This window comes from Glycine soja, chromosome 2 (genome assembly GCF_004193775.1).
Source record: "Glycine soja cultivar W05 chromosome 2, ASM419377v2, whole genome shotgun sequence".
NCBI classification, from domain to species: Eukaryota; Viridiplantae; Streptophyta; class Magnoliopsida; order Fabales; family Fabaceae; genus Glycine; species Glycine soja.
In genome coordinates this window covers 44,798,476-44,942,654 of record NC_041003.1, presented here as the reverse complement: position 1 = coordinate 44,942,654, position 144,179 = coordinate 44,798,476, and the positions used below count along the sequence as shown (strand labels likewise).

The 144,179-nt window shown below is 32.7% G+C and overlaps 12 protein-coding genes across 24 annotated transcripts; 9 read left to right on the top strand and 3 right to left on the bottom strand.

The window, feature by feature from the left end:
• The first annotated feature begins 4,354 nt into the window (after positions 1–4,354).
• LOC114376735 (nijmegen breakage syndrome 1 protein-like) lies at positions 4,355–10,863 on the top strand. Its single transcript, XM_028334985.1, has 13 exons — positions 4,355–4,367; positions 4,500–4,764; positions 4,947–5,029; positions 5,249–5,379; positions 6,115–6,161; positions 6,286–6,394; positions 6,616–6,702; positions 7,643–7,814; positions 8,912–9,372; positions 9,606–9,667; positions 9,782–9,881; positions 10,002–10,054; positions 10,560–10,863. Exons 1-12 carry the CDS (start codon positions 4,355–4,357, stop codon positions 10,050–10,052), a joined length of 1,581 nt encoding a protein of 526 aa, XP_028190786.1. The 3' UTR covers positions 10,053–10,054; positions 10,560–10,863.
• Positions 10,864–12,195: 1,332 nt separating this feature from the next.
• On the bottom strand, positions 12,196–13,307 carry LOC114397567 (NDR1/HIN1-like protein 6). The gene has a single exon (XM_028359666.1). The coding sequence runs from the start codon at positions 13,209–13,211 to the stop codon at positions 12,444–12,446; it is 768 nt and encodes a 255-aa protein (XP_028215467.1). The 5' UTR covers positions 13,212–13,307; the 3' UTR covers positions 12,196–12,443.
• Positions 13,308–18,163: 4,856 nt separating this feature from the next.
• On the bottom strand, positions 18,164–20,968 carry LOC114397559 (uncharacterized protein At1g65710-like). Its single transcript, XM_028359653.1, has 2 exons — positions 19,686–20,968; positions 18,164–19,335 (listed from the first exon to the last, which is right to left on the bottom strand). Exons 1-2 carry the CDS (start codon positions 20,832–20,834, stop codon positions 18,448–18,450), a joined length of 2,037 nt encoding a protein of 678 aa, XP_028215454.1. The 5' UTR covers positions 20,835–20,968; the 3' UTR covers positions 18,164–18,447.
• An 8,847-nt stretch (positions 20,969–29,815) lies between these two features.
• On the bottom strand, positions 29,816–32,760 carry LOC114397553 (2-hydroxyacyl-CoA lyase-like). Its single transcript, XM_028359641.1, has 2 exons — positions 31,145–32,760; positions 29,816–30,352 (listed from the first exon to the last, which is right to left on the bottom strand). The coding sequence occupies exons 1-2, from the start codon at positions 32,528–32,530 to the stop codon at positions 30,038–30,040; spliced, it is 1,701 nt and encodes a 566-aa protein (XP_028215442.1). The 5' UTR covers positions 32,531–32,760; the 3' UTR covers positions 29,816–30,037.
• An 8,378-nt stretch (positions 32,761–41,138) lies between these two features.
• LOC114397539 (CBS domain-containing protein CBSX3, mitochondrial-like) lies at positions 41,139–44,606 on the top strand. 2 transcript variants are annotated; one of them, XM_028359628.1, is made up of 7 exons: positions 41,157–41,286; positions 41,515–41,673; positions 42,184–42,450; positions 42,551–42,632; positions 43,602–43,675; positions 43,906–43,966; positions 44,243–44,606. In XM_028359628.1, exons 3-7 carry the CDS (start codon positions 42,193–42,195, stop codon positions 44,383–44,385), a joined length of 618 nt encoding a protein of 205 aa, XP_028215429.1. In that variant the 5' UTR covers positions 41,157–41,286; positions 41,515–41,673; positions 42,184–42,192; the 3' UTR covers positions 44,386–44,606. The 2 variants fall into 2 exon arrangements, with proteins under 2 accessions (XP_028215423.1, XP_028215429.1); XM_028359622.1 differs by lacking the exon at positions 41,515–41,673 and having other exon boundaries at positions 41,139–41,286.
• Positions 44,607–49,529: 4,923 nt separating this feature from the next.
• On the top strand, positions 49,530–53,137 carry LOC114397530 (transmembrane protein 56-B-like). 2 transcript variants are annotated; one of them, XM_028359614.1, is made up of 8 exons: positions 49,530–49,962; positions 50,792–50,880; positions 50,972–51,110; positions 51,263–51,337; positions 51,517–51,638; positions 51,717–51,788; positions 52,659–52,718; positions 52,814–52,955. In XM_028359614.1, exons 1-7 carry the CDS (start codon positions 49,852–49,854, stop codon positions 52,699–52,701), a joined length of 651 nt encoding a protein of 216 aa, XP_028215415.1. In that variant the 5' UTR covers positions 49,530–49,851; the 3' UTR covers positions 52,702–52,718; positions 52,814–52,955. The 2 variants fall into 2 exon arrangements, with proteins under 2 accessions (XP_028215415.1, XP_028215405.1); XM_028359604.1 differs by having other exon boundaries at positions 49,537–49,962; positions 51,717–51,792; positions 52,814–53,137.
• A 2,054-nt stretch (positions 53,138–55,191) lies between these two features.
• LOC114397520 (calcium uniporter protein 5, mitochondrial-like) lies at positions 55,192–58,276 on the top strand. Its single transcript, XM_028359593.1, has 2 exons — positions 55,192–56,129; positions 57,738–58,276. Exons 1-2 carry the CDS (start codon positions 55,596–55,598, stop codon positions 58,221–58,223), a joined length of 1,020 nt encoding a protein of 339 aa, XP_028215394.1. The 5' UTR covers positions 55,192–55,595; the 3' UTR covers positions 58,224–58,276.
• Positions 58,277–64,338: 6,062 nt separating this feature from the next.
• Positions 64,339–74,526, top strand: LOC114397502 (sister chromatid cohesion protein SCC4-like). Of its 6 annotated transcripts, XR_003663350.1 has the most exons (18): positions 64,340–64,781; positions 64,871–65,022; positions 66,292–66,433; positions 66,689–66,805; positions 66,960–67,461; positions 68,190–68,228; positions 68,326–68,447; positions 68,678–68,824; positions 69,040–69,129; positions 69,244–69,368; positions 69,994–70,199; positions 70,743–70,867; positions 70,955–71,254; positions 72,036–72,465; positions 73,473–73,555; positions 73,649–73,740; positions 73,827–74,031; positions 74,226–74,526. XR_003663350.1 is itself a non-coding variant. In XM_028359579.1 (13 exons), exons 1-13 carry the CDS (start codon positions 64,569–64,571, stop codon positions 71,141–71,143), a joined length of 2,169 nt encoding a protein of 722 aa, XP_028215380.1. In that variant the 5' UTR covers positions 64,340–64,568; the 3' UTR covers positions 71,144–71,557. The 6 variants fall into 6 exon arrangements, 1 of the variants encoding a protein (XP_028215380.1); XR_003663352.1 differs by lacking the exon at positions 73,473–73,555; XR_003663349.1 differs by having other exon boundaries at positions 73,473–73,740.
• A 2,962-nt stretch (positions 74,527–77,488) lies between these two features.
• Positions 77,489–95,927, top strand: LOC114397488 (ABC transporter B family member 25, mitochondrial-like). Of its 2 annotated transcripts, XM_028359551.1 has the most exons (21): positions 77,489–78,023; positions 78,431–78,670; positions 78,765–78,939; positions 81,402–81,463; positions 81,811–81,854; positions 82,099–82,201; positions 82,416–82,523; positions 83,180–83,263; positions 83,353–83,413; positions 84,547–84,692; positions 84,942–85,058; positions 85,479–85,564; positions 87,282–87,370; positions 89,483–89,538; positions 90,249–90,329; positions 90,421–90,486; positions 90,573–90,665; positions 91,205–91,269; positions 94,607–94,742; positions 95,056–95,232; positions 95,425–95,927. In XM_028359551.1, the coding sequence occupies exons 1-20, from the start codon at positions 77,733–77,735 to the stop codon at positions 95,197–95,199; spliced, it is 2,247 nt and encodes a 748-aa protein (XP_028215352.1). In that variant the 5' UTR covers positions 77,489–77,732; the 3' UTR covers positions 95,200–95,232; positions 95,425–95,927. The 2 variants fall into 2 exon arrangements, with proteins under 2 accessions (XP_028215352.1, XP_028215344.1); XM_028359543.1 differs by having other exon boundaries at positions 95,056–95,674.
• A 12,448-nt stretch (positions 95,928–108,375) lies between these two features.
• Positions 108,376–112,897, top strand: LOC114397474. Of its 2 annotated transcripts, XM_028359529.1 has the most exons (5): positions 108,376–109,639; positions 109,764–110,229; positions 110,640–110,742; positions 111,477–111,529; positions 111,908–112,897. In XM_028359529.1, the coding sequence occupies exons 3-5, from the start codon at positions 110,640–110,642 to the stop codon at positions 112,412–112,414; spliced, it is 663 nt and encodes a 220-aa protein (XP_028215330.1). In that variant the 5' UTR covers positions 108,376–109,639; positions 109,764–110,229; the 3' UTR covers positions 112,415–112,897. The 2 variants fall into 2 exon arrangements, with proteins under 2 accessions (XP_028215330.1, XP_028215321.1); XM_028359520.1 differs by having other exon boundaries at positions 108,376–110,229.
• A 13,954-nt stretch (positions 112,898–126,851) lies between these two features.
• Positions 126,852–130,847, top strand: LOC114397442 (putative UDP-glucuronate:xylan alpha-glucuronosyltransferase 3). Its single transcript, XM_028359481.1, has 4 exons — positions 126,852–127,118; positions 127,999–128,205; positions 128,560–129,197; positions 129,625–130,847. Exons 1-4 carry the CDS (start codon positions 127,060–127,062, stop codon positions 130,653–130,655), a joined length of 1,935 nt encoding a protein of 644 aa, XP_028215282.1. The 5' UTR covers positions 126,852–127,059; the 3' UTR covers positions 130,656–130,847.
• Positions 130,848–131,608: 761 nt separating this feature from the next.
• On the top strand, positions 131,609–140,711 carry LOC114397453 (nicotinate-nucleotide pyrophosphorylase [carboxylating], chloroplastic-like). Of its 4 annotated transcripts, XM_028359490.1 has the most exons (12): positions 131,612–131,689; positions 133,337–133,617; positions 133,757–133,798; positions 134,603–134,745; positions 134,974–135,107; positions 135,194–135,257; positions 135,346–135,428; positions 136,966–137,049; positions 137,148–137,300; positions 138,272–138,448; positions 139,150–139,217; positions 140,365–140,688. In XM_028359490.1, exons 2-12 carry the CDS (start codon positions 133,529–133,531, stop codon positions 140,459–140,461), a joined length of 1,134 nt encoding a protein of 377 aa, XP_028215291.1. In that variant the 5' UTR covers positions 131,612–131,689; positions 133,337–133,528; the 3' UTR covers positions 140,462–140,688. The 4 variants fall into 4 exon arrangements, with proteins under 4 accessions (XP_028215296.1, XP_028215304.1, XP_028215291.1 ...); XM_028359495.1 differs by lacking the exon at positions 133,757–133,798 and having other exon boundaries at positions 131,609–131,689; positions 140,365–140,511; XM_028359503.1 differs by lacking the exon at positions 139,150–139,217 and having other exon boundaries at positions 131,610–131,689; positions 140,365–140,711.
• Positions 140,712–144,179: the final 3,468 nt, after the last annotated feature.

The window sequence follows — 144,179 nt, the reverse complement described above, 5'->3', positions numbered from 1 at the left end:
AATTAAGCCTTTCAATAAAATAATAATCACATGAATTTTGTTTTGGATATATAGAAAGTAAGTAAAAACTTAGGTGAGGATTGCAAGTGATGCTTTTGGAAAAACTAACTATTAATTCATGTCCCTGTTCTAAAATAACTAGTGATAGATAAAATAAATAAATTATCCTATTGTCTCAATTACATGGAGCATACCATGTGCGCTGTGGTGTGTTTGCAGAATGCAGAGTAAAGAAATAATTACGGTGCAGTGGGCATGGGTACTGACTGGCCCAATAATAGCCCACATAGACTCAAAAGTAAGAGAATGGCAGACCCACTCAACCATACTCAATGTCTGTGTAAATCCTCAAGGTTGTTTGAACCCCTTCATTTTTGTACTAATTTATATGCTACTTTGATGAAAGCAACAACCAAATAAACATCTAATATTTGCAACATCATGTGTATATTAGGTGGTACACGGAAGCAAGACTAGAGGGTTTGGGTTTAGCAACGAAAGTCTCCTATTTTCTTACTTTATAGCAGCAGCTAGCCAACATATTTGAGCCTAAGAAGTCTCTAGAGCGATTTGCATGGGCTAAAACTGCTGCATTGCTTCAAACACTCAGGTCCCACATAAAGGATGAAGAAACTAACAGTGTTTTTCTAGAACAACAGCATTAACGGACGAGACCACTCAAACAAGTAACTAATTAAACATGCCATTCATAGCTTTGTCCTATCACACATGTTTTGTACTTGCATGCCTAATTAATTACAAGTTCCTTATGGTTGCTAAAAAATTCATGCTAGCTTTGTTAGAAGATAATAGTCTGAAATAGAATTTTTATAATATAAAAGTTTTAGATTTAATATTATTCAAGATAATATATATGTGAAAATGGGTGGGGGGGGGGGGATTGTTGGCTTTGGTACTGAGCAAGTAATTTTGGTACGAGATGATTCTGCTCGTAAGGAAGTTTTAGACTATGTGGAGAAGCAGGCTCTTGTTTTAACCATTTTAGAGTGCAAAGGCCTTGACTTTCAGGTTGTGAAAGAATCTTATCTAATTCATTTCTACTTTGTATATTATGTATATTTTTTAATGGTCTTATGTGTCTTTTTCCAGGATGTATTGTTGTACAACTTTTTTGGCTCTTCACCTTTGAAAAATCGATGGGGAGTGATATATGAGTATATGAAGGAACAAGAAATGTTGGAACCTACAGAACTTAAGTCGTATCCAGATTTTGAGGATCTTTTATTATTATTTTCCAATCAGAAATAGAATTGTCCTTCCCTATCCTATGCTGACCTTTAATTCAAACTTTTATCAAGTGAATCAATAAAGTAAAACACCAACTTTGATTAGAGAACAACATTAAAAGTACTTTAAAAAACCGCATCTTAAGTTTTGTCTTCAGACTACTATCATAGTATTAGTTCATGAGTAATGAAAAAAGAATAGTTGGGTGTATCCAATTCTTGCTAATGTTTGCTTTGAAAAGCAAGATTCTCTTCACATTATTATTTTGGGTGGTAGTTCCACCATACACACATTTTAGCATAACAAAAGTAATTAATTCATCATCTACCTTCTGAATGGAGCTTGGAGATAGCAGCAAGAAGAGCAGGTTTTCCTCTTATGAGAGAGTAGCAGCCATAAGCTTGGTGGTTCTAGCTGTGGCTTCTCCTCTCTATATAGACCATAGACCAGAGAGTGAGTTGGAAGATGAATAGGTGGGGTGGGGTTTGAGAGGTGGGGTGGGGTTTGAGAATCAAATGTCAGATGGTAAATAGGGAGTTTATTAGCCTTTTGTCTTTGTCTAAGCTAAGTCACTTCCTTTCTTTGTGAGGCATCCACTAACCAAACCATTCAGCTTCATTGATTTAGGTAAGCTTCAATTTTATTCTGATCTATGAATTTTAGACACTACAGCCCCTAATCTTGTCAGTCATAGTAAGTCTCATTTCACCAGACTACATAGTATTAATCCCATCAGGACGAATCTAAGAATAAAACAACTAAACTAAACCTCAAACTTTAGGTCCATTGACAAAAGAAATTAGTTTTTCTTAGTTATTATAAGGCAAAAAGGCATCATATGTTGGGAAGAATGGAATCCACCATCTAGCAACTTTTAATTTTATTAGCTAACTATTCAGACATATATAGGGATAACAGATGGTCACTACAAGTAGAGACTACATTACAAAAGGAAACAAGGCAGTCACATCTTCTCAAACAAGAAAAAGGACAATCACATCATCGAATAACACAAGCTTAACCTACCTAAGTAAGTAATTAACTCGCTAACCTGTTTTCTTTGAAGTCAGACCAATGTCTTTGTTGCCGACGTTGAATCGAAAGCCCTGCCGGCAATCCTTGATTCAGAAGCGAAATTTGTAATAGAATCAATATATAATAAAAAAAATAGCAGAATATAAAAAGCATTCTTTGATACTGCATCCTTTGATAAAATGTATTTAATCTTTTGGCCTCATAATGCTCAGAACAAGTCATGAATCGATTGATAAACACCAATGAATGTACACGAACACGAAGATACTTGAAATCATGAGCAGGTTGACAAAGAAGCAGTAAGGTACATAAACTATATCAGAAAAAAAGTAGATATTTTCTTTAAAAAAATAGTAGAGACTGTGAATATGGGGAATTTTTGCAAACAATAATATAGAAAGATTTATTTTGGAAATATAAAATCAGGCTGAAAAAGCAATGACTTTACCCCACTTGCAGGTAAGGTTGGAGGTCGCAGCTGCTTGTCGTTGTCCACGGTTGGACTCCCCCAACTTACGAATGATGAAATCAACCTGACCGATGGAACCCTCCCGACGCTGGGAAGGTTGAAGTCGTCAGAGGGAACGAAGAGGCTGTGGAACAGAATCAAGCAGGGGTGAGGTTTGAAGAAAGGGCAAGAGGTGCTGAGCTTTCAACGCGAAAATGATGACCGTGGGTTAGAAGAAAAACCTAGAGGCGCTGATGTTACACTACACACTTTGTCGTGGCCGCGACTAGGTTTGAAAAAAAAACCTAGAGGCACTGAGGTTTTAGGGCGAAAAGGCAAGAGGTGCTTCAACCAACAGGACGTGCTGACACTAGGGTTAGAAGCTACAACCAAGGTTTAAGCGCGAAAGGGGAAAGAGGTGAGGTTCAGCGCGAGAGATTTGTTTTAATCCAAACCAATTAAGACGGTTTTTTTAAAAACCCGTCGTAAAATTAATTGTACATAACATTCTAAGGCGATTTTATATAACCGTCTTAGATTTAATGTTGTAAAAACCACTTATTGTTCGAATAATTACAAAAAAACCACCGCATAACTTTCTAAGACGTTTCCCCAGCAACCGTCGTAGTGCTCGTGTCGTAAAATACCATTTTTCTAGTAGTGAGCATAAGTTGTAAATTAATTTCTCTTTCATTATTTGTATTGCCTTGCATTCTTATGCAATAAAATTTGCATTTTATTGTTGCAAAAGATATACAAAGGCTATGCTCCAAATTAATGTCATCCTATTCCAAGGTGTTTTCTATAAAAAAAAAAAAAAAAGAAGATAAATTAGATAATGCAAGGGAAAAGGGTGAATGAGAAAGAAGGAAAAAAAAAGTCCTTACAATCACAATAAAACAGCAGATAAAGGTGTAAACTTATTATTCACAACTTTTGCAGTGTAATAGCAAAAACTTTGTGGGGCATGCTTTTGGGAAGGTTATTTGTTGGTACTGGAATGGGACTTGGTCCACCTGTTGCAGCTCTTTATGTGGCTGAGGTATATTAGATAATACCACAATTTGTTTTCTGTTTTCTCTACCATTTCCGTCCACTTGTAGCCCATGCCAGATTTTCATCTACAACTACCAAGCAGAAGAGAGTTGTTTCCATCAAAAACTCAAGATTAATTGTTATGTGGAGGCCTAGGAATCATTTCTACCTCCAGAACTTTGAAGTTTGTACCATAAATTACAGCCATGCCTGTCATTGTCCTGATTCAGGAACAATAACAGAATCATTATAAAGTATTGGTGCAGTTGAAGCCAATTAACTGAAATGAAAGCAGATACAATACGACAACAAAAAAAAACCTTATCCCACTGGATGAAGTCAGTTACATGGATCAAATGATGACATTCGACAGTTTTGGCTCAATTTAAGACCAAAGTTTCAGAGGTGTTATTACCATGAGATCCCTCTTGACAACTTCCTCCATCGTCCTTCTTGGTCTCCTCTCCTCCTTTTCACAGGACTATAAAACCATGCAACTGAAATAAAAGCAAATAAAATAACATAATTTTAAAGCTAAAACTGTTTTATCCCTATAGAGAAAAGTGAAATGCTGGTGGGCTTTTAGGAATGGATGTTTATGGTAATTTGCTGCTTTTTTTCTATGTTTTTTTTTTCACATTTTAAAAGTTTTTTCCTGTAATAATTACTCTTTATTGGTTTTTTGGGATATCGTGATGATGCTTTGTATAAACTTGCTACTAACTTCTTACAGGTTGTGATGTAATAATCACTAAAGATAAAGGGGTTTCTAGGGTTCACGCAGAAATAGTTGTTAATACAATGAACCCGGTAAATCCTTTACCAAATGAACGTTCTCATTTGTCACACAGTATACATATTAGAGATTGCTCCAAGTATGGGACATTTATTAGCAAGAATGATGGGGCCAAGAAAAAAGTTCATGAGCTACCAAACAAAGATACAGCATTAGAGGATGGTGACCTTGTTTCTTTTGGCACTGGTACTGCTACCTACAAGTATGTTAACTATCTCTTCAGTGTGCTTCTATTCCTTATTTTGTGTCATTGACTTTTAATTTTTAGAAAATACTGTTGCAGTACTTTTCTAGATTTGGGTTTGTGTAGGGACATGCAATCTCATTACATTTGTCTGTTTCCTACTTATGTCTGCTTAAATGCTTGCAAATTTAATCTGACAGGTTTTGCCATGTACCCCTCGTTTTTTTCATCTGTTCCTCAAATAAAGTGGATCGATCCCTTGAAGAGAAAATTTCATCAATTGGTCAGTGGGGAAAAAACTTGTGAGGGTTCTTCAGTTCTTATAATTCATGAATACATGTGTTGTAACATGAGTTATTCAAAAATCTTATGCCATGTTGTAACATGAGTTATAAATTTACTGTGCTTTTCTCTTTAAACAGGAAAAATAATTTTGCTTGAAGCATTAGACTCTTGTCTTCATGTGAATCTGAATATTGACCAACTTTTACTTTCAATATAGGTGCTGGTATTACTCATACCTTAGGTGAAGGGTGCACACATGTGCTGGTGGATCAACTCATGCCATTGAAGAAGGATCTTGTTGATGCTGTTGTGACCAAAAAATCTTGTGTTCTCAAAAATTGGCTTGAGGTATAGAAGCATTTAGTTTTACGTATTGGTTCTTAAATTTAAATTGTACTATTAATTTGTTACAGTCAAGTGATCACTCGTATTCATAATTTAATGACATGAAAGTTAGTTGCTTACATATTTGTCATTTGTATTTTATGCTTGATTGTTTTGTTATTTTTTAACATCTTAAATAAAATCTTTTAAGATTGACATAGCATTTTTCTACAATAGAATAGGTTGTGTAAAAGGGGAGTTGATGTAAATGGATATAATGCTGCAAGATTCTTTTACAGTTTACCCACAGCAATAATATATTTGGACCTCTGCTACCTTCCCAAATTGTAGGAACAATTTGCTAAGAATCAATTCAGAATTAAGTTACAACCACAATCATAATTTTTCATTTAGCTTGTGGGCTATGTTCTTTACATAAGAGTCTCATGATCTTATCTACTTTAAAGATTAGAGTAATGCACTATGAGTCTACAACATTTTACATGTTTGCTAGTTATTTTGTGTTTGCTAGCAGCATAGACCCTGAATTGTACATCATCATTTGTGTTCTGAATCCTTACCAATGATAATAGTGATAAAACTCATTTATCATAACAACTAATCAAGCATAAACCGTTATCTAATTTATAGTCTAGAAGTGTGAAGTTTGATTGAAGGGCTTAGTCTGCAACCAGTAGAGAACCTTTTCTCTCATGTTTAAAGTCTAACTTGTGTCTGTTTGTTCCCTTCCCTGCATAGTTTTTTGCAAAAAAGAACATTAGCACTGAAATTCCTAGCTGTCATTCGTGAGTATTGCTTTGACTTTGGAGTTTGGTTCTGCTAGCTTTATATTCCATGACCTTGACACCAGTTAAATAAAGCTTTCTTTGTCTTCTTTTTCTTCTCTACCCCCTCTTCCTTGTCAAGCAGATATATTCCAACAGTGTCAGTGGAAGGAGAATCTATTAAAATTGCTGACCCCAGAATGCGTGAAGATTGCTTGAAAGGATACACTTTTTTGTTGGAATCTGAGCATTTGGTATTTGTTACCCAAAGTATTTTATACTCACTCTAAAACCCAACTTGAGTATTATAGTACACATTTTCTGTACTTTATTCTTGGATTTTTTTTTAATGTTCACATGTAAGTATGCAGAAACAGATTGCAGGGGTTATAGAAACTATAAAATGGAATCATCTTGATACTCTTGGAGCATAGTTCATCTTGACAATATTCTTAATTCTTTTTCTTGCTTGCAGTATAAGTTTGGGGATCAGCTAAAACCTTTATTGGAAGTGGCTGGTGCAAAAGTTGTTTCCTCTGAAGATTTTTGTTCAGATAGCCAAGTTTGTATTTCATTTCTTTCTTTTCCAGTTATGAATTCTTTCTGTACTTAGTGAATGATATAGTTTTGATTAAGGAACTAAGGGAGGATATTAACATTAAAATTGAGCTTTAGAGACATGTTGAACTCAAAGGGTTTTTAGCTCGAGTACAAACAAGACAGAGTATATGCATAATGCATTGCAATTTTAGTGAGGAACAAGAGGAAATTGGCTTAGAGGTAAAAATTGAAGATGTCATATTACACTATTCCAAGTTTAAGTATATTGGTTCAATATCATAAAATAATGGGGATATTTAGATGTCATACATAGGATATAAGCTAGGTGGTTAAAATAGAGAAATGCATCAAGGGTTATTTGTGACTGCAAATTACCTATCAGTTCAAAGGGAAGTTTTATGGCATTACTATATGACAAGCTATATTCTATGGTCGTGAATGTTGGGCTTTAGAGGGACAATGAAAGAAAAAAAGTGGGAGTAATAGAAATGAGAATGTTAAGATGAATGTATGACCACAAAAGAAAAGACGGGATACAGAATTGTTGTATATGAAGAAATATTTGTGTGGCACCTATGGAAGTAAAGATGATAGAAAATTGGTTAAGGTGGTTTAGACATGCAAAAAAGGCCATTGTTGGCACTAGTGGGGACTTGAGGAGAGCAGTTTGTATGATTTTAACCCTGTGGATAGAGGTAGAAGGAAACCAAAAAGCACATTGTAGAAAACTATTAAAATAGATTTCATGATGATCTATATATCCCTGAGAATTTGATTTTGAACCAAGTCCAATGACGACGTATGATCCCATTCCCATCTAGTCGACTTCATCTTGACCACACTGATTTCAATATTTTAGACATTAGAGATATTCTCAGGCAGATTATCTTTACTTAAAAGTTATGTACTTCGGTACGGTAATTCTCATTTATTTCTTGTAGGGTACAGATTATGGAGAGGATAATCGTGTGGTGTGTGTCATCCCAGGAGGACCAGCATGCAAGTCTAATCTCTTCAATAAACTAAGTTCATTGCTTAGAGTGACTGAGATGGATGTAATATGTGCTGCTTTCAGTGGACAGTTAGATCTGTCTATTTTGAAATCACCATGCTGTAAGTATTCTTAATATCAATTCTCAAGTAATGTATTTGCACTGTCCAAAACTTTTGTTCTATTCCCTATAAATGAAGTACCTAAATCAGTATTTCAAAATTAGACTGTTTTTCTTCACTTTCTTATTCCTTTGTTTGCTGCTGCTGAATGTAAAATGGTGTTTGAGACTCGAATTCCACAACATGAATTATTTCTGGTTTATTGGTACTAATAATAGGTTCTGTTTTCTGTTTGCTGTTTTATGCAAACAGAAGATTCAATTTTTCAAAGAAGTTAACTTCCATTTATATATAATGATCATTTAATATGAATGTGTTTAGCTCTGAGCTCACTTCTTCATGATTTCATTGTAAGTGTGATTTGGGTCTCAGAAAGAGGGGGATGGGGAGAAAATAACATTATGGCATTGCCAACTTTTCAAGAAATTGCCTATTACACTGACCTAGGCATATAGTTGCTCTGGTTTAGAAGTTTTAATTTGCATCTTCTCTGATGTAGCTTCTCTGCTAGGTTTTTCTTAATCAAGATATCCTTTCATTAAACCTAGTAACAAAAATGCATACATTTGTAGGAATGAGATGAACACTTTGAAACTTAAGATCAGTCTAGATATCTGAATTTCTTGATCACTTCAGCACTGAATACACATGTGTGCACACACTTGCATATAATTACATTTTATTAAAGAAAGAAGAAGCATTGGCACAAATCAGAAAATAAATATCTAATTACAGGTAATAAATCAACTAACAAATGCAGAGATTCTATAATACAATCCCTCATTGTAGGGGTTAAATCAACGTATTATGTCAAATAAATCAGCATGTTATCTTGACAGTGGCACATATTCCTTTTGTTGTGGAGTGGACAGAATATTGATAGAAAGGGATAATTTAAAGATTGGCATGGTTAATGCAATACTTTTTTCAAATAATGAAACAGTTAGTTATTAATCCAATGTTGAAAGGGGAAACATGTAGTTTTTTAAAATGTTTCCTCAAACATATTTTTCATTTGAAAAGCTTAAATTTAAACTCCATGCTTAGTGACAAAATCTGCACACCAGTGAGTTAACAAGCTCTGCGTGCTGTTGCAGTACTAGTTTCATCATCATGCTCTACAGATGAGACGATTGTAGCAGATTCAGATACTGAAGTTGAAACAGCCACACCAGCCCCCTCAAATGATGCATTCAGCAATGGCAATAATGTAAAATATGGAAAAACAGAAGAATTATATGATGATTCTGACCCTTTGGATAAGAGAAAACATGAAAGAATAGAGGCATCCTCAGATGATGTTTCAACCAGATTGCATGACATTAAACATGCAAAAACTGAAACATCCTTGGATGGTGCTTCTGCCAGATCACATTCTACCAGCTTCAGGAATGCTAATGATGGTATCAAAATAAAGAAAGGCATGGTTGATGATTATGAAAGTGGAAATTCAGATATGGTTTACAGCCAATATTTAGTTGTTCGAGATACAAACATTTGTACTATCATAAGTACTGCACCAAACAGCAGTGTTCCAAATTTTAAACACTTCAGAAAGGTATGTGGTTTTGGTGCCATATGTCTTGCTTACAAGGAGCTTATCAATTATCATAGAAAAATGAAACCTGACATGTTTTGGTTTTCTGATTGAATTTTGTCTGGCATCTATATTCCAACAAACCTTATTGCTTCGTGCAATGTTTTTTATTGAATTTTAACATATATGATTAGTGTCACAGTTCAAGAAACATGTGCCTAATCGGTCCAGTTTTCTTTTAAATGGAATGGCAGGCACAAACTCAATCCGGTAATAGCTTTGACAATCTTGTTCCATTTGGAAAATATCCATACAAGTAAGAGTAATATTAAATCTGATGTTATTTCAAACAAAAATCTAGCTAGTCTGCACTTCATTTCTGTTCTCCTAGTGATAGGTTATGTTATATTTCATTTGTTTTCTTCCCCAGGGACTCTGACTGTGGGAACGAGGATGTGACTGAGCTTGTGAAGAAGGAGAAAAGGCAAAAGAAAATGGAAGCTATGGCAGATGACATGTTTCATAATGAGGTGAGTCTAATACTCTTCCCATACCCTCCCCAAAAGAGAGAGAGAGAGAGAAAGATAAGGGCTATATTTAATCTTGACTCGTTGAGTATCTATCTTAACGTTTTACATATTGCGCTGCAGGCAAGAAAACGAGGCACTGTTGGTTCTCTTCGTGGCATTCTTACTTCATGAAGGTAATGTCATAACTTTAAATTAGTGAAAATCTTTTTGTGCTTTCAAGTTATCAAAATAATGTTTTAATCAGTAATATGACAATGGTCTGATGTGATAAATGCCTGAAAGTATAACCACTTGTCATTACGCAGAGGAATGAAAAGAGATCTATGCTTTTTTTCATTACCGAGTTAGAACATAAAAGAAAGATTGGTGGCACTATTTAGCAAGGCCATTTATCCATTTTGGTTAAGCATACTGTTCGTCATGTATAAATACGGCATACAAATTAAAACTTGTGGTTATACTTTCCGGCATTTATCATGTGGTTATACTTTCCGGTATTTATCAGTAATGTGATAAATGTCCGGCATGTGTTCAACAAATATGATTTACACATTTTTTCAGGTTACCGTACAAATTAAATCCGAAAAGTATAACCACAAGATGCAACAAGACTGGTTAAATGTTAAATAATAATAATAATAATATTTTGTGCTATACTGTGCATGTTTTCCTATGAAGTGGGCATGGTTCTATGCTATAGCAGAGTGCTTTCTCCAAAGATATGGCTTTGAAGATACTGCACATTTTTTATGTGTTCCAATTGAAGGTTAAATCGTTCACTTGTCTCTGTTTTGATCGAGAACGAACACTCTTCCAGTTATCTTTGAAGGATCTATCTAGTTTCCCTTGTTAGCATATGAAGTAAACAAAGTCTTTCTTTTGGACAGTGAAATACCATATAATGTGATGTATTGATATAAATCACATTTTTACCAATTTAATTTGTATGGCAACCTTTGCTTATAAAAATAAAATTGTATGCTAACCCTGAAAAAAATGTGTAAATCAAATTTATTCTCCTCTTGCAATGTCAGACAGCATGTTTCTGCACCTTTCCTATTCTTTTGGTGCGTGTGTACAACAATACAAGAGAAGAGAAATGAGAACTGCACCCTAGTTAAACGTAAAAAAGTGAGACTAGTAATTCTATCGAAAAATGATTAAAACACATTTCAAGCTACCTTTTTACGTCGTTCAATAGTTTTTTTTAAGATAATTATATTTAGTGTAAAAGTTTTTTACATTATTATTCAATCCTAAGCTATCATTTAAATTAAAAATTATTCATTTTTATAATTATTAGTTATGTATAAGATAACTTTTAATTGGTTGATAATGTAAAAAATTTAATAAAATATCAAAATTTAACTTATTAATTAACAATGTATAAGTTGTGTCCTAGTACAAAAGAAGTTTAACTTAATTGATTGAACAATATGTTTAAGTGTTGTAAACTTTCAATACTATGTTCAATTTTTATGGATAATTTTTTGTCATAGTTTACCAGTTGATGATCCATTAATCAAGCTAATAAATTGAAAATGAACTAGTTTTTGTAATAGGGTAGTTTTTTTTTTCCTGAAGAAATTGATCTATTGTGAGCATCCTAATTCTTACATTGGTATCGAATCTTTAAGATAGTGTTTCTACTTGCTGACCTAAGATTTTAAGCCGGGTAATGAAGATAGGTAATACATCTTAATCACTATATCAACGATAACCTTGATAAAAATTATTAATCGAATATTAACGCAATCTGATACTAATAAGATGAAATAATTGAATAGATATAGAAGTGTCTTTTTCATTAATAAATTTAATTCCCTTTTGACTAAGATTAGCAGCCTTAAGCTATTCATATTTATAATGCTATTGAGTTCGTAAGGCTTTTGAAGTTTGGTCCGAATCAGTGTACGAAACGAGGTGATATCTAGTACAGTATCTTGTTGATATCTCGAGTATACTTTAAGCCACCTAACATCAAAATCAGTTGTTAGAATTACTTATCTCTGATTAGATAAATCAATTTAAACGTGTAAAACAAAATAAAAGATTGAAAACGAGTACGCGGCTTCTCTTATTTCTTGGACATTGAGTTAGAACAGTCAAAACAAAGAGTGCAAAATCGTGTTAATATTTAACCTTTGTTCAAAAAATCTCTTCATGCCAAGGAGGCGAAAACCATTTAAAGTCGTAAAATCAACACTACAAATTTACATTTTATATTTTACATGAACATACGAAAAAATATCCAAAAAATTGTTAGCTATTGTCTCATGTGAGTTCAGATCTAGTCTCTAAAAGTTTAACAATATTCAGCATTAAACATGTAGGATATCAATATATGCTATATGTAATAATATGTAGGAAAACTGGCTGAAAAACCAGAATCAAAAGTACAAGAACAGTATCTCAAAGTGGTGATGGAAATCAAGAGAAAAATCCATCTAAAAAGAAATCTCTATGAGAAACCATAAAAGAAACGAAACAAATTAAATAGTAACAAAGCAATTAGCATATCCTCCTATAATGAATATGCTATATAATGATAAGAAAAAAAAATCACAGCCTAAACCTGAATTTACAACTACTACTCTGAATTCTGATAGAACTATTAGCACTAAGGCTATCCACCACAATCTTGCACCTAACCCTGAACTTGATTTTGAACAGCTTCAACTTCCCAAGCTTGATCCTCACAGGCTGCTTCACCTTCAAATTGAGAGGCACATTCCCACTTTCTTGCAGCTGATTCTGAAGGGTACTTTGCAAGCCGGTAGCATCCTGCGTTTTCCCAGTAAGAGGGATGCTAAGCACCGTGGTGTTGCGGTGACCTTGGTAGAATTTTGGCAAAGACCCTTCACACAATTTTGTGTCCATGTACCAAGCACTTATGTGGCTGCCACCCCTATAGTCTATTCCAATTTTTTTGTTGGGGTTTCTGGCGGTTATTGTCAAGTTGAATGTCACTGATAAGCTGTTGTTGTCTGCAAGATCAAAGTGTGTGACTCTAAGTTCGTCCACCGAGTACTTTGGAAGCTTTGGCCTGAAGACAAGGTAGAGTATTCCAACAGTGATGCCAATTGCCACTATCAGAATCAGCAATATGCTTATTAGCCAACAGAAGAACCTGCAGCAGCAGCTTCTTCTTTTCTTCGGTGGTGGCTTGGTTTGCTTCAGAGGAATGTTTTGTTGTTGTTGTTGTACTACTACTCGTTGTGGATCACCTGCATCAGATTTGGACATGCTCCTTGGCACCAATGGTGCTGAAGGGTGGTTTTGTGCCTCAACATCATGGTGCACAGGGTGAATTTTCTGAGGGTCTGCCATAATATCAATTTGGTTCACAAAGAAGTTATGTTTGAAGTTTGTTTTGGTTGATTTTTTTTTCCCTTTTGTGTGGTGTTAAATGTTAATATATATATATATATATATATAGAGAGAGAGAGAGAGAGAGAGAGAGAAGGTTGACATGAACATGTTTTGGATGAGCAAGTCATGAAGAAATAATGGTTGAAGCCTTGGCTTGAAGCATCCTATTGTTGACTTGAATGGCCAAAAGTATAACTATCTTTAGGGTGAGTATTGATATTCTGTTCTCATTCATATGCCACATGTAGGGTGAATATTCAATGTTTGTGTCTTTATAGAAATGAGATATAATGCCGCCGAAGGTTCTTAGTTTAATTTCTTGCTTTTCCATTAGGGGTATGCGTGCATGACGTAATCATATGTTTATTTATGCTTTCTAGACCTTTTTTTGTAGTCAAAACTCGGCTACATACAAATCTAGGGAAAAAGATCACAGTGTATACGGAAAATGGGAGATACGTAGAATGAAAAAGAGGGATAAGAAGAAAAAACAAAAAAAAAAAAGAGAAAAAGCAAAAAAAAAAGTTATTACTGATGTGAAATTAAAAAAAAATTAAAAAAATTTGAGTATCTGCGTGTCAAGTGGTGAGAAATTGAGGTGGATTCATGTAGACTTAGGTTAATCTACATTGTCACCATTGTAAGAAAAAAAATTGACTTTAAGTAATCCTTCAATTTAATAGATCAAAAGATTAATTTTATAATTTTATTTGTGATGTGTGATTATTGTTAATTTAAATTTTTTTTGCATATAATGAAAATTTAACATAAATTTTTTCGTTAAATAGATTATTCTTATTCATATAAACATATCAGAATTTTATACTACTATATCAATTTTTTTTAATTAAGAAAATGTAACTATGATAATAATAATACAAAATCTAGGACAATGTTGTTTTCTCTCAATGTCGTGTATCTCTTACGTGATGTAATGATATATACTTTATTATTTTAAAAATAATAAAAAATGGGGTTAATTTATATTAAGTGAAGTTAGGTTGTTAAAAAAGTAGTAATTAATAATTCACACGTTTTTTTATTTAAATACCCTTTCCCAACACTTTTTCTTTTATAAAACAGGGAAACATAATTTTTCTTTTTTTTTTAAAAAGGAAAAAGGTGCGAGGAGAGGAATATAAAAATGTATAAGATAATGTTATTTAAAAATTTATTATAATGGAAGTGTCAGTTATTCTTTTATAGTTCTTATGTTATACAAATAACCTCGTTCAAAAAAAAAAATGTTAAACAAATAACCATTTAAAAGAACAAAAAGGCGTGTTAAATCAGGCACATGATAAAAAAAATTGAACTCAAATAGGGTGGTTATTTATTACATTCTTATTATTCAGAATAGTACTAAAAAAATGAATAAATTCAGCTAGATTTGAGAATATTTGTTAAATATGAAATGAGAAATCACTCGATTACCTGAGTATTAATAAACATGAGAAATTATTATATTAAATTTTTCATTACTAAGTTATTATATTTTTAAAATGTATTTTTCTATTTTGTTATTACATTGACATCTATATATTTCGTATGTTACAGTATTATGCTTTAACGTTTTGTTACATATCCTTAAATTATCTTTCTAATATTGAATAAAAATTAAATATATTAACTATCTTTCAAATATAAATAATAATATTTTTATTTATTTAGTAATTCAAAAATTATCAAGATGGTTGGTTAATAGGGTTTATAATTGTTTTTATTCCACGTAAAAGAAGGAATTTAATCTTTAAATTGAAGGCAGTAGTAGTCAATGACTCGTTTGAAAAATAGGTTATTATTATGAAGAAGAAGAAATTCCTTAGTTTATAAGCCATTGTCTTTTTTTCTTTCTTTCTTTCTTTCTTTCTTTCTTTCTTTCTTTATTATGGAGAGTTTATATGTCTTTGTTGAATGAAAAGGAGTAGCCGTATGCATATTGTTTTACAGTTTGAAACGGAACATCATAAAATGTTTGATAAATTAATCTCTAATTCCATTCACCGATATTTTGCATTCTCCTTATGTTAAAATATTTTCTAAAAAGTTAGTCACCATCGTGTAATACTCGCCAATAATTTGGAGGCTAGCCCAATATCATTTTTTTTATTTTTTTAAAAAAGGACAGAAGAGATCAACATCAAAAACTACGAATATCAGCTAAACAGCTTCAATTATAAAAATTTATCGCGCTATAATCTTAATTATTGATTTGTACGACAATAAATTCTTGAGCATATAAAACTTTTTATCACAATAAATAATTGTTACAACATCATATAAATCATTTGCAAAATAATGTCATTCAATTAGTTGATAGTCTAAACATTTGACAATATTCTTCTTTTCTTTTTCCTTGACTTGAACGAAAAGCTGAATTGTCCCTCTAAAGTCTGAAGTCTCAACAACATATTTGCATCACCTTTTGCTTACAAGTTAAACGTTTCCTTTCACATAAAAGGTTAAGTTTAGACGGTTCCCTGCGTAATTTACACATATAGTTGTTTCGCCCTAGATATGCGTATGTTCAAATCACCAAGTCAAAGCCATCCCTTTTAAGTTTTAATGATTATTATTACAAGTTCTGACGAAATCCATATACAATTGAAGGATGCACCTATCAATTCAATAATTTTAATTTAATAGTGTTTTGACTTGTGAATTCCTTAAGCTAAAACTATAGGTTCTGTGACCTCATGGATGCTATCATCTCTCTGCACAATGCACTTGGTAGTTTTTGTCTTTGTCACTCTGTGGGAGAAGGGTATACTTGAAAGTAGAATGTTAGGGAGAGAAAATAAAATATAATAAAATAAACTGGAATTCTCATTATTTTTAACATGGTAATGTCCTGTTGAGAAAAATATATAAAAATAAAATGGTTCATTATGATTGTTAATTCTAGCAAATATGATGTACTTTGGTTTTTTAATTCTTACAAAAAAATTGTTGATTTTGATCTGTATATATTTCAATTTTTTAAAATAATCTCTAGTATTATCATTTAGTAGTGATAAAGTGGCATCTAGATATGAAACCCAGCGATCCCCCCTAAGATGTTTTTTATTTTGTGGCTTGCTAAAAGGAATCTGCTGCTTACTCTTGACAAAGTTGCTTTTTTGAACAAGGGTTCCCTCTGCCCTTTATGTTCAAATGAGCTTGAATCAAATGCTCATTTGTTCTTTTCTTGCAGAAAATCTCTCAAAGTTTGGGTTCACATTCGTGATTTGGCTCATTTCCGCAGGTGTTTCACTTCTTTACAACGCATTAGTGACTCTTTAATTAGGGGCAGATCCACATCAGGTGTTCAAGGAAAATTACGTTGTCTGGCTATAGCAATTACAGTCTACTGCATTTGGCTGTCTAGGAACAAGCTGATTTTTGAAGATTATCAATTTTCTGTAATAGAGGTTATTAGCAAGATTAAGTTTCTTATATATAGACAAACGCACCTGTTGCATTTGTTTTAGCATCTTGATATAGGTCTTCTTGTATTAGGGAGACTTTTGATTTTCTTTAACTGCGGGGTATGCCCCGTTTATTATTGCATCATTTTGGGTTTAATATAATTTACATTTTTTTTCCCAAAAAAAAAAAGTGGCATCTAGATATATTACTTCACATATCGTGCCAAAATAATTGTTTAGATGACAAATCTAGATGAGAACTAAAGGCATCCAAAAAGAAATTGAAGGACTAAAATCAAAATTCATCTTTTTTATATAAACTAAAAATGTATTTAAACTAAATAAAATTGATGAAATATATATCTAATGGTAATTTTGTACCATTTATTTTAAACTGTTCTTTTTTTTTTTATGGGGTCCAAAATGTTGTGTAATGTTCGCGTGACATTATATCTGACTATTACATATCTCATTGCTGGATACAATAGCCCGTTCACATATGCAAGAATTTTTAAACAAGCGGCATTCCTACGTACATCCACCAAAATTGAGTCTATGAGGTTATCAATATAACACTCTGACTAACTAATCTAATAAGTCAATTATATCATAAAATAAATAATATTATTATATATAATAATAAAATTTCTAATGTATATTTAATACATATATAAATTTAAATGATAAATTTTGTGACAATTAATTTTGATATAATTCATATGAATTATTTAATCCGTATATCTTTTATAAATAAAAAAATATTTACTATTAAAAAATTAATTTAATAATAAATTAAAAAACATATTTTTAAAAAAAAATAAAAAAAATACTTATAGATCACGTAATCCGTATGAGGTATACGAATTATGTAATCTGTAAAAATAAAAAACACTTAAGGACATTTTTGAAATTTTGTTTTAATGCTGGGTGCACAAGCATTATGCCTGGTGCACCTAGCAAAGCCCTTAAATAAGAAACAAGCCCTCTGGACCAGCCCAAAAGGATCAGGTCAAAGTTTAGATCCAAAACTTTGTTTTGCCCAAGCAGTTAATTGAAAAATATCATTATGATAGTATTATATTCATTATGATAATAATACATTTATTATTTATATCAAGCTTTCCCTTCTTATCACTAGAAAGAATTGGTAAAAAAAAATCACTAGAAAGAAAATCTTAGCATTTTTTTGTTAATAAAAAAATTACTTCCATTAAAATAAATACTTAATTAATTGTTTGAAAAGATAAGGAAAATCAGTACGAAGGAAGAGGCCTTGGAGTTGTAGTCATGAGGTTTGAGCAATCTCTTGTTTTTCCTTGTGGAGTGACCTTCTGTGTGCTAAAATATTGATTTAAGTTTATATACGTAGAGTATGTGAAATCACTTGTTTTTCCTTGTGGAGAAACCTTTACGTGTTAAATATTATGTGTTTAATCATCATTGGTTCAACGAAGTTCAAAAATCTTCTAATAAACATTGGTTTAAGTTGATACACAAATGGAGTTGAGTTTGCAATCTTCCTGTCTAATTGCCTATTCGAAAAGACGAAGAGAGTAAACATAATGCTACCACCACACACCACAACTTTAGGAAGAATGACAAATTGTTCATAAACAGCACAAGTAACATGACAAAGATGAGAGAGATCAACTTGAATTGGCCTTGCTGAAACAAGAAACAGTTGCAAGTACGCAACTCCAAACAGAAGAAATGTCAACACCTCATTGAACATCTAACATACATCACAAAAGGTGAAAATTCATGGTATCATGATATCATCATCATCATCACACACACACCCCTTTATTGGAACCAAGCCTGCCACGTCCAATGCCACCGCTATGTTCATGATCACACTCTCTCCTTTTGCTGTTCAAACCCTTCTTCTTCTTCTTGGCTTCAGATGACAAACTACATCCCAATCCTAAGGGTGTTTTCTGAGCCTCCTCCTCTCTGGAGCTCAATCTTGAAGAAGTCCAGCAATCGGTGGAGTCAGCAGAATTTGGTTCCCATGATGAAGAACAAGAAATGTTGTTCCCCCAGTGATGTTGGCCACTGCTACTACTCACAGTGAAGCTGTTGCTTCCTGAAGACTCTTGGTCCTCCATGTCTTCTACTACTACACCACCACCTCTTTTCACTGTCACATACTTGTGCAAGCTTGGTTCCATCACATCATCACTAACAGCTACCTCAGATTCCACAAAAGGGTCCTTGTTGGAACCTGCCACTTTCTTTCCATAGTACTCATCATTCCTAATATTGGATTGCTGAGTGGATGGACTTCTCTTGTCCTCAGTGAAATTTGAGCTGGTGGTGGAGTTGAGATCAGCAACAGCTTCAAGGATAGAGCATACCTTGTTGAGACAAGCTGGGAGAGAAACAGAAGAAGGTTGTTGTTGTTGTTGTTGTGTGTTCTTTTGATGGAAATTTTGGATGTCCTCAAGTAGTAGGGAGGCATAGGAGTTTGTAGCATTGGTGTCTAAGTCTCTAGATCTTCTAGAAGATCTGCTTCTTGTTAAGCCTTGGGGTTTAAGGTTGTCAACCCCTGATGACACTGCTGTTGTCTTCACAACAGCACTAATAGGCACTGAAGACTCTTCTTCCTCATGTTGCTCCTTTGTCTTGCAATTCACACTCACACCCTTCTCCAATGCAACTCTGCCATTTGGTTTCTGCAGTGGGAAAGGGAAAAAGATCATCTTTAATAACGTCATTAACTAATGAGATTTTTTTTCCATCTAATCTTAGTTAATGCAATTAGGACAATGATTTTGGCTTTCTTAATTACCCTTTGGCCAATGATATATGCTTTCCTAATTACATTAAATAAATAGGCTAATTTCATCCAATCATTATGCCAATAACGATTTAAACTTTCTTAATTACCCCTATGCCAATAATTTGCGCTTTCCTAGTTATATTACATAACTAGGAAAGCTAATGATTACAACAAATAATGATAACAAATCAATATTCCTCAATAATAACACAATGAACACAATTGTTACTACTAAGTGCATACCTGAATGGCTTCTGCTTCAATCTTGGGCTTGTTTTGTTGCACCTTGCTGTTAGAATAAGGAGATTGTTCAGCTTTTCTTGAAGAGTTATGATCCACCTCACTCTGAGGGTTTCTTCTGTAAGGAGATTGTTCTACTTTCCTTGAAGAGTTATTACGGCTAAGAGAGGGTTGTTGTTGGTGCTGCTGCTGCAGATTCTCATTCAACATTTTATCCCTTCCCACATTTCCATTAACTCTAGCAGGAGATTGAGCACGTGGTGATGCAGCACCCTTTGAACCAGCATCACCAACATTCCTCTTAACAGTAGTGATCTTCTTGGTGCCAGAATCTCCACCACAGCTGTTGCTCTTATCCATAACCAAAGATGAAACAGTGGCTGGAACAGACACCATTTTCCCAGGCCTAGAACTTGTGTTGTTGTTGTTGTTGCTTGCATTTGTAGTATTGGTGGTGTCAGATGATCTTCTACCAGGAGATCTACTCACTCTCCTTTCTCTGCCATTGGATTGGTCTCTTTCCCTACTTGGAGTCCTTCTCCTTCCCTGAGACGACCGCCTCGGGGACTGGCGGTGGCGGCAGCTCTCCGCCGCCACATCATTCTCCTCCCTGCCATTGCCATTGCCCTTGGACTTTCTTTGGTCATCCTCAGCAGAAGTAGTGTCATTATCACAGTGGTCAAAATCAAAACTTCTCTTGGAGCCAGAGTACTTTCTCCCAGAAGAGCTTCTGCTGAGCCTCCCACACTGGATCAGAATTGCATCCACCTCTTCTTTAGTGCAGCTTGAAGTCCTCACTCCCACAATACCAATGCTTGGTGTGGATGGTGCAATGGTCTTGTTAACAACCATTGTTTCTTCATTGGTCATGAAAACCCCATCACCTTGTTTTGGTGCTGGTGACTGAGCAATGAAAGGTTGGGTTTTTGATGTTGTTGTTGTTTTTTCTCTATCATCATGGCTATTCCTTGGTTTGATGATGAATATCTCTTTCTTCACTTCATCTTGTGGTGTCTTGTTCTTGAGGCTCAGTTCTGGCTCAGTGGGTTTGGACAAGGTGACAATGACACTGTTCTCAGAATTCCTATGCTGAGAAACTGACTTGTTGGGTGAGGTTGAGGACCCATTCTTCTTGCTCAAACATGTACCCATAGGACCTAGAGAATGGGTGGTAAATGACAAAGAGAGAAATAGTTGAGGAAATGGAAGCAATAGGAGTTTAAGGAGAGATTTGAATTTCAATTAGATTAGATAAAGAGAGTAGAAAAAAAAAAGGTTGTGGCTTGTGCAAAGGGAACGTTATCCAAGAAGCATTTAAAAAAAGATATTAACTTTAATGGAAGGGGAAGAATTAGAAAGAGAGAGAGACAGAAATTCAAATTTTGACAAAAAAATAGAAGCATATGCAAGGTTGGAGAGTTATGCTATGTGCGTGGTGTTTGTTCTGACCCACCCAGATGACCCCACTGAGTGGGGTATCTTCAATTTCATAACTTTTTAAAAATTATGTGCAAAACAATTTGGATCTTGACTGCAGATGCCAGATGGGTATCTCCAACGTAACATTTTCCCGTTTGTCCTTCTCTCATCTCAGGATTCAAATTTTGTATAATAACGGCTAAATTCGTTTTGATAAACAAACAGTAAACCTTGAAAGTTGTCAGTGTTTTGGATAAACGGCAAAATTTATTAAATAAAAAAAAGTTAAATACAGTTAATAAAAAAATTTAAGAAATAATTTAAAGATAAAATTGTTCTATGTATACCAAATGGAATAATTCCAATTATTAATAGTTATAGATTATACAGTTAAAAAAAAAAAAAAGACAGCAACGGCTGTATGATTTTGGATTCTTGTTGGTATTTGGGCCATGAACCAGAATGTTTACACTCACTCACATGGACAGAATTTTACCAGCATGTTCTTGTTTTACATTTTATTGTACAAGTTCAAAATTAACCCATCCAATATGTAACATTTAATAACAATTTAGTTTGAAGGGCTTATAGTGGGTATTTGAATTGGCTTCACGATGAAAAATAATTAATTTATTTTCATGGTAACAGATAAAGCAATAAATAATTACTTTTATTTTTTTATAGTAGCATCATAATTTTATGAAATAAAATTAATTTTTGTGGATTATCTAAACACATTATTAGTTAATTCTTTGAACACCCTACTTTACTCAACCTTGATTAATCCCAACTGCCACTCCAGCACATGTTCTAACTACAAGTGTTCCTGTAAAAAAATAACTCCAATAAAAAGGCCAGGTCTCTAAATCAAACAATACTGCTATTCAAGGCTGGAGCGTGGTAATATAATAAGGTAGTCAAAATAAAATAAAAAAATCATATATTTTATCTTATGCCTTTTTTTAATAATCATCAGAATTTATCTTTTAATAATCACCAAAAATAAGCAATACATGAGAAATCTTTGATAAAAATTCTTGAACTTAAAAACTCTTGTTGATCAAATTTATTATTATTCTTTTTCAACAGTTTTTCACACTAAAGGTTAAATTTAAGAAGAAAAAAACACTCTTAAACTTCACTTTGTCAAAAATATACTATTTTTTAATGTCATTCGAAAGAAAAGAGAAGTTTTATTTTGTTAGGTGCAAGTGAACCATTATGGTTGAGGTTGGGCCATTGAAGAAACTGTGTGGTGAATGGATAAATTTGAGGTGGGAAATGGCAATTGAAGGTGATGGTGAGGGTAGGGTTTATATAGAGATTGAGGATGAGGATGAGGAAGAGGAAGAGAAAAGGTGAGCAATGTTCTCATGTCAATGAATTTTTCCGCCATTTTGTTTTCGTAGGGTTTGAATTGTCAATCGAGAATGATAATGTTCAACATAAGACAGTGTCAGAGGCACTGAGGGGGTCATGGGAGATTTGATTTCTCTGTTGTTCTTTTTCAAGTTGTCTATGTATTGTCCATTCAAAACGACGTCGCATAACAGTTGTGTTAATATTTAGGGTTGTGATTCAATTTTAAAAATCATGAAAATGGTATCGTTTCGAATGAACAATACAGAGACAGTGGAAAGGGACAATAGAGAAGTCAAACTCGACCAAGGGAGACGTTGAATCTTCATTCCTCCAATTAATTAAATCGCCTTTACCTTTTAGATTAAATTTTACTTTATGTGGTTATGTTATGTGTGTGTGTGTGTTTTTTATGGTTATGTTATGTAGATGACTCGTGTGGATAAATTAAGCCTATATACCTAAGGGTACGTTTGGAGTTAAGAAAGAAAGTGAAGAGAAAAAAAAAAAAAAAAGAGACAAAATGAGATTATTTTAGAGATGGAATTTGAATAAGGAGAAAATGGCAAGTCATATTTTGGGTCAAAGTGGAAAAATATATAGATAAGGATTAAAATGCTTGGGGAACCAATTATTATGAAAGTGATGTAACAAAAAAGATAAGAATAAATCTCACCGTTTAAGATATATTAATAATAATATGTTCTGACTGCCTAAGATGAGGAGTAATATTTATTTGCTTGGTATATGTCCAAAGTCAAAGATAGACCTTCAAAATTCAATTTCATAAAAGATCAACCTTGATATGAAAAAAATTAACAATGGATTCTGTTATAGAGTTTCCTTATGTGGATACATTTTTAATTATTTGAGACATTATTTATAGGCTAACTAAATCTACTTATTTTTTGCCTATCATTAATTGATAGTGACTAGAAAAGTTTATCCCATTCTACACATAAATGAATTTGTTAGATAACATAATTAAATATCATAGACTTACTTTTGATTTAGATTTTTCAAGCTAAGAGTTTACATCAAATACTAGGAACTAAAATTTAGATAGTCTATGAGAACAATTTATTAATGGAGAATTTGTTAAGAATGTGTATTTTGGAATATTCTAATAACAGCTAGGATCAATCTCTATCCCAAATTAAGTTTACTAAAAATATATATTAGATATTAGCTAGCTAATGAAGGAATAATTTGCAAAAATATTAGAAATATACTTGAAGTAGAAAGAAAAGGTTGTGACCTTTAGAATTCTAAGATGATCATTTATTCTCCAAATTAAGCTACGTTAACCATTATGGTTGGCAAAGTAATATAATCAAAGAGAGTCATCTTTCGTTTCATAGATTCTTTTCAAACTAATGAGTCTTGTTTTATATAAAATTGCCATACCTCTTTTTTTTTCTTTCTTTAACCTTCATAGTTTCTTCTACGATTTTTTTGGTATATAGTTTCTTCCATGATTTAAAATTGATCAATATTGAGTTTGATTCTTCTCATATGATTAAGCTTGGTATAGTACTGTTAAAGCATAACTTGACTTATGAAACATCTTATATAGAAACCTTAAGTTGTGGCCAGCATTAACCTTCGAAGTATTGTCTGTAGCATCATTCTTTATCTCAATTGTACAAAATGAAAACACATTAATGACAACAAGGTTCCATCCCACTTAGAACGAAGCTTAAGGCAAGAGTTGAACAAAAACATTTTTTGGCCAACTTTTAACTCCTTCTGCAAAATCAAGCTATTGGTGGAAGCATGATGCGTTGTATTTTAAGTCATTATTAAGTGTTATTTTAGTTTGGGTTATCTGCATTATTTGACGTTTAGGACTTAGATTTTGCATGTTTATACTGATTTTCATCTTTTATCGAACCTGATACGTGTTTAGTGTTTTTGTCTTACAAGAGAGATTTTTTTTTCATGATTTGAGGTGCTCAAGTAGTTATTTGAATGCATTACGAAACCTTGGGGATGAAAGTTAGGAGTATTGGAGGCCTTGTAGAAGAAAGTGCTTCACTTTCTCCTTTTAAATATTGGAGTTCTCGTAGACCCTCTAATTGAAGCTCCTCAACTTTAATTTCTCTTTTAACCCTACTTGGTCAAAGACTAAGTTAAAACTTTTCACCGTCCAATATCATGATGTTTTATCCCATAACTATTAGAAGGTAGCATGCTTGTAACCCTAAAGGATAACACAAAAAGTGAGGTTATATTATGTTTCAAACTTCCTCACAAATCTTTTCACGAGAACAGGACTTGTCTAATCTGTTAGACGAAGCTCAAATTAATAGGTTTTAAAAAGCTCTTCCAGTAAAAAAAAAACTTCTAACCTTTAACAAATTGTTTAAAACCCAAGGTTAATTAGTCAAATAAGCAAATAAAGAAAGCTAAAAACAAGGTAAGTTATATAAGCGAATAAAGAAAGCTACAAACAGGGTAAGTTATATAAGCAAATAAAGAAAGCTACCAACAGAAGACAAAGAAAGATTTTTCTACCGGTCCCAACGACTTTTTGAATAGATGCTAATGGAAGGCTCATCTTAACTTAGAGAAACTCATAACTCATCTTATTTTATTTTTCTTATGTCAAGTGAACAATGACGAGTTTTGTTAATTTTTCTTATAAGTAGGACTTTGATAGAATATTCTCCCCATAGCGTCACCATCATGGATGACACAGGTAGCACTCGACCACGTATATGTGATGGCGTAATTGATGACAAGCCTCCTATACTCTCACTTCCCTCTGATTTGTTGGAAGAAATTATTGCAAAAGCTGCATCTAAATCCTCTATTGACCTAGTTAACATCAAACTTTCTTGCAAAGATTTTCTGCATGCATCCGAAGCAAACAACGTTTGGAAAAACGTGTCATTGGAGGACTTTCCATCAGGTTGGTACCCTCATCAAACGGCTATTGATTTTTTGCAACATTGCAGGGAAAAGGGCAACATTGACATTCTATATAGAGATGGAGTGAAAGAATTTTGCAATTATTTAGTTGCGAATGTTAGTGGCCATGAGAAGCTGAAGTATGCTGCTGAATGTGATCTCAAGCAAGCAAAATACCTATACGGGATTATATTGTTGTGCTCAGATGATAATGAAACGAGACAAGAAGGAATGCAGCATTTGCGTGATTTAGTAACGAACAAGTGTTTTTTGGAGACTAAGCGTAGTGTGTTTAATTTTCTCGGAAATTTTTAGAATCCCACTGGATGGCTTGTGTGAAACATCATTCGCATGTGTTTGAATTCTACGTGCGTAAGATATGCGTCATGTGGCTCGTGTCATGTATCGTATATTTGTTGGGATATGAAAGAAGAAATATATGATATGAGTGGGTGCGAGAATTGCAAATGGGATCTTGAGTTAGATCATTTTTTCTTTTCTCATGGTCGTAGGTCGTAGATTCAATATATGCTTGCGATTATTATTGTAGTAATTTATTTCACTTTGTTTATTTCTTTTTGTTGCCGTCAAGAGAAAGAAATGTTTTTTTTTTAACAATTGTATGATGATTTTTAGATTTTAATACGAGGCTTTCGAATGTTTGGGTTGAATGATAAATTAAATTAATCTATTCTTCTTGGAATCAAAATTTATTTATTTTTATTTTGTGAATAAAATAATATATGAATAAAATATTAACATTTTATTCCAATTTATAAACAAAAAAAGTGGTTAAGAAAACTTTATACTCAAGAGTGTTGCATGTGAGTGTGACCGATCATCATGCACAGCATAATCAGTGCCAATAATTAAGATTCATTTGAATTGGCTGTAGACCATAGTAGAGGAGAAATCAGTACTTTCACTCACTCATATAGGACACAGTCGACTTCGATAACAAATAATTAACTAGCACAAATTTAAGATTCATTTGGTTTTAAATAAAAAAATAGCTTTAATTTATTTTTTATTTTCACTTTAAACACAATAAATGCGAGCTTATTTTTCATTTCACCAATTTTTATAAGAAATAATAATAATAATAATAAATAAAAATATCAATATTTTAAAACAAGAAAAAATTGAAAACGATAGATATGACATTTTGTAATTAACAGTGAATAAAAATGTAAACCTTTTCTCAAACTAAATAATCTCTTAATTCGCCATGTCCTCTTGGGCATCTTCGTGAAGCTATCAAAGTGGTGATCTAGTATAAGTTATCTGAACATGAAAAAAGACTATAAGATGAAGATTGTGAATTCTGTTTAAAAAAAGTGTGAATTCTGAAAGAAAAAAAAAACAATGGCAAGTTGTATTTTGTTTGTAAAAGGTGGAGCAACCATGGAATCTGTTTCTATGTTTGTATGGGTGATAAAAATTGGAAGATGAAGAGAAGAGCTTCTTAGTTTGTTGTTGGTTAATGGCGTATGTATTTGCACTATTACTATATTGATGTTTCATAAGTAAATTTGGTGAATAAAAAGTATATTGTTGTCTGGTTACAGACTACAATATAATAAAAAAAATGATAAATAGAGTCAATTAAGTACTCCAATTGATCCTTTTACTTATAATAACTAGAGTCAATGCAATTGATCCTTTTACTTATGATAACTAGAGTCAATGCAATTGATCCTTTTATCAATGTGCTTGCCTGTTGGATGTTATGATAACTAGAGTCATCAATATATAATTAAGTGCTCCAATTGATCCTTTTGAAAATCTTGCTGATGGAATGACTTGGGACACCCCCTATTTTTATCAGCCTCAACAAAATTAGGAGCCAGTCTGATTAGAGGCCTATCATTACATCCAAAAGATGCTTGCACATATCTTTAGTTATTCTAACATTCTTGTAGCACCCAGGTCTCTATTTTTATTAACTTTCTATTCTGAATTCCTTAATTTTACTTTGAAACAGTAAGAATATAAACTAAATTGCACCATTAATTAACGTATAAATTATATATTCATATCAAGTAGAATGTCATTGACTGAGAGACGAGATACCTATATCAAACGGCATTGATGGGTTCTAGTTATATACATAATTGCTGCCTATATAGGCTATATTCACAAATTAACCTTATCATCTACTTATTATTCTTTTTCTTAATTTTTTTCTCTTTCTTTCTTTTCAGTTTTTTTTTATATTTTTTCTTTCTTTTTTATGTTTTTCCTTTCTTTCTTTTAACGTTTCTTTCTTTTCTTTCCTTTTTTTTGCATTTCTTTCTTTCCTTTTTTTCTTTTAACGTTTCTTTCTTTCTTAAATTTAAATAACTTTATAATTTTGATCCGTGAAATGATAAAATAATTTAATTATTTTACTACATTGTAAATAAAAAATATTTTTATTAATTTTATAAAATTTAAAATTGATCAAACATGTTTTGAATAATTAAATTAAATTAAATACAAATTATAAAAATCAAATTAATATGACTTAAAATAAAGTATTAGTTTAATCTCTAATAGACAACTTATATTTCATGTAACAAAAAATAGTAATATATACGTTATTTTGAACATTTAAGTTTTAGCTATAATAATTAGATTCGTTTGTGTAATATTTTTAATATTTTCTATTGTTAAAATTGGTAAAGTAAAGTAAATATTTTTAAAAAATTGGTATTCTCCTATTTTTCATGGCAGAGAACCCACGATAGAACGTGCCTCTTTGCAAGTTCACATAACCTAAAATTTAATCATGATCCCTTGGCAAGTTCAGAAAGAACTGGATGGTGGATATACGTAGATTATACACATTCTCAGCACGTCAAACATAATCGTTCCATTGAGACCCATACCCATACGGCCATACCCAAACATAATCGTTGTAAGTGAAAAAGGAATGGCGGCATTTCATCAAACATGGGCGCTGCAAAATAAAATGCTAGGAAAATTAGCATCATGAATAACAAACAAAGCACTCAAAGCGTTAGATCGACATATAAAACAAACATTGAATCCACTTCGCAATCAGCACATGAACTCCAAAGGTCCAATTATTTTTAATTTTACATTTTCAGTGAATCAACTAGAAGAATTTTTTAATGAAACAATTCCAATGGCTTGCATTAGTAGCTTCTTATGTGCCAAAACTTGGGTTACAAGATTCAAGTATCTCAGTTAGCTTCACTGCATAGAGTAAATTCAATAACTGAGGATATCCAAGCATTCCAGTCATTGATGCAGAGTAAATCCAATAACTATGAGAGAGAATATCCAAGCATTCAAGTCACTGAAACAGGTTTAAAGAAATATCAAAATGGAGAAAACAATTGCCACAGCTTCTATTGCATATCCTAGCACCTGGAGAAGTCAATTATGGCTTCCAAGTTAATGATGTACAATAGCATAATAATAATTAATAATAAAAAAAATGCATGGTAAAATGTTACTCACAGTCTCCAAATAATATTATTACTCAAATAGATGATGACAAGCTGCCAAAGAACTTTGACTCTTGAGAGTGAATTGTAGATTGATATGAGGTAATTCATTCAATTTCTGCTTCTATGACAAGCTGCCAGAGGACTTTGATTCAAGCAGGGAGTTGATATGATATCTTATGTACTTCACTCATTTTCAGTTTTATAACTCGTTAAAACTCAAGATAGAAAAGTGATTGACATCATTTGAATCTATGAACAAGATTTTTATAGCAGACAATCCAATAATGGTACGTATTGTATATAGATATCACACTTTAAAAGAGAAAAATAGGGAACAGTTAGTGTTGTTTTAAGAGGGGCGAGAATGGAAAACTCATGAGATAGGACTAGAGTGCAAAAAAATGTCCCTCATCCTCATGTGCCCTATTTAGTAAGAAACTGGTTCTACATATTGTTGGTATAACACAGCCACCCAGGGCAGTTTATGAAAGATACCACAAACATAAAACCCTTCACCTGCTGGCAGATACTGTGGATTCCATTGGCCATCACAAACATTTGAGAGAATATCTGCTTGCTATTCGTTGCCTGCCTAGTTTGGACAGACAAAATTCAAGTCATCAGGATCACTTCAACTTGGCATTATTTGCTCTATAACAATATTTGCACCTTAATCTATGTCTCTATTTGTCTGGGAAGGTACCTCAGTAATGGTTCATCTTAAGGCCACTGGCTTACAAAAATTGGAATGTGGTTTAGGGTTCAGGTTTCAATCAAAGATTTAGGATTCTAAGTGTGATTTCAATCAAAGGTTTAGGTTCAATCAGTAGTTTCAATTGGAATCCAACTTTCTTCCAAGATTTTACAGAATCAATCTGTTGAATATTATGAAATTAACCCATTGGTTGTTTAATAATTTCTTCACCTTTAAAAAAACAACTTAAACAAAACCACAAAAAGCCATGTCAGATAATGAGGTGGCTATGGTACAAATGTTAAATTACTATTTATCCACATAAGAAGGATACTGAAACCCTTATGGTAAAGAGAATTTACTATGTTGAAGTTAAAAATATATTTCGTGATGGCTATGCTGCACCAGATAATTCAAGCATAAAAAGCCATAGGAGTACAATTTGCATTATTTGAAACCAAAAAGAAAATGATGTGAAAGGATGTTATAGAGCATTAGGCAACTAATGGGAATCAATTCTTATGTTGCATCCTCCCACTCTCTGAACCAGCATAGGGATCAATCACAACATTTACTACGGCTGGTTTCCGAGCAGAGAAGGATTCTGAAAGAGCAGACTTTAGTTCATCAGGCGTCCCAACAAGATAGCCCTTTCCACCAAAAGCTTCTATCAAAGCATGGTATCCTGCATTTGGGACAAAATCTGTGGGGGCAGGATCATCTTTGTGAGGTCCATCTATCTCCTCTGGGTGTCTACGGTCACCACCATATACGCCACCATTGTTGAAAACAATCACGACCACAGGCAGCTGGTACCGTACCAACGTCTAGATAAAAGATAGATAACAGATATATAATGTGTCACACGGAATGCTTGAAATCAGAAAATTAATTGCAGCAGTAACAACAAATGAAAGCAAAAACATATGGAACCATATGGTCATATTAATGGAGAGAATTTACATACACATATAGTAACAAAAGTATTTTATAAACTCAAAAATAAATCGTTTAACAAAATTGAATTTCTCAAAGTGTTAAACAAGAAATCCAGTTAGATAAACTAAAATCCACAAGCACTACACTGTCAAACTCGAAGAAACTTATTTTCCCAGTTCAGGCTAGAACAAGAGATATAAAAAAATTTCAAGTCTTTGGGAAAAGATAAGACCGGAAACAGCAATACTTCATAATCACAACAAACAAGTACAATAAAAACTTGTTTAGAAGTTCTCATAAGCCAAAAAAATGTACGTATCTCATATTCTACTGTTAAGCAAGCCCAATGCATCATGAGAATTGAGATACTCTCTCATCCACTTGGGTTTTTAGTCTCTCATCCACATACATAGATAATGGGCACTGGGATACTATTGTTTTGTCTAATGCATGCTGAACCACTTTTTAAAATGTCAAGGACAAGAAGGCAAATCTATTTACACCTTCATGAACATCATCCTAAAATATATTCCAACAGAAGGAAAATATGTCATGTCAATTCCAGGACTAGATTCAGTTTGCATAGGACAGCAACAGGAATATAAACGAAAATGTCACACACACATTGCACAAATACAGCTAAGAAGTTATTATGCACAAGGCATAAGTCAAGAATGTACCTCAACTTCCATAGCACTAAACCCAAATCCAGAATCTCCTTCAACTGCAACCACGAGCCGCCCGGGCTCAGCAACCGCAGCAGCAATGCAGTAACCAAGACCAACCCCCATGGTCCCCCACGTGCCAGCATCCAACCTCGTCCGGGGCTCAGTCTGAACCAACACAGACCTTCCCACATCCATGGTATTCGCCCCTTCCGAAACCACAATGGGAGCAGGGCTCCCCAAACCCGCAATGGCATCCCTTATAATCCTCATGGGCGTCAAGAAATTAAACGGCACAACGTCCTTCTTCAGCTGAACCTCCATCTTCGCCACATTGTCCTTCGCCTTGTTCGAAATCGCCTCCACCCAGGGATGCGTGCTCCCCAAGCAAAACGGATCGTCCTTAATCTCCTTGTTCAAAACCTCAATCACGTGCTTAGCATCACCAATTAACCCTAAATGAGGCTTCCTCAGCTCAATTTCCTCTTCACTCACATCCACCAAGATGAATTTCACGTCCTTCGACCATTTTGGTGGCTCACCGAAGTGTAGAAGCCAGTTGAGTCTCGCTCCAACAACAAGCGCCACGTCACACTTCCCAATCGCGAGTGACCTTGCTGCAGTAGCCGCAAGCTCGTGATTATCTGGTAAAATTCCTTTACCCATCGGAGTTGGGAGAAACGGAATCCCAGTCGAATTCACCAGCTTCGTAAGCACGTGCTCCGCACGTGCATACGCCGCTCCTTTTCCGAACACTATCAACGGCCTCTCCGCGTGTCTGAGAAGAGAAACCGCTTGTTCAATCTTTGAATTGAAAAGAGGAGGTTCGGGTTTAGGATTGGAAATCGAACGGTTATTTTCTGCTTCGGATAAGAGTTTCTCTGCTTCGGACTCGGAGATTTTTTGATGTAAGACGTCGGTGGGGAGATCTAAGTAGCAGCCACCGGGCCGGGCCGATTGGGCCCAATCGAGAACCTGGGCCACGCGGGCCGGGATTTCGGAGATATGCGAGGCTTTGACGGAGAGTTTGGTGAAGGGTTTGGTGGCTTCGATCTGGTTGAGTTCTTGAAAATCGCCGCGGCCGACGTCGTTTTGGTCGCAGGAGCCGGAGATCATGACGGTGGGCCAGGTGTTGACGGAGGCGTTGGAGAGGCCGGCGAGGCCGTGGACGCAGCCGGGGCCGGAGACGGTGAGGAACACGCCGGGGCGGCCGGTGAGGTAGCCGTAGGCGGAGGCGGCGTAGCCCGCGGACTGCTCGTTGTGAAAAGCAATGAATCTGACACCGAGCGAGACGGCGCGGTTGGCCAGCGACGTCACCGGAATCCCCACCACGCCGAACATGTGCTGCACACCGAAGCGGACCAGCGACTTGGCCGCGAGAACGTTGCCATCTATCTCCATTGAAAAGCTTCGAGTGTTTCTGATTTTGGAGACTTACGTGGAAACTGATAGGACTTACTATTGTTCTGTGGAATTGTGATTTGGCTTTTGAGTTGGGATCTGTATTTATATATATGAGTTTCGAATTGGAACAGCACGATGCTGAATTAGGACTTAGGATAGGAGCAAGAGGAAGCACGCTTTGGTTCCACCGAACCCACTCAGATAAGTGATTCTCAGATAAGTGATAACCAAAACCAAACTGTGTTAGAAAATTATAATAGTATGAAAATCTTGCAAAATATTTACACACGTGTATGATGAGATGTCACTGTCCGTGATAAGAAAAAAAATTAAGTATGGATTTTTTTATTACAATATAATTTAATTACTACTATTTTAGTCTTTTAAATCATTTAATTTTATTCTCTTAAATGTTCAACTTAATTCTCTAATTATTATTGTTATTGTATTTTTATGGTGATTTTCAATTTATCTTAACATGATTTTAATAAATAAATGAAGTACTATTTATTAATTGTTTTAATGATGTCTTTGAAAATATTATTGAGAAACTAGATAATAATTACTAAAAACCATTATTGAGGGACAACTGCAGTAATTTTTAATGCGTCCTTGACGTGGTTTTTAATATATAAAAAAATCTATATTATGTTTTTAATTGATATCCTAACAAGATCGTAGTTTCTCCCTTTTTTTTTTGCTGTAATCGTAGTTTCTCCCTAATTGTTTGTACAATTGTATTGTATAGATTGAAGGAGGCTAAAATAATAATAAAAATATTAAGCACAATTTATTCCTTGTATCTAGAGTGAATGACAAACTAGCCCTTAAAAGAAGCAAAATTGTTCTTTGCAATTCAACACGTGCAATCATTTGGCATGCATGACTGCGATAATTGATACAACGTGTAGTAACTTGATTTGCTTGTGAGTCTAAATTTATAATAGAATTTAAAATATTTAGAAATTATCATCTTTGATTAATTTGGTTTTCAAAATTTGTAAATATTTTTTTATTTTATCATAATTATGAAAAAAATAAAAATCAAAATAATTATTTTTTAGAAATATTAAAGACTAAAATATTTTTTTATAACTTTAAGAATAAAATCGATTAGTATATTTTTTTGTGTGAAAAAAGTTTACCATTTTGGAAATTAACTTGATATTTTAATATTATTTACTGTATTTATTGAATGACACGTTAACACTTAAAAAAGAAGCAAAATTGTTCTTTAGCCATTCCGCTGAGTCCAGCTCTCCACCAGTTACACCCTGGTCATCCTCAGCCACCAATGGGTCATGACAGAAGTACAACTACTTACTTTTTGTCTCATAAATTATGTACGGAATTAAATGGTGTTTCTTTTTTCTGTGTTTTTTTTTTCTCTCACAAAAATTTGATTAGGGGGACTAAACTAATAGACAAACTCTTCTTTGCCAATCATTGTCACTCGCTTCTCCCCTTTGTGAAATCAAATGCTAACAGCCAGGCAACACTTCCTTTTAATTTTTTTATTACACATAAGCAATGATTTTTTTTTAATTGTATGTTTAACTTTATGGTTACCAATTTTTTTAAATTACAACGTATTTTAACTTTTAGTCAACTAAATTATAAGTGTTTTGGATTAATTTTTAAGTTGATTAAACTTTAACACACTCTCTACATTATCTCTACTCTCTATACATGTTTTCAAACAAAATATATTGAATATGTCTTTTGATTGACCAGTAGATAATCAATCACTCAGATATACTTGTTTCACTCATTTAACCACTATTTAATACTAAGGAATCTTCAACCTTATGCTTAATCCTTTAAACTATTTTACTACTTTATTAAGCTCAAAGTTTACTTCAAAGTCGAGTACTTTCATATGATCACTCTCGTAATGCAGTTGAGCATGAGCATCACTATTGCTATTGAGTTATTGAAGAACTAGATCTCAAGTTAACATCTTATATTTTCTTAAATTTAAATGTTGTCAAGCTTTGAATAAACCATACCTAGTGTTTTATATTCACAATGAGCATATAGGAACTTGCACATTTCCTTGTAAGCTAAGCGTTGGAGAATATACAAGCTCCACATACATAGGAAAAAATAGAGAAAAATGTATATAAGTTGGGATAGTATATTAAGTCTAGAGTTTTTAGATAATATGATACCTCTCATACTAAAATATTGGCCTCAACCACATTCTCTTATTGAGTCAATAAGTCTATCTTAAATTTATTATTAGATTACTTACCATACATAATATTTACGTATCAAGTCAAATAATATTGGATATAAATAAGTGTATTAGAAAAAAAATAAAAGTTTCATGTAAAAGTAAAAAATAATCCACATCATATAAGCCTAATAACTTTTAAATTTGAATTTGACTCTAACTTATATTTTATAAAAATGAATCATTCAATAGTACTTTGTTATTTGTTGATAAAAAAAAGTTCATAAAATCTTGAAAATAATTTTACAGAAAAAAGTAGGAAAAACACTTATTTTTTTAAGAGAAATATATGTTAATTATGACCTTAAAAAATTATTAGATTAAATATTTTTTTATTTTGATCAAATTAATTTAAAGATACCTGAATTATTTAGTAATTTTTATTAGGTTCTTAAATTATTTTTTTAATTGAGTCTCTTGAATTCCTGTTTATTTTTTAATCAGGTCTGTACTGAGACCTAATTAAAAAAATTCAAGGACTTAATTAAAAAAAACTAATTTAGTGATGTATTTAACATTGACTAATAGTTTAAATTTAATTCAAAATTTACAAGTCTCTACAACCTATAATTCTTTCTTTTGCATGTCAGTATTCACACTTTTGTAGATTGAAAATAATGAAAATACTAAGTTTAGGACCTGCAGAACTGCAAAGGTGAGAGTACTTGATTGTAGAGTTAAAAATATTAGTCCGTAGAGAATTGAGAATTAGTAGTTTTAATTGAATATCTAAATTATGTCAAATTTCAAATAAGTTTCAGAAACTTTTTTTTAAATGGTCCCTTCAACTTATATTTATTTTTTTAATTAGGTCTCAAGCATAGAGCTAATTAAAAAAATACAAGTGCATGACCCAGTTAAAAAAAATAGTCCAGACACCTAATTAAATTTTGCCAAATAATTTATGAACTTGCAAATTAATTTAAGTTTTTTATTTTTATTTATCAATTTCAAAAGAAAAAATTTATTTATCCGTTACTTTTAAGTTTCAAATTATTATTAATTACTATATTCTCAATCATCTCTTATAAAAGAATATAGTTTGTGAAATATATAACTGATAATAAATTAGTAACTATGAATAATTTCAATATAAAGGAAGTAAATAATTATTTTTAATTTATGTATAACTTCTTCTTTTTTTTACCATTATGTATAATAATTTTAAAAAATAAATACAAAAATATTTTTGTGACGGAATAATTACATAATATAAAATACTTAAAACATATATTTCGTGAATCAAATTAATTGGGTTACCTAATTATTAGGAGAGAAAAAAACGTAACCAGTGTCATTTTGCTGACCCATATGGGGACTACCCTTCCCCACTAAAAGACAAAGGTTCACAGGTTTAGGTGTCCAGATGAACCGAATCACGACCAGCAGCAGCCATCGCAAATATTTATTTGCATCGATAAGTGTTTTTTTTTCCTTTTATAGGATTATGTTTTAGTTAATCTAATTCGAATTGGGTACAATTATTACAGATTGAAATTTTGATAAGTGTTTTTTAAAGATTATATTACTAACCTTTCGGAAAAGTTTATTTGAAAAAAAAATACTCCTTTTTATTTTATTTATACACTGAAATTGGACATTTTTTCCGGCATAGGTTTTGTACATTATATTTTTAGATTATTATGGTTTGAAAACCTTAAGCGGCATTGGTTAAGAAATTTTGTATGATATACATACTTTATTGTGCACATTGATAAATGCATATTAATAGTATAAATTTATAGCTTTTCTGTCTCTAAATTATAAATTTTAGCTTTTTTAACTTTATTTTAATGTATTATTGCATATTTTTATTATTTTACATTTATAAGTTAGTATTTATTTTATTATTAATTTGTGTAAAATTTTCATAGTTTGACTTTGAGGGTCAACATTGGGCACTATTAAGATAGAAAGTTATTGTTTTAAGAATCTTAAGCATTGAATTGTTACATCAAGCACCAAGTAGCTGAATTAGACATTATTTAGATGTCATTTTTTTACGATAAAAATGTTGATGTTATTAATCGGTAGAAACAATAGTGTTTACATCACAAGATATGATTTGGTCCAATTGGCGAGGGACCTCTTCCAACCAGCATTAATCTAAATAAACAAAAGCCAAATTAGCTAGGCAATGGGCTGCAATGTTTCCCACTTCTCTTGGTGAAGAGAAGCTTATCCCTAAAAGGATCACGAAAAAGTCTTCTACAATCATCGACTAGTCCATGGAATAACTGCCTACCACGATCCTCTTTGTTTCTCCAACAATGATAGAGATTCAAATAGTATGTTTTGTATTGAATCCCAGTTGGGCACAATTTGTTTGCTTTTAAGATCATCCACCTGAATGTTGCAACTTCTAGTTCTCTAATCTCTATACCAGCCTCAAGCCAAAATGTAGCATCTCTAATGGCTTGCCCAAGGGAGTCCCAAGCAATCATCCCTTACCTTGTACCTCCATTCCTCCTAACAAATGTATCAAAATTAAAGTTGTAGTTACCTTGTTGGGGAGTTAACCACACCTTTGTGTTTTGGGCCACTGGGGTGGGGTCTACACAATCCTAGTAGCTTTTGATTTCCTCAAGTTAGAGAACATTTTACCTAAAATCTGTTCACATTCCATGGTTCTGCCATTGAACACCACCTGGTTTCTTGATGCCCATATTGCCTAGGCTAGAGTCACTAACATGTCTTTTGTCTCTTCCTCTACATTCTTCGTCCAAAACGAAAAATCACTCATTGAAATCAACCAAATTTCCCTTGATTGATGTGCATCCCCAGTGGGGACGCAAACCATATCCATTGCATAACATCTTTGATTTTTAACTTCTTTTCGGCTTTCACATTACGACACTTCATGCGGTGTCACTTTACTCAACATCCTTGTTGATCAAAACCCTCCACCTATTAGAATCCTCCGTAGGTTGCCTTTTCCGAGACCTCGAAAACCAGATCTGTCTACTTTCAGGATCAATGAATAACCCAACAAATCAACACAAGACTTTTCAGTGTATTTTGTCCTTACTCACACGCTTTACAAGAAACTTCCCATAAGTTATCTTCAACTGTACAATCTCATACCTACACGGCTAGATTCCTTTCTTTCCGATGTGATTCGTTGGGGTGTTACATGTCCACTAGCTTCCACCTAATTCGTCCTTGAACCACATCATACTGAGAGAGAGGTTTACTCTGATACCATTTCTAACATCCTTGATTTTTACTTCTTGGCAGCTTTCACACTATGACACTTCACGCGGTAGCACTTCACTCAACATCCTTGTTAGTTAGAACCATCCACTTGTTAGAACCCTTCGTAGGTAGCCTTTTCGAGACCTTGAAAATCATCTCTGCCTGCTTCTAGGATCAATGACTGACCCCACAAACCAAAACAATAATTTTTAGCATGTTTTGTTCTCACTCGCACATTTTTCGAGAAATTTTCCAAAAGGTTATCCATCCCATAACTACTACAAGCCAAGCACACATAACTATGAAGTTCTTAAGTGATGGACTATAAAAAAGTATATGCATCTTCCCATAACTACTACAAGCCAAGCACACATAACTATGAAGTTCTTAAGTGATGGACTATAAAAAAGTATATGCATCTTGATGGTATAGGTAGTACTAATTAATTATTTGAAGTCATCCTTAACTAGATAGTCTCATACATGTACAGCCTTTGAATCTCTCTCATTCTAGTGTGTTTTGATCGGGGTGTTGCATGCCCACCAACTTCCTCCTGGTTCAATTAAGGATGTTATAAATGGTATTAGAGCAAACCTCTCTCCCAGTATGATGTGGTTTGAGCATGAACCGGGAGAAAGCTAGTGGGCATGTAACACCTCGATTGAATCACACCAGAATGAGAGAGATTTAGAGGTTGTACAGCTATGAGACTGTACAGTTGAGGATAACTTAAAAGAATTAATTAGTACTACCTATACCATCAAGATGCATCTACTTTTATGTAGTCCATCACTTGAAAACTTCATAGTTAAGCATGCTTGACTTGGAGTAGTTATGTGATGAATGACATTCTAGGAAGATTCTTGTAAAGCGTGTGAGTGAAGACAAAACATGTTGAAAAGTCTTGTGTTGGTTTGTAGGATCAATCATTGATCCTGGAAGCAGGTAGAGTTGTATATCAATGAACTTCTATGAAATGGTTTCACGAGTTTAGCTAATTGTCTAAATCATGGGATATCATTGAGAAATAGGAATCTCTGTTATCAAAAGATTTCCTGTGATTCTTTCTATGAAGGGTTTTGACCGATGGAAGGTTTTAACCAAAAAGGAGTTGAGTGCAGTGCCACCGTGTGAAATATCGTAATGTGAGAGTCGCTAAGAAGTCAACAACCAAAGATGTTACACGTTGCACCAAAGGACACATAACCAAAGCATGCATTAAGTCTTCCTCCTCACTACCACATCTTGAGCACATGTGATCGTCAAGGATTTTCCTCTTTAGAAGGTTGTTATGTGTTGGTAGAATCTAAGAACATGCTCTTCAAATAAAGTTTTTGCACTTTGGAAGAGCATTTCCTTTCCAAACCAAGCTTCATATTTTCGTGGGGCCATTAGAGCCTGACTTAACTGGGCTAAATCTAGTTTGTGCAATATGGTAGCCTGAACGAATCGTGTATATACCATCATTGGAGTGTTTCCATGCCAACCAATCATCGCAGTAGCTAATTTTGAGGGGAAGTGCTTTAATATGGCCAACTACTTCCATAGGGAATATATTGTCGACAAGATCCACATTCCACTTCCCAACTTCATCTCACATCTAGGACTGTGATATGTCCTAGATTTATGTGTATCCAAGAATATAATATTTGATATATAAGTTCTTTAAGTTTTTTTTTTCTATTTAAAGAAGAAGAATTTCTGTATTCACAAAAATAAAAAGAATTTCTTTTTATTTTTGAAGAAGAAAACTTAAAATAATAATTATTTTGGAATAATTTTTTTGCTTACATGACAATTATAATGAAACAAATGGAATAATACTTCATTCATCTTATAATAATAGTTGTGTAAGAAGTAGAAAAATTATCTCAAAATAATTGTCATTTTAATTTTTTAGTGTAACATTAATTATTATTTTTTAATTTATATGTCTTATAATATTAATGATATGGACTAAAAAAATGAATTAATAATAATAAGATTAATTTTGTAAAAATATTATTCTTTTCCACTTTTTTTATTGATATTTCTTAATTTGTGTAAAACAATTTAGAACAACAATATAATATAATGAAAGAAGTAATAAAAATGGGAGAAGGCTACAAGATAACACATATTTCTAACCAAAATTACGAGTTTTGTCTTATTTCCTTGCAAATCTGTGCATATTAGAGTGAAAGTTTTTGGCCATGGGATTCACCTACTCTCTTTCGTCTCTAATTATGAAATTCTTTTAAAAAAATTATTTATTATTTTTTAAAAAATATTTTCTAATTTTTAGGTATATTAATAATTTTTCTCCTATATACCCTTAATCAAGTGTTCTTTCTCCAAATATTAATAAAAATTAATTAAATATGATAATACAAATAATTGATATATTTAATATAATTAATTAAATTAATTATTTTTTTAAAGAGATAGAAATTAGTTAAAATAATTTTTTAATTAAAGATAGAAGAAATATTTTTTATAACTATATTAGCCGACCTGAATTAGTTAAAAAAAATCTTATATTCAAGAATCCGATAAAATATAAACCAATTTATAAGTTTTATTCTTTGCATTTAATAAAACGTATTTAGGATTCACTTAAACATAAAATACATGAAAGTACGTGAATTGTATTAACTTAAAAAAAAATGAAGATTCCCGGTAAGTTTTAATAACAAATTAGCACACAACATTAATGTTAGGTAACAGATAAGATCGTGTAATAAATCATAAACACATCTTTTTCATTCTCTCTTCAATGATTTTGCTGTAAGAAATAATTTCTTCTTTTTCGTTTTTAGTAAAGTTAATAATCTAAGATTTGAATCTTTATAGAGATTAAAACATTTTAAGCTAATTATACATGTTGTATTTCTAATTTAATTAGACATATATAATCCACTTACTAATAAGTAAAAAGTTCATTACTAACATAATTTTTTTTAAATCTGAAGATTCTCAAATATTTAAAAGTTAAACATAATCAGATATACAACACTAACAATTGGGTAACACATGAGATAGGGTGTCAGCATCACTCACTCACTCACACCTAATTGCAAATTGCAATAATTATAATAACTAGACATAATAATAATAATAAAAATAATAATAATATGGATAATGTCATGATCCAAAAGTATAGTGGGGCCCCACTCTCACGGTTATTGTGAGAGATTTTTAGGAACAAGTCAAGTGTTATCAGTGTCCTACGAGTGTAGGGCTCAGCTCAGCCATATTCTATCTCCACGCCGCTAACTCTCTCTCACACTCAGTCTCTGTGTCTCTCTCTCTTTCACACCCTTCACTTTACTCTCTCTCTCTGGTATTCTCCTTTTTCCTCTGATCTATGTACTTTCTTTTGTTTGAGCTCTGTAAATGAAGGATCTGAATAGTTGATATGTGTTGTTTTGAGTAATCATGAATAAAGTCTAAGTGTCCACGTCTCACCTGTCTAAATTTAATTAATAAGGGATACCTTGAAATGAAAATGAAGGTTCTTTCATGGATTTAGTTTTAGTTAACGTTGTGTTATTGATGCTGATGTGTGTAGGGTCGTGTTGTGGTTAACTGTGTTGATTGATTTGGTTTCTGGGGGACCAGTTTGGTTTTTGGTTTTGGTAAGCTTTTATATATATATATATACATCCAATCCATGATGAGCCTTTGGTGATCTAAAGAAGCAAATCTGAATAGAGAGGAGAGAGCAGAGGTGAGAGTGTGATTCAGTTTTCACTGTTCATTTTTTTGGATTCGATCTGTAGATTCTGCTTTTGTTTCATTGCTTTTTTTATAAAAAAAAATAATTATTTTGACATACTTTCAGCTTCGGATACTTGTGACTTGAAAGGTGATTGGATGCTCTTCTCTGGCATGTCTCAGTTTTCATGTTTGAGATTCTTTTTGTTCTTCTTTGAATTAGTGAAGTTGAGTAAATCAAATGGTTTCTATGATTTGATCCAATTGTTTTTTTAATTGGACAAGAGAATGATTTGGTTCTCCTTTTGAACTTTGAAGATGCAGTCCTGAATCTAATTGAAGCAATTGATTCTGTCTGTGACTCCAAAACTAATTCTAAAGTACCTTTCAGTATGCATGTACTTAGATCCTGTCCAATTCTTTGCAGAGTGCTTGCTCATCACTTTTTTCCCATAAATCTTTGCATTCATAGACTTGAGACTAATTAAATTGCAAATTCTGATATGTGCTATCTGGTTATTAGACAGCTAAAATGCAAGGAGGAATGAGATCATTTTTGTCACATGGGAATGTCATTAGAAATGCTGTTCTACAACGCGTGCGCATGGTGAACCCCCTGCTACAGACAATTGCCTCTTCGCGGTTTGAATCTGTTACGCCTGCTCGCATCGAGGAGCATGGTTTTGAGAGCACCACAATTTCAGACATCTTGAATGATAAAGGCAAGGGTGCTGATGGCTCCTGGCTTTGGTGCACCACAGATGATACTGTTTACGATGCTGTTAAATCAGTAATGGATATTTGATTTTGTTTTCAATTTTTGTATTGCAGTAAATCTGTAGGTGTTTATACAGGATTGATGAAAATTGCTGCATTGACCTCCATTGCAGATGACCCAAAACAATGTTGGAGCTTTGGTTGTTGTGAAATCTGACGCGAATAAGGCAATTGCAGGAATTATTACTGAAAGAGGTACCTGAAAAAATAAGGATGTAAATATTTTGTTTTGGGTACTGTGATATATTGTCTAATGGATAATTTGGTTTTATTTACAAAAATATTGGCTTATGCCATTAAAAATTGTGCTTATCTATTAGGTGTACTAAATGTCTAAATCATATTGAAATTGATTTTTGGATCTTTACTTGGATCAAGAACATTGAATTATGAAGTAATGACTTAACTTAATCAATAGTTGATGACCCTAAGGAATAATTTTATGAGTCCTTCTGAAGGGTGTTTAAAGTGACTTTTCCTCTTAGAATTAAGCGGCGTTTATTAAATGAATTTCTGTAAGGAATCAAAAGATGCATGTGCAATATCTTTTATGCTAGTATGTCCCTATAGAATTCTAAGGAAATGCAAAGTAGTGAATTTAAATGTTCGATGTTATAGAAACAAAGAAAGAGTGAGAAAAACTGCATTCTTATGCTCTTTCATCTCTTGCTCCCTATCCTTGCCATCTATGATCCCAAAATTCTATACAATCTTCGGGAACGAATTTCAGTAAGATAGTTCAACTCTACTACATGTTTTGCACAATCGAGCAACATATGCAAAATTGCATAACTGAACAAGCAAAATGAGATTGTCATGCTTGACACTGTTGGCATTTGGCACCCTGTAAATACAAGAAAGATGACAACAAGATGGGTGATATTAATCCAATGGTGCTATTGGCATTTGAGAATCTTTATCATGTGCTGTAAATACCTGCATGTGCTTTGACCAGAATAATATGATTTGTGTTGGGAAAGCAAAATTGGCTAACTAGCCAATGATCCTGAAAAAGACATACAATGTAGTGGAGGAAAATTGTGTGGGTTTTTATCAATATATTATTGGATGCAGTTAAATGGTCTAAATATCTACAGCACTGTAGGTTGATTATGTTTGTCCCTGGGTCATTTATGTTAACTATTTGGTCTTCTTTTCATCCAGATTACTTAAGAAAGATCATCGTGCAGGGAAGATCATCCAAGTCTACTAAGGTTGGAGATATTATGACTGAAGAGGTATATATCATTGGACTTTTTGTGTTTAGTTCAACTTATTTGGAGAAATAGTGGCTTATTTTTGCCAGCTTGCTGAAAGAGCTTTTGAGAAATGAAAAAATATTTTTTCATAATTAAGCTTTACCAAACTTGCTATTATTGTATAGGGAACCTGCAATTAAACTGTTCCCCTAGTTATTGGTTCCTCAATTCATGATATCTAAACTAAAATTCGAATGTCCTTGCTGCAGAACAAACTTATCACAGTCACCCCTGATACCAAAGTTCTGCAGGCTATGCAACTGATGACTGGTATGTGTGAGCTTTTACACTGTCAATTAATAAAAAATTATTATTGGTATGACTTCTGAGATAGTTACTATTATAAAAGTTAAACAAACTTATCATACATTCCGGTTTGTAATTGGATGACAATATAGAAAAACTTCACATTGTCAGCGCATGTATTATTCATTCTAAAAGATATCATATAACTCGACAATGATCATTATTATGATTTGAAACAAAGAGAGATGATATAAGCATGCTTGTAACTCATGTTTCTTCTCTTATTTTGGTATTTTTTAGACAATAGAATCAGGCACATCCCCGTGATTGATGAAAAAGGGATGATTGGCATGGTGTCCATTGGAGATGTGGTTCGTGCTGTGGTGCGTGAGCACCGACAAGAGGTCGAGCGCTTGAATGCTTTCATACAAGGTGGTTATTAGATAATGATGATGAAAAATTCTCAAGGGCACTCAAGCTAATTTGAATTATGTAATAAGCTTGAGTGCTTGTAAATATGTTATGGCCACAGAGCCTTCTTGTTTGCTTTCCTGTAATTTCAGTTTTATGGACATTAACCCGATGGAGTAGCAGCATGTTAATAATAACAACTGGATGCAGTTTGAATTTGTTTTGAATCATGTTTCACTAGTGAGTGCATGGACACAGTTTGCAAATGTTCACTTTTTTTTTTGTTTTTGCCGTATCAGGAAATTATGCTACAGTTGAAAATGCTACTTTTAGAAATATTATTACAAAAGTATTTAAAAAATATTCAGTTTGGTTAATTATGAAAAAGAACTTAGTTCAATTTTTTAGAGTAATTGTTTGATTGATTAGTTTGTTTTCTTGTACTATTTAGCATTTACTTTTATACTAGAAGATGAGTGATGCTGATGCATGTGTTATAGCCGCGAAGTTTTACCGTGGCAGTTGAAGGTTTAACGTAGCTCCTCTTTTATTTGGGCCTGAAGACTGAAATATGAGGGTTTGGGCAGAGTTAAATGAATTTAACTTTTCATATTAATTAATAAAAAAAATCATAACCTTCCTCCATTATACAAGAAAATTCAAAACTTTAATGATCTGAGAAAAGTCCATATTTTTCAATGAACATAAAACAATAATATAAACTAAAGAAATCATAATACTTTTAAACTACTACCGCATATTAATCTCTTTAATTTTTTTAATACAAAAAATAGAGAAATTAAACTAAATATTATAACTTTCAATAAAAAAACTGAAAAATTATATATATATATATATATATATATATATATATATATATATATATATATATATATATATATATATATATATATATATATATAATTCTGAGGAGATTTGGGTGGGGAGTGTACTGTATATGCGTCTATTAAAAAAATTGTTAACAATATATTTAATAACACAAATTGTCAACTATAATTTCTTGGAAATCATGTAATTAGGAATGGGAAGAGTGAGATCCATATTATTTTGCCAGTCTCAATACATTTTAACTAGTAATAAAGATTGTATTAGAAAGTATTATGTTTATTATTTATTTTAAAAATAATATCATACAGATTAAGAAATATAAGTAATTTTGTTTTATATTTTTAAAGAATAAATAAATATGAATAAAAGTTATAATAAGTGAAAAATAGAAAGGAATGGAAGTGATATATTCTTAATATTTTGAAAATTATTAATGGGCCGAGCTACGTGTAATGTGTCCATTTTATTATTATGGGGTCTTGTTATTCACACATTCTTTTATATTCTCACCCGTATAGGTTTTGTTTTAAATTAAATTCCTAAAATACCCCACTTTATTCAACCCTTCGCACCTCCCTTTTTAAACTCCTTCCCTTCCTACCTCCAACCTTTTTGCACTCCCTTTCTCCCATTCCTCTCTTGTCACACACCTTCGTCTTCCTCTTTACACTTTGCCCCTCTTTGCACCCTTCCGTCTTCCTCTTCCTCTTCCTCTCGCACTTCACATAGGTGAGTTTGCTCCCTCTTCTTTTGTCTTTGTGTGGTGTAATGAAAACTTATTTTCATTGTGTATTTGAACTTCATACACAATCAACATAAGTTTCTATTGTATTGACAATGACAAAAAGAAAAGGGAAGGGGGGGGAAGGGGTGAATTCACCTCTGCAAAGTGTGAAGAGGAAGAGTAAGACAAGATGGTGTGATGTAGTGGGAAGAAGAGTTGAGAACTGCCAAGAGGGAAAAAAGGTGCAATAAGGGGGAGAGAGAAAAAGGGGGTGCAAAATGTCAGGGGTGGGAAGAGAAAGAGTTTAAAAGGGGAGGAAAGAGGGATAAATAAAGAGGGATGCTAAGGGAAATAAGAGAGGGTAAGTTATTAAATCCTATCTTAATCCATTGTTTTGTAAGCCAATAAGATATGATAAAATAATTCTATCATCCTTTTTTTATTTTTTACAAATAATTCTATCATCCTATCCTATTTTAAACAATAGTTAAAATATTCTATTGTGAAGTTTGGGATAAAAAGAAATTAAATTGGATTAAGAAATATTCTTATCACTCATCCTTCTTTATTCTTCCATCCCTTCCTTTTCCTCCACATTTTGTTTGTACTTTTATGGTCATTGACAACCTTTTGCTTCCCTAGGGCAAACGACCAAAAGGGATATTTTAAAAAAAAAATTACTAAATAAGGATAAAATTTAAATTAATATTTCGAAAGAGGTAAATTATAAGATAACTTATGACTTTTGAATTGAAAGTTGTAAACTATTTTATGATTATTTATTGAAGTTGTAAAAAAAAATTATTTTATTTTATTTTTTTAAGCACGACTTTAAAGTCGTAAGAGTTTTTTTTCATATGACTTTAAAGTTGTAATGGTTTTTTTCTTTTGTTTCTTTCATTGAAGTCATAAATTATTTTACAACTTCAAATTTTTTTTTTGCACGTAAGGTATTTTTAAAATCGTAAATAGTTTTTTATTTTAATTATTTAAGGAATTAGTATATGTTTTCTTTTTTTTAGTTTTATTTAATATCTTTTATATTGTTTTATTTAATATTTTCTATATTTTTTACATTGTTTTATTTAATATACTTTCTATATTTAATATTTTCTATATTTTTTTTATTAATGTTAAAGATTATTATTTGTTTTGTAAATTAAAAAAAATAAGGCAAAAGACTTAAATTTAAATAAAAATATTAAAATATACTTTGTTTAACAAAAATATTAAAATATTTTGTTACTAATATTAACAAATGATATTAATTTTTTATAATTTTTTTTCTAATATTTGAGGTTGAGAAAATTGTAAATACACGACTTAGACGACGAGCAATAACATTCACTATCAAACTGAACGAATGATGGTGAGTTTATGGAGAATTTCAAACATTATGAATTCCTTGCTCGCATACAATTACAACATGTGCTTCTTGCAATTTAAACTGTGATGACTTTGTTAACCCTGAATATAAATTGAAAAATATTTACAAAGTTTATTAGCATCATTTTCGTTTCAATGGAAGCGAAAGCCTCAATATTTGGATTCATATTTTATGTTTGATCCTTTGAAGTGACGAGACAGAACAAGAAGGTCAACTACTAGTCATATACATAATGACATAGATGAACCAATTTCAAATAGGCCTAAAAAATATTTATTATATAGAATTGAATGACATAATGGTAGTAATTGTCCATGTAAGCAAGTTGATGGTTAATATTGTTTTTACTTTTTAATTTTATGTTTTTTTTAATTTGTATTGTTCAATTTATATTAATGCATTATGTTATTTATAATTTAACAACTAATTTTGTTGCTAAATTATTTTGTTGTTAATATTAAAATAATTTATAAAATAAAATTAATTAATACTACTATATGAAATTATTAATTTAGTTAATGATAATTGTAAAAATTAATTAATTTTAAAAAATTAATATTATTTGAAAAATTATAAGTTAATATTATTTTTTAATATTAGTAAAAAAACATTTTAATATTTTTTGTTAAAAAATTATATTTTAATATTTTTATTTAAATTATTTTTTTTTCATTATTTTCCTAATTTAAAAACCAAATAATAATCCTTAAAATTAGTAAAAATATATTAAATAAAAAATATATAAAAAATATTGAATAAAAAAATATAAAAAATATTAAATAAAACTAAAAAAGAAAGCATAGATTAAATAATTAAAATAAAAAATATTTACCATTTAAAAAAATACCTTATGTCCAAAAAAAATCGAAGTCATAATTCACTGAAAAAAAAGAGAAAAAAAAATCCAGTACGATTTTAAAATCGTGTGAAAAAGAAAATTAAAGTCGTAAAATTTGTTATGATTTCGATGATAAAAAAGTTATAAAGCAATTTATAACTTTTAATTTAGAAGTCATAGGTTACCTATGATTTACCTTTTCGGGATATTACTTTAGATTTTAACCCATTTGTTAATTGGTTTTTTAAAAAAATACCCCCTCTTGATCGTTCGTCCCCCCCCTGCAACTCGCAGTTTAAGTTATCATCATCTCGATTCTTTGGCTACAGATCACGAGTTTCGTTATTTTGAAAGGTAAATTTTTCCTTCTCCTGCTTATTTTAACTTTGATAATATTTTTTTGTTCTTTTTTTTTTCTTCCTTTTTTCACTAATATGTGTTGAAGAAAAGAAGAAAAAACATTTTTTTTGTTAATGGCATTGTTCTTTTAAAATGAGACAGAATTTTTTAAGTATATAAAATACTTACATTAAGTGTTTCTATTTTTTTTGTTGTTAAAATTAGTTTGATACTTATATAATTTTTATAATTTAATTAATTAAATGTACGGTTCACCAAACATTCCCTAGAACCGTAAATCTCCTTGATAATTAATAAATTAATAGCAGTGGCTAAGAAAAGGAATGAGACTTTAGAGTTAGATGCAGTTTTTTTATATGTTCCATATTCTATTTTCTAATCCGAATTGAAGTTACATAATTCACGTAATAAAGAATTATATTAAAGATCAACATAAACTATTAAGATCAAAGTCTAATTCTAATTAAACAATACCACTATCTATATTTGGAAACACGTTCACCAGCAACAAATCACGTCAAAAAGCTTAAATGACACCAATGTTACAGCCAATAGCGTGCGTGGCTCGTAGAATGGATTAGAGGACAATTGAAGCTTCTGCGTTAAGAACACACCATTGCGTGCTCATCTTCACGTCTTGTTATTTATATATATGGTACATAATCGCTTATAATTGGGTAGGTTTTATATATTTTAATGATGCCATGTTTTTTTGGAAAGTTTTGTTGGAAGCTATTTTTTTTTATTCTTGAGAAGATATTATCGTTGAATTTCGTTTGGAAAAGTTTCTAATTATTATAAAAAAATTAAAAACTGTAAATGAATTTTAATTTATATTTTTTTACTAATATAATTGGTTGAGTAAGTGGTTGAGTAAAGTGCTTGAATTATTGTAAGGATACTGTTTTCAATTTTTACGAATAATTTTTTTTTTCTTGGAACACAGATAAAAAGTTTCATTATATCTTTAAACGTTAAAGAAAATGTTCTTTTACCTTAGTCCCACCCAATTCCTAGTCCATGTGGTGGGATTTGTTTGCTTTCCAAAGAACTTTGTCAACTGGGATATGCTAAATGGATGGCCATAATGTATTTACAATGGCAAAAGTCACATGGGCTAAGAATCGACACAAAAAATAATTCAACTTCTTATGAATTATTATGGAGATGTTTTTATATATATATATAATTGGTGAGAGGAGAGTCCACCAACACTAGTATTATCGTATCCCTTCATAATAGAATATACTTTGAACTCAGGCACACTGGTGCATAATACTGTCATGTCATGTCTTCGATGTTGTTTGGTTTGATTCAGCAAATTTGAACAAAAGGGCTTGATGGAATTAACTTCTTCTTTTGGTTTAACCTTCTTCTATGACTATGCTACTCCAAGCAAAGTAGTCCTATGGCTGGCATCTATCTTCTCCGGCATCATCTTATGCGTTCTTGTAAGTAAACTCATCTATTCATTAGTTGTGTGTGAATTTTATATCTGTTTCCTATTAAGATTTGATAATATGTCTTTACAAACCACAACAAGGAGCTTGGAGCCTTGTGTTTTTCTTATAAGGACTGTGTGGTTGTGCATTTTTAAGATGAAGTTATTGGATGAAGGCTTTGTATTGGATGTGGGAGAAATCCTAAGAATGGTAAAATGTGGGATTGCAGGGTGTGATTGCATAAGAATGGTAAAATGAAAAAAATTATTTTGGGGTGTGGGGAAAGAAAATTTTCCTGAGGGAAGAGTTGAAAAAATGGGAGGTATAGTTTAAGGTATATATAGATAGGTTGGTGACATTGAGTGTAGGTGGTTAAGCCAATGGGTTAGTTGATATGGTCAAATTTAGTTATTTTCCTTCAAGAGTAATGTTTCATTATGGTGCACCATTCCTTTAACATGCAAAGAAAAGTTAAATGCTTTACTAGTTGAGGAAAAGATTAAATGTCATGATTCAGAAATAAGTTAATATAACAATTGAAGATGGTATTTAGCATTTGTGTTTACTGATTTATAATTTGATATTCCTTCATAGCTCGCATGGACTCCAACAAACTGTTTTTGTAACTTCAAATCCTGAAAACTGATTTAAGATTGAATTGACTTTTAGATTTATGCTGATGAATGCAGTTTCTGTTTTTTTCCCTTTTCAATTTGTTCTTTTTGTCAAACATATGCTCAGTTTTATCTGAATGGGGATAATTCTCAAAAAGACTAGTTGTACTGAAGAACCTTTTGTTGGCAATTATAAAGCTTGACCTTTTTGTTCCTTCTTGAAGGTTTATACATCAACTGCTATTTTAAGTTCTTTGTTGTTCAAGGGATATGGAAAATTGAGCAGTGCAGAGAAAATTGAATGGAATAACAGGTGAAATGCCTTTGCATAACCTTTCCTGTTTGCATTGATTATATCAACTACTTTTTTTTATGTTGAAGTATTAACATATTTTGTAATGCAGGGGATTCTCTACATTTCACGCTCTTTTTGTATCATCTGCATCTTTCTACCTCCTCATCTTATCAGATGTCTTCAATGTGAATTCACATGGCGACGTAGTTATTAATAGATCATCAACATTATCAGATGCAGTATTGGGGGTAAGTTGAAGATATAAGCAAAATTGGTTGTTGGTTTCATGCAATCTTAATAGCAACAGTGTTGTTAAGCATTATTAAGGTTCTGTTTCACACCCTATCTGTAATTTATTTTAAGGCTGTTGTCTTACTTGTTCTGTTTTGTTTCATTACAGATTTCTATTGGTTATTTTCTAACAGATTTGGCAATGATTCTTTGGAATTTTCCAGCTTTAGGGGGTCTTGAATATGTAAGTAGATATAAGTTTTTTTGCTATTAGTAACACATTAACAATATTATCAATACTGACAATACATTATATGCCACTATATTTTTATTTTATCTTATGCTCATCTTTTTCCTATCATATGTTGAATTCAATATTTAAGTTATATAAGTGGTAAACCTACTTCATCAATTTACATTTAGGTTCTACACCACGGCCTGTCCATAGGTTCTATTACACTATGTCTGCTAAGTGGTCAAGTTCACATCTACATACTAATGGTTCTTTTCTCTGAGAGCACTACTCCTTTTGTAAATCTTAGATGGTAAATTTGTTGTCCAGAACTCCATTTACCTTCATGTACTTTTCTTAACATTACTTATTACATTAATTACATATATAGGTACTTGGATATTGCTGGCCTTAAGAGCTCCAAACTTTACATTTGGAATGGCATCGCATTGTTCTTTGGGTGGTTGGTACTGTCTAATATACTCTCTTTAATCTTGACCTCAACTCTAATTCCTCTGTAATGAAATTTGGAATATGTTGTATGATAAGTTATGTAACACTAATGAGTAATTACCTTATGACCTGAAGGAATTACTTATGACCATGCATGGTTTCTATTTTGGTGCTTTCATTTTGTAATCTTTTTTATCTGCTTCTGAATGAGCCATATTTGGGCTAATGGCACTAGTTAGAAAGCAATGGTCAAAGATAATTAGAAGGGTTTTGACAAAATGAAAAATGAATATTGCATGATGTATCATATATGTGGGTGAAGCCTGCTTTATTTGATATAAAAATCACAAGTGGGTAGCTTACTTAAGCTTTAGAAGGCTATTACGAATAGAAAACACCACTAAATTAGTAGGTTAATTATACTATCTAGAAAATGATAATGATAATATAGGTAAGTCTGTGTCATCCAACGAAAACATGGAGCTTTAAATGTTGAAGCTATTTGTTTTTTCAACAGCAGATGCAAAAATTTAGTGCATGTTTGGTTTACAGTTGAAAATGATGCAACACGTGTTCCAATACAAATCCAACAAATAAAAGCAAAATAAATGCAGCACTGAGGGTCCTGATCTGTTGGCAAAACTACTTATGCCTCACGTAATTTTGTAACTGTAAACCAAACATGCTTAGTCCTTTGATGTACAATAAATGTATGCAACGGTGTCAAACTTGTTGTGACTCTCGATGTTTCTTGGTTCCAGGGATTGTTATGGAACTACTTTTCTTGGTAGTTCCAGGTACAAACCTTAACATTCTTTTTTGTGCAGAGTGATTTTAAACCCTTGTAGCTTATGCTTAATTATTATCAACTGTGTGGCAGGTTGCAAGGATTTTCCTGTTCATGTTCCTATTTTACCACATAGGGACCCGTTATGTAGAGGTTAGCATGTGCTCTCTGATTCCTTGTCACATAAGTCTTGACATTTTTCCCTCTATATTGCCACTGAATCAAAAACTCTATGCTGTTAATTTCAGGTGAAGGAGATCTTTCTATTTGGTTTTTACACCTTGATTATGGTGCCTTCTGTGTTGGCAGTGCTGAACATATTTTGGTTCTGGAAGATTGCAAAGGGCATGGTTAAAACTCTCACAAAAGCAAAACACAGCAAGTGAGACTGACAAATACACTTAACATAGTATCAATCAACATTACCAATGAGAAGGCCAGTAATGGTTTTATAGTAGAGTTACGACCAACATTTTTATTTTAACCTGTAAGCTTTACTACACTACTACAGTTGGATATTTTGAATTTTGAATGTTAATTGAATTTATTTTAGTGGCAAAATATTATCTCAATCATTCTTTTTTAATTAACGAATAAGAAGAAAAATTATCAAAAACAAAAATTAGGCTCTTCCGGTATTTACGGGTCAGATGGTAAGCAAGAAAGATCTATGGAAAAGGATAATTATCAACTGTGCATAAGAATCTGTTCTTGGTAATATTTATGGAAAAAGGGTTATAAATTATTTTTTTACTCAGTTACTACCTCCGACTGATATTATGTGCTTTTCTTAAGATAATATATACTTTTTAAGAAAATATTTAATTAAAGTTATTTTTATTAGAAAAGTTAGAATCTAATTATAATCGGATATTTTTAAAAAATAATCAAATTATAATTTTTCAATATTAGTATTTGAGTGAAATATTGATATATGATATATTATTAAGAAAAAAGCAGAACCAATGTTTTTTCCTTCTAAAAAAAGGCAAATTATATATACTCGATATTTTTATTTTTTTTAACTTCACAATAACTTCCCTTGTAATAACAGGAAGTGTCGGTGTATAATGATTTTAAACAATTAAGTGAGATCATTTATTTTAGATAATGATGACATTAATGCGGACTTCAGAGTATTTATCATGATAGAAATGGAATTATTTTAGGGGGAAAATTAAGGATATCATGAGTTTTGAAGAAATAAAAAAATATTAATGTAATTTGGTAAAAAAATAATTAATATTTGTTTAAATTTTAAAGTAACAAACATTTTGAGACAGACTAAAATACTAAAAAATATCTGTACCAAAAAAGTATAGAATACGAGACAAATCATTGTTGTAATTACTGCTACTGTTCGGGATATTTTATTTTATACGTATTATTACAATTAATTCACTTCTCAAAGCTAGCCAAAACTGGACAACGTTTTTTTCTTAGAAAAAAGTTTATAATGAAGTCTCAATTAATTGACATTATATTTTATATACAAATCTTAAATATATTTTTATATAATTGAATATCATTCTCTAATTATAATTAGATTTTCTCTTAAAAACTAACATCTATTATATAAATTATTGAAATAAAATTCTAATTTTAATTAAAGAATTAACACTAAACAATTTACAACAAATAGGAATAAATCATGTCATTTTTTTTTATCGGACTGTTAAACATATCTTTCATTTTTTTTTCTTATGAGGGTATTAATACGAAATAATTTCGATTAAAAGTATATATTAGATTAATATTTTTTTTAACATGATTTATTTTATATTTATATTTAAGAGTTAATTAAAATTCAAATCTTGAATCATTTCATTAAAACACAAGCTCTTATTATCTATGTCGATGACTTATTGATTACCATTTAATATATCTCTCAACCACAAAATCACACTTTGAGGTCTAAATTACATGAGAGAGCATCACGTAACACGTTAACGATAAGTAATTTATAAACTTATACACGGAAATTGAAAGAATGAACACTGCAGCTAGGAATCCAACTTTGGTTTTGGCACACGACACGTATGGGGGAATTCGAGCATTAACTTTTTTGGGGTTCCAATAAAATACGGAAATTATATGAGCATCAACTTTGCTTAAGAGGTGATCTCAGAGTGTCTGTCTAAAAATTAATAGGGTAAATTACTTTTGTATCCTTCTTTTTATTTAATTTGTTTAATTTGATTTATTTATTCAATTTAGTTCTTTAATTTTCAAATATTGAGTTAATGTTGCCATTTCTGTCTAATTCACAATGCCATCAACAAAGTTGAACATGAATTTATTTCACAAATTTCTGCAATTAAGGATGTTATGTCAATCGGACATAAAGGACTATATTAACTCAATTTTGAAAATTGAGAGAATAATAATAGAAGGATTTAAATTGAACAAATTAAATAAAAATAGAAAAAAAACAATTTAGTAAAAAATGTATTAAAAATGAGGGGAAAAGAGAGAGAAATTGAGCATGTTTATTTCGTTTATTTTGCAAGGACAAGTGGACAAGAGACACCAAGTACACATCGTGTTAGTTCCATAACTTCCTAGGACATATCCATGTTAAAAAACCGTCAACTACCAATCACAAACAATAACGGTGTTAGATTAGAATGTTAGCTATTCACACGGGAATGTGATGGAACGTATCATCACTGCTCTTTCATTTGTGGTTGTTATAGCATTGTAGCCTCTTCAACGTGTGCACCTTCCCTCCTCTTTGCTACTACACACGCTTTGGTTTTGGTTTCCACTTTCCCGAATTTATCTATCTTTCCTTCTCCGATGTCTATGCCTCTCTTTCCTCCTTTCCTCTTTTATTTTGTGTATTTTTTTAGTTTTTAGTAGCAATAAATGCACATGTTTCCTCTTGCTTCAAAAGTTGCTAGCCTTGTGCATTAGTCTCCATGTGAAAGGAAAAGATATAGGTTGTGGTGTGGCTATATTGGATTAATTTTGTGGTTTTGCACATAAAAGTTTGGATTTTTTTTTTGTTTTGTTTTGGGGTGTTTCAAGATGTGGAGTAGATGGTGGTGTGGTGGTGGTGGTGGTGCTGCATCATTGAGGCAAAGGGTGTCTTTTGTTTTCAATGGAAGCCATGGTTGTGTGGGAAAGGTTCATCCTTTTGATCCTTTGAGGGGTTTTGGAGGGGAACATTGTGGAGGGGTGGCGTTTGTGTTGAAGCAGATGAAGAGGGGTGTGTGTTCTTCAACTTTACTTTCATGCCCTGCTGGTGGTGGTGGTGGCAACAAGTCCAATTCAAGTGGGAGTGGGAGTGATAATAATAATAATAATAATAATAGTGGAACTGAAGGGTCTATATCATTCAGTGAGGCTAAGAAGCTTATGAGATTGGTGAATGTGGAATCGCTCAAGATGAAGCTTGGTATGGATGGGAAAGAGGTTATTCCATATGTTGAGCTTCTTCAAGAGTGTAAGAGCATGGGTGTTGCAAGGAGTTCTGAGGAGGCTTCGGCATTCGCCAAGGTTCTTGATGAGGCTGGGGTTATTCTCCTCTTCCGAGACAAGGTCTATCTGCATCCTGACAAGGTGTGTTCCATATCTATGTATGAATCTATCTATTTGTGTTTGACTTGTTTGTGTAAAAGAATAATTTTGAATTTTTTTATTGTGGGGCTCACTTAAAACATGTTTAGAAGATTTCAAGTTCTATAACCATGTATTTAATTTAATGTCAGGAGATGTCATTCATTATCCCTTTTCATGGTCCCCTAGCCTTTAAGGCTATGTTTGGAAGATTTCCAATATTTTGTGTTGCTAGCTACATCTCTTTTTTAGTAATAGTCCCACTGGTGATTCATGGCTTATGAGTATTGGCGCCTTTGGATTGCAAATTAATAAATTGTCTCAATTATAGAGTATGGATTGTGAGTATTGCTCATCCCAGTTATACTGCATATACATATTCTAGACGTAACTCTTACTAGCCATTTGCACATTAATAATATGGCGCTCGATTTGTTTGATATGGAGGTACAACTTATGCAGCCATTAGCCACATAAAAGACAATTTACAGCGTATCTAAATGGTCCTAGTAGATCCACCAACTAATTTATTTTTGTAATCTATGGCTTTGTATATAAATGTTCAACAGTGAGTTTACAATTCAGTTGTGCATCTATGCTTCCTGAATTACTCCTTTGGCTAAACTCCATAGCAGGTGGAAAGGTGCCCCTGCGTTTAAAAATAGTCATTGAAATTTGGAAGTCGTGTTCAGGAATACTTTCAATGTTGTTAACTGTTAAGCACTTAAGCATAGCTATGTTTTAGGATCATGGTCATCTCTAGATGAACTGGCCACAACGTATTAAACTACAGCCACAGAATGGTTCGACAGCAGAAAATATTTGTCAGCTATGTTTCAATTTCCAAAAACTAGGTTCAATTCAATAGAAGAATGCCATCAAAATTGAACTGAATTCTTAATATCTAACTAACTTTCTAAACTAAACAACCAATCCTGCTAGTTGTTCATCCTTTGGTTATGAGTTCTAATACCCGGTAAGCTTGCCTGACTAGGACTAGGATAGAACCTTATAAGCTGAATTGATCATATTGTTTGCTGTCATAAACCACTTCAGGAAATTTATTTTCAAAACAAGTAGGCAATTGAATAAGTAACATGGAATTCTGTTGTCTGCACTTATGTGAACTGATTCTTACTCACTGACTAGGAGGCGTGGATACTTCAAAATCATAGCTGTATTAAACACAATTATATCAATACTTTAAACTTTTATATCAATACTTGGAGAAATAGTACAAAAATTAGATGCAATTTCTTGAGCACCTTTAGTATTGTTTTCCAATCAATACTTGAAATATGACAAAATTTAGATGTAGTTCCTTGGACACCTCACTAACCTATCTTGATTTTTAATGCAAGTTACTAAAGTGAAACTCCAATTCTGATTGAAAAACAATACCAAACACGTTTAAGGAACAGCTTCTAAGTTTTGTCCCAAAGATATAAATAGTAATAAGATAAATCATAACATTTGCTCATTACTAAAAATACCAATTATTTCTTTTCATATAAAGCTTGTGCCTTAATTTTATATGTTGTCTTATAATCATTTTGTGTCCTAAGATTTTTAGATTGTTGATTTGTTTTTGTAATGCATGGTCAATATTAGGTGGTGGATCTGGTCAGAAGTGCAGTTCCACTAGCACTAACAGCTGAGGATGATCCTATGAGGGAGGAGTTAAAGAAGCTTGTGGAGAAGAAGGAAGAAATCGACTCGTTGGCGCACAAGCAGGTGCGTCACATCCTGTGGTCTGGACTAGGATTCGGTGTGATCACTGTTGGACTATTCTTCAGGCTAACATTCTGGGAATTCTCATGGGATGTAATGGAACCTATCACATATTTTACCACTTCCACTGGCCTAGTGGTAGGCTATGCCTACTTCTTGTTCACTTCAAGAGACCCCACTTACCAAGACTTCATGAAGAGGCTCTTTTTCTCCAGGCAGAGGAAGCTGCACATGAGGTACAATTTTGATGTTGACAGATTCAAGGAGCTTCAATGTAAGTGCAAAACACCCTTAAATGCCAAAACCATTTTGAAGAATCGCAAAGGGTTGGAACTGGATTTGGAGGATGCTTTGAACAAAGATTAACATTTTTTCCCCAGGTTGCTTTATAATTTTATTCATTAAAAGTTTTAAACAAACAAATCTTACAGTTAACCTCTGTTCCCCCCCTATTTTCACTTTTGTTAGGGTGGAGCTTACTCTAACTATATATTGTTCTGGCTTGTATGAGCCAGCATTATTCTCTTTATATATCATTTACATACCAAAAAGATTACATGAAACATCCTCTTCCCTTTGTTGATGGCACCAATGTATAAAATTTTATCATTCACATACCATAAGATTTGAATTAACAAATTGTAGCTCTCGTTGAGTTTTACTTGTACGTGAAGTTTAACAAATAACCAATACAAATACTTTATACGTAGCATTATTGTGTTAAAATTGAAGCAATATTTTGAAATATAATTTAAAAATTATTCAAAACTATAAGGAAGATATTGGAATTATTTAAAAGAATTTAAGTTTTTAAAAGTCTTAAAAACGAAAAATCAAGAATTTAATATATCATTTAATGAAATTAAGATATTTTTAGCAGAAAATATGCCAATTTAATATATAAGAAAGAATTGCTTTAAATATGTAACATTTTATACATCTAATCTAATGTCAATAAAAGGCTGATATGATATTGTTAAGGCTTAAATATATTTTTAGTTCTCCAAATTTAAATAATTATCTTTTTTAGTCCTTAAAATTTTTATTTTTATAGTTCTTTGAATTTTTTAAAGTTAGTTTTAATCTATTTTTTTTATAATTATGTTAATAATATTATAATTTGTGGCGATTTCGCATTGGAATTTTTCTTATAATTTTATTTCTTTAAAAATGATTTATGACATTTTAAAAATGCTAGAATAGTTTTAAAAAAACAAGAAAAGAAAAACCGCCACAATTTTACATTTATATTTTTATTTTTTCTTTATATATTTTGAGAGTTTTAAACCTCCAAAAATCATTTTCTAAAATTTAAATTAAAAAAATTTGCGTTAAAAATATTTATAAATTGTGAAGCCATCAACACAGGAAAATTAAAAGTGATTTTTTTCAAAAAAATTGAGGGAAAAATAAAAATAATTTTTTAAGGATTAAAAATAATTATCTAAATTTAAATTACTAAGCATATTGTTAACGCAAAAGAATAGAGTATGAGAAGGAAAAAAAAAAAATAGAGTATGAGAAGAAGAAAAAAAGTGGTTGATGAGATATGGATTTAAAACCGCGTTATCAATTAATGTATTATGATGAGAATGATGTGTTCAAATCCTAAAAAAACGAGAATGATTTGTTCAAAGATTTTAGACGGCAAACAATATATGATATTAATCATAGACCACTATTGAGATAGTGTTTAGATTATTTTTTTTCAACCATGGGCTAAAACACCTCATGAGAACAAATTTTATTCAAAATAATAAATATCAATTGCGGTGAGCATGGATCGCGACCCAACTAAGCTATTTCCGTTTATTGATTTAATTATATTTATTATTTTTAATAACTTCGAAGAAAAAAAGCATCATTCTTCTTTACATGCATGTTTTTAATATGAATTTAAGACTGGATGAATTCAAAGACACGTTAAATATGGCCGGAGTATTATATTCAACATAAAATAGTATGTTTTCTAGATGCTAGGAAAAGGATAGGAACATGTTTACTAATTTATTGATTGAATATATTTAAAGATGAATATATTATTCAATTACTTTACTATAGTAATTTTTTATAAGTAATTTGTTTTAACGATGTTTTTTTTTCAAAAAGGAAAATTTAATGTTAATCTATCCTCATTCTTGAATTCTTTTAAAACTATAAAATAAAAATCATATTAGAGAAAGAATAATAACAAAATCTTAAGATTGAATAATTTAATATGGAATAATTATAAAATATATAATTTTAAGATTCAACACAAGTTTTATGCTGATTCATCTCACTTTTGGGCTATGACCAATCCTCCTTCTAAACTTGAAGGACGGACTTCACTAGTCAATTCTTTGATTTAAAAAAATATTTTTTATGTCATGTACAATCTAGAATGGATTTGGTTTTATCCTAGTATTGGATTGGATTTTATGTTGTCATAATCTAGAAATATGTTATGGTTGCTATTTAAAATTATATTTTCCATTCTATAAAAAAAATTATAATTTTATAAGCATGTCAGGGACTTGGCGGGAAATACTTGGTCAGGGGGGTGGGGATGGGTAAATCTACACTCCCATCGGGTTTTGGGGCAGGGCAGGGAAATGGGGGGAGTCGGGGCGGGATGGGGTAAGCAAAATCCGGTTCTGACCCGCCCGTTGTCATGTCTACATTCAAATTATTATCTTTTTGACTCAAATTATTATCTTTTTTTTATTGACAACATTAACATGAACATCTTCAAATTTTATATAAACTTCAAAGCTTTGATCCATTAATAAATCTCAGTTAGCCATTGTATAATAGCTTGAGCGCTTTACACGAGGTGCCGTGTAGGGAGTGAGTATGGGGATCACAAATACTTAAACACTTCAACACTCTCTACGTCATATCTTGTAGAAGTACAATTTGCTAGATGCTAAGAACATACTAAAAATATATTTAAGTCCATTATTTATATGTACAAAAATACATCTTTTATTCTTTTGCTTGTACACGTGTGCAATACATACAAGAGTATTATATATATAATGAAAAAATTGTGAGAATATATTTGATGTGTTTAATGTCAACTTGTATGTTCTGATTTTTAAGTACTTGAGAAAGGTAGCTATAAATTTACTAATTTATTTATTAGATTTATGTAGGATAAATAATTATACTAATTTATTACAAGGATGAAAAACTAAAGGAAGGAAGAAAAGAAATCACAAACTGAGTCTAGAATAAAATTTATATTAAGGACAAATAATAATAAAACTTTTAAATTGAACAAATTAATATAACATGTAAAGAAAACATTGAATGCTCTTTTAACTTTAATTTAGACCATTGTATACAACGATATGTATTCAACTTATTTTTTTATAAGATAGGTAGGACTTTGTAATTCGTATGTTGGGGATAGGGAGGAGAGCGTCACATCGAATATATTTGGAGGGACTTATTTCACGTTGTTGTGTTATGTGTTTCATTTATTCATATTGACCCTTTTTTTACTTCTTGGAATTTCTTTATTGTAATTTGCAAACACTCTTGAATGACAAGGTCCAGTGGGGATTATCATTGAAATGTATGTTTGGTGTGCGAGTGTGCGATGTGTTAGAGGATCGTAGGTTCCCAAAATCACAAAGTTGGATTTCTCGCGTTGTTTGTTGTTTTTCATGCTAAGCACGCACATGTTGTATTGGGTCATTTGTTCACTAAGGGATTATATTATACCCTACTGGCAAGTGAAGGGTTTTCATCTCCTTTGGTAGCCAAAGGATGGTAAAATAAACATCCTTTGGTAAAGGATAATTGTGTGACAAAGAAAAAAAAGATTATGTACTCAAATCAATCATGTAGGATGGAGAAAAAAAAGTTGAATTTAATGCATGCTAAGCTTTAGACCATGTATAAATGTTCTTTGATTCAATGTTATATATAGAAAATAAGTTATGATTCATATACTCTATGTGTTAAAGAAGTGATGCCCCATGCACCTTATGTGTTAAGAAGTTATGACTCATTTGTTATGTGTAAGAAGTTATGACTCATGTACTCTATGTTTATGAAGTACTCGCAATAATGTATTGTTTGCAAGACACTCACTAAAACTTTGTTTCGCCAGTTTAAATTTCATGTTTCAAAATGAGTAAGTAATGGAGACCTTTAGCAACTAATAAGAGGATGTTTTGTTTTGATGTTCCAATTTCCTAGATTTATACCTTAGGCATCTGGTAACTATTTTTTTTTAATTAAGGATTTCTATATTGAGCTTAGTTCCTTTATGGTTTATGTTACTTTTTTAATAAAAGATTTGTATAGTACCTTGGGTGTAACACCCTAAAGGTATTACCAAAACTATGCCTAGATTTCTTGTACATGGAAACATTTAATATAAAGACATCATGCATCATTAAGCAGAAATCATACATTTTATAAGATTCTTACAAAAGATAAAACATAGAGAATACGCTAATCTGACTAATATATATAACTTAGAATTTAGGTGTCATCAAAACTTCCAAGCAAAGGCTCATTAAACTAAAAACAAACTCCCATACAATGGGAGATACCCAAACTAAAACATCCTTTATTGTGGGCAATACTAAGCTCCATCCTTTAGGATTTTCTCTTGTTCAACCTAAAAAACATGAAACTTTAAACAATGAAACGTAAGTCTCAGTGAATGCTCTAGTGACTTTGCAAACATGAGAGCGTTTCTATCCTAACATGTCATTTCTTAACTCTCATGATCTTACGTCTTAACCTTTAAGGGGCTTTTAGGAACCTTCCTCATCTACGGTTGGACCTACACTATCCTATTTATTACTTATTTTTCACAACTATTATACTAACTTGTGTTTACTATTAACACACAAATTCTTATTTAGTCCTTACAACTCACTAGATAGAATATATTATCACTTTGAGTTTCTCTTTTTTATTTATCCTTGACACTTAGAGTTGATCTTTGTGGTCAGTTCTAAGACCACTAAGGCTCTAAGGTACTTGGACCTCAACTTATAACATTTACATTATCATAAACCATTATATTTCTCTTAACTCATACTTTCGTATTACAAGTGGGAATTTGCTTTTTTCTTTCTTAACCTCAACTTTACTCGTCTATGTAGGGCTTACATAGACATCTTATGGGATATTACCCCTTGCATACCCTTAGGGTGGCATAAAAGTCATGTCTTCACCTAATGCATAAGTATATTTTATACCTTTCATCCAACAACTAGGTATTTAACTATACTATAGGGGATGTACAATCATACCATAAACATTTAACATCACTCATTAGATACAACATTTCATATAAAAATAATATAAATCCTATTTTTACACCCATCTTTCTTATTCCTTAAACTCTATTTTTCATCCCTATCTTCATTATTCTTTAAACTCTATTCTAACCCTCCATCTCTGTCCTTCTTTAAACTTTGTTTTTACACCCATATTCATCCTTATATCTATTTTCATCCCATCGCAACCTCCATTAGACATAAAATTTTCACTGCATGAGATTATCATCTTCCACACACAAAATTTATAGTGTTTGGTAGGATGAAATGAAAGTGAATTGAGATGAAATTTTGAATTCAAGTAGAGTGTGAAAGTGTAGATGAAGACTACCATCAATGTTAAAAGTGGGCATAGTCCTATATAATTCACCAATTCATTTTAGACATTTAACTTTGAATTTGTAGCTAAGACAAATAATAATTGCCTATATGCAAAACCCTTTACTAGACAAATTCCAAAACAGACTTACATAACAACAACACGCTAAATTTCAAATCAATTACTCGAGAAAGGGATGCCTTTTATACAAAAAAAAGTTCCTGAAAATGCAAATCAACAATATAATAAGTTCAAAAATAAAATAAAAAACCATCATACTTAAGTGATAATACACTTGTTTAAGGACAAAAATAACATTAAGTAGTTAAGTTTAAGGATTTACTTGACAGTTGAGTGTACTGAAAATAATAATAATAAGACTATGTCTAGCATGGATCAGAAAGACAAGTGACTTTTTTTAACTGCAATTTTTTCAGAACAATAGCAATTTTTTATTCCTCTATCTAACAATTTTGATTTGGGTTGAATATTGATTTTGTGGGTTTGAATGACCTTTGTTATTAACTCTGGATTTGTGAGTATGGCTTCATATGAGTTCTAAGATAGCTTTTTTGGGACCTGATTTGTTATTATGTGTTATCTGAAACAATTTTGGATCTGATTTTGGGGGAGGAGCACTTCCTGCAGCCTTTGGGGCGGAGGTGTGTGAGTCTGGACGGAGCCTCCGGAGGCAGTGGAAGGGTGGAAAAAAACAGTAAAGGGTTTGCCGAAGAAGGATGAATAGTAGGAACGGTAAAGTTTTTTAGAATGGAGGGTGTATAATGTGATAAGTCTAATAATAATGGAATTGGGAGGTATAAATATCAATTCCCATCGTAAAAGGCGAAGAACGATCCAGTAGCCCAAGAAGGGCCCGTTAAGGCAAAATAGCGGAGGAAGCTCCTGTTTGTTTTGTTTTCTTCAATTTTCGCTTCTTTTTCTTTTCCGTGGCTGACTTTTGACTCCACAACTAAGCTAAGCAAAGTAGCGAGCAAAAACGCAAAAGCGGTAGTTGAATTTTTGGTTGTGGAATTGTCGCGTTGGAATTGGAGGGAGAAGAGAAGAGGATTATTAGCACAAAAGCAGAAGCAGAATCGCGTTTGGATGGAAGCGGTGGCGGAGGGGCTATGGGGACTGGCGGAGTACCACGAGAAGAGAGGGGAAATAGGGAAAGCAGTGAAGTGCCTCGAAGCCATATGCCAAAGCGACGCGTCGTTTTTCCCTATCGTCGAGGTCAAGACTCGTCTTCGCATCGCCACGCTTCTCCTCCAGCATTCTCACAACGTCAACCACGCCAAGTCGCACCTCGAACGTTCCGTTAGTTCCTCTCAATTCTTCGGTTCTACTTTCTCAAATTCAAATTCAAAATTCTCGCTTATCGTTTTCTCTTTCTCTCTTTTTTGCAGCAATTGCTTCTGAAGTCTATTCCGTCTTGCTTCGAATTGAAGTGCAGAGCGTACAGCTTGCTCAGCCAGTGTTACCATCTCGTCGGAGCTATTCCGCCGCAGAAACAGGTCTTGCACAAGGGACTCGAGCTCACTGCGTCCGTTGGATACGAGTATGCGTTGTATTTTTTAGATCTTACTTTGGAATTTTCAGTTTTAGGTTTTAGTTTAGCTCCGATAAAATGTAGTCATAGCTTCAGATTTTGTTATTCGCGTGCTTGCATATTAAAATCAATGGTTGTTGTTACTGCACTTCACTTTATTCTCGTGAATGTTATGCTTCACAATTTTGACGAGGCATATGTGTTGCAGTGGTAAGTAATCAATGGCGGAACACGGCGGAAGGCCAAAATTCCGCCATATAAACACGCCATTGCTGCCTATAGTGCCACCATATAGTGGGTCTCCCTTCACAAATTGCCTATGGCGGTTGGCAAAAAAAAAAGCCATGATAGCGCTGCCATTTAACAGCACTTGTGTTGTTACTAATGTCTGGTCTAGCTTTGGTCTTTTTAGGATTTTTGTTTTTGTATGCTTATCTTTTTTTTATGGGATTCTTAGATTGGGTGGAAAATAGAAATGGCTTTTTAGTCTTTAGTTTTTTGAATGAATGATTCTCTTGCATATGGATTCCCTTTTTTGTATTATTGTGGCATGGTTCTACCATTGCCAATAATTTTTGTCTTAGATGGAAAGTGTAGAAGTAGTATAATCAGAATTGAGGTGAAGAATGTAGTGTTTATTGATGGAACAGACAATTTCTGAATTTGTTTCAAAATGATACTGTAGAAGAGACCGAGAAGCTGTATAAGAACAATAGGGATGCAGAATATCTACTCCAAGTCTAAAAAACTGATCACTATTATTTCTGTTTCACTCCTATTATTTGTACACTATCATACCATGTCATCTCTCCCACTCTAACTTATAAATAACTGAGACTCTTCCACCTTTTAATTGGGGGTTTGCTAATCTGGTAGCTGTAAATAATGCAGTTGTATGCACCATTTGTAAGTTGTAACAAGCTTGGTGCATATGATTTATATGTTTCAGCTAGAGGTGGAGTATAACAATAGTAGCTGTAGCCTACAATCCCGTAGATAGTAAATAGTAATTAGTAACCATGGTATGTAGTATACATACATATTCTGCATATTTTCAACATCAAAATTACCTTTCCCTTTTCACATGAGTATGCATGTCTAATAATTGTCAAAGATGTTTGATATTTGATATTAATGAACCAATGGATAAGTGGAACAGTCAGTTATTTATCATTTATGTTTATAGTGTGTTGTCAAGTTGTTCATATTGCATGCTACTTATTCTGACTAACACTGCTACTACTACATATTCATAGTTTCTAGTTTATTTTCTTGAAGGATTTCCATGAAGTTGTGGTTTTGCAACTTCAATTCACAGCTTGCAAATGCTTTATCAATTGAAGGAGACTACCAGGGTTCAATCTCTGCCTTAGAGTGTGGATATGCCTGTGCTACTGAAGTATGCTTCCCGGAGTTGCAGGTATGTTGTCAAAGGTTACAAATTACACGAAAAGACATGTTCTTTGCTTCTTTGTCTGCTCTTTGCCACTGATTCGATAGTGAATTTCTACCATCAATAAATAGAATTTTCAAAAAGCTTGTTGTTTGTCACGTCTATTGTGTGTGTCAACTGTCAACTCTCTACTATGCTTAAAGGACACTCCATTTGTGCTGAGTTTAATATGATATTTTGCTTCAGCTGTCTGTAATTTCTTGTTTTACAATAATGGATCAGTTGTTTTTTGCCACTTCAATATTGCATGTCCGCCTCATGCAATGGGATGATGATAATTTGGTTGAGCAAGCTGTTAATAGATGCAACCAGATTTGGGAGTCAATTGATCCAGATAAAGTGAGTGAAATGTTCTTTAGCTTATTGCTTTCCCATTTTCTTTTGCAGACAATGCACAGTTATAGACACTGTATGTTTTTAACTGAGATGCACCATGATTCTTTTTTTTACCTTTGATCTAATTTATTTTCTCCTGCTTCCACACACTACTCAGAGACGACAATGCCCTGGCTTACTATTTTATAATGAATTACTGCACATATTCTATCGACTGCGGCTATGTGATTACAAGAATGCTGCACCCCATGTAGACAATCTGGATGCTGCCATGAAGATTGATATGCAGCAAACACAACGTATACAAGAGCTAGTGAATGAGCTCAATGCTTTAGACCAAAGTCTCTCCCGATCTGACCTTCACTACAGGGATAGGACAGCATTATCTAAAAAGCAAACAATGATTCAGGAGCAACTGAAAAGCATGACTGGATTGTGTTCAATTGGGCAGGAATCACTGCAACCAGTATATTTTGGGAATGTCAGAAGGATAATAGGAGATAAGCTTCAGTTAGCACCTCCTCCTATTGATGGCGAATGGCTTCCTAAAAGTGCTGTCTATGCATTAGTTGATCTAATAGTAGTTGTATTTGGGCGCCCAAAAGGACTTTTTAAGGAGTGTGCAAAACGCATACAGTCTGGGATGAATATAATTCAAGGTTGTTCACCAACCTTTTTTGTGAGTTTGTGTAATTTTTTCTTCTTTTGGGTTTGATCCCAATTTTTTGCTTGGCATATAAAGCCAAAATCACTTGACAGCACTACTTCTTATTTTAAGTACAGAATAATAATTACTTATTATGGTATGTGAAATCAATTTGTATGAATTGGCTGTCCAAATAGCCCTGTGATAATTTTTAATGTTGTCTGAATTATACCTTTTCACCTGCACTTCAACTGTCTATCAGTCAGCAGCTATTCTATATGTCCAATCACATTCATAAAATGTCTTTTCTGTTGGTTTCTAGGCTTTAATGTGAAATGTATTAGGAAGAATCAACTGATTAGAATTTAGAAGCATTACTCCTCTGAATTATTTTTCTGAAAGCATGATTGGTGAGTTGAGTTGTTTCTGTATTCAAATGGATTTCCATGTTAGTCATTGCTGTTATACACTGCTTTGGAGACTGAAAAATTGTAGCTACTTTGAACGTATCTTACCTATGAATAATATTTGTTTTGTGGTAATTGTGTCCCACATTGTAAATATTGTTAATAATGTATTTTTACAAATTTCTCAATTATAATGATTATCAGTTTCCATACAAATGAGATTTTATTTTGGGCCGGTATTAAAGTATTTAGGTTTATATGTTATAAAAGGGCTATATATGTAAATTCAACCAATAATATTCAGTTTTTCATATTTTCAAGTTCTTCCCTGCAGATGAGTTAGTGAAGCTTGGAATTACTGATGGTGTTAGAGGTGAGATTGGTTATTCTTATCTTGTCTATAAGATGCTTATGCTGCCATGCAAACAAGGATTCCTTACGCAACCTTGTTGAACCTTCTTTTTTACCAGAAGTGGATTTACAACACTCTTCTATTTGGATGGCTGGTGTGTACTTAATGCTACTAATTCAGTTTCTTGAAAACAAAGTGGCTATAGAGCTCACGCGAGCAGAATTTGTTGAAGCACAAGAGGTTGGATATCATTCTATTGTATATTTTGTCAGCTCTAAGGATGAGAAGACATGATAAGTTGCATTTTATTCCATAAAATTTCAAATCCCTCTTCATAATCCACCTTATTAGCTGGGTTGCTTCTGGTGATATTTTTCTTATACCTGTAGACTTTAAAAGTTGGTAGTTAATGTGAATCCCTTTATGTTCCAGAATTGAAATCATTAATGATAATCACTGCAATTTTTCAGGCTTTGGTACAGATGAAAAATTGGTTCATGCGGTTTCCAACCATATTACAGGCATGTGAATGCATCATTGAGATGCTTAGAGGCCAATATGCTCATTCAGTTGGCTGTTATCACGAAGCTGCTTTTCATTTTATTGAAGCAGTGAAGGTATATATATATATATGATATGTCTATGACTTAAATGGAATATTTTAGTAGTGAACAAGATGTAGTCTCTATAGTTTTGGTAATTTTGACACATCTATAAACTGATTAGGGATACTGGAGACTATATTTATGTTTTTCTGTATAGAGCTTGGTTATAAATTGTTGATGGGGATAACTTCCAGATATTGAAGTAATGACTACATATTTATGTGTAGCTTACAGACAGCAAATCAATGCAAGCTATGTGCCAAGTTTATGCAGCTGTCTCTTACATCTGCATTGGTGATGCTGAATCTTCTTCACAGGTGGAGAAATATCTCTAATTGCAAATTAAATTGGTTCCACTTCCACATACTTTCTTTTTAAGTAATTTAATTCCATGGAGAATATTTTTTAATTGAATGATAGTTTTCCCACAGGCACTTGATTTGATTGGGCCGGTTTATGGAGTAATGGATTCTTTCGTAGGAGTTAGAGAGAAAACAGGTGTTCTTTTTGCTTATGGTCTTTTATTGATGAAGCAACAGGATCTACAAGAAGCAAGGTAAGTTTTTCGATAACCTGTGTTAAGTTTACAGTCTACAATTTTTTAATGTATATGACAGTTTTATTTTTTTTTTAATTTTACAAAAAATATATGTTGGTAGATATTTGTATACTAAGTATTTACAAAAACATGTAGACTACAATAAAAAAATAAGTATGAATAAATATTTAATTAATCCTATTTTAATTATGCATCCACATGAAAAAAATGTACTTTACCTGTAGTTATTCATTATTATACTTTTGTTGTATATTATTTAAGATCCCCTGTTGAAAGATTGATCCTTGACTCTTGACCCTTTTTCTTCATTGTGTCAATTTCTAAAACATGGATACAAACAATAGGAACAGTTGCTGTGCCTTCTGTTGGTTCTAAACATAAATCTAGAGACAAAAATTTGGACGGTTTCATTCTTATAAAAAAACCAGAGCTATGCCTTAGTTGGTGAATGTTTCTTTAAATGTTTGTCATATAATAGATTTGATCGTTATACTTATATGGATTATGGACCTTAAAATTAAGTAACCTCCACAATAGAACCTCACTTGCTACTGAACACTTACCTCCATCGGCTCCATCCACATATTCTTCTACCTTCCTTTAAGTTGCAAATTTGTTGCAGGAATCGCCTGGCAAGGGGATTGCAGCTGACACATACGTATTTGGGGAACCTTCAACTTGTTTCACAATATTTGACGATCCTTGGTAGTTTGGCCCTGGCATTACGTGACACTGTACAAGCCAGAGAGATATTGAGATCTTCTTTGACCTTAGCAAAGAAACTTTATGATATTCCTACTCAGATTTGGGTGCTATCTGTTTTGACAGGTACTTACCTAAGACTACCTAGTTTGTGAATGCAACAAATCTATTATGACTTTAAGTGCTCCCTAGTTACACACTTTGTTGATGCGTACTTGGATAGCCACCAGAGTGTCTTGCCTTGCTTGCTAATTGATGAGCTAATTTCTGGTTTGAACTCGGAAGATAAACCTTGTGTAAGAGTGGTTCCTATGTAAGTGGGGTAATGATTAAATAGTATAATTTCCGAAATGGTGTCCTGGCATCTACTTGGTGTATTTAATTGGAGGTTACGAGTTCAAATCATAGAAACACCCTCTCCTTTTCTGGGAGTAAGGTTGTGCACATCTAACTTTCCCCCAAACCCCATCAAGTGGGAGCCTTGTGCACTGGGCTGCCTCTCTCTCTCTCTCTCTGTCTCTCTCTCTCTCTCTATATATATATATATTACTTGTATCTTCTGCTCAGATGTTCCGTTTTTAGTTATCACCCTTATCTGTATTCTTGATGTATCTTGTAAGATTTGTTTTTATTGAAAACATTTTCAACTATACTTCCTGGCTCTTGCAGCCTTATATAAAGAATTAGGTGAAAGGGGGAATGAAATGGAGAATGCTGAGTATCAAAACAAAAAATTAGAAGATTTGCAGAGGAGACTTACTAATGCACATGCATCCATTTATCATATTGAAATAGTAAGTTCATCTCGACAAAGAATCAATATGTAGTATGCCTTTGGGTTTACAGTTATTTATTGTTTATTTCACCATTTTGATTAACAGATCGACAAAGTAAGACTTGAAGTTCACCAATTAAATGATTTGGACATCAAGCGTGCAGTGGCAGGCCCAACTATGGGAGTCAATCTTGATATTCCAGAATCAATTGGTCTGTCAGCACCCTTACCTGCTCCATCATCATCTAGGCTAGTTGATATAGACACCAGAAGACGGGGAAAACGGAGAATTTAGTGTTTTCCTTGTACAGGCAAATCCATTATTGTGAATTACTTGCTATCTATTGCTCCAAGGTCCAAGTGGGATGAAGAGTTTAGCAGATAGGGTTTCCAGCTTCCTAGCAAGGTTCTTTTATCACACGCATCACTTTTACAATATTCTGTACAGTTAATTAGGATGTTATCCATAAGTTTTAAATGGAATAGATATTAGAAGTCACCAGTTAACATTTGAATTGGGTTCTTTTTTGTATCAAAAAGAGGGAAAAAAGTAGATTAGGTTTTTAGGGAAGTTTCTTAGGATTTCTTTTACTGTGTTCCAGCTGTTTATAGCATTTTTCATTCACGGAAGTCAGTATGCTTATAAAGATGTCATACTGTAAATTAATTGCAAAAGTTTTAGTGATATAGAATATTAGAATTTTGTGTACACCAAATCTGGATATGTTTTGTTCTCTGTCAAAATTAAACCTTGAGATGAATCATTCATGGCTGTGGCAGATCTACTTTACGAAGGAACTTCATTTTCCCTATGCCCAATTGCGGTCCCTTTTCATGGCCATGCAGTGTGGAATGTCAAAACCTTATGTATGCATGATTGTTCCAAGGTTGGAAAAACCGGGTTTGGTATTTGGTTAGTAGTATTGTCAAAGCTACCACACATTGGCTTCAGTAGAGATTCAAAGAGATACTTTAAAATTATATCTGTCCGTTTGTGTAATAGTTTTTTGGGTTAACTTTGTTTTTGGTTCTCGAACCTCTTTAATTTTTACTTAGTCCCTAATAAAAAAGTTGATTAGTCTTGGTCTCATGTTTGTGTCCGTTAACATTTTTAGGCTTTGCTGTTAAATCTCTGGTAATTGATGATGTAGCAATTTTATGAGTGACACATGTCAATTTTTGACCAGATCCGTAGTGCACTCGCATCTCTTCCTCAGATTTTGACGATGTGCGTATGTCGAACACCTAAGTGAGCATCAAGACCAGATCCGTGGCGCACTCTCAACACTTTGCGGCAAAGTCGAAACCTTTTGGAGACCAAATTCTTTCGTTGCTTGCTTGCTTCCATTGGAGGGTGTCGCTTGGGGCACCGAGCATTTTTTTGGGGCATCCAGCAACGTGGGTGAAAGGGTAAAAATGCCCTTCACCTTTAATATAAAAGCAGCACAGTGACTCGTCCGTACAAATCACTGTACATTTCCAAAAAAATTTCTCCTTCGTCCCTCCTCGAGAAGCCTTCTTCTTCTTCTTCTTCCAAAATCTGCCTCCTCTTCTCCTCTCCGGCGACCTCTTCTTCGTTGCCTCCTCTTCACTTCCTCGAGTTGTTCTCCCGTCAAGGTAAGTGAATTTTCTTCTTTCTTTGATTTGTATTATTGTTGCTTCTTCTATGTGTATCTTCTTGTCTGCTTTCTCTCTATCTGCTTGGTTTTTTATTTTATTGAAATACCCAATCCGTATGGGTTTTTTTTTAAAAACTGTTTTAAGCTCGTATGGCTTTTTTTTTTTACTGAAATACTCATATGGATTGACAATATGTATGAGTTTTTTTAAAAAATGTTTTAAGCCATACGGAATGCAAATCTGTATGACTTTTTTTAATTTTTTTTTACTGAAATAATCATACGGATTGAATCCGTATGGTTTTTTTTAAAAACTGTTATAAGTCATATGGATTGTCAATCGTATGACTTTTTTTAAAAAAAGTTTATTTTAAGGAAAACAGTTATAAAGATTGACAATTTGTATGTTTTTAAAAAAAAAAAACTGTTTTAAGCCATATGGATTGCCATGGTTTTTTTTTAAAAAAAAAAAATATTTTAAGGAAAACAATCATAAGGATTGGTAATCCGTATGACTTTTTTTTAAAAAAAATGTTTTTATGCCATACGGATTGGCAATCATGGCCTTTTTTAAAAAAAAATGTTTTTATGCCATATGGATTGGTGGCTTTTTTTAAATAAAAGTTTTTATGTCATTCGGATTGTCAATCCGTATGATTTTTTTTAAAAAAAGGTTTTTTAATTTTTAAAATGCTCTTTTATTAGAAAAAAAATAAGAAAAAATGAAGGATATTTATATTGATTTTAGTTTGTTTATTATTGATTTTATGAATGATTTATTTATTATTCAGTTTATCTAAGAAATGTGTGTAGGATTAAATTACAATTTATATTAGATTAGATTAGTTTTTTAACACAAACATTAGATTAGAAATAGGAAAATATTAGTAGGATTAGATTACAATTTACATTAGATTATATTAGTTTTTTAACACAAACATTAGATTAGAAACATGAAAAGTAGAACAAAAATATTAAAATATTATTTTATCAAATATATTTCAGAATGTCACCACACTCTCGTGCGTCGTCATCACGTTGGACCAGCCTCAATGAGAAACTGGAAGAGCTTGTTGCGAATGTGCCTAGTAAGAATTAACATTTAGTTACTTAAATGTTAATTCTGTTTTGTGCTTGAATGCCTGTTAATTGGTTGATTATGTCAAAATTAACCATTGAAGAACACGGAGAGGGGAGGAAAATGACAAACAGGATGCTGAATGTCGCGGCTCCAACAGAGGCTTTTTTCCAGACCGTTCACGCCAGGGACCAGGTCATGTTCATTTTGATTTAATTAACATTTGATTTTTGTGTTATTTCGTGTAACTAACCAACCTTATTTTGTAATATGACATGTAGATTTTCGGTGAAGTTGGTAAGGTATATGCTGCCAAGTGGAAGGACATACTGGATATTATATGACATTTGGTTGACAAAGACGAAAATTATCATAACGTTGTGTACAACAAAGATTTGGATCAACCAGCCATTGTAGTAGGGTGAACAATACTACGAGATTTTTACCCGTTGACCGGAGATCATCTAGTATCCTTGCATCATTATGGTAAGAATGTATTTTTTCTTACTATATTCAAGATTAGTTGCCTGTCCAGATTATGTTACCTTCAAGGGTTATTTGACTGAGCATAAAGTTTCCTATAGCAGTCTCGTAAGCAACTTCCTAATTTCATTTCTTTATTTTTTAAGTTTTAAATTTGATAACATAAATTGTTGACATAACATTTTTTTATTTGTCAGGACGTTCCAAGTCGCATGTATTATTTTGTTAAAGACAAAGGTTGGACGCATTTGCATTTGGAGGACGTTGCAGAATGTCGGCTCGTGTTCAATCATTATAGGAAGACACTTAAAATTGGAGCTAGATGGAAATATTTCTGTGAGACCTTGTCGTTGATCGCTGACATGAAAATTATTTTTGAATTCATTGCTCCCAATGTTAACCGTGTGCTCTATTGGTCGTGTTTATGAACAATTTAGAATTTTGAACATTTTAATTACTTTTAACATTTTAATATTATTATGTACATTTTAATTCTTATCAACATTTTAATTATATATTAGTTGTTTTATAATAATTGTTCTATCATGTGTTGATTTTAAATTTGTTGCAACAATGTTCTTATATATAATAGTTGTTTTGTCATGTATAATATTATCCATTGTTTTTGAAAATTTTTTGACATGTTTTTGAAATAAATTATTTTTAATTAATGACTAAATGAAATTTTTTTATTATTGTTAAATTTAACCAATTAGTAAATTAATCATTAAAATATTTTTTAAATTATTTTCTTTTATCATTGCAAAATTTTGTAATCTGTATGGCCATAACTGAATTAATTTTTTCTAATTGATTTAATTTATTATTGTGAAATTTAAAATAAAAAACATAAAACAATTTCACCATATGGAGTGGAAATCTGTATGACCATACATATTCTCAATTTGTACATACGTTAATTTTTTTTTTGCACTCATGTCCTTTTTCGATGACGGAAATTGAGAGTATATTCTTCACAAACACATGTACATCATGCTTCAAAATCACCCTTAATCAAAACAACTTAGAGTCATGAAAATTTTATGAAAAAAAAAATAACGCTGCAGAAATGAAAAAATAAACCTGCTATCTAAGACTGAAAATACCATAAAAGAATTTTTGGAATTTTCAGAAATTGCTGGTGTCCCAAGCAATTCCCTCCATTGGAATGGATTTTTTGGTTTTTGAGATATTGATTTTGTTTAATTTTTGTCTTTTTTTTTTTGGTTGTCGAGCAAAGGGTGTCGTGCAATTCCATTGTTTCCCGAGTGAGTTTGGTTGCGTGTTGTCTTGGTGGCTGCCGAGGATTCATCGTTCCACTGACAACGACTTGCGTCAAAGACACCCCACTCTGGTCTTTACTTGCGTAGAAACCATGCCTAAGGACCACCGACCCAAAACATCGTTCTTGGGCCCTTTGATCAAAAGTCGGACCATTGAATATTGATGGCTTCTGATAAAAAAATTTATTCAATTGATGTAAGGCTTTTGCAATTTGCATAAAGTCCAATGATTTTTCAATGTATTCTGGGTAGTAGGAAACTCTGTAGCGTTCTTGATTTTTTTAGATTCATTCCTCTTTTGCGAATAACCCGTCAATGATTTATTTATTAAATGTCTGTGAATCAATTTTTGGCTGTTTTCAACTGGCACAAAAGTTTAGGAATTAAGATCAGTCAAAACTAAAAGTGAAAATCTGAAAAAGTTGAAAGACAAAAATATAATTAATTTAAATTTTTTAAGCAGTCAATTTTATTTATTTATGCATTACTATATAATCTAGTATTAAATTTAAATTTGACTCTTATTTTATTTAATATATGTTTAATTATTTTTAAAATGAGTATTAAAAAAATTGACACTGATAATGTACAAAGAGACATACTTAACAAATAACAATTTTTTAATCTTTAAAATAAAATTATTTAAATGTTTTAATTTCTTAATATTACTCCCTTTGGCATCGTCATCAGCCAAAATTGTCACTGCAAAAAGTTTTGCAACGACAATTGATATGTTGGCATAGAAAAGCAACAAGGACTGTTGGGATAAATATAATTTCCCCCAAAGATTGACATTGACCTTGTTGACAAAAGAAAAATCTTATCCCAAACAAAATCAAATGTCAGTATCATATGTCTCTTTGCAAACAACACAGAAAAATATTGCTGGCGAATTTGATTTTTTCTTGTAGTATATTATGCTTGACAGTTTTATTCTTAATAGTATACACTTTAATAATTTGTAATCTAATTTAATTTATTTGACCAAAAATTTGGTTAATATAAAATAATGTCTTGTATAGTAGTATCTAATGCTATTCTTTCTGTCAAAAAAATGTGATATTTTAGTTTTGTTAAAAAATCTCACCAAATTTGACTTGATTTGGAATCAATATTTATTGCGGTCTATTATGCTTGACATCTTTATTCTTAATAGTATACACTTCATTAAGTTGCAATTTAATTTAATTTATTTGACCAACATTTTTTTAACAATATTTGATCAACAATTTGAAAAAATCCCACTATATTTGATTGGTCCATCATTTAATTTTTATTTGGATTTTTGTGTTTACTGTCAAATATCTTTATTAAATAAGGACATGACACTTTTTTATTATTTTAAAATGTTTCATGACGTCTTTATTTTATTTTTTTACCTTCAGTGCAACATTGATTAATTTATGTTAACAAAGTGTTGACTTAATTTGTCCTCTGATTCAACTTTCATTGTTTCACAATTTATTTATTAATTTATAATTTAACTGTCGTCAAATCTCAATTGAACAGAAATGATTACATTAAAGTATTTTTAAAAAAATAAAAAACTACATTGGGATATTTAAAAATAAAAGACTACATTGGGACACTTATAATAAAATACCTTATTATAACTTTCAAAAATAAAAAACTTAATTGTAAATTTTAAATAAATAAAAAAACCAAATTCATAATTATGTAAAAAAATTATTATTCCATAACATACTTCTATCCATAGCACATCAACAATAACAAACATTCTAACATAACAAATAATAACATATATTTAAACAAAAGTCATTCCATTAAATATTAGTTAACAACTAACAAGGTTTAATTTAATATCTTTTTCTTCGATACTTAATTTAATATCTTCTAAAAATATAAATGTAAGAAGATCAAAATTGATATATATATATATATATATATATATATATATATATATATATATATATATTTAAAACATTTTGAATATATTTTTCAAAATCTCCAAAAACAAACTTGAAACATATCTTAAATTATCTATATAAAAAAATCTATCTTAAATATGAGAGAGTAAAAACATTTTTTTAATCTAAATCAAATTTAGGTAAACTAAAACCATATTTTAAAAATTCTCTCCATCGTTCTCAGAATTTAAACATAATCGAATTGTCTGTTTCATTTTTCCTTATATTCCACGAATGATGTGTGCATTAACTTCGTACCAAAAATCATCAACTTTGTATTGCTTTATTTTTTTTTTTTTTCTCTAAATCTTATTGCAATGTTTCCCCTCTCTCACTACCATCTAACATTCTTCAATTCCAATCCCACTAGGGTTTGTTTCTTCTAAGCTTCCCCAATCCGTCAAGCTTGTTAAAGTTCTCTGCTCTGCCTCAGACCCATTTGCAGAAGCGAAATCAAAACACAAAAAAGCTTCAAACTTGTGCAGAAAAAAAAATGCTCGCTGCTGCTGCTTCAGCTTCTCGGCACCTTCTTCAGCGTGATGCCACTAGCATCGGTGCTTGCAGTGGCAGTGGCAATAGAGTTCGTTCTCTTTTGACTGCTTCTGCCATCACCACAACCTACCCAATTCGCTTTAGAAAATGTTATGGAATCAGTTTCAATAATCCAAAGCACAGAACGTGCCCAAGTTTGTTTTTAGCTGTAAAGGGGTTCCTCTCTGATTCATCAAATTCTAATTCCCCACATGGCAGGGTTACCAGACCTTACTTACCAAACCCTGTTACTGTTAGTTCAATTGCCTAACTTTATATATATATATATATATATATATATATATATATATATATATATATATATATATATATATATATATATATATTTCAGACAACTGAAATGCTGTTTCTTAGGTGCTTTTGGTGATGTTCTCTAATTAGAATTGAAGTTTTGTCTCAATAATCTGTATAATGAAGGTTCATATTAAAGATTAATATAGGTTATTGAGGTGAAATAACATAGGTTACCAAGGTGAAACTCATTCTGATTGAAGAACAATACCGAAACAAACTCGAGAAATAGTATATAAGTTTTGTCCTTTTTATTTTTGGTTCTTTTGAATGAATGAATGCGTATGATTGGTTCAAATTCAATGGCTTTTTTGATGCTGAATGTGGTTGTGGAATTGTGTGGAACAGAGTTCTACTGTGGATGGGCGAGCATTGTTCTCCACTTCAACTAAAACTGATGATGGAAGTCAGAGCCAGAAGGCTGCTGCTTCTTCCACCATTGGTAAATCATCACCACCACCGCCCCCTGGTGGGCAAGCTGCTGATGTGAAGATCCTTCGCACGCTTGCCAGTTACTTGTGGATGAAAGATAATCTCGAGTTTCGGGTTCGGATTGTTGCTGCATTGGGTTTGCTTGTTGGGGCTAAGGTTAGTGGCCTGGTTGGTTATTGTTCATGGTTTGTGGTTAACTTGCTGATGCTGATCAGTGACCCTTGTTTGTGGTTGGACATGGTTTTTTCAGATTTTGAATGTTCAGGTGCCTTTCCTGTTCAAGCTTGCAGTTGATTCGTTGACAGCTGCCACAGGGAGTGTGGGTGCTCTTGCTTCGAATTCAAGTGGGTTGGCTTTTTTTGCAACCCCTGTGGCAGTTTTGATTGGATATGGGATTGCTCGGTCAGGAGCTTCTGCTTTCAATGGTATTTTTATACTTTTTTGTGTCTACTTGCTAAAGCTGGTTTACCTATGAGAGTGACATTGGCAGGCTTTGCAATTCTAAATTCTAATTCTTAGGCTTCTCAAACGAAACCACTCTTTAAGTTGTGACTCATGCTCGTTGGATTGGACCTATATTTATAGTGTTAATTGTAGAGAAGTAATTAGGCTAGGAGCAAGGATAAGATATATCCTTAAGAGCTGAAATGAACTGATCTAAAGCACAAAAACAAAAGAAACAGTGGTAACTAGGAGTAGAGCAGGGCTGCCCTATCCCTCTGCATATTGGACAAGGCAACACCATTATTAGAGAGAGCTTGGGAGCATATCCCTATCCCAAAGCAAATTGAAGGGAAATGGAACATCTATTTATGCCTCTTAAAGATGCTGATTTGTCAGCAAACTTATTATTAAGTATGATCTCACAAGAACTAAAAGTTCTCATTTGATAAGAATTGGGGCTTCCTAACTAATTAAGAATGACTTAAATGTCAAGATATGGGTTTAAAATACTTCAGAACATACTTCAAGCTCAATAATAGCGAAAGCACGGCTTACCCAAAAGACAAAAAAATGCTACAGAAATTACTGAAATATCTACTAATTAATAAAAGATTGTCCATAAGGGTTCCTATTTTTAAGTATGTCCAACCAGAGTTATGAAATTGAAATCGGACTGACTGGTTTGACCAATGGACCAGCTAGGTAATTTGGTCTGGTTGACATATTAGATTGGAAATGCATACAACCTGGTATAAACTGTTGGGACTCAGCAAGTTTCTAAAAAACTGTTGAACCAGTCAGGTGGTACAGACCGGATGAGTCAAATCTTTTTCTGTGAAAACCTAGTGCCACTGTTACTTGCTTTCAGATTAGATCAATTCATGGCTTTTTGCTTGTTCATTGCTGGTGCAGAGCCATCCATGCTCTTTCTGTTGTTATCATAGTTTACCTTGGCTGCCTTTCATATTTTGTCTGCCAAAGTTCATCCTTCATGATTCTTAAAATTTGGTTTTAGGGTCTAACTCAACCCCACAAAACTAGCTTGTAAGGTGAGGATTTCCCAAGTTTATAAACTCTATTTAAGCCATATCTCTACTTCTCTAATCGATGAGACTAAACACCATCGTTGAGGTTGCAATTAAGGCAGTCTCATAGAGGGCACAATTAAGGCGGGCTAGGAGTGATTGACCACAATTAAGGTGACTTTCCAACAATGATGTAGTGATTTAAGATGAGACAACGGGAGGAATTTAGAGGTGTAGAAGAATTGAACACTAAGTGAAGGGAGGTGTAGGTGTTGTATGAAGTGCTTATCACTAGGCCAAATGCTATAGCTAATAGAAAGGGTTCAACTTTATTTCCTTAAGGATGACTCTTAGAGCCATATCTAGTGAAAGGGGATGCACCCATTATAAGCATCATGGGATAAGATGTTAAGCTCATAAAATCTTAGGTGTGATTTTGACCAAATAAAATCAACAAAAGGGGGCCTAGAAAATGGAAGAAAGTGGTTCAAATTTCAAAAATTAATATTTAATATATTATACTTTTAATTTCCTTTAGTAGTGTGTGAATCATCGCATTCAAGCAGGATGGATGAAATGGAGAAAAGCATCGGGGGTGTTATGTGATGCAAAGGTACCGATCAAGCTAAAGGGAAAGTTTTATCGGACTGCGGTAAGACCGGCGATTTTGTACAGAACAGAATGTTGGGCGGTCAAGAGCCAACATGAGACTAAAGTAGGTGTAGCGGAGATGAGGATGTTGAGGTGGATGTGTGGTAAGACTCGACAGGATAAAATTAGAAACGGAGCTATTAGAGAGAGGGTTGGAGTAGCGCCTATTGTAGAGAAGATGGTGGAAAATAGACTTAGGTGGTTTGGGCATGTAGAGAGAAGACCGGTAGACTCTGTAGTGAGGAGAGTAGACCAGATGGAGAGAAGGCAAACAATTCGAGGCAGAGGAAGACCCAAAAAGACTATAAGAGAGGTTATCAAGAAGGATCTCGAACTTAATGATTTGGATAGAAGTATGGTACTTGATAGAACATTATGGCGGAAGTTGATCCATGTAGCCGACCCCACCTAGTGGGATAAGGCGTTGTTGTTGTTGTTGTTGTTGTAGTAGTGTGTCATTGCTCATTAGAGATGTGTGCTAGATGCTAGCTCCTTTCACGTGTTTAAGAGGGTTGGATTGACCAACTTTAGCAAAAAGCCAAAATTCATTTTTTTGCTATATTATTAGTAATTTTGTAGGAAATGCAAAATATTTATTGGTGAGTTTTCAAAATTTTCATTTTTGTTTTATAATCACAATAATTATTATATAAATAATATTTATATACCTGGTTTAACAGTTTGAGCATGTTTCTTTGAAAAAAGGCTTGTTTTTTCATGATTCATTCCAATAATTTTTATTTATTGGATGCAACTACTTGTGGCAGAACTGCGGACTGCTGTATTTGCTAAGGTTGCACTGCGAACAATTCGATTAGTATCAAGGAAGGTATGCATGCTGCTTTCATGGTTTCGGTACATCTAATAATGATAAGTAATTTTAGTTCATCTATTTGTATTTTGCAATAATAGATTGAATTTATTATGGATTTAGTTTATCTAAAATGATAGTGAGAAAGTAATAGCGCATCCCTGCTTGTTTTAAAGTGTGTTAATTTTATGAGGTACTTTAATTTAAATCAAGGGTAGATACTCTCTTACTTCACATTTTTTCACTCTAGGGGAGTCAAATCCCTCTTTTAAACAGCTTCATCCCCAGTCTTTTTTCAAAATCACACTTTAGTTGGCTTTATGATGTTAAAATACTCAATTTACAATACTATCTGACTGTTGTAGGTCTTCTCACATTTGCATGACCTTGACCTTCGGTATCATCTAAGGTATGTGTTGTAATATAATTAGTAGGATTTATTCCTACTATTAGGCTTGTGTGAATTGTGTTTTTCCTGCACTTAAGAACGCCAACATTCACTATTGAAAAGTGATTTAAATGTGAATGTTATTAACTAAACCATCAAAGTCACAAGATAATCATCTCTATTTATGCTTCTCTTTTTCTTCATTTTGAGTGTTTGTCTATTGTTTAATTGTTTACCCCTATCACCTAGTTATTGTTTTTTCCAGCCGAGAAACTGGTGCATTAAGTAGAATAATTGATCGTGGTAGTCGTGGAATAAATTTCATTCTCTCCTCTATGGTGTTCAATGTAGTACCCACCATATTAGAGGTACGTCTCAGTTACTCCCTTGTTGCTTATGTATTCCCCAAATGTTGCTCACTATTAAACATGGAATATATTTAGCAGGAATTGCATTTTTGGTTGTGGATTCTTGTTGTCTTTGATTTTTTTTTTAATGATCTTTGAAATTTATTTTGTCATCCCAACTCTTGCTTCCTTTTTTTTTGAACTACTTCAGCAGATTTAACATGTATCCATCCAGATATCTATGGTAGCAGGTATATTGGCCTACAAATTTGGAGCTCCCTTTGCGCTGATTACTTCCTTATCTGTTGCTGCCTATGTTACTTTTACACTGACTATCACACAGGTATCATGCCTTGAACCGATCTAATATTGTTAAGCTTGGAATAGTTTGGTACTCCCTTCTATTAATTCTTGGTCTTGCTATATATGTTAATGACATTGTAGCAGCTTTGTACATCATTTCACATCTTATACTTTCATATATTTGAATTGTGGAGGTTAAATGGTCAGGATCCTTGTGTGCAAAATTATCACTTTTCTTTTTTCTTTTGTTCCTCCTTTTTTTGGATAAGAGGAATGGGATTGGTTTCTACAAATTAAAATTAGGGAAACCTAGAAGGAACATTATACACCAAAAAAATGTGAATTGCCAAATCTTTCCCTCAACCAGCTATTGAGCCAAAGAAGCCTTCTTAAAATTATGAACCGTATGATCCAAAAAATAGTACTTGATACTAGCCTGGGTTGCAGATTACCATAAAAATTTAACCCCCTTACTACCAAAATCACTTGTTGACTTAATAAACCACATTTAGTAATTTTTTATTATTTTTTATTGTATGAAATAAAGTTTCAGTTTTCACTTCTCAGTAACAAATATTTTGTTATTGGCCAACTAATGAGTTGGTAGGATAAATAGATTTTTGTGTGATATAGTGGATTTGTTGAAAAATCAGTCAATTATAGTATTCATTTACTCATGTTTTCTGGTTTTTTCAGTGGAGGACTAAATTCAGGAAAGCCATGAATAAGGCAGATAATGATGCTAGTACAAGGGTTATTGATTCACTTATTAATTATGAGGTGAGCATTTTAGTCATTAATGCCAGTTTTTTAATGCTATCTTCCTTTTCGTGTTTTTGTTACCACTGTTTTTTTTTCTTGATTTGCAGACTGTGAAATATTTTAATAATGAAGTTTATGAAGCTGATAACTATGACAAGTACCTAAAGAGTAAGTTATTGATTATTCTTCTCAAATTGGGTGTGCAAACTGCAAAATGACACTAGTTATTTTGTATGTTCTAATTGCACATTTATTGTTCTAGGAATGAAAATATCTTGCTATCAAGCAATAATTAGATCTCTCCCGCTAACAAAAAAACTAACAAACTAACAATTCATGTTTTCCGAAAAAAAGAGAGGCAATAATTAGATACTAGTATCTGTAGATTCTGTACAATTTGGTTTATCTTCTAAAATAAATTTTAGTAATGCTGTGTTGGCTATTTTTGTCTTATGAGAAATAGGTATTAGTTTTTTTTATTGTGTCTTCAATTTTCTTGTGTTAGTAAGTTGAATTTCACTGTTAGGAAAAATGCAAGTCCTACATTGGCTGGGGTAACCCTCACCTTATAAGTCGGTTTTGTAGGGTTGAGTTAGGCCCTAACCCAAATTATAAGATTTGCTATATATGCATTGCCTTCAAATAATTTTCCTTCTGGTGAAGATAAATTAGTTAGTCAGTTAAAAAAATACATTCTGAAACCAAGCTTTACTTATTGTCTGGTCTCATTTTTGGCATGCATAGGTGAATTCACTGTGTTCATGACTTCATGTGTGTTACATTTTCTTTTAATGAAATTTGGGACTTAATTTTGGATAAGAAGCATATAATGTATTTAAGACTTAAATTTGTTGATTGAATTGGAGGAAAGGAAGGGCAACACTTTTTATGGTACTCATCCAATGGATTTTGGAGGGTTTTTGCTGTTGGGCATGTGGAGAGATTAGCTAGCTTTGCTTATTTCTATCACAGAAGTAGGCTTGTTCATGCAAAACACCAAGATGCATTGATGGGTTATGAAATTAAAGATAAATATTAAATATATGCTAGTTGCAACCACATATTATGCGGTGGTGTTCTGAATTGCAGCAGCTTCTGTGTTATTCCTTTGCTTCTCTGTTAATGAGGATTTCTTTTATTCCTTTTATTCATTTTACGATTTCTTCTTAATTCTTATCTTTAATGCCTTATCAGAAAAATGGAAAATATTGGCAGCTTCTCTAATTTATTATGCTTTCTCTTAATTCTTTTTCAAAATTGATGTTGCTTGTTCTGCTGTGGCTTGTAATATCATTGTTTAGGGTATGAGGATGCTGCTCTGAAAACCCAACGCAGTCTTGCTTTGTTGAACTTTGGTCAAAATGTTATATTTAGTACCGCTCTTTCATCAGCAATGGTGCTTTGCTCTCATGGAATCATGGATGGCACGATGACTGTTGGTGATTTGGTAAAGTTTTGTCAAATTTAATTCCATTTTTAGGGTCAGGTAGCTTTGCTTCATTGAAATTTAAAGTTTTTATTTGGTCCTCAATGTTTGGGTTTTGCTTTTACATAAATAGCATTCCTTATCCTTCCATTTCTTTGTAATTATCTTCTCTTTGTCATAATGATTTTTTTTCTTAAAATAATTAAATAAAATTATTCAATCTATATTTAATAATTATTACCTGGATTATAATCTAAATTCAATATGCAGGTAATGGTGAATGGACTACTCTTCCAACTATCTCTTCCACTCAATTTCCTTGGTAGTGTTTATCGTGAGACTATTCAGAGTCTAGTTGACATGAAGTCCATGTTTCAGCTACTTGAGGTATCTTCCCTGTGGAATTTTAATGAATTACCTTGCAGTTAATTTTATATGTGCATTGTTGATTATGAAATATGAATTTTCTTTCTTTTACTTCAGTATGTACCATACAAAATATGGATTGCTAGAATTTTTGGGCAGCATGGATAATTCTGTAGTTTCTTCTTATTTCAGTTAATATAATTTATTCCTAATTGCTAGGTGGTTGTTTATTTCTTTCTATTGATGAATTTTCTACATTCTTGCGAGCTTCATGGAGTAATTGCAAACATGTTCTGTGTTACTTTGTTCATAACATCTGTATTGTTGTCTTCATTTATTCATAGATATGCTGTCTAGGTATGTCATGTTTACCAGTAACTTTCTCTACCTTCCTGATTCTGTGATACTGTTTCTTTGCTTTTTCTATAATCATTATTACAGGAAAGAGCAGACATTAGGGATAAAGAAAATGCAAAGCCTCTGAGATTTAACGGGGGAAGAATCCAATTTGAGAATGTACATTTTAGGTGCGTGATGCCTCTTTACTACATAATGTGTTATTACCATTCCTATAGATGGACTTTTGGCTAATATATGGTGATATTATTAGAGATAGATTAATGCAGCAGAAAATTAAGGGCACAAATTTATGTCTGATGGCCTGCAACCATCATGTGTTTTGATTTATCTCCATATTTGTTCTTAATGAGCCAGTTAAAGAACAGTTTTAAGTGATATCTATAAATATTATACCATTCCTTTTCTTAGTATTTGTGTGTTGTCTTGCTCGTGTTGTTTGACATTTTCCATCTTCCTGGTTTGTTTTTTCATGGTCCAAGTCTAATTAACCTAAAAGCTAAGCTCAGGAGCTGTTATATCTCTAACATACACCCTCATGCAAACCCATATGGGCTTGAAGTGTTGGCAGTGAACAAGCCACCACTATATTATGACAAATGCAGGTAGCAAAGGTCAAACACTTGCCTACTTGATCCCAGAGACTATAATATCAAGGACCAACTTTCTTTTAGGTAGAGAGAGTGAGAGACATGAATGATATTCTCATAAACATCTAAGGATGATAAGAAATCCTCTAAAACAGAAAAGGTCATACGAGAAAAGAATCTTTAAAAGTCATAGCAGTGGATGTGATAGAATCATGTATACAGATATAGCCACGAGAAGATCACCTAAGTCATAAAAAAATGATTCAATTATTTAAGGAGTGTAGGGGCAGAGACACCTTTAAAGATGGCATTCCACTCCAACAGATTTTTTTTTATTAGCTCACTCCAACCAGATATACCAAAGGGCTACATAAACTGCATAGTGTAAAAAAAACAATTATAGCTAATTATAAACTGCTCTAGTGTAAAAGGACACCCTTTACCCAACCCTAAACAAATGTTCTATAACTTCCTGCCTTACAGGTGATCATAGGTTAAGTTGGTTTGTGTTGATTGGGTTAGACAGAGGGAGTTTGTTTTTATCAACCTAGACTAACTTAACCCAGTTATAGTTGGGTTTTATCAATTCAAGTGATTTGACTGACATTTTTTTATTCTTTTCAAAGAAATTCCAACAAAGCAATGTTGTTTTATGTTAAAAAATTAAATAATAAAATAATATTATTCTATATTTAAATTTTATACAACAATAACTTTATCTCACTAGGTGAGGTTGACTACATAGATTAGACGACGCCATTGGGCCCAATAAAAAACTATATTATTAGGGATTTTATTCACCATGAGATATCTTTTTAATTATGTCTTCCAATGTCCCCTTTGGTCTCACCCTACCTCTTTTTATAGGGTTAAAAACTATATAATATACTCTTCTCATCAATGCCTCCAATGGCCTTCCTTGCATATGTCCAAACTTCTTTAACTGATTTTTTTGTCATGTTCTCCTTGATAGGTGCCACATCAATTTCTCATACAATCATTTTTTCTTACTTGTAACTATGGATTTTATGCTTCATACCTACATATCCATTTTTTTTAGAATACAAAATAATTGAAAAACTACTGGCACCTGCTGGTTCATATAATAATCAATAACTTTAGTAATTAGTTAAATCTTGCTTGCTAACAAGTTACAGAGTAGGTGGCATGGAAATTTGTATTTAATAAAATATAACATTTGCACCTCTATTAGAAAGTTAGCATGCTGATCAAATATATCTTTTGAACTTTGGCTAATATTCAAGTGATTGTATGTTTATGCTTGCTATCTCTTCAGTTACCTCACAGAGAGAAAGATACTAGATGGAATATCATTTGTTGTGCCAGCTGGTAAAAGTGTTGCAATTGTTGGGACTAGTGGAAGTGGTAAGGTTCTGCTTGATAATTCTTTATTTTCTTAAATTGTTTTACATGCGAAGTTGTCCTTAGAAAATTTTTCCTGCTGCCTATTGCTGGAGAGGAATAATGGAATTTCCTATGATAGATTTTTTCTCTTCATCACTATTTTGCAATTGGTTTTCACCAAGGCAATTGAGAATGGATGAGAGTGGCAGCTATCATGCTGCCATGCTCCACTCCTTAATACACAATGCAAAGTGTTTCATGTTTTGCAATGTGAAATGCACCACAGTGCCAGGGTGCAGCTCAAGTAGCAGTTGCTATTACAACATTCAGACAAAAGCAATTGATCATCTGGCTGCTGCAGAGATCCTTCTGGTGTCTGTATTGATTGTGGAACTAATTGTTTATTGAATCAGATCCTGAAGTTCCCATTGCTGGCCCTACTCTAAACACCATAGTGCCCATTTGGAATTAAAGCACTGCATGTCTTCCATACCATAACTAGATAGAGATTTAGGATGTGTTTGTTTAATTAAGCATTGCAAGAGCATAAGTTTCTTGATAACTGTATCATATATGCTCTCATTTTTCTCTCTAAGCTTTTAGCTTTCTGTTGTTAGTCAAGTGTCAGTTACACAGTTATAATTGACATCTCTCCTTGAAGAGCTTCTACATTGTATATAGGGGTTGTAACAGTCTAACAGAGGCTCATCAGTTTTGTACATTTTCACATTTTCAATAAAGTTTCAGTTCAGAATTCTCTCTTTAAATTACTTCAATAAGCATTTATTCAATCGGCCCATATCACATGAGCCATATTTTAACCGTGAAACTTTTCGGAAAAAGCTGAGAAGAGCTTATTTTGATAAGTTACACAAAGAAGCTTATCAAAAGAAGCTAAAAGTAGAAGCTTATGAGAGTCATAGGCTATTTTTATAAGTTCAAATAGGCTCCCCATAAGCTCTTCCAAATGCTTTCTTAATATAAAACCATTTATGTGTCTTCACTTTATAGCTTAAGCTTTTCGGGTTGTAGTTCATGAGAGGATATCAAAGCCTCTATGGCCAACTTGTCTAGAGTTCAATTCTTGCTGCCCACACTCTTATAAAAAAAATTGAATTACTATACAAGGTAGGTGGACTTGTGCATTATCCTCGCTAAGGTTCTTGTGTGAGGGGGTGTTGGAGATGAAATATAAAACAATTTGTATGTCTTCACCTAATAATTAAGCTTTTGGATTGCTAGTGATACAACTAATTTTTCAAACACATCCTACCATTGGTACTTACTTCTATTTTCACTTCAATGTAGTTTCCAGTTGCAGTGTTAAATATCCCAACTATTTATAATTACCATTTCCTTTCCTACATTTAGTATCCTTAGGATTTAGTCCATGTATGCTATTCCTTTCCAACCAACATTAGTGGTGTGTTCAAAATCAGAATATAATATTCTGTATTTATTGTAATAATAGTGGTTTATAGGCATGTAATATCTGATTCAGAGGAAACAAAATATCCTCTATTTATGTATAATTAATGTAATGAGCTTATAAACTTGCATCTGTTGTGTATTCAAACACACGTTATTCAGCGAAATCATGTCTCTGTTTTCTCTCTCTTAACCTGGTATTCAAAGCCTGGCGGGCATTCCTCGAAATCCAGAACTGTGACTGCCCCCACTGTCCCTGGAGACAAATTTTTTTGGCCAACCATGTGCTTCCCCGGTTTGCCCTCCACTCGCCGCTTGTTTCCGGCGGAAGATCTTTCTAGTTGCCGCAGTCTGCCATTGCGTCTGGCCTTTTCAACAATCACCAGTTGTTCTAGTTCTAGTATATGATCACAATTTGTTTATGATTGACAGTTCAGTGCCTTTTGTCTTTAACTTTTGGCTGTTAGTTTTACTTAATCACAACCATAGCCACTAGCTAGTTGGGTAAACCGACTTTAGTACCTGAAGTTTAATATTCGTTAATATTTAGTACCTGTATGGTATACCGACTTCGACAACATGAAATGCTTCACTATTCAAATTTAAATACGGTTTTCTGTTGTATTTTCTGGCTTTTGAACATTCTCTGCTCTATAATAATACATGTTCATCTCTGACATGTTTCAATTTTGTATTTCTTGACAGGAAAATCAACCATTCTTAGATTGCTGTTCAGATTCTTCGATCCTCATTTTGGAAGTGTAAGATATGAATCAATTGATTTACTCTGCAGTGAGTTTAACCTATATTGCTATGATATATATGACACGTGGTGTCATCATGTCTCATTTAGACTGAGATGCATGATTTTTAATACCTGTGCTATACGGCCCTACAGGTGTCTTTATAGACTTCAATAATGAATAAACTATATAAATTGAAATTAATTTGGTTATTTATCTATGGGTACATGGTAAGTAATGAATTGAAGCTATCTGTTCTGTTGGTTGTGATTGATGAACTTATATTCCATTATAATGTAAAGAACACTATTGCAGCATAATCCAAGATTAGCATGGTTCAGTTTACAAGTCAATGATCCTTGGCATGGAATTTATGTTAAAAAAAATGCATAACCTGGACACCAGATGTTGCATCTATCTACTGGGACTTAATGCATGAAATGTGAATTCATCAGACTCTTGCCATTGTTTATCTTAAACTTTTTTCCTTTGTGGAACATTGTTTTCTGATGAATTTGTAGCCAGTAATAGTGGGTACTACTGATCACTTCTTGCAAGCAGATTGTATTTATCATTAAGGCTTTCGATAGAGCCAATGGCATTTTTTGATCCATCATCTATAAAGCTGTGCCCCCTAAGTAACTAGTATAAAGCTTGGTTGTTGTCTTTTATCATAAGTTTGCTATTTCTTTTCTCTCACATTCTCATTTGTGACTTGTACTTTACAGATAAAGATAGATGATCAAGATATTCGGGAGGTAACCTTTGAGAGTTTGCGGAAGTCCATTGGTGTTGTTCCACAAGATACTGTAAGTTGAACAAAGCGCCTATCTCCATGATCTCATGTCATTTCATGTGCCAGATCTTGCAATTTGTGAAAACCTGAATGATTGTGGACAGGTACTTTTCAATGATACAATATTTCATAACATTCACTATGGTCGGCTTTCTGCAACGGAAGAGGAGGTAACATCTGTAATGTTGTACCTCTGCTTGCTTCTTGGCAATTTCCGTTGTTAGGTTCCAAGTTTTTTGTAACTATATGCATACAGGTCTATGAAGCTGCTCAGCAAGCAGCAATTCATAACACTATCATGAAGTTTCCCGATAAATATTCAACTGTTGTGGGAGAGCGAGGGCTAAAGGTGATAGAAATTCCCCATTCATTTTAAATATGTTTCTCAGCATTATGTTTTTAGCTGATTATTTGTTCAGGGTAAGAAGGGGTATGGGATTGCAAATCTCAACTCGCTGGATGAGACACCCGCAATTTAGATGTATTGAGAAAATCCAATGTTATTTACTTATATAATGACACGACAAATTAATTTAAAACTGACCTAAATGCAGTGTGTAAAGAAATTAGAAAAAAAGTCCTTAAAGTGGGTGTAGGGTGTTGCCTTTGTGGCTAAATTAAAATGATGATTTTCTCCTCTTTTTGACTATAGTAAAACAAAAACACTACACTCGGATTTTTGTTAAAATAAAGATGTATATAGGGGAATCCTCTTCCTTAGTAGAATAGATTTTTGTAAAGACACATGGTAAGTGATGTCTACCTTGGGAAATACAATTCTGGGTTCTCTTACATAATGAGTTTATTTTTTTTTTTCAAATGTAATGATGAAAATAAAAGTTTGCACTGACAAACTATTAAATTTTAAGTGAATGGCTTTTTTAACAGTTAAGTGGTGGTGAGAAGCAACGTGTTGCCCTGGCTCGTGCATTCTTAAAAGCACCTGCAATACTGTGAGTATTCTAATCATATTATGTCCTTGAAACCTTTTGTTGTGTGTAGCATTGTATTTTTAAATTTACCAAGTTCTGGCTGAAAATGAATAAGAGGGTCTCTATGGACTGATAAAAGAATTTAATGAATTTGGCTACTTTCTTCCCAAAGATGGAATCAAATAATTCTGTTTTGCCTTGTTTTTTTGGTTTGTTTTCTGTTTTGGACGATCTTATCCCCACCTTAGTTGTATTTATCATTTATTCTTCTATTGGATTTTTTTTCCTATTTCTTTTCTATTGAAAAATTAGAAAGCTACCCTCATCTTTTTCAGTGGATCAGATTTTGGTTTGTCAGATAGAGGTTAAGGGCACAAGATCCATTTATTTTCTGATCACCTTTAGGGTAGGTTTGGTTGAGTGGAAGAGAATGAAATTGAGAATAAATATTTGAATTGAAGTAGTGTATGAAAATTTAAGACCCATACAAAATTTTAAAAATTTCTACATAACCAAATTGCCACTGCGCTAAAGGTGATTCCCATTCCTTTACATTTATAGTATTATGCCATATCTGGTACACGTAAGGACTGAGGAGGATATAGAATAAGAGTAGATTAACTTATTAGGGAGGCTTCTTTATTTATCTTTCTAATAGTCTCGATTTTAAATTTCTCACATTTAATTCATTTTCAATTCTTTAACATTTATTAAAAACCCAAAAAATTAGTATAATCATAATCTTTTTCATTTAACAATATCAAAACACAAATCTCATAAAAATATAAAAAATTGGGTTATTTCTCATAATGTTTCATCAAGATGATGATGCATTAAAACATGCAAAAAGGCTCTATTAAGCTGCATGTTGTAGATTTACCAATCTTTACCAAGTCTGAAGGGTCCTCACTCCTCAAATTAGTTACATATGGTGCATATGATTTATACGCTCTAACTTGAGTGTTGGATATTTAGAGATACTATATCATGGGTTTTTTTGTCATGGCCTATTCTAGCACGTTAATATGTACCCAAAGTAATTAGGATATGCTTCATTATGGTAATTAGGATATTTATAATAATTTATTATATTTATTACCCATAGTATATAATAATATGCTTCATTGTGTAACTGACACGGATTCAATTATGTCTCTTATTTTCTCATTCTTTCAATTCTAATTATTTATTAGATAGGTATAGGTATTCTATCCTATTACTGTGCTCATGTTTTTGAGAAATCGGGTGTCCACTAACATGTCATTCTTAAATTCTCTTATTTTAAATTTAAATTTTTTTTACTAAATTATGCTTATCTCCTTAAAATTTTGACCATTCTTGATTAAATCTAATGGTCAATATTTATTCCTCATTCTCACATAAAAGAAATTCTCACTAGATAACTCTCTCTCTCTCACACACACATGCATGAGAAAGGATCAAGTTACTTTAAAATTAACTTTAAAATAGTTACTTTCCATCTTCACCTTTTAAAAGTAACAATTCTAAGGAGTAACTCATCTTTGACCGTTAGATTTAAAGAAAATGAAGGATATTAGAGATTTTTTTAGAGTTACTCTTGAAGTGACATGATCCTCCTCTCTCTCTTTATATATATACATGATCCTACTAAATTAATTTTGCATATCTTCCTTATAATTTTTAAACATTTTTCTTCTAATTTATATTTTTTTAGATTCGATCTTAATTTAGAATATCAATGCTATACAGTAGATACTTGCTAATGGCATAAGGTGTACTTACTAGGTCTACATATTATATTGTTCATATCCATCTTCCTATGTGTTTTGTCCTTGTCCTATCTCATGTACCGAATGTGGTTCTTTCCCCCCTAGTAATTTATTATTCTTTTATCAAGTAAATAAAGAAATGAAATAAAGGAAAACCATTACACTCGTGAAATTCATAAAATAATTTAAATTTGAATAAGTAAAAAAGGAAAAACAAAAAACCTTATTGAAGATAATTTGAATAATAAATGCATAGTTGCATACATTAAATATTGTGTTAAATGCATACAAATTATTTTGGGACATTGAAAAGCTAAAATGATAATTATTTTGGGATAAATTTTTTCTTCTTACACAACAATTATTATGGGATAGAGGGAGCATATTTAATGAATATAATAATATATTATTTAATATTTATATAAATACTATATTAATACGAGGATAGATCAACTTACTCAAAGAGTAACTCTTTTAGAGTTACTCCCCATCCTCACCGTTCATTTCCTAACCATTAGATTTCAAGAAAATGAATGGTGAGGATGAGGACTCTTGGATAAGTTGATTCCTCCTCTATTGATATAGTGTGTGCATTATTAATTCATTTTTATATATTATATTTAAGGCTTAAATATATTTTTGGTCCCTTAAATTTAAATTTGCTTATTTTAGTCGCTCAATTTAAAATGATGTTCTTTTTAGTCCCTCATGCGATAAAAAATTGCCACAAATTGTGCATCTAAAAAATGAGGTAATTATACTTCTAATTCATAACTGTTGAGGAAATTTCCTCAAGGAAACTGCATGTGGATATCCAAAGAGGCCAAAAGAGATATCCTAACAGGTCTAAGGATGCACTTAAAAAAATAGAAAAATTAGAGAAAGGGTATAATCTTAATCTTATTAGCCTCTTGTGTTATTTTAGGAGCTCAAATTCTGTAACCTGAGTTGCATATGAATACGGATACAAGTCTGGTATTGAAACAGGGTATGGAAAAATTTCTAAAATCTATGGTACTGGTACAACAGGATGTTACATTTTCTTCGTACCCCATTGCCCAGAGGCTCTTCGCTATGCGAAGGTATGGGGGAGGGATGTTGTACGCAGCCTTACCCTTGCATATGCAAAGAGGCTGTTTCCGGATTCGAACCCATGACCAACAAGTCACCAAGGCACAACAGGATGTTACATATTAAAATAAATTAACATAAAGAATAAAGCAACCGAATAATAAGATAAACACAATTTTCATAATGTTCAATTACATTAAATTAAGCAAATATATTTGAATGCGCAGGTTTTTAAGAGACACTAGTAATTTGAAGTGACACTTGTCCAATTTCATGTACAAGGGGATGATGAAAATATGAAATTGTGACTTAACTTATTACTTGAGTTTTACTGTTTATAATAATATTGTGATGTGTTATCTGATTAAAATTATAAATTAGTTTGGTAAATAACCTATAGTTCTGCTGAGATATTGTTCTAAGCCTTTGTGGTCATGCTGCATTGCTAATCTAACAATCTATTCTAAATTCTAAATAAGATGTATTTTTCCACTCTTCAATCATGGATGATCCCTCTTGTTCTGTGTTGCCCTTAGATTGTGCGATGAAGCTACTAGTGCTCTTGACAGCACAACAGAAGCAGAAATTTTAAGTGCGTTAAATTCAGTAGCAAATAATCGGACTTCCATATTCATTGCTCACAGGCTTACCACTGCAATGCAGTGTGACGAGGTAAATTATATCTATCTAGTTTTATGTAGTTCCTAGTTTTATGTATACCTGTTATAATAAATTTTATGTAAGTTTACATAGATAGCTCCAGAACACAGTTTCTATTTTTGTTTTTAATAGTAATTTATATGTTGGAGTTAGACACATCTTTACAGTAAGCCAAGACACTATCAAAAAAGCACATTTCATAACAGTAGATTTATGATAACCCCAAAAGAAAATCCATCCTTACAATAACAGTATGTTTTACTTGGTATGTATTCTCTTTTGACAATACATTATTTACATTAAAGATTATTTTGCCAATGTTCAGATCATTGTTTTGGAAAATGGGAAGGTGATTGAGCAAGGACCCCATGAAGTGCTCTTGTCAAAAGCAGGAAGATATGCACAGCTGTGGGGACAGCAAAATAACAGTGTTGATGCAGTTGATACAGCCATCAAGCTGGGAGCATAAAAATGATAGAAACCTTGTTATCCCTTCCTCTTGGTGAGAGAAAAAAAAATGCATAATACAATGTTAATAGCCATGATTACAATTTTGAAGTTTAGTGATTCCTAGCTAGTTGTAAGCTTTCTTTAGTCTGTATATTATTACACATCTCTTATTGTTAGCTAAGACCAATTAATGCATAGATCCTATGCCGGGTCATGCAGTTTGATACATTCTTTGTAACCACAGATATAAGTTCTAAGCCATGAAGAATGAGGCTTGATGAGCTTTCTGCAGACAGCAACCGTTTGTATTATTGGAATTCAATTATAGATTGTGGGGTATGTATTGTTGCATAAACTAAGGCACTTTTAACTAACTAGAAGTGCTTTCTTGTAGATGAAGTTATTGCCTGACCTGCAACAGGATCAGCTTTTGGTGTTGTTGATTTTTTCATCATGAAAGAGAGGTGTAATTCAATAATCCAATTCTAGAACTAGATCTTTGTTTTTCTTTTCTTTTTTAGTAATTATGCTTAATGGAAGTGTGTTTTTAAGCAATTAATAATGCTTTTCTGCACAAGTGATTTGTCCAATGGGATAATTTTTTTTAACAATGCTTGTGAAAACCTAAGTGTTAGTGATAGTCTGTTAGAGAGTGAGGATTGGTGTAAGGGAGACTTGAGCTTCATGAGAGAAAGTGTCTAGTGTTGTAAATGTGGCATTGTAAATTTTGATATTTTTCACTTATAATCTTGGTCTTTATTCTTCGTAGGGTTAGTTTTTATTTTTGTTTTCACTTTGATAACTTTTAATCCCAACTATCAAGTACCTAATTGTCTATAAGGCTATTAGAAAGAGTTGTAATATAGTTTATATTTTAAATTTATACATTAAATAGTGTATGTACGGGTGAGATGGGTAACAGCGTCCATACGTGTAATAATTCTCAATAGTTTTTCGAGTAAATATCCATATCTAGACCTAGACACGTTTAATGGGTAATTTCTTGTCTTATTGTTATTTTTCTTACCGATATTGGCTAAATTGAATCTAATCACCATCCTTAACATATTATCACCCTTTCATTTTTAGAGAAGTCAAATTCAAGTTAACACCCCGGAAATTAATCTCAAAACAATTTCTTATGTTATGTTTGGTTGAAGGAGAAGAAGAGAAATAGAAAAGTAATTGTGTGGGTTTCATGTGAGTTTTATACCTTTTATATTTTACTTTAATTTAAATATATATTTTATTTTCATCAATTTTATTTCTCTCCTTTAAATCAAACACATTATAAGAGAATATTTTGTAGATAAAAAAATCTAAGACAAACTTCCCAACTTAATGAGAATTTACAACATCATTAACCAAGATTTTGAGATCTATGAACAAAATGCTATTTAATGGCTTTAAACTTTCAATACCTTTATCTATTTTCCTAGTTTAGTACACTTAATTGCAATATAATTTTGAATAATGACTTTGTTGTATTGCCCCGTCTCATTTTAAATGAATTAAATAAAGTCTTTTGTCTAATGAGTAAGTTTTATGTTTGACTTATTTCATAACTTTTTTGAAATGTTGAGAAAAATAATATTTTTTTGTTAAAATATTGATCAAAATTTACGATTCACATTACTTTGAACATGTTTAAATGCTAAGAATCACCCTAATTAATTTCACCATAGAAGATTTTAAGTTTAAATAGAGGTAGATGCGACTTGTTCTTTCAGTAGGGAAAAAAATACTTTATAAAAGCATGGAGTGTTGTCTTCATTTCTTTGTCATATTAAAGAGTTTTGTGTGTCTTAGCTTTCTTCTAGTTGTCTTGCTGATGCGTTAGGCATCTCTTTTATTAGATAGATTTGATTCTCTATGGTCTTTTATTTCATTCACTGATAAAATGAAAAATTAAGGGTTTTGCTTCTTCTTGTCTATCTCAACCTTCTTCCAATTGTCCTTTTGATGCTTTTTGCTAGATAGTCGTTATTTTGCTTTTCTGTTGTCTTTTATTTCATTCACTAATAAAAAAAGTTCAAGGTTTTACTTTTTTGTTTTCTTGTCCGCCTCTTCTAGCTGTCTCTCTGATGCTCTAGACATCTCTTTTGTTAAATAGTTGGTTTGCTTCTCTATTCTCTTTTATTTCATTTCATTCACGGATAAAATAAAGAGGTCCACTTTAGGGTTTTGCCGTGAAGGCACCATTGAGCGTGGAGGTTGACCAGTATTTTTCATCATTTTTTTCCTATACATCTTTTTGTGAGTGAAATTGTAACTTGTGATTGCTCGATTTACTCAAATGTTATTTATAATCTTCTCGGTGCAAATGCTCTTAATTTTTTTAAAAAATATTTTTTTATTTACAAGATTTGATTGTTTTATAACGCTAGATCTACTCTCAAAATTATTCAATTTTTTATGACATTTGACAATAACTTTTTTTCTCATTAAAATTTTGGTTGGATTCATATGTTATCTATTGTGCAACAATTGATGCTATTCTCACCATTTTGTTTTTGCTTTTTGCATCACTCATAATTTTTTTTACAAAAATACCCTTTATGGAAATTAGCTTTTGTTGTGTATGATTGGGAAGTGAAAACTAGTTTTGCTTGTGTATCTAGACAAGATGCACAACAAAAACTATTTTTTGTAAATTTGGGGTGTGTTGTATTTTGGAAAACATTAACCCCTAGGCGTTCCTCCCCCTTGTTAAAATCGTTTCACAATAAACTTTTTGTCATTAAAATTTTGGTCGGACTTGTCTGTTGTTTCTTGTACAACAGATTATTTTATTTTTAAATTTATGCATAAACTTTTTTTTTTGGTTGTATATCTTATCAGGTGGTCCACTAGTAGGATGGAATTAAGACACCCCATTAAGAGATGCAAGGAAGAAAATAAAAAATATATTTAATTATGTTGTATTAATTTTTAGAACATGCTATAAAAAAAACTTTTTAGAATATTTTTTTGTCATTTATTATTACTTAATAAGGTCGTCTGAAAACTGTATATGATGACATTTTTTATAAATGCTTGAAGCGTTTCCTCTCTCTGATATATATATATATATATATATATATATATATATATATATATATATATATATATATATATATATATATATATATATATATATATATATATATATATATATATATATAATTTAAACATGCACATAAAGCTATAAGAAACGTGTCTTTTTAAAATCTAATGCTAGATATAGATTGTATGATAAGAGAATGGTGTACATAGTATTACGACATGCCCTAATTAGTTTTTATATATGATCTGAATTAATAAATAATTGTGTTTGTAAATGAATCAGAGAATTCAGAGAGGAGAAGGGAAAATAAAAGAGAAGAAGGAGTCAGCCAACCCTGCTGAAAAGAGAAACAAGGGAAAAGTAAAAGAATACATTTAGATGATGAGTTGAAATTCCTAATCGAATTTCACTCTGAATCCGATGATGACAAAAATGAGGAGGCATATGTGACAACAAGTGGAGGAAAGAGAACTAATCATCACAAAACTCCCAAGAGAGTGATGTCATCAACTACCGTTTCCTTTGTTTATCATTATAAAATAAAATATATTAAAAATATTATAGTTTATCAAAATAACTTATCAATTATATATTTCATATTTATTCATATTTAAGTAAAAAAAATATAAATCATAGAATAAATAACCTACCTCTAAAGAAAAAGATCTCACAAAAGATTGCAACTCGAAAAGGTTACTAAATATTGTTAGGGCAATTGGACGACCTTTAGAAGAGTACATATTAAATAAAATAGCGCAGGGGATATGGAGTGAGTTGAAATTTTTGCACCACATAAAACTGTAATAAAATCTATATGGTGAGCAGAAGACACCTTAACCATTGTTGTTTCACCATTTTTTAATAATAATAATAATAAAATAGTGTTATCATTATCACCACACCATTGATAGATCATACTATTATATTTTGCAAAAATAAACCATTCCATAAAATATCTTGAAGCTGACATATAAAAAAATAATATATAAACAAGAAATATTGGATTGGATATTCTATATTTTCTATGTTTGTATTAAGTTGAATTAAGTTGAGAAACCCAATAGGAAGATGTGACGGGAAGATGCCTGCGCTGACTAAAAGCTGAAGTGTTTGATAATGGTGATCACAGACAACCCGAAAGATGACGGGACAGGAAAGAAAGAAAAGGTAATAAAATAAGAGTGAGAAAAACAGTGCGTGTGAGAAACCAAAATTAGATGTACTTATGATTTTAATTAGTAATTAAATCTCGTCATTCTATTTTTATATAAGAATCACTATTTAATCCTCAACAAAAAAATGAAAATATTGAACTTTTAAGTATTCAAGTTGAATAATCAATGCTGCAGTTTTACCAGAGAATATTAATGCGAGTGGACAAAACTACATACAGAGGAGGAGCAACCATTGTTTTTATTTTATTAATTAATTAATTTATTTAATAACTTTCTCTTTCATTTTACTGATCGTGCAGAGGAAACGAAACGGTGGAAGTAGCAGTACTTCAAGAGCAAACGGTAAGCCTTGTTAATTATTTCACACATGCATGTATATTTTATTGGTATGTCATTAAATGTGATTTTTCCTGAGTAGTGATAAATTAATGCATATAACTAAATATCACTAGAAAAGAGATTATATACTGAACATTTGCTTTTGTTGGTACCATATCAACAATATGGTGCAGCGGTGCAACTATGAATTTACACTAAGAATATGATGTATCACATATTAACAATATGGTGCATGTCTATAACTATATACATTGTACCGTGCAGTGTTATCTCCGAACATTGTGCCAGAAAGCAATGACAATCAAAATGTCTCTGATCTCCCTCAAAGGTGAAAATCATATTAATATATTATTTCTTTCTTTAATGGCTAGATTATGGTTTAACAACATTAAACCTCTAAGGGTTCTTTCCAAATGATTAATAAGTGGTTGCTTAATTATGCAGGGACGACCCGAATGAGCCACATGCCGAGCCAGATAATCCTGAAGTAATTTCTTTTTGCCTTTTGAAGATCTATAGTATCTTATCTTTATTTGATTATTGAGCGTTGCTATTAATGCTAGATATTTTTTTTATTTCAAAGCTCGAGGCTTCTTATGCAATCTTGGAACAGTTGACCAAGGTTTCAATCAAATATCATCTCCTTCCCTTTACTACCTTCCAATTTTTTTCACCTCGTTCTTCATATGTATGAATGTTTTAGGAAAAATATATTGTTCATTTTAAACACTAGAGACTTGATATTACTCAGGAATAAACTCCAAATTTTATCCTGTATTGAATAACAAATAATCCGAGTCTTTAACTTGAGAAAGTTAACCAATATGTGTGTGTGTGTTAATAATGAAAAGATAGTGAAAATTAAGAAGAAATTAAAATAAAGTCACATGCAGCTTCCAGATGGAAAAATTATTTTATTTGAACATTTCTTATACATTCTTTTATTTGAACATTCTTGTACATATTTCATACTAGTATTAATTTGGACATTTCTTTTAACTTATTGATAGGTGCTGCAGGTTACTCAAAACTCTGCAGACCTCACTCACACAAGAAAGGAATTGGGTCAGGGAAGAGAAGAGAGAGAAGGAAAGGCAAATTCTTGTATATTATTGATTCACTGGTTATTTACATAGATATATAATGTCCTGTGCTAACAGAATTTGTGAAATTCCTAATTCTAGAATCCTCCAATAACGGTATGGATAGGAATGTCTCCACCCTTGCAGACCAAGCACGATCCAGTGAATCTTGGTGCCAGCTCAGCATTCATTTCTCAACAAAATCACCAAGATACGCAGGCCTGATGACCCTTCTCTTGGTTCTTTCCTCATGCACCCCTGTTTTAGCTATGTTTACTCTTGTTTCTGATTCTGCTTCTTGTGCCTTTGTTTGAGCTTCTGTTATTGCTTCTGGTTTGCTATCATCCTTTGGCCCTTGAAGGATCACCTTGTCCTCAAGGTGAAAGTCAGCACGAAGCCCATCCCAATTTTCCCAGGAGGTCTCATCGGGAGACAAACCTTGCCACTGAACCAATACTTCCCAAGTTGAATCATCCTTTCCCGCAGCACGTCTATAATCCAATATTGCTAACGGAGCAATCAGTGGTTGATCATTGAGGAAATTGGCAGGTAATTGTGCTAGTGGGGCAGATTCAGGTGGACCATGAAAAGGCTTCAGTAATGAGCAGTGGAAAACCGAATGTATACGGGCTTCAGGTGGAAGTTGTAGGCGGTAGGCAACGGGCCCAATACGTTCGAGGATCTTAAACGGCCCATAAAAGCGTTTAGCAAATTTGCCGGAAAATGTCTGAGCACCGCGAGCTGTCTTTTGTCGGCGGGGACGCAATTTAAGAAGAACCCAGTCCCCTGGTTGGTATGTGACTTCTCTCCGGTGGGCGTCAGCAGTGAGCTTCATAGTGGCTTGTGCCTTGAGCAGCTTCTTGCGGATGCAATTAAAGGTCTCGTCTCTGTTAGTCAACAGGGCATCAACAACATCAAGAGAGGAAGAACCCGCCAAGTAATCAGGGAAATTAAATGGTTTGCGGCCGAAGGTTATCTCAAATGGGGTTGAGCCGGTGCCGATATTCCACGAGGAGTTGTGAGACCACTCCACCCAAGGTAATAATTTGCCCCAAACGCCCGGCCGCCGGTGGACGAAAGCTCTGAAATATTGCTCAATAATGCGGTTCATGACCTCGGTTTGCCCATCAGTCTGGGGATGGTAGGCCGAGCTCATGCGTAAATGAGTGCCACTTAAACGAAAAAGGTCCTGCCAGAAAGAGCTAATGAACAAAGGATCCCGGTCGGAAACCAGACTCCGGGGAATGCCGTGGAGTTTAACGACTATGTCAATGAATAACGAGGCTACCATATGAGCTGTATGAGCCGTTGGAAGGGTCCCCAGATGAATACCCTTTGAAAAACGGTCCACAACGACCAATAGAACAGTCTTGCCGTGATATGGTGGTAACCCTGTAATGAAATCAAGTGAGAGGTCCTCCCAAGGACGCGACAGCACCGGCAAAGGGCATAAGAGGCCAGACATACGTTTTGTTTCATACTTAGTGCATTGACAGTCCACGCACTTAGCTACGAATTGAGTCACGTCCTGACGAAGCCCTGTCCACGTGAAATTCTCCGACAAGCGAGCAATTGTTTTAGCTACCCCCATGTGACCTCCTGTTGGGGTGGCATGATATTCCACCAGCAGTGAAGAAATGATGGGCAAGTCCCTTGGTAACCAAATGCGACCCTGCTTCAGAATAAGACCATTGGCGATTGTAAACTCCGATTGGGTGTCCGGAGAGGTGGAAATAGTCTCACGTTGCTTGCAATACTCAGGATGAGTGTCCAATTGATGTCGTAACTCCTCCACAAAAGTAAGGCAGGGCACTGATAAAAGGAATAAGGACGAAGGTGTTTCCGGCAACCGTGACAAAGCATCAGCGGCATGATTGTGAATGCCGAAGCGATGCTTAATCTGGTAATCGTAACCCATCAATCGGGCTAGATAAGTGTGTTGTTCAGGGGTCTGAATGACTTGGTTCAGAAGCTCCTTGAGGCTTTGATGATCCGTAATAATCGTGAAACGATGGCCCAAAAGATATTGGTGCCATTTCTTTACGGCAGATGTAATGGCACATAACTCTCGAACATAAGTGGAGGCTCTGAGAAGTTTCTTGCTGAAGGGCTTGCTAAAATAGGCAATAAGATGGTTGTTCTGGGAGAGAATTGCCCCCATGCCCACCCCTGAGGCGTCAGTCTCAATTGTGAAAGGCAATGTGAAGTCAGGAAGGGTCAAAACAGGAGCAGTTGATAGTGCCTGTTTGAGAGTCTCAAAAGCAATTTGGGCCTGAGAAGACCACCGGAAGGGCTCCATCGTAGTTGCTTTCACCAGAGGGTCTGCAATCATAGCGTATCCTTTTATAAATCTTCGATAAAATCTGGCTAATCCCAAAAAGCTTCGCAGAGCCTTAGTGGACTGTGGTACAGGCCATTGAACAATGGCGGCGACTTTAGAAGCCACAGGTTCCACTCCCCGAGATGATACGACATGTCCCAAATACTCAACCTGTGTCTGAGCAAAGAAGCATTTAGAGAGTTTCAGAACAAATTGGTTGGTGAGTAATACCTGAAATGTAATTTCGAGGTGATGTAGGTGGCCGGAGAAGGAGGTGCTGTAGATGAGGATATCGTCGAAAAAGACGATGATGAAACGACGGAGGTATGGCCGGAAGATAAGGTTCATGGTTGCCTGAAACGATGAAGGAGCGTTACATAATCCGAAGGGCATGACCTTGAATTCATAATGGCCATGGTGAGTCCGAAATGTCGTTTTGGGGATGTCGGCATCATGCATGCGGATTTGGTGGTAGCCTTGGAGCAAGTCTAGCTTCGAAAAGTACTGAGCACCCCCGAGCTCGTCAAGAAGCTCATCAATGGTGGGTATCGGAAAACGATCACGCACCGTGAGAGCATTGAGAGCCGATAATCAACGCATAAGCACCACGAGCCATCCTGCTTCTTGACTAAGAGCACAGGAGATGAAAACGGACTTGTACTTGGCTGAATCAAGCCTTTCTGGAGCATGGTATCGACCTGTGTCTCAATCTCACGTTTCTGAAAGTGAGGATACCGATATGGTCTCACGTTGACCGGGGTTGACTGAGGTAAGAGGTGAATATGGTGGTCGGTTTCTCGCGGAGGTGGAAGTGTATCATGGGGTCGAAAGAGGGTTTCAAATTGCTGAATTAGTGTTTGAATTGGAAGGGGTAAGTGCTACAAGTCAGGGGGAGAAGGATCCAATGTGAGGGCGGTGAGTTGCAGACATAGGGGAGAGCCCTGCTTACGACAGAGACGACGGAATTGGGGAGTGGTCAACATGGTCAAATGAGCATCCTGGTCCCCCTGCAACGTCACCAATTGACCGTTATAAATAAATTGCATACACAATTTATTATAATAAGTGATAATAGGACCCAATGATCGAAGCCAATGGACCCCCAATACTATATTCGCCCCCGAGATTGGTAGAACATATAAATCAACCGTGAAGGAAGTGTGTTGCATGGTGATGGAAACAGCATCACAAATCGAATTGCATTCGAGATATTGGCCATTGCCAACCAATACTCGAAGGGGAGCAGTAACCTATGAAGCACCGACACCGACACCGACACCGGACACGACACGGACACGGACACGTGGACACCTGAAATGTTGAAAATGTAGGACACAGACACGGCTATATATATATATATATATATATATATATATATATATATATATATATATATATATATATATATATATATATATATATATATATATATATAATTCAATAAAATAAAATTACATAAAATTAAATATGAGCGATATGCATAAAAGATCTAAATTGAAAATCAAGATTTATATATTCATCATCATCTCAAAAGAACTTTTCCTACGATAATGAGTCACAAAAAATACTAAAAATTATAAAGCAAGATGATGAATTAGCAACTTCAAGTCTTCAAGAATTCTACAAACTAGCCATCATCATTGAAAAAGACACCCTCTAACTCTAGTTCATCTAAAGACAAACTAGCAATTTCAAGAATACCACAATCATCAAGTGACCCAAAATCATCTCCAGCTACATCCCACATTTTAGTTTCCTCTTGATGATATTGTGGAGTATTCCTTGAGAGAAGTCGTAGGTTGCTATGAACAAATACTAAATCTTCAGCTCTATGTGGTGTCATCTTGTTTCTCTTTAAAGAATGGATAAATGAATATGTACTCCAATTCCTTTCACAACAAGAAGATGAACAAGGTTGCGCAAGTAGCTTAAGGGCAATCTTTTGAAGTATTGGAGCATTAATGCCATGAACTAGCCACCAAGCTTTTGGATCCATTTGACCTCTATCATTTAAAGAATCAAGATCATCAAAACCTTCTCTTCCATCCGAGAAGTTGGCAAACTCAATATTCACTTTCCTTCTTACATCCACATCAAGAAAGAACCTCTTGAAGCATTTTAATCTTTCACGAGAGAGTTCCATGTCTTGATGTGGAGGAACTCGATTAGAATCTTCACTTAACCATTCATGACTATAATATCTACAATTAAAAATAAATATATACATGATTAAAATTTATGTAATTCTAAAAAAAATGTAAGTAAAAAAGTATAGAGTCAATTACCTAGGATTTAAAGAATGAGCTAAACAATGGAGAGGAGTGCTACTCTTAGTCCAACGGTCAATTAATATGGAGTGCACTACCTCATAAAAGGTTGATCCTTCACTCTCCTCCTTTCTCTCATATTGATATATGGCATTCTTCACCTTTTCAATCATTGAATCCCACATCTCATATACTAGATGGAGAGATGAAGCTTCTGTATCCGTTCTTCTAAGAACATCATAAATAGGGCTAGTGAAAGAAAGAATATAATCAACCTTATCCCACCATTTATCATCTAACAAAGTATCTTTCACAAATTTAGCCTTTGCAACATCATCTTCCTTATAAGAAGACCATTGGTCACTAATGACCATCTCTTGGAGTCCTTTCTTCAATTGCTTGAATCTCTTGAGCATTGAAATAGTGGAGGCAAATCTTGTTGGAGCAATGGATAACAATTTCAATGAATTGAATGAATTGAAAATTGATAGTCTCATAGAGTGACTCATGACAAAGTTTTTCACAAACATTGCATCATCCGCAATTTGGGTGATCCAAGAACATTCTTCATAAGCAACATTATTTTTTTCTGTATTCTTGGCTGCACATATGTTCTTCAAAGCAAGATTTAATGTATGGACAACACATGGAGTCCAATAAATAGAAGGAAACTCAGCCTCAATTATTAAACCTGCTGCTTTACAAACGGCTGCATTATCCGTCACAATTTGCACAACATTTGAGTGTCCAACCTCCATAATTACCTCCCTCATATGTTTGGCAATGAAATCCTTGTCTTTGATCTCATTTGAACAATCAATGGCCTTTAAAAACATAGGTCCACTCTCTGTGACAACCATGAAATTAATAAGAGATCTTCTTTGCGGGTCACTCCATCCATCACTAACAATGCTCACACCCTTCTGGCTCCATGCATTTTTAATTGGTTGTAACAAATTCTCCACATGTCTTCTCTCGTTTTGAAGTAATGTTGTCCTTAATTTATTATAACCTGGAGGTTGGTAACCACTGATCTGATTGTTGGCAGCATAGGCAAATGCCTTCCTATAATGAGGATTTCTTGCTAAATGAAAAGGCAATCCCGAAGAGTAAAACATCCTCGCAATTTCATGATCAAGTGTCTCTCTAGCTTGCAAATTAAAGGCATTTTCTACAGATGATGTCTTTCTCTTTTTTGGATCAACACCAAGAGTGTTTGTATCCATTTGGTGTTGAGTAGAAACCGGAGGCAATGACACAGATTTTGTTTTTGACCTCTCCACCCTCAATGTAGCCTCATTGTCTATCTTCTTCAAATCTATAAGTTTGGCAACTGTTACCTTTTGACAAACTCTAACTCCTTTTCCTGTCATCTTCAACAAGTGTGCCCTCACTCTAGTGTAAGACCCATTAAAGGTAAAATCACAAATATTGCATTTTATCTCATAATTTCCACCACCAGCTACACTTTTTATCTTTGTAACATATGTCCATAAAGGTTTGGTATCATCATCTTGTTCTTTAGCTTGACTAGGACTAGAAGCACTCATCTCTACAACAATTTAAAAAAATAAAAAATTAATGTAAATAATTTCTAAATAAAAAACAAACAACAAAAAGCAATTTGTAATCAATGTTGACCGGGAATGTGAAAATAAATACATTCCAAAAACATGTACATGACAAATACATAACAAATTTATCTCCAGCTTAACTAAAAAGAATAATAAAGATTTAGAAGTTCCTCGTGCTGCATAGTTCATGTATGGTTTGTTTGAAATTTGAAATAAGATGGATAAATAATTAAATAGTGAAGTTGACTATTTCACAGCAAAAAAAGTAAATGCATTTAGAAGCTCCTAGACGTTGGCATGTCATATTTTAATGAATAAGCCTTTGTAAAGTGGTATGTGTGTGAGAGAGAGAGAGAGAAAACAGCCTTTACAATAAAAAACATAAATTACTATCAATTATTTTAACTTTTTATAAAATCATGATTCAGTATTAGATCTTTATACAATAACATATCTCTATGACAACTTTAATGATCTGTGTTTGATTATAAAAAATCAGGTTGAAATATAAACTAACACGAATTTAAGTAAATATTTGACTATTTACTTTCACATTGAAAAATTAATTTTAAAATTTAACTTTAGAAAGAAATTCTAAGTTGAGCATCTTTACATAACTTTTGGATTTAACAAAAAAATTCATTTTCAATTTTACTATTAACTTATTTTTTAAATAAAAATATCCAAAACACATGTGCAAATTGCTTCAATACAACTTGTCTCACAGCATTAAAGCACAGGAACTTAATTACGCACAGTACCTTGCAGCCATCCACATATATCACCAAGAAAAAAACACACACTGCTCCACACGATTTGGAAAGCGAGAAAGCTGGCCATCACTAACTTTAATTAAAGCATTTTAGAAATATAATCCATTTTTTTAAATTAACCGTAGAAATATCGTCACTCTTTAAATCTCTGAGTCTTTAATTCAGAGAAGCTAAATTCAAAATAGAAATATCAAGAAAGCAACATGTGGGGATCGAAAGTAAAGAGACTACCAAAAAGCATAAGGCCTACGTGTTTTTTCAATGAAAAGTTGTTTTTTATAATAAAATAAAAGTAAATGCATTTAAAAGGGAAAAGTTGCTTTTACGTGCTATGTGTGTGTGTGAGAGAGAAAATAGCCTTTGCCTGCTATGTGTGTGAGTGAGAGAGAGAAAACAGCACGTGATGAAAAGTTGCTTTTTACTATAAAATTAAAAAAATGGAAAAACGTGTAATATCCAGCGGGTAATAGCCAAAGAGAAAGAGTGTGTAAATTTTTAAAGAGTAAAGTGGAAAACCAGAGGCATAAGAGGCATGGCAGCAAGAAAAGAAAAGAAGAGTTTGCGGGGAAGGAAAACCAGGCAGCAAGAAAAGAAAAGAAAAGCTTGCGGGGAAGGAAAGGAAAACCATGCAGCATGAAAAGAAAAGAAAAGCTTGCGGGGAAGGAAAACCAGAGGATAAATAAGAAGCAAAGCTTACCTGCGCGGGGAAGGAAACCAATGCGGCAATGGCGGCGCTTGCGGGAAGAAGAAGGAGAAGACACAGAACGGCAGGTATTTTTTTTGTAAGCATTTTAAAATAAATAATAAAAAAACCTAAGGCTCTTAATGGGCCGCGACGCGCGTGTCTACGTGGTGGGCCGCGTCCAACCAGAGGTGTTCTCCTATTCAACCGCGTCCGGTGACGGCGCCGGCGACGGACACCGCGTCGCACTGGAGTCGTGCGCGCATGGGTGTCCGGTGCGAGTCCGACACGGGACACGCCGGTGATGAGCCGCGTCCGTGCTTCATAAACTAATTGTTGTTGGATGAAGTTATGTGTACTTCCTCCATCAACAAGAATGATGAGATCGTGCCCAGCAATGGTGCCCACCAGTCTCAACGTTTCCGGCGCCACGTGGCCAGCCAAGGAGTTAAAAGAAATTTGGGCCGGGTCAGGGGTTGGGTCGTCAGGTGGGTCAGGAGTTGGGTTATCGGATGGGTCCGGTTCCTCTATATTAGGTGTTTGCGGGTCGTCCTCAGCCGCTATGAGGAGAAAAACCCTAGAGGCACAACGGTGTCCTCTGTGGTATTTCTCCTCACAGGTGAAACAGAGGCCGCGTTCGCGGCGGGACGCAATTTCATCGGGGGATAGGCGTTTAATAGGTGGTGTCTGTGGTGGACGAGGGTTAGTAGGAGTGGGTAACAAAGGGGGTCGCGGGGAAGGTGGGGTAAGGAGGGTGCGAAGGGGTTGCGGGTTTGGGGCTGTGGTCTGAGGGGGTAGGGATGGTGGTGGTGGGTGGCGAAGGCGAATCGGGCCGCGAGAGTCGAGAAACTTCTCTTCTTGTAGACGGGCTAAGCCCACGGCCTGCACCAGGGTGAGGGGTTGGTGGGCCTGAACCTCTCGCCTGATCTCGGGAGTGAGGCCCGAGACGAAGCAGCTCAGGAGGAAGGGCGAGGGTAAACCGAAGGTACGGTTGGCTAGGTCTTCGAACTCCGCCAAATATTGCGCCACCGTGCCGGTCTGGGTCACCTTAAACAACGTTCTGGTGGGGTCATCATACTGCGACGGTGCAAATCGCGTTTGGAGGGCCTGGAGAAAGCTGGGCCATGATGTGAACTGGCCGTTGGTGTTCATCCATTGAAACCACGCCAGAGCTCTGCCTTCCATATAGAAGGATGCAATGGTAAGCTTATCGGACTCAGGTGTGTTGTGATAATCGAAAAACTGGTTGATCTTAAAGATCCAACCCAGTGGTTCGGTACCATCAAACCGTGGAACATCCAATTTCATCCTATGTGTTGATGCAGGTGTTGGTTGAGGAGGGGATAATGGGGTAGGTGATGGGTTGCCACGTTGAAGGAGTTCCTCAATTTTTAAAGTTAGGGAATGCTGTTGGTTGGCGAGGCGAATCAAGGCTGCCTCCAGACGATCGGAGGACTCGGTTGAAGCATCGGAATTGGGCATCCTCAACGAGAGCACCAAAATGATAGGTGCTGCAGGTTACTCAAAACTCTGCAAACCTCACTCACACAAGAAAGGAATTGGGTCACGGAAGAGAAGAGAGAGAAGGAAAGGCAAATTCTTGTATATTATTGATTCACTAGTTATTTACATAGATATATAATGTCCTGTGCTAACAGAATTTGTGAAATTCCTAATTCTAGAATCCTCCAATAACGGTATGGATAGGAATGTCTCCACCCTTGCAGACCAAGCACGATCCAGTGAATCTTGGTGCCAGCTCAGCATTCATTTCTCAACAAAATCACCAAGGTACGCAGGCCTGATGACCCTTCTCTTGGTTCTTTCCTCATGCACCCCTGTTTTAGCTATGTTTACTCTTGTTTCTGATTCTGCTTCTTGTGCCTTTGTTTGAGCTTCTGTTATTGCTTCTGGTTTGCTATCACTTGTTTCACCTATTTAATTGATATTGATTTGGTGAAACACTTCCAGCTGATTTTTCATACATTTCAACGATGTACATTTTGATATGTGAACTGTGCACAAATGCTATGAATGCTAATGACACAAACACAAAATATCACCAAATGGCATGACCAAATGAAATAGCAAGCATTAATTAGTTCACTGTTTTTCAGATTTAATCAAGTTTTGTTCAACATAATTTCTTCCATGGTGAAGTTATATACGTAGTCTTGCATTCTGACCCTTAACATTTTCAGATGGTACCTTCCTCCGACAAGAGGCCTGCTGCATCCCAAAGTGGAGAAGGAGGACAGAACACAACTACAGCAGAGCATGCAATTTCTTCTCCTGAATTTGTTGGTAAGGAACCTCTGCTTTATGTAGTTATATCTTTATGTTATGAGGCTCTATCTTGTAATAAATAAATAAATAAATGTTTCATGGTGTCTCACCTTGAGAAGCAAGGTATATCAAAATTGTAACTGTGTTGTTTCATATTCCTGTCAGACATGCTTATGTTGAACATTAAAGATATTATGAATTCTCTCCCAAGTGTTATATATATATAACTTTTATTTTTAAGACTCTTACTCCAATGGATATGGAAATATATCACACAGATTAGATAAATTAGAGGGGCTTATTATGTCTATACTCATTTTTAAACCATCGTGTGCGTGTCTTACATTAATTTTATATTAATATTATACAATGTATTATAGTTGGGCCATGTCTTTTGATTTTTAAAATTTACTTTAATATTTATTATTGATTACGTTTATTAGCAAAAAGACCTAACATATAATTTTTTTAAAAGTAAAACAAATTCTGTTTAAATTTACTTTACACCACCGTTGACTCGATTCTGAATGGAAAAGGGTTTGTTGCACTTTGATTTGTGATGTTTAATGCACTCATTTTGCTATTAACAAGTGTTTGCTAAATTCTGGTAGTTATTATTATTATTATTATTATTATTATTAAAGTATTTAGGAACATACATCAAACTAAAATCCTGCTTAAGACTTTATCTTTTTGTTTGAATGATAATAAAGTGCAACTAAATTTATTTTCCATCCTTTTCCTTGATACAGGTGAAGACATTGGTACTCATTCTTCGGCTCTTGTGGAAGAAAACACTACTCAAGTAAGTGCCCTAAATGTGTTGTGATATGTGCATTTCATAGGACTACTCAAAAATCAATACTCCTACATAGAATAGAACTCCTTGTAAACCCATTTCTAGATTTGTTGCAATTTTATTGATATATGAACGAGACAAATTTATGGAACATCATTAACCATCCTCATTGTGCAACCCAAAATTTGAAAAACACATAAAAGAAACTTGTATTGTAAAGATGTCTAGTTTACACCTCCATGACACTTTCATTGAATATTACTATTGATCATCTAGCTTCTCTAAAATAATGCAAAAATTAAAAAAATGCATGTGTATGTGTATATGGAGTTATTAAAATTTCAATCATAAGTTTTTAATTAACCAACTTTGCTTGGCCAACAGGAACAACCAGCAGCAGCAGCTAAAACCACAGAAGCAAGGAACCAATATCAAAGCTTAAGGGAACTTTTTAATGGAGAAAGTTCAACGCCATGCCTTGCAAGTGATGTACATGATCAGACCAATGACAAGGGGAAGGAAGTGCATAAAAAACTCCCAACAATAATAGTCTTAGAAGAAGAATGCCAAAATGCTGAACATGGCTGGGCTGATGATGCTCCTGTTGCTGCTGCCGCTGCTGAAACCGTTTTTCACCAAAAAAATGGTGAAATTGATCAAAAGGGAAAAGGCAAAGTGCATCAGACTAATCCACCAAAACTGCTAGCAGATGCCATGAAGAGCAGCATCATCAACCCATTCTCTTTAAGTTCAAGTCCATCATCTTTTTTGCACTTAGAAGGTGCAAGCTTCTCAAGTTGGTCTAAACCAAACAACTCTTTGTCTGGTTTGGATTTGAACCTTGCCCCAGATGGCAATGCAGATATGAGTCCAAATGTGAACCAACAATAACCACAGCATAGTAATGCAGTACTCTCTTTTAGTTACTCTGACTTGCAAAGGGGTGTTGGAATGCAAAACCCTATGGGTCCATTTCCAAAGCAGCAGCCATTACTACTCTCTGCTGAGTTGTTGGTGCCTTCTGGGATGGAGGGGAGGTGGATGAGAAATCTCGATCTTAACCAGCCACCACCACAAGATGAGGAACTGGAAGAGGCACAAAATGAAGTGGATAATCATTATCTAAGAGATTAATGATGATGAACAGATAGCTAGACTTGTGGATTTTACCAAAAACTTGTTTTTTTTACTCTTCAAATTTGCCTTACTTAAATTGTTGGTAGACTTAAGATGGTTTGAGTTGGGACTCTGCTTGTTTGGTTAGCCAAAAAGTAGTGAATGTTTTGTGTTTTGTTGATGCTGAACTACACCATCTTATTTGGTTTCAATGGAGGTATATTTTGAAACTCTTTGGATGATTATATATATGGAAAAATGTGCTGGTTATTATATTATTAAAAGAGGCCAAGGCTATCAACTAGTCTGTAAATCAACTTGTGAAGAGTTATTCTTGTTTAATAGATAGTTTTGAATTTAAAGTTTTAAGTATTTGTTAAAACAACAAAATCAAGACCTTATAGTAAGAAAAAAAATTTCACAAATACTTATAAAAATAGAATATAAGAAAAAATTTAAATAAATTAAAATTAACTTTTACATTCCCAAATAAGTTATGAAACACCGACACGGACACCGGACACGACACGGACACAGACACGTGAACACCTGTAATGTCCAAAATATAGTACTTAGTACGGGTGTCGTGTCGGTGTCAGACATTGACACAGACGCGTGTCAAACACCGGACACGACAAGGGGTTAGGGTGTCCGTGCTTGATAGCAAATGAGACCTAAACTTGCATAGTAAATTTAATTATATAATGAAAACACATGATATTGATTCAGTGACAATGTTCAAAAGAATTAGGAGAAGAATCTGAGACAGTAGTATTATATTTTAACCTGAAAAGGGGAAGGTGAAATACGCATTGCTAGCAACATAGAAACAATGCAGAGTTTTGAATATATGTTCAATGTGGCAAAGAAAATAATTCCTATTTTACCGAAGCACACACATCATCACTGAAAGATTCAAGTTGTCCCTTACTAATAATAAAACAACCCAAACCCAGATTCTCCCCTTTGATTATTCAAGTTCCCATAAATAAAGTCCATGACATGTTAGGAGTAAGGTAAGGCACCAGTGTGCTTAAGAGGTTAAGGTGCACACAAGGCAGAAAGTATAATCCTAGTGACTTCCACCTCGAATAAAATCAGAACCCATGTCTCATTCATCATCCCCATCACAATTACTTTTGTTGTCTAGCACCCTCCGAAGTTGATTCTACACCCCCTCTCTAATTAATGATAATAACATTAGTTAGGGACTATTTATTTGGTAGAATTTTAATTAGCAAACTATATACATTAATTACATAATACATTTTAGAGACTATATAGTATATATAACATCAATGAAAAAAAAAAAAAAGAAGAAGCTCATATACATAATACAACGGTAAAATCCAATAAATATATCTTAGTTGATAACATACGATAAGCTTGTGAAAAAATTTAAATTTAATTTTCACATCATACATCATTAAAAAAATAATAATTTACATATGATTAAATTTTGGAGAAAAAATTGTTTCATAGTTAAATCAGAAGACTAAAACTTATAAAAATGACTTCTATTTCACTAGAGACCGAAATGTTCTCATTACTATAAAAAAACACTATTTAAACGTTTAATATGTAAGACCTTTTTACCATATTTATACATCATTATTGATTGTTAAACTACCTTTAAAACACAAAGTATATCAAAAGAAAATGAAAGAAAGAGCATAATATTTAAAAAAATATGAATTAGAAATGATTTATACTAATATAGCCAAACAAAAATATTTAAATTATCTAAAAATGTCTTTACAAAATATTCTTTTTCTTGGAAGTATTAATCTGATTGTATTATCACATGCAAGTTGACTGTTTAAGCACTTTATATAGAGTTAATACAACTTAAAAATACTTTTATTTTCTATTTATTATTTTATAAGAATATGAAGAATTTTAAAAGTTTTTTATTTAATAATAATTATTATTATTATTATTACCGATTGGTTTGTCAAGTTTAACAAACTTTTTTTATAGTTTGGATTTGATTTTTTATCTAAAAAAACTCTTTCAAAAAATTTGAATTTGATATTTCTAATAAATAAGTCAATCAGAACCAAACCTTAAATAGGTCAAACCACATGCTCATTGGCTCATTTCCATCCGTGAACCCCACACACTTGTTGTATTTAATGTATTGTCACTTGAACTAAGTGGTGTCACCATCCTCAAGTAATTTCTTTGTGGAAAATGAGAATCCATGGGGCCATGTTAGATTCATTGACATAGACAAAATCTTTTACTATTAGAGAAAATAACATATGCCCATTTATTAAATATTTAGTATTAAACAATATCTAGTATTAAATAATAGGTAAAAAGTAAGATAGATCCATAGTTCAATTGTACTTGCATCTCGATCTCCTCAAGTAATTAGCCTAGTTTTAGTTCGGTTACACACATACACACTTATATAATAATATCATGTCCTTTTGGAAGTATATAGGAAAGAGAAGTGCTTTCTCCATAATCTATAAAAAAATAAAAATTATTATTTTGTAACATGAATTTCTCAAGCTGGGGCTTAAAATGACTTTGTTTCTTCTTTTTAATCACAATTGCATAACATTGGTAAAGAAAATAAGTTGGAAGTAACAGTTGAACACTGCAAGAGATTTTAAGAGGAAATCCGAAAGAAAAAATAGTAAAAAAACTTAATCTCAGTAATGTCAAATTAAACATTTATAGCTCCAAGTTCCAACCTCTAGCTAGGTAGAGTTGTTAATATTTATTTTAATTCCAGCCACTGCAAAACTGGTCAGATACAAGAAGATTGATCAGTTATGCAATAATTACTATTACAAAAACTTTACCCCAAGAAGAAAATGAGAAAAAATATGACACAAATGTAGAAACATCATTCAGCCCCTAGAGAGTATGGAAAAACAAAACCAATGTGGTGAAACCACTCTTGTATTATGTGGCCAATATTTGTTTTTGTTCTTATTATTTGGGGATAAAGTGACCAACTCCCACTACACGCTACAATCAATCTTGTGGCATGTTTTTAAGGTAAACTCTGAGTATAGAGTCAACAAGCCAATCAATATGAATACTCAAGAGATAAAAAAAAATACATGACACATTAATTTAAAAATTAATTAATCACATCTAATTAAAAAAACATTTTTTTCAACTTATTATTAACTAAAACTTGATATCAAGTAAAAAAACATTAAAATTAACCACTCAATTAATTGAAGAATATTTTAATGAAAATAATATTAAATAAAATAAATATATTAAGTTTTTTTATTTAAGAAATAATATATTTTCTCTTGAGAGCACAACCTCATTTATGTGACCAACAATTCTATTTTTTTTAAATGGTATAACTATAGTGAGGCAATTGTGTGCAAGCACGTGCAAAATATAAGAATTGTTTAATTTTGACTGCAACATTTACAACCCAAAGATATTGATTTGATAAAGTTTTAACTATCTGATTGGACAATTTGTAATCCTTTTCAAAAATAAAAATAGGACAATTAGTAATAATCATTAGGACTGGTATGCATGCAAAATGACCTAATGAGGTCATATTTACAAACTATTTATCCCAAAGGGTCTTTTTTTAAACAAATTTTGAAGGGATTTATTTTTTAAAGGGTTCTGCCATTGCAAGTAGCGGGTTCCTTCATGCATGGTTCCGCCATTGAGAATGGCGTAAAGCACCCAAAGGGTTCCGCCATTGGTAATGGCGAGATACCCCATGCCATCAACCATCCATCATCTATCATAATGGCGCCATTCGTGCACCATCTTTCCGCCAGTCAGACTGGCGAATTTGACTTTGCTTTTGTACTGATTCTGCCAGACCCTCTGGCGAGTTTTGCTTTGTATTGATTCCGCCCGCACTACTGGCGAGTTTGGCTTGCTATTGATTCTACCAGCACTGCTGGCGAGTTTGGCTTGCTATGATTCTGTGACTTTGTGCATTGCAAACAGTGCATGCAGAGGTAGCTTCAGTCTAGGCTTCATGCATGCTTTCTACTGTTTTGCTAGGGTTCAGTTATAGGTTTGCAGAAGAAAAAATTCAAACATGACATATTTTCAGGTTTTAGAAGAAGGCTTTAATTTTTTTTGAATGTAAGAGGGGAAGCCATCCTCTTCCCTTTCCCTTCAAATAGGGTTGTTGCACCTACAATATCCAATATCCATCAAATACACACATTCTCTTCTTCTATTCTATTTGAGTTTGAGTTTTTGGTGGTTGAAAAAAACTTTGCTGGTGGTGTTATTGAAAGCTTCAATCACGTATGATTTAAATTTTCATATTATTATTATTGAATTTTAGCTAGTAATTATTTTAGTTAGTAATTTATTTTAGTTAGTAACGATTTTAGTTAAGTTTTCAGTTAGCTAATATAATTAGAATTTATATTTAATTTTTTGTGATTATTTTAGTTAGTAATTATATTTAAAATAAAAAATAATTTAATTCAACAAAATATTAGATAGTATTAGGTAGATGTATTTAATTTTTCAAAGTATTTTATAGTGTAAAAATAATCTAATGTTATTTGTTATAGATAGTAGCAGGTAGATGTGTTTAAAAAAAAGTAGATAATATTAGATAAGTAGGTATGTTTAATTTTTCGTAGTTATGGCTAGTGTAAAAATAAATTAATTTTATTTGTTATAAAAAAAATATAAATAGTATCAGATAAGTGCGTTTATAAAATACTAGATGTGTTTAATTTTTTACACATATATCTAGTGTTAAAAAAATATTTGTGTTTAAATTTTCGTAATGTTATCTATTATAAAAGAAATTATAGATAGTATTAGGATTATGCGTTAAAAAAATATTTGTTTAAATTTTTGTAATTATTTGTAGTGTAAAAATAAATTAATGTTATTTGTTATAAAAAAATTATAGATAATATTAGGTTACGTCCGTTTAAAAAATATTATCTGTTTTTAATTTTTTGACTTATTTTTAGTGTAAAAATAAATTAATGTCATTTGTTATAAATAAATTGTAGATAGTATTAGGTAGGTACGTTTAAAAAATATATTTGTATAATTTTTCGTAGTTATTTCTAATATAAAAATAATTCAATGTTATTTGTCATAAAAAAAATTATAGATAGTATTAGGTTACATGCGTTTAAAAAATATTATGTGTTTCTAATTTTTTGTACTTATTTGTAGTATAAAAATAAATTAATGTCATTTGTTATAAAAAAAGTATTGATAGTATTAGGTAGGTGCGTTTAAAAAATATTATCTATGTGTAATCTTTCGTAATTATTTTTAGTGTAAAATTTGAATGAAATTATTTGTCATGTTGTAATTTTTTAGATTTTTTAATATTAATACTAATACTAATTTTAATTGAGATGCCTTCTTCATCATGTTCGTCAAATATTTCAATTAATCCTGGTCCCGTTGACGGTGACCTGTTGTGGATGCAAGATAAACATATTTCACAGCATATTTGAAATGGGGAAGAAGATAGAAAACTACATATTAGAAGAGTTGTTCCCACATATCACGGTCAAGAAGAAATACCTAGATTATTCCTCTACTTTGTCAATCTGGTTTTTATTGGATTATGAAGATGAGATATTTAGAAATAAATGCGGGCATTAATCACTGTCTTGATAGAAAGATGGAGGCCGAAAACACATACTTTTCACATGAGATGATGCAGAGAGTGTACTATTACTCTTCAAGATGTCTTTGTTTTATTAGGTCTCTGTGTGGATGGGTCACCGTTAATTGGTCCAACAAACCTTAGTTGAGCTGATTTATGTGAAGAATTGTTAGGAGTTAGACTAGAAGAAGGTGAACTTCAAGGCAGTATGATTAAATCAAGTTGGTTGGTTCACCATTTTCCAGATGTAAATAACCATGGCAGTAATTTAGAACAGGTAGAAAGGTTTACCCGTGCATGGATCCTTCAATTCATTGGAGGTGTCTTATTTGTAAAAGCAGTAATAAAGTTTCGATAAGATACCTCCAATTTTTACGGGACTTTACACGTATTCATGGGGATCTGCTGTACTTGGTTATTTATATAGAGAGATGTGCAACACCATCGATTATAAAACTAAATCAATCGGAGGTATGCGCATCTTAATATAAATATGGGCATGGGAACGATGTACAACTCTGACTCTAAGAAGGACTCCTCCCATAATAGAAAACAAACCACTTGGACATAGGTTAATTGCTTAAAAAATTAGATTTCATTTGAAAATAATATAATGTAAGTTATGTTAATTTATGATTTTTTTTAGGTGGCTGCGACGGGGAAATCAACATATTGGTAATAATGATTTGATAGTTTTTCGTCGCAAACTAGATATTATGAAACGACATGAGCTAAAAACATTTAAATTTATTGGTTAAATAAGAATTTGGCATTTCATATTTCATTGAAATTAATCAAAATTGGAAGTATTAGCAGTTTGTCTGGGAGCCTTACTCGACAAATGTTATGTCGGTGTTGCCTCCAATTTGTTTAGTTGGAAGTGCTGCGTGGTGCACGGTGGTGCCACTAATTTGTTTCCAAGTCATTGAGTGACACCAACCCGATAGAATTTTGAGACAGTTTGGCATGCAACAACCAATTTCAAGTTCTCCTTCGCAACCATTTAACATTCATGGCATATCTTTGAGAGGAAAACATAAGGAAAATTGGGGGCAATTGTTAGCCCCAATGATTAATCAATGGAACAATCGGGCTGATTTTAGGGTCGACGCCTATCCACGACAAGAAGGTCTGCTGAGTTTTAACTCCGACTATATGGTGTGGTATAGGCGTAAAACAAAGATGTTTGTTGACCCTAATAATGCAAACATGGTGACACTGGTATTTTTTATTTTTTCTGTCATATTTAACCTCAAATAATTTATAAAATTTGAGTTCACGAATTTGAACACATAATAATTGCAAGCTGAAGTTGCAGAGACGTTACAGTACATGATGTCGCCACAAGGGAGAAATACATGGACGGTTGACGATCTAGTGTCATATGCGGAGAAAATAACAATTTTATCTAAAGAGCGGGACAAAATAATTGAACCTTTGTCACATGGTTCAGCAACATAACGTGAATTTCCAACCCAACAGTTAAATATTCTTCAATCAAGTGTTGAAACTAAAGGCATAGCCAGACGAAGGGAGACTGTCGAAGCTGAACCATATCTGTACCCACAGATGGCAGAGCGTGGCCATGGAATGTACTACACACCACCAACATTTTCTCAGTATCTGACACAGACGTATCAGTATCCATTCGATCCTCATCAAAGTGATACGTCTACAAGCGAGCATTCATTAGGTGGTATTGTGGAGACATATTTCCATGGCCTACTATGACCCCTTCACAACAACACGATGTTCCAATTGAAACACCTAATGCCCCATTAGGTACTCAATGGAATGTACCCAGAGCAATACCTAATATGGATTAATTATTAGGTGTTGATTTGCGTCACCAATTTTCTCTTGAGGCTGAGCAGCATGAAGAGGGGGGTCATCGTGGCAGAAGAAATCCTGACAGACAGGCATGAAGATGGGATCGTCCATGCGGCACATCCTCATGACATCACCGCCATCAAGACGATTGATTTTCTTTTTAGTATTTAAATTTTTTTTGTATGTTTTTAATTTAAATTTTAGACTTGTATTATCATTTATGTTATGAATGTTAACCAATTGATCAAGTTTATGACACGCACAGAAATATAAAAGTAACTAATTTAAAAAACAAACTTATCATCGATAGGTTCCATTTCATTCAAGTAGACAAATGAAATACATAAATGAATTAATTTAACAACTTCCACATTTAGATTGCATTGGACATCGGCGTCTATTGTGTCCTTGTCTTTCACATCTACTACATTTTTGTCGGTGCTCAAATGGTTCCAGCCAATCCATCTCATTCCTTATCCTTGTTGATTTTGGCCGACCTTTCGCACGAATTGTAGTTGGATCAAGGATAAGTGTCCATGACTCATCAGAAGGAGGAATAGCCGCTTCATTCCCAAGAGGCCACCATTGCGCGAAATAAGCTTTTAGGATGTGCTCATTTGTGTGAACAACATCTACATATTGAAATTAATTCATGCTCACGTAACCACAAGCAGCCATAATGTGTGAACATGGATAGTGAAAAGCAGAATACTTTCCGTATTGACAATAATGGTCATTCAAGTTAACTGCCCACTTTTGTCCGCCACGTTGCGTTCTAGGATTGAAGGTCTCCTCTACTTCAAACCTTGTCAAGTGGATATCATAGACGTGGACGATGTGCGAACAAGCTCCTTCTTGATTTTTTTGAAGTTCTTTAACAACCTTAGAACAACATACTTGTCCTTCATTTAACTGTCTTTGGGTTTGGCGACCACGATCAACAAAGTACTTTCGACACCTACTATATGTGGATTTCACCAAAGCTGTTATTGATAGGTTGCGACAATCCTTCAATACCTTATTAACACATTCTGAGAGGTTGGTCGTCATGTGACCATATCTACGTCCTTCTTGATCATAAGTCATGCTCCATTTTTTTCTTTGAAATGCGATCAATCCATGTACATATGGCTGGACTCAACTGACGAAACTTTTCTAAATTATGATCAAATGTATGTTTACAAGGAGTGTAGGCTGCATCAGAAGGTTTTGTTAGCACCAACAGTTTGAAGTATATGTCAAACATCAATTAACATCATATTATAAATTAAATCTTACCCAATTTCTTCAACATTTCTTTTTGTTTGGCATTGTTGAATTTCCAATTGAAATTACTTGTTATGTGTCGGATGGAGTAAACATGATAACCGTGGGAAGGTTGCCAACCAAGATGTTCGTTAGCAACAACAGACTTTATACTCGCGTGACGATCAGATATGAGACAAATACCATTTTTATTTGTCACGTGTTCACGCAAATGTGCCAAAAACCATGACCACGTTGTTAACGTTTCACCTTCTACTATGGCGAATGCTAGAGGAAGAACACCACCATTTCCATCTTGTGATGTGGCCATCAACAGGGTCCCACGGTATTTCCCGTATAAATGTGTGCCTTCAACTTGTATGATTGGCTTACAATAATTAAAAGCTTTTTTACATTAACTGAAAATCCAAAATACTCTATCAAACTGACGGTGTTCACGACTCACCGTGTTGCCAACAATATCGTCATGCAGTATTTGAAAATAGGATCCAGGAGAGTGATTTTGCATGTGTTTTAGCCACGACGAAAGTTTCGCATATGACTCTTCACAATCGTCATATTCAATTGTAATCGCTTTTTGTTTTGTCATCCATGCTTTTTTGTATGAAACCTTATAGGAAAATGCACTGTTTATCCTTTCTTGAATCAAAAAAACTTTTATTGATGGATATTCTCTAATCATGCCTATTAATAAAATAACAAAATTTAAATAACCAAAAAATGCAAAAGTAGGATAATATGAACATAAAACACGCACCTACTACACAAATGACAATGAAATTTGAATCAAGCTTCTCATGATCTTGTGTCATAGTCATATTCAGACATGTGTGTGGTCCACCCCATTGTGTCACTTTCCATGAATCGGTTTTTTTAGATAAAATTGCCCTCATATGAAATTGGCATGGACACTTTGTGCTTTTATTTGGACAACAAACGATATATTTGTGCGATTTGGTTTCAAGAACTTTAAAACTTTGATGCACCTTCATAACATATTGTTTGAACCTTCATAACATATTGTTTGAGTGCATTTTTTAAAGCATCTTTACTATCAAAATCCATACCAACATATAATTCTTGCCCAACATTAAGAGTAGATGACATCTCCAAACCGCAAATGTCATCCTCATCGGAATGACTCCAATTGATATTGTTATAATGGAAAACATCATTTCAAAATGGATTTTGAATTCCATCTACACCAAATATGTAACAAAATAAAATTCATGTCAATTTCAACAAAATTTTTATTTATCATTAAATACAAATGTTATAAAATGATTAATGTATTCAATTCTTTTTAAAATTGAAATAAATATACCTTATCTTGGTTGAACAATGGTAATTGGTTGAACCATGTCTGTGACTTCATCATGTGTATCATATATACCATTAACACTATCATCTTCATCTAAAGAGTCTTCAACGTATGAATTAGACACAAGATAATCATCATCATCTTCATCTTCATCTTCATCCTCATGTAAATTGCTTACATTTTTTGGCGGTTTCGTCTCATTATTAGATAAATTATGTCCACGTGATCTAACAGAATTTGCAGAATGAAACATAAAACCACCAACAACATCATTTTCTATGTATAATTCTAAAACTGACATTTGTTCTTGTCGTCGAAAACTTTCGATCATAGTTTCAACATCTTCGTCATCACAAATTTGTAATGCAATATATTTTCCTGAAACTAAAAATCTACAGCTTATACAAGAAATAATTTCATTATTTGTTAACCTTACCTTTTCTCCTATCTTTTTTTTTTTTCAACGCATTATAACTCATTCCATGATTAATTTGAATTGCTTTTTTACTGCCTTCAAATATTATACCGATATTCTCTTCATATACCCTTCCATTGAAAGACAAGACTGCTATAACAGAATTCATCTTATACCAAAATATACCTACAAATTTTTTTATAAATAATTAATCATACTAACAAAAATTCAACTACGAAGCAATTTTATTAACTCCAAAATTAAATACTCTAAATCTAAAAAATAACACACTACAGATTATAAGTTAATTCTAAAATATATATATATATATATATAAATCTAATAAATACTATATATCAAATAATCTTCAATTAAAATTGGTATTAAAATGGGAGACATACCAAAAAATAACAAAACTTCAATTAAAAACATTTATCTATATCTAATAAATATTACAGATTAAAATTTCATTCAAAAAATAATAAAACTTCATTTCGGAGCAATTTTAATAACTTAAAAATTAAATATTCTAAATCTACAATTAAGATTGAATTATTTTTTAAAAACACATAGTATTTTTTAAACGGACACAACCTAATAATATCTGTAATTTTTTTAAACGACAAATAACATTGAATTATTTTTATATTAGAAATAACTAAAAAAATTATACACATATATTTTTTAAACGCACCTACCTAATACTATTTATAATTTATTTTTTAAAACAAATGACATTAATTTATTTTTACAAAGTACAAAAAATTAAAAACAAATAATATTTTTTAAATGAAAGTAACCTAATATTATCTAAAATTATTTTTATAACAAATGACATTAATTTTTTTTACGCTACAAATAAGTAAAAAAAATTAAAAATGGATTGTATTTTTTAAACGGACAACCTAATATTATCTATAATTTTTTTTATAACAAATTACATTAATTTATTTTTACTCTAGAAGTAATTATGAAAGTTTAAACACAAATATTTTTTTAACGCACCTACCTAATACTATCTATCATTTATTTTATAACAAATAACATTACGAAAATTTAAACAAGAAATATTTTTTTAACACTAGATATATGTATAAAAATTTAAACACAATATTTTATAAACGCACTTATCTAATATTATCTACAATTTTTTTTATAACAAATAAAATTAATTTATTTTTACACTATCCATAACTACGATAAATTAAACACACTTATATAATATTATCTACTTTTTTTTTAAACGCATCTACCTACTCCTGACTATAACAAATAAAATATATCTAATACTATCTAATATTAGATTAGATTATTTTTATACTAGAAAATACTTCGAAAAATTAAATACATCTATCTAATACTATATAATATTTTCTTGAATTCACTTATATTTTATTTTAAATATAATTATTAACTAAAATAATTACAAATAATTAAATATCAATTCTAATTATATTACCTGATTGAAAATTTAAGTAATATAATTAATAACTCAAATCATTACTAACTAAAATTGAATAATAATAATAATATAAAAATTTACATCATACCTAATTGAAGCTTTGAATAACACCACCACCAGTCAAATTTTGTTTCAAACACCACAAACTTAAACTCCAAAAACTCAAAACACTCAATCAAAAGACAAGACAAGAGAAGAATGCTTATTTGGTATTGTAGGTGCAAAGACTCGTATTTAAAGGCAAAGGAAAAACTTTCCTTACAACGTAAAAAAATAAATTAAAGCTTGTTATTTCTGAAACCCTATTTAATTTTTTCTTCATTATTTCTGAAAAGCTTATGAACCCTAGCAAAAAGACACAGTCATGCATGAATTGAAACCTACCCTCATGGCACTGGTGGAACAGCTTAGCCTACACCAATACCGCAAATGGCATTGGCGGAACCAGCCTGCACCAATACCGCCACTTTGACGGCGGAAATAAACACATGAATGATGGATGAATGCATGGAGGTGGGATGGCATGGGGTATCTCGCCAATGGAAGTGGCGGAACCCCATGCATGAAGAACCCGCTCCTCGTGCTGGCGAGATACGTTAACCCACTCCTCATGCTGGCGGGATACCTTAAAAAAAAGGATTCCCTCCAAAAAAAGTTTACAAACAGACCCTCTGAAAAAAAAAGTTTGAAAAACCATCCTCTTACGTTATTTTGCCCAAGTATGCACTAGTTTGGTGCAGTTCCCTTCAATTTCTAGTTCGTGCACAAAACAATTGAATAAAACTTGATATAATACATGAATAAAATTATATTATATAATGTTAATTTTTTTCATTGTATATAAATTTAATATTGAAGATAACACAAAACAAATTTGTTTTCATTGTATGCAAACTACTCTACTTAATAGTTTTTTTATATATTAAATTATCATGATTCAACCTTCAAAATAATTTTTTTTATTGAATGGATCAAATTTATAATTTTTATAAAATGATAGTGAAACTCCAGTCATAAATACCACTAGTTTTTTCTTTAATTTTTGCTACCTAGGACCACTGGATAATATTTCTATTTCGCTCATTCAGCTCTTCTGCTAACCATACCTTTTATATTTGGAAATATCAGAGCATGACATAAGTTTAGAGAATACCATAAATAAATAAATTATTTTGTAAAAATATAACTTTATAACAATATAGAAGTTTATAAACATTTTTTTGCATATAATTAAATTATTAGTAAATGAAATATTGAAATTCTATTTTACTGATTAAATAATTTTTATATGTCATATAGTAATAAGATAAGGAAAAAAAATTCCAAAATTGAAAAAAAAGGGATAACTTGATATCATACGTGTGTATGATTTGAAAAAAAAAGAGAGAAGCTAAAAAAAAACAAGAATGAAAAAAAGAGAATGTGAAAGAAAGAAAAAATCAGAGAGAGAGAAAGCGGAGACCGAGGAGAGTATGCAAGTCTCCAGTAAAATAAAGAGAAATGAAAAGTGTATAAGCATAGTAATTTTTTTTTTTTTACTTGATTGGACATCAGTTTACTTGTTAAATCCCAATGATTTAAAAGATGTCGTATAGCTTATAAAATAAAATAAAGAGCTACTTTCAGATCATTAATTTAATTTTAAAATGTTGACAATATCACACTAGCTGAACAATACTTACAACTTCTGCACCCTACTAACTACAGTATAAAATTGTATCAATTAATGAAAAATAATCCTTAGAAGATTGTTAAATGTGACAGCTTCCAAATCCCAAAAAATGTAAAAATAGGCAGGTGCAGGCAGCATCAATAATTAAATCAAAATATATTAAAAATGAAATGTGTGTGAATATTAAAATAAGAAAAAAAATCTATTTGATGCATTAATTTCTTTATATTTATCCATTATTAAAGAATATTTAATTATAACTATTTCATTATCTAAAAAACTTTAAGACAGAAGTATTTATTATATTTTTAACTATAAATTCATATTTATCTATCTCTTAATTATTATATATTTATCATAAAAAAAAATAATAATGGAAAATTAAAAATCATTTTAGCAAGTTGAAAATAATTTTAACACAAATTATTAGTAAATAACATTATTAATTACATTTCTTAAACCAAGGATTCTAACGCAATGGATTAAATATCTGTTATGTTTAATTTCTTCAGTCAGACATTAACATTTTCTTTAACAGTAAAATTCTAAACAATGTTCAAATGAAAAATAAAAATAAAAATATTAAAATAAATGAAATATAGGGAAGTAGTACTAGCTGACTAGGTCTCTAAACTTCTTACAAACTGATAAAATGCCGGTTTAACCCCTCCACGACCACGGTCATCCCATTCCCAGCTCTGATTATAGCTCTTTCCTTCAATTCTATTTTGCTTGATCTTTCTTTCTTTTGAATTGTGAGACTTACTTTTTCTCCTACTTTGACCTTTTTGTCCCTGCATTCTGCTATCGTTTGGCGAAATCTGATGCTCCCTTGAGCTGAATCGGACAATGAGGGGACCCTCCCCGAGCTCCGTGGAACCGCGCCACCGCTCCTCCTCTTCCTTCAGGTTACTTAATCTTAGTTGGAAATGAAATTCCTTGCTTGTGGCTGGGATACTTTTGTAATTTACTACTTAACTAGTTCATCTTCGTTTCCCAATTTTCGTGTTTGGTTTTAATGATCTTGAGTTTCATATTAGATGTCACATCTATTTGATGTTTTGTTGTGAGTGTTGCTTTTATTTCTACGGTCTGCCGGCGAAGTTTGTGTAGCGGAAAACTATTTCTGCCCCATCAGAGAGGCGATTTTCAGATGCCATAATTGCGAATTTGTATGACCTAAGGTTTTACATTGCGGTTGCGATCGTGGTTTCATCGCATTTCTTGACATTGCGGGATGCGGCCACAATTGAGGTCGCATTGCGGTTTCGGTAAAAGAAATCTGAAGAGATATATTTGAGAGAAAATGAAAAACTGATAAAAGGGAATAAATAATGATTTCATTTGCTAGTTATTCTGAGATTACAGATCTGTATTTATAGATAGATTTCAGATTTCTAACTAACTTCTAACTGTCTAACTAACGTGTAATAGACATTTAACCACTATGGTTAAATCTAACTAAGACAGCTGCAGTTGAATAACTGTGGTTCTGTATATTACATTAATGAGGACTTTCAAAAAACCTTGATGTTGCAGCCACAATCACTGTTGCAGATCGTTTTTTAAAACCTTCGGTGTGATATGTTGATAGGATCTTAATGTATTATCAATGTACTAAGAGTTGGATTTGAGATTCATGCATACATTGGAAGTGATAAAATACTTAGTTGCTTCTTGTTGAACTATATTGCTGCTTGCTCTTGCTATTTGGACTCTCTCATATTTATAAAATACTAATACTGATACTGATACTGTTTTTTTTTTTTTGTTCTTTTCTTGGTGCAGTGAGGATACTGGCAAGAGAAGGTCTCAAAGAATTAAAGATTTTAAAGATGTTGAGAAGGCGTTGCATATTCCATTCCAAGACAGGATTATAACTTGCAGGCCGAATTGGAAGTTAGTTTTGGTTATTATTGTATTGGGAACCTTAGTTACAATTTTCCATCCTCCAGCTGTTTATAATACTGATCATCTATCAAACTCTTTATCACGGTATGTCTGTTTTTCTTTTTCCATGCTTTCACATGTTGCATCATTGTATTTTAGCTTTGGTAGTTTCCTGTTATCATATAGAGAAATTATAATTGTACAACAAATTGTACTTTTCTAGAAAATGAAGTTTTCTCATGGATTCCCAACACAGCAATGTGCATCAATGCCTTATTAGAATGGAGAATTAATTTACAATTATTAATTTGTATCTGTCTATGTAATATGTATACATCCCTTCAAAGATTATGTCTTGTCTTCTTGAAATGCTGTGGCAATTTATTTTTGCAGATTATAAACAGTGATTTGTATATAATTACATCTTTCTTTATTTTGTTAATTTCTTGTTTTTTGCAGGCCAACTTTTATAAACAACTGGAAAGGAGGGTTCAATGGCATTGATTCACGTTATGCATCATTATTAAATATTGAGTGGGACCAAGTATCTAATGTTCTTGAAAATTTGAAGGATAAGGATACATACCAGGGTGTTGGCTTATTAAACTTCAATGACAGTGAGAATGACCAGTGGAAGGAGCTGATACCAGAAGCTGAGCATGTAGTCCTTCACCTGAACTACACTTCAAGTAATATTACTTGGGATGTCCTGTATCCAGAATGGATAGACGAAGAAGAAGAATACGAGTTCCCTACATGTCCAACACTACCTAGGATTCAGGTACCAGGAAAGCCTCGGCTTGATCTTATTGCTGTCAAGCTTCCCTGCGACAAGTCAGGGTGCTGGTCAAGAGATGTAGCTCGTTTGCACCTGCAGATTGAAGCTGCGAGACTTGCTGCCTCATCCAAAGGATATCATCCTGTGCGTTTGCTTTTGATCACTGATTGCTTCCCAACCCCAAATCTCTTTACTTGCAAGGAACTTATACAGCGTGAAGGGAATACCTGGCTTTATGAACCCAACCTGAATACACTTAGAGAGAAGCTGCAGCTGCCCATTGGTTCATGTGAACTGACAGTTCCTTTGAAAGCTAAAGGTCTGGTTCAAATGAACTCGTGTTTCTATGCTATGCTTTCATTTTGTCCTTGCTCCTTGTTCTTTCTCCTTCCCCCAAAATCTTGTTTCCATCTTGTTCTGTAAGCAACATTCAGTTTTAGTTTCAAAATGTAAGTGCACCACATTTTCTTCTATTGAAGACAAAAAAGAAAATAAAAGGTCAGCCAAGGAAAATGCTCTAACCATACTTGAAATTAGTTTTGCTTTTACTGTTTTGTTTTAAAGATTAGTTTAATTCAAGTAATACTCTTGTCATTCTTAAAATACATACCAAAGATACAAGCCTAGGTGTCACACCTGGTCTGTTGCTTAATGTGGCTTCTAAAAATTTTGTCACCTTTGAAGTTTCATGATCTATAAAGTTAACTGGATATGTTGATCAGAGACTAACTGTATTCCTTTAACAGAAAATTTTTATTCAGAAAGGCCACACCGAGAAGCTTATGCAACCATCCTGCACTCTGCACAGATGTATGTTTGTGGAGCCATTACTGCAGCTCAGAGTATTCGCATGTCGGGTTCAACACGAGATCTTGTGATTCTTGTTGATGAAACAATTAGTGAGTATCATAGAGGGGGCTTGAAGGCTGCTGGATGGAAGATCCATACAATCCAAAGAATCAGGAATCCAAAAGCAGAACCAGAGGCATATAACGAGTGGAACTACAGCAAATTCCGTCTCTGGCAGCTAACAGATTATGATAAAATCATTTTCATTGATGCTGACCTTCTTATACTTAGAAACATCGATTTCCTTTTTGAGATGCCAGAAATATCTGCCATAGGAAACAATGCTACGCTGTTCAACTCAGGTGTAATGGTGGTTGAACCATCAAATTGTACATTTCAACTTCTTATGGATCACATCAACGAGATTGTCTCCTACAATGGTGGGGACCAGGGGTATCTGAATGAACTCTTCACATGGTGGCACCGGATTCCAAAACACATGAACTTCTTGAAGCACTTCTGGGAAGGTGATGAGGAAGAGAAAAAAGCAATGAAAACTCGTCTCTTCAGAGCTGATCCACCAATCCTTTATGTCATCCATTATCTGGGTAATAAGCCATGGCTTTGCTTCCGAGACTATGACTGCAACTGGAATGTGGACATCCTGCAGGAGTTTGCAAGCAATGTAGCTCATGCAAGATGGTGGAAGGTGCATGATGCAATGCCAGAAAACTTGCAGAAGTTCTGTTTGCTTAGGTCCAAGCAGAAGGCTGCATTAGAGTGGGATCGTCGACAAGCTGAAAAGGGAAACTACAGTGATGGTCACTGGAAAATTAAGATAAAAGACCCAAGATTGAACACTTGCTTTGAGGATTTCTGTTTCTGGGAGAGCATGTTATGGCATTGGGGTGAAAAGAATTGGACAGATAATTCTACTGTTAACAATTCACCACTTATTGTCCAAACCCAATCTCTCTCTTCCTTATGAATTTACTTCTCTTTATGGTTATACTTCCATATATTACTGTAAGTTCTACATGTTTGCAGTCTGTTTCTCTCATATTACTATTGTTTGGGAGGAAAATGATGGCTAAAGTTTATTTTTGGTCCAAAAGTATTGTTTAGTTCAAAGGACCTTATAACTTCAAAGCATGTGCGAATCTTAGTACCTTTCATATTACTTTTATGTTTAGTTCAAAACGATGCCGTGTTCGCTGTAAAATTAATTAATCACATTTAATTAAAAAAACATTTTTTTCAACTTATTATTAACTAAAACTTGATATCAAGTAAAAAAACATTAAAATTAACCACTCAATTAATTGAAGAATATTTTAATGAAAATAATATTAAATAAAATAAATATATTAAGTTTTTTTTATTTAAAAAATAATATATTTTCTCTTGAGAGTACAACCTCATTTATGTGACCTACAATTCTATTTTTTTAAAATGTTATAACTATAGTGAGGTAAGTGTGTGCATGCACGTGCAAAATATAAAAATTGTTTAATTTTGATCACAACATTTAGAATCCAAAGATATTAATTTGACAGGGATCCTTTAACAAACATATTCCCAAAACAGGTCCCTTTTGAAACATTTTAAGCAGCGGGTCTATTTTTTATACCGGGTTTCGCCATTTTATTTTTACAAAACATTTATATCGCCATTCGTATTGGCGTAAAATGAGTAAAAAAAACACCTCATAATTCTGCAAGTGGTGCTGGCGAAATACGTCCAGCACAAGTTGCTCCAGTCAGGTCGCCATTTGTGTTTGGTCTTTTCATCACACAAAAAGCCAACTATAAAAAAAAAGTTGCAGCTATCAATACGAAAAAAGCTAGCCTTTCAGAAGTATTATTTGTTTTTTTGGGAGCCAGCTACCCCATTCTCTCTTCCCTCCCCTTTATATAACACCTTATGAGTTGCAAAATAAATACACTTGTGCAAGATTTTTCTAGTTTTCTGAAAGCAAAACTTGGGAGACAATGTGCATTGCAGTCCCAAGATTTCCTCCAAGTTTGTTATTTCCCATATCTCTATCATGTTAATATTTGCTTGTATCTCTCATTTTTAAATTAACGTATCATTTACAATTATAATTTTTTTAGAATTAAGTTTTAATCTCAAATTTAACTGAAGTAGTAATTTATATAATTAGATTAATTTTTTAGAAGTTATTATTATTATGATTAATTATTTATAACAATTTTTTTGTAGTTATATTTTGGTATATGATGAATTCGGTTATATATAACAAATAACATTAATTTATTTTTATACTTACAAAAATAATGCTCTGAAAAAGCTTCCTGTGCACTGCGCAAAACCCATCTTATACATGTTTTGCTAATGGGGTTTGCGAAACCCAATGGAGCTTCGTATTTTGCCAACAATGTTTGCGGAACCACATGAGGTGTTTTGCCAGTCTTGCAAAATGCATGGTGCTGACATTGTACGGGATAACAATGTGTTTCATCAATGCTGATGGCGAAACATACCACATGATTTTTTTTACTCATTTTATATCAACACAAATGGTGATATATGTTGTTTCACCAAAGAGAATGGTGAAACTCGTATAAAAAACAGACCCTGCGTAAAAAGTTTCAAAAAAAATCTGTTTTGGAAATATGTTTATAAAAGGATTCATGTTGGGTTAATTTGCCTTGATTTGACAAAGTTTTAAGTATCTTATTGGACAATTTATAATCCTTTTCAAAAATAAAAATAGGACAATTAGTAACAATCATTAGGACAGGTATGTGCAGTTCTCTTCCATTTCTAGTTCACGCACAAAACAATTGAATAAAACTTGATATAATATATGAATAAAATTATATTATATTATGTTAATTTTTTTCATTGTATATAAATTTAATATTGAAGATAACACAAACTACTCTACTTAATAGTTTTCTTTTTGTATATATTAAATTATCATGATTCAACCTTCAAAATTAAATTTTTTTATTGAATGGATCAAATTTATAATTTCTATAAAATGATAGTGCAGCTCCCGTCATAAATACCACTAGTTTTTTCTTTAATTTTTACTACCTAGGACCACTGGATAATATTTCTGTTTGGCTCATTCAGCTCTTCTGCTGACCATACCTTTTATATTTGGAAATATCAGAGCATGCCATAAGTTTAGAGAATATCATAAATAAATAAATTATTTTGTAAAAATATAACTTTATAATAATATAGAAGTTTATAAATATTTTTTTTGCATATAATTAAATTATTAGTAAATGAAATATTGAAATTGTATTTTACTGATTAAATAATTTTTACATGTCATATAGTAATAAGATAAGGAAAAAATGAAAAAAAAAATTACAAAATTAAAAAAAAAGGGAGAAAAAAACTTCTCAAATGCGGATAACTTGATATCATACGTGTGTATGATTGAAGATAAAAAAAATAAAGTTTGATATTATTATCGTTACTAGCATCAATGGCTTGTAATATTAGATTTAACTTCTTAAACCAAGACCTTGGTTTGAATTTTTTATTAATAAAAAAATGTAATTAAAAGAAAAAAATCTACTAAAAATAATGAATAAGATTCTTACATATATATTAAAAATAATAAAAAAGTAATTTCAGAATCAGAATAACTTAGTGAGTCACACTAGGAATGAACTATTTTGATTTCAGAATCAGAATAAAGGTCACTCCCAACTTTCATGCCATCTGCATTGCCTATCCTCCTCTCTGGTTGAAGTCCCAAAACAAACTTGATAAAATCTTCAAATTAATAGTGCCAGAAACACCAGTCAATAATTTCCCCAACTTCGAAATCACGAATTTTGAAACTGAAGAGAAAATATTCTCAAATTGCGTTTGAATATGGCTATAAGCTGCAACAAACAAGAATTCTTGCTACGACCCGTTTTTCACGCTAGAGAATCCACCACAGCGTTTCTACCTCCACTAAGGTCTTTGTTCTTCTTTATCTTATCCCCGCAATAAAATGCGGCGTTTCGTTTCATTGCTTTTGTTAAGTGTTCGTAGCAAACACAAACACGTCTCTCTCCAAAAGCCTTACGTTTCAGTAATTTGGTTCATTTCTTACAGCCTCTCACTTAAACTCCCACCGCAATCACATTCAAAAGTCAGGTAAAATATTATTCTGAGAAAGAACTTGTGATTGTTATTATAATTCTAGAATAGGGTATAGTGAAAAATAAGGTTAAACAAGTGTTATTGTCAAATTAAATCAAGCATTTTTCTTGCTAGTGTTACTCGGTGATATATATGGTGATGTTTATTAAACATGTATGCCAATACTTCTATTTTTGTTTGTAAATGGCAACGTGTATGCGTAGTTAATATGAATTTCTTGTTACTGTTTGTGTATGAATCCTGGCAATTGGAATTAAATAATTAGTTAAACATGTAATTTTATTTTTGATCCGTAGGAATCAAAGACAGTTACCGGGAACTTTACAACAACATACGCACCCTCTTTAACCAACTGAGCTAGATTGCCTTGCTAGATTTACATATGTAATTGATTAAGGCCCTGTTTGAAAGAGCTTATTTACTGCTTATTTGGACTTATCTTATACATGAGCACTTGTGTAAGTGTTTGGTATAACTTATGAAAATAATTTTTGATAAGTCCCTAAGTTGTTTACTTTTTTTTTCTACTTATTCTGATAAGCTCTTTAGGATAGCTTATGAAAACAACTTACAGCTTATGTAAAATTCGTTTAATCCTATTCCCCTTTCGATGATAAAAATAACTTACAATACAGGTGATTCTATACTTTAATTAAGTTGTTTATCCAAACAGGCCCTATATGCTTAGAAACTTACTGAAGAGTGTTTTGCTGGTCATAGTGGTAATATTTTCATGTGTCACCTGATAGACTTCATGTATTTTCAGATTGATTTGTTTTAAATTGTGTACAAGGGCAGGAGGGTTGTTAAAATGTCTGCAACTGAAGTCACAAGCTCTAGGATATCGTACGAGTCCTTTGCAATAAAGCCTCCTGAGCACCCAACTTATGATTTGAAGGGCATTATCAAGCTAGCTCTTGAAGAAGATGCTGGGGATCGAGGTTTATTTCTGAACGTTTTCTTAAGTTTCTTGCGCTAGCTGCCATGTTTCTTCCTGAGTTTTAAATTTATAATTCACACTCTTGAGTTGTTAATGTTATCTTCACTGTTTATTATAAGCAAGTGTAAATTCTTTTATGCCATTGGGCTTTGGCAAATTGCTAATACTGATACATACTGTTATTTGGTAGTTATCATGACATTGGGTATCAATGTTGTTTTGATTGTAGGTGATGTAACATGCTTGGCCACCATTCCATTTGACATGGAAGTGGAAGCTTATTTTTTGGCAAAGGAGGATGGCATCATTGCTGGAATAGCTCTTGCAGAGATGATATTTCATGAGGTTGATCCTTCTCTGAAGGTATGAAAGCAATATGCAGATGGTCTATCATTATATTTGTGGTTGGTGCTTGGCTGAATTATTGTAGGATTACTTTCAACTATCAGGTGGAGTGGAGTAAAAATGATGGAGATTTTGTCCATAAAGGGCTACAGTTTGGAAGAGTTCATGGTAAGGTCATTATTAGGAAAACATAATTACAAAAGCAAGTGGCTTCATTTGTAATTAATTTCATGAATGACTTCTATTGATTGTGCAGGACGGGCTCATAACATTGTTGTAGCTGAAAGAGTAGTGCTAAACTTTATGCAGAGGATGAGTGGCACTGCAACTTTAACTAAGGTAATCTGTTGTTTACTAAAATATTTTCTTTTTGTTGAATTTTTTGTAATATGCTTATGCTAACAACTACCTAACAGTTTGTGATTATTGAACTTAGTTAGCTAACATTATATGCTGTTTTAAAGGTCTCTGTAAGGCTATTGAAAATATTTGATGTCAATTATTGACAAAGTTGGGAATATTGGATCACAATTGCAAAATGGCTGAATTGGTTAGATTTAAGATGATTTACTTGGGTTTTTAGCTATTTTGTCTAGAGCATAGTTGTTAATATCATGCTATAGTGTTCAATGGCTTGCCATAGGTTCTTGCACAGCTGCACTATGCTAAATGTATAGCATGGCACTATGCTACATGTATAGCAGCTGACTTTAAACATAATAGTCCAGAACTATCTTGGGACGAAACAAGGTTTTCACTTGTTGGAGATGAGTTCTTTTCAGTCTGGGATAATAAACACAAATGAATAATTACTTAAAAATTCTATTAGCTGTTTTTGGTGCATAGTTATAGTTTTGAATGGTATTACAAATATCAGTTTGTCTTTTGCTTTTCTTTTTTTTTAAGATGTTATTTTAAATTATATGCATTATAGTTAGTGTTATGAACTGCCTATTGTGGCAATGGCAAGTGCTATATTTGAGAGAACTATGGTCTAGGATAGTTTCCATACTGTGTAGGCTTCTCATATATCTTAACCCAATTTTTTTGAAAACCTTTGCAATTTGCAACAACAATCAAGTATTGTGCCACCAGATAGATTTGGTGTGCACCCCAACTTTGTTTTGTATATATTCTTCCCAATCTTAGTTTTCCTGGTATGTCATCACGACAACATGCTCATCAATGCTAAGCTTGGTTTGTGATCTTGTTGGCTTTGCTGCCTGATATTCACTACCATTTAGCATTGCTAGTCTTGCCATTTGGTAGACTTTTCTTTTTGAGTTTGATAGACACTTTGCAACCATAGCTTACAGTTGAAGCAAATCTATAATGTGATATGGTCTCCATTACTTTCTGATAGGAACTAGTTTTAATAATAACAGAAATGAAGTGTTCTTTACACTATAAGAGAATGCTGGATTCTGGAGTTCCAGCCTTGGGAATAGAGACTCCTAGAGTGAGAATTCCTGCCTTAGGAATGGCGGCCAATCTCACTCAATACCTCCCTTTGCACTAATTTTCTACCCACTCTTCACTCCCATACTTCCGTTTTATCTTCTCATTCCAGTCCTTCCTTCCTACACTTGCCTTGTTACAGCCCTTTGCATCCAAATTCCCCATCTACCCATTACTCATAGTGCTCATGAAGGCTGATAATTTCACAAATTGTTGATGATAATATGGCTTCTTACAATGATGTTTGTAAATGTAATGAAACATATCAATGTCACAAATATGAAAATAAGTTGACGTATGTAGTCAGATTGAATGTAAAAGATGGTAATGTGTTACATCTCACTTGACCCAATAATTAGTAAAACCTTTATTATCGTATAATTCTTGACTGTGTTATAGATTTCATGTTTTTCCACAGGCAATGGCAAATGCAGCATACCCTGCATATATGTTGGAGACTAGAAAAACTGCTCCAGGTCTTCGTTTAGTGGATAAGTGGGCGGTATGGACTTTTGGTCACTTCCTTCCAGTAATTAATAACCATTTATACTTTTGCACATAAAGTTTACTCAATAAGCTAGTGTACATGTGCTTTGATAGGTATTAATTGGTGGAGGTCGGAACCATAGGATGGGTTTGTTTGATATGGTGATGATAAAAGATAATCATATATCAGCAGCTGGAGGTGTTGCTGATGCTCTTAAAGCTGTTGACCTGTATCTGGAGCAAAACAATCTTCAAATGGAGGTTGAGGTGGTGCTCTCTTTCATTGTTCTACACATTTCTTTTCTTTTTTCCATTTTGAGGTCTTTGTGGTCTTTTCTCAACTTCGAAAGTTCATGAAAATTGTGACACTTGCCAGGTTCCAACTGTGACTTATTAGCAGTTGCTGCTGTTTGCCACACAATAAACTAATAACTATTTCGTGTAACAAATGATTTGTTGATGCAGCAACAAGATGATAGGAATAGATTTTACTGACAAGTAATAATTCCTTACAATAGGGAAAATCCCTCTTCACTGAAAAACAAAAAAAAGCAGATAGAAAGAAATACATGTGGTTTGTTGAGGGTCTCCTTCCTGCAGTAGAGTCCTAATTCCTTATTGAATTGAATGATTGACTGGTTGCCCTTCTCCCCCTTGCATCCCTCTTATCATTTCCTTTACCAGATTTCACACCTCCGTACCCTCCTTCCTTTCCTGCCTGCCACATTTGCAGTGGTGACAACTGAAATTCTCGTCCCTACTGCCCTAGTAACTGTATCTGGTGTAATGATACTGATATGTTTTTAGTTATCAATGGAAACAACAAAATATCAGAATGAGTGTGTTGAAAAGAGAAAGGCACGAATGAAATGAGAGCAATGCTCCCCTAAGTCAGAGAAAGGTTATCTGAGCTCCACTTTTTATTCTAAATCCATCATACCCCACCGCCAAATCCACAATCCCAATTATAACAGAAATATTCCTCACCTTCTCTCTCCTCTAACTAACTCACTAACCCACAGTGCTCACTACAACTCTCAGGCCTTACTATGTTTGGGCGTTCTAGAGTATACCTTAAAGGGCCTATCCATTTAGAAGCTAATTTCCTATCAGATACTCATCTAAAACTTCACCTGTCCTCAATATGAATATTTGGGTAAATGCCATGTAACTGCTGAGTGGCATAACTTCAGTGGGGTGCCATTGGTGTTTCAAGGTTTTTTTTGTGTTTTTTCCAGGTGGAGACCAGGACTCTTGAGGAAGTGGAAGAAGTTTTACATTATTCATCTCAAACAAAGACTTCTTTGACTCGAATAATGTTGGACAATATGGTTGTACCTCTACCAAATGGGGATGTGGACATATCTATGCTAAAAGAAGCTGTGCAGTTGATAAATGGGAGATATGAGACTGAGGTATTCACGACTAAATTTGCTTAGTTTAATCTTCACAAAATATTTTTGATTATTTGTTAGAATAAACGATGCAGAATATTTTGGTACTGGTTTTATATTTTTATTTCTATCATTCTTGTGTCTGTCAATTTGTTGAGAAACTAGCATGTCTACTCAGTTGTTTAATCGTCTAAAGAGATAGATGGAAATTCGCTCAGCGATATGTGATGTCCAAAATTATGGGTACTCTTTAATGTTGGCCCTTATGCCTAGAGATCATATTTTTATGGGTTCATGGCTCATGCGGTGAAAGATATTGTTTTGGTTGTCATCAGTTTGCTAAGTCATATTCTCTTTTTCCTTTGGACTAGTTGGTTTTTCTTGCATTGTCGTGATCTTGATTAACTTGGGTCACTTAATTTCAGAATCTCGGATATTATGTGGATATCATAAATTGAGAAATGCTAGCGACGTTCTCTAACACTTTTTTCAACACGCTTTGTGATTGACCAAAATTTGTTAAAGATGAACAATTTTAATGGGTCTCACTTATCATTAAAGGTTCTATCTTAATTTAAATATGAGATCATCAAAACTGGTGGTTATCTACAGATTTCAGCCAATCAGAGAGTGCTAGAGGGAATGGTAGTAGCATTCTTCTCATAAATTTGGACGAGGATGACTTTAGGTACTAATTTCTAGTGTAATTTTTGTGATGTCAGGCATCAAGCAATGTCACACTAGATACTGTACATAAAATTGGGCAAAGCGGAGTGACCTACATTTCTAGGTAAACTTTAAGTTTGGTTGTTCCACTTCATAGAATCTGGTATTATTATACATTTTGCTTCCTTTTCTACTTAAATAAATATTTAGTCGTTGAAGATCTTGAAATATTTTTATCTTGCATTAATATGAAATTAAAAAATTATATAAAATAGACAATAATTAGAGGTATTAACTTGAAAAATAAATCATAATTTGATGACCCAAACCAAATCAATCCGATTTTAGTCTGATTGGTTCGGTTTGGATAGTCCATTATATTTTTAAGTTTGAATTAAATCAATCAAATTATTCGTGTTTAGTATATTCTGATATATTTAGGATAAGATTATTAAGTATTTGGATAAAACTTCTTGGTGTTTAGTGTATTCTGATATATTACTTAGTATTCAAATATTTATAGTTTCTTGATATAAAAAGTGAGTTGTTGAGTTGTTTTATTGTTTATCTGATGTTTGAGTTACATAAATGTAACTCTTTTAAAATTTATTATTTCATTAAGTCATTTACATTTTCTTATATTTTTCATTAATCGTATTTTATATGTAATATTTACAATTTTTAAAGTTTTTTTTATGACTTCTTATTATTGGTCCTAAAGACCAGTCCGTTAGCCCGTGGGCCAAATGGGTTATAGACACAGACAAGGCATAATTGTGGTCCATTTAGAAGTAGATTAGGTTGGCTGTCTTTCTAAATGCAGATCAAAACGAACTAGACTGACTCATCCACCTATAACTAAAACCAACATTCTTTTTGCATACACCGACTCATGCTCACCTATAATTAAAACCAACATGGTGTATAACTCTTAAACAATGTTGGCCAATGCATGCGTCAACAAATATCCTGTTTTTATAAATTACAATCTTCTGTACCATACATGTAGGGTAGGAATCCTTTTCTTGATTCTTCTAAGTCAATGATTACGATGATTTTTTTTTTCTATTTTGGTAATTGGCATGGCATGGTTGTTATTGTATAAAAAACTCACATATAGTGCTATTTCCTGATAATAATACCATACTCTTGCTTATTGCATGTTCTTTTATCAGGATCGAACCTAGTCCGTTATGGATTAATTGTAAGATAATTATCATATGAACTGAGGATGCAGACATAATACCATACTGACTTGGCTTTTTTGGCAGTGGTTCGTTGACTCATTCTGTGAAAGCACTAGACATCTCCCTCAAAATTGATACCGAATTAGCACTCAAAGTTGGAAGGCGCACTGGACGAGCTTGATTGGCCTTCTTAAGATATTACTATTATCTATCAATATTTTGTATCGGGTTTTTTTTCCCCTATTTTGTCACTTTTGTGTGACTTTTTTTTTTCATAGGCAAATAAAACAAATATATATTATGGAGCACAAGAAGTGCCATGATACACAAACAGAGTTACCCCTATGCTGATCAAGACAGGAATCTTGTTATTCGTGAAATAATATATTGCTACCATATAAAATAATATATAAGTGGTTACCGAACATGAACTACATACTTTTTTTTTTATTTGGCGAAATGAACTACATAGTTTAGCATTTGTTTATACACGTAAGTGACGTAAAAGCGTGACAATATGCAAACAGGATAATAATTTGGGGATCTTTATCAAGTATTCGAATCTTGATTGGTCTTTGGGATAAAATAAATCGTTAGAAAGAGAATATCGATTTTGTGTGCGCTTAAAGTTTCCAAAGAAGATTTATTAATTTTGGAATTGAATCAGGAGCCGTGGAAGAGAGATTTAAGTTATTTTTTTAAGATATTTTTTTTCTTAAACGAATTTATATTTAATTGTTACGTTGATAGTATTTAATGTTGAAGTTATTAAATGGAACAAGTTGATATTAATCCGTATATGATAAACGTTAGGTAAAGTATCTTATATTTTCATTATCAAGTCAAATTAATTGATGACATGTGAAATGAATATATTTCCAGTAGTAATTAGTTTTCAATAATACTCTGAAATTTAAAAAAATGTTCACATATCATTTAATTTTTTTAAAGAGATATATATATTTTTATTTAAGTTATGTGTATTAAAAATATTAAAATGTACCTTTAATAAATATAAATAAAAAATTCTACGTTATACTTTTTAAATATCAATATCATTATATACATCATAATTCTATTATTAAAATTATTAAAAAAGAATACATTCAATTATTCTTTTTAAAAAAGATTTTATATACGAACTAAAGAGTATCTTAATTTCATAGACATGCCAATTTTTTATAGGGATTAAAGTGTAATGTTAATTTTATTTTATATGCAAACTAAGAAATAAAACATATTTGATGACTTTATGCTTTGTCACTTTTTTGTTGCACACGTCAACACTTGTTTAACCCGATTAAATGAATGAAAAGGTAATGTTTTTTTCATATAAGGTAGATTCTAGGGTGAACTATCAATTAAATGATTCACCAGTGCACCCGTATTTAAATAGCATTTTAATGTTTGTAGGCACCCGTATTCTGTGTTATTTAGTGATCGTCGAATATATAATATAAAAGTTGGTGGGTGAAAAATTACCATAAACCTGCTGATGGGTTATTTTAAAATGATTTTTAAATTAAATAGGCTATCGTAATTGATGTTAATGATCCTGTAAAGTAAGTAAACCATTTTTACAAGGGGCTTAAAGGTCATTTCATAATTACTGGTTCAATTTTAATTGACCTATTGAAATATTATTTACCTACTGTAGGCTGTTTTCTTACTTAACCACGTGAACCATTTCCCTTACGTCTCCACCGTAGAAAATCAGTAAATATCAAGTATAGAAACCAGATAATTAAACCTCAAATTTACTTATGTTATGTATAATGTTTATGTTAAAATAAAGAGATACAATGAAGTATTTAATACTTTTTGCACCAAGAAAATAAGTATTTAATACTTTTTTTACACAATTTAATAATAAGTGTGTGTTCTTTCAAAATAAAATAAAATTATAAGTGTAAGCTTGGTGATTCTATTTTCTGGTTTTATATTTGCTTGACCTGTGCATTTCTCCTTGGTTTTTTGGTATTCGTAAATTAGCAGCAGCTCCTAATTTTAAGTTGTTAAATCAAAGGGTATTTGCTTGTTAATGTTTGAGTTGCATTCCTAGTTTGTTGTTTACTGCGCCTATTTTTTTTGGTATTCAGACTTATCAATCCAAAATGTAAAATTATATTTTATAATGATTACAGATTTTGACTTCTAAAATGATCATTGAAAAAAAAATATTCTGAAAAGAACGCAGGAAGCACCAATCTGCATTCCTTTATCAACAAATGCAATTTGCAAACACTCTCTACCTTCACGCGCGCTCACCTTCTAAGCAAGCCAAGCTAAAGATCACTACGTAGGCAAATTTACTTTACAGGATTTCTTTTAGAAATTATTTACGGAATGGAGTCTCATTTATAACAAATTACGGAGGGGTCGGTTTCTTACGTGGGTGTCGCCATTGGCGGGAAGCTTGAACCGCCAGTGCCAATGGCGAGATAGGCTGACTAGGAGAGAGGGGGAGAGGGGTACCGCCAACAGCAATGGCGGGATAGGGGGAGAGAGTGGGTACCGCCAGTAGCTTCTGCAGGATAGGGGGAGAGAGGGGATACCGCCAGTGGCTGTTGCGGGCAGGGGGGAGAGAGGGATGCCGCCCCTGGCTTCTGCAGGATGATCTGTTGCAGGACAGGGGGAGGGGGAGAGAGGGATGTCGCCATCGATAGATGTGCGTTTGCAGCACGCTATCAAGGTATAAGTGTCACTTCCTGTCGTTTCGTTTTTGTTTTTGTCGTTTTGATCGCGTGGCTGATGCTTGCTTTCCTCCTTCTGTGTTTTTGCCTGCAGAGATGCAAGCATGGCTGTCAAGCACGAATTAAAATACATCTCACATTTTCTTTAAGTTTAAAATTTTGATAATAAAAAGAAAAATATTTTTAATTCATATCTATCCATCAATCAATATCGGCATTTAATTAATATATATATATATATATATATATATATATATATATTATGTATTAATCTTAACATGTAATAATAATATTCTAATAAGTTGATAAAAAAACTTTGAAAATATAACAAGTTAATATTATACAACAAATTAATTCATTAATATTTTAAAAGATAATATCTTACCAGAATTTTTCATTTTATATTCTTAAATAAAATTATATATGATATCTTTTTTTTTTTACATTTTCAAACAAAATCTAATATAATATACCTAATACTATAAAATTTGTGAATAATTTTTTGGTTCAGTGCCTACGTGATGATCAACCAGATCTCCTAATTTAGAGTATATATGACGACTAGAAAGAGGCTCAGTCTCTACTTACAAACTATATATATTAATTAATATTAATTTATGAAAACTAATTACACTCATGAGCTATCAATCAATCACCTATATTGTTCCAATTTATAAAGAAATTTACGTAAAAAATTAATTTAAATTAAAAAATTATAACCTATCAAAATTAATTTACCAAAAATAAGTCATTGAAATTTATGTAATCAAAATTCCCTTGGACATAATTATTGATTATGTGCATAAAATTGTAAATCATCAAAATTAATTTACCAAAATTATAACCTATCAATCAGCTCATTTCAAAAATTCGAAAAATGAATTTTACTTGTAGATCAGTCACATATATATTGTTCTAATTTATGAAGCAATTGATTTAAACTCAAAAATTATAACCTAACAAAATTAATCATTTAAAATTCTATCAATCAAAACTTACCACTGCATCATTTCTTCCTTTTTTTATCATAAATGGGTAAAAAAATAATTTAAATTAAAAAATTATAACCTCTCAAAATTTACTAAAAATAAATTCTACCAAAATTTACATGATTAAAATTTTCTTGCACATAAGTATTGATTAGGTGCTGAGAAATATAACTTACAAAAATTAATTTACTTGAACATAATTTACCAAGCTTTTCCA

Coding starts and splice junctions, on each gene's coding strand:
- LOC114376735 (XM_028334985.1), top strand. Junction 6,395..6,615: donor TGTTGGAATCTGAGCATTTG/GTATTTGTTACC, acceptor TCTTGCTTGCAG/TATAAGTTTGGGGATCAGCT. Junction 9,373..9,605: donor ATTTTAAACACTTCAGAAAG/GTATGTGGTTTT, acceptor ATGGAATGGCAG/GCACAAACTCAATCCGGTAA.
- LOC114397567 (XM_028359666.1), bottom strand. CDS start 13,211: ATGGCAGACCCTCAGAAAATTCACCCTGTGCACCATGATGTTGAGGCA.
- LOC114397559 (XM_028359653.1), bottom strand. CDS start 20,834: ATGGGTACATGTTTGAGCAAGAAGAATGGGTCCTCAACCTCACCCAAC. Junction 19,336..19,685: donor TTGAAGCAGAAGCCATTCAG/GTATGCACTTAG, acceptor TTCCCACTGCAG/AAACCAAATGGCAGAGTTGC.
- LOC114397553 (XM_028359641.1), bottom strand. CDS start 32,530: ATGGAGATAGATGGCAACGTTCTCGCGGCCAAGTCGCTGGTCCGCTTC. Junction 30,353..31,144: donor TTAGTGCTATGGAAGTTGAG/GTACATTCTTGA, acceptor TCTTTTATCTAG/ACGTTGGTACGGTACCAGCT.
- LOC114397539 (XM_028359622.1), top strand. CDS start 42,193: ATGCAAGGAGGAATGAGATCATTTTTGTCACATGGGAATGTCATTAGA. Junction 42,451..42,550: donor TTTACGATGCTGTTAAATCA/GTAATGGATATT, acceptor CCTCCATTGCAG/ATGACCCAAAACAATGTTGG. Junction 42,633..43,601: donor AGGAATTATTACTGAAAGAG/GTACCTGAAAAA, acceptor CTTTTCATCCAG/ATTACTTAAGAAAGATCATC.
- LOC114397530 (XM_028359604.1), top strand. CDS start 49,852: ATGGAATTAACTTCTTCTTTTGGTTTAACCTTCTTCTATGACTATGCT. Junction 51,793..52,658: donor CATTGTTCTTTGGGTGGTTG/GTACTGTCTAAT, acceptor ACTGTGTGGCAG/GTTGCAAGGATTTTCCTGTT. Junction 52,719..52,813: donor TAGGGACCCGTTATGTAGAG/GTTAGCATGTGC, acceptor TGTTAATTTCAG/GTGAAGGAGATCTTTCTATT.
- LOC114397520 (XM_028359593.1), top strand. CDS start 55,596: ATGTGGAGTAGATGGTGGTGTGGTGGTGGTGGTGGTGCTGCATCATTG. Junction 56,130..57,737: donor TCTATCTGCATCCTGACAAG/GTGTGTTCCATA, acceptor GGTCAATATTAG/GTGGTGGATCTGGTCAGAAG.
- LOC114397502 (XM_028359579.1), top strand. CDS start 64,569: ATGGAAGCGGTGGCGGAGGGGCTATGGGGACTGGCGGAGTACCACGAG. Junction 66,806..66,959: donor AGTCAATTGATCCAGATAAA/GTGAGTGAAATG, acceptor CACACTACTCAG/AGACGACAATGCCCTGGCTT. Junction 70,200..70,742: donor GGTGCTATCTGTTTTGACAG/GTACTTACCTAA, acceptor TGGCTCTTGCAG/CCTTATATAAAGAATTAGGT.
- LOC114397488 (XM_028359551.1), top strand. CDS start 77,733: ATGCTCGCTGCTGCTGCTTCAGCTTCTCGGCACCTTCTTCAGCGTGAT. Junction 81,464..81,810: donor TTCGATTAGTATCAAGGAAG/GTATGCATGCTG, acceptor TGACTGTTGTAG/GTCTTCTCACATTTGCATGA. Junction 90,330..90,420: donor GTGTTGTTCCACAAGATACT/GTAAGTTGAACA, acceptor GATTGTGGACAG/GTACTTTTCAATGATACAAT.
- LOC114397474 (XM_028359529.1), top strand. CDS start 110,640: ATGGTACCTTCCTCCGACAAGAGGCCTGCTGCATCCCAAAGTGGAGAA. Junction 110,743..111,476: donor TTCTTCTCCTGAATTTGTTG/GTAAGGAACCTC, acceptor TCCTTGATACAG/GTGAAGACATTGGTACTCAT. Junction 111,530..111,907: donor TGGAAGAAAACACTACTCAA/GTAAGTGCCCTA, acceptor CTTGGCCAACAG/GAACAACCAGCAGCAGCAGC.
- LOC114397442 (XM_028359481.1), top strand. CDS start 127,060: ATGAGGGGACCCTCCCCGAGCTCCGTGGAACCGCGCCACCGCTCCTCC. Junction 127,119..127,998: donor CGCTCCTCCTCTTCCTTCAG/GTTACTTAATCT, acceptor TTCTTGGTGCAG/TGAGGATACTGGCAAGAGAA. Junction 128,206..128,559: donor CTATCAAACTCTTTATCACG/GTATGTCTGTTT, acceptor TGTTTTTTGCAG/GCCAACTTTTATAAACAACT.
- LOC114397453 (XM_028359490.1), top strand. CDS start 133,529: ATGGCTATAAGCTGCAACAAACAAGAATTCTTGCTACGACCCGTTTTT. Junction 134,746..134,973: donor AGAAGATGCTGGGGATCGAG/GTTTATTTCTGA, acceptor TTTTGATTGTAG/GTGATGTAACATGCTTGGCC. Junction 137,301..138,271: donor ATCTTCAAATGGAGGTTGAG/GTGGTGCTCTCT, acceptor TGTTTTTTCCAG/GTGGAGACCAGGACTCTTGA.